The 123485-nt window shown below is 31.8% G+C and overlaps 3 protein-coding genes across 7 annotated transcripts; 2 read left to right on the forward strand and 1 right to left on the reverse strand.

Annotated features, from left to right (window-relative positions):
• Positions 1 to 26627: 26627 nt before the first annotated feature.
• Positions 26628 to 30203, forward strand: LOC127702673 (toll-like receptor 4). The gene has a single exon (XM_052206972.1). It carries the CDS (start codon positions 26847 to 26849, stop codon positions 29331 to 29333), a length of 2487 nt encoding a protein of 828 aa, XP_052062932.1. The 5' UTR covers positions 26628 to 26846; the 3' UTR covers positions 29334 to 30203.
• A 13389-nt stretch (positions 30204 to 43592) lies between these two features.
• On the forward strand, positions 43593 to 50012 carry LOC127702695 (toll-like receptor 4). Its single transcript, XM_052206997.1, has one exon. The coding sequence runs from the start codon at positions 43661 to 43663 to the stop codon at positions 45608 to 45610; it is 1950 nt and encodes a 649-aa protein (XP_052062957.1). The 5' UTR covers positions 43593 to 43660; the 3' UTR covers positions 45611 to 50012.
• A 514-nt stretch (positions 50013 to 50526) lies between these two features.
• On the reverse strand, positions 50527 to 111751 carry LOC127702668 (meckelin-like). 5 transcript variants are annotated; one of them, XM_052206961.1, is made up of 22 exons: positions 111554 to 111751; positions 106910 to 106998; positions 103594 to 103639; positions 102825 to 102872; positions 96099 to 96195; positions 91003 to 91072; positions 90422 to 90487; positions 79514 to 79585; positions 78778 to 78911; positions 76033 to 76294; positions 75419 to 75482; positions 73697 to 73789; positions 71809 to 71874; positions 67195 to 67367; positions 64364 to 64618; positions 62629 to 63067; positions 62040 to 62248; positions 60061 to 60180; positions 59006 to 59113; positions 56420 to 56522; positions 54682 to 54824; positions 50527 to 51964 (listed from the first exon to the last, which is right to left on the reverse strand). In XM_052206961.1, exons 1-22 carry the CDS (start codon positions 111747 to 111749, stop codon positions 51884 to 51886), a joined length of 2934 nt encoding a protein of 977 aa, XP_052062921.1. In that variant the 5' UTR covers positions 111750 to 111751; the 3' UTR covers positions 50527 to 51883. The 5 variants fall into 5 exon arrangements, with proteins under 5 accessions (XP_052062921.1, XP_052062922.1, XP_052062923.1 ...); XM_052206962.1 differs by lacking the exon at positions 102825 to 102872 and adding an exon at positions 102969 to 103016; XM_052206963.1 differs by lacking the exon at positions 102825 to 102872 and adding an exon at positions 103350 to 103397.
• Between the last annotated feature and the right edge of the window lie 11734 nt (positions 111752 to 123485).

The following is a 123485-nucleotide window of genomic DNA, read 5'->3' on the forward strand; positions in this document are numbered from 1 at the left end:
CTGAAACTGTAATTAAGTGTAAAAAGGGGGAAAACTCCCAATAAACGTCTCGAAAATTCGATAACTGCTTGTATCCACATTTCGCTGTACATTCTACATACAAATAATTGTAATATAAAGCAGCATGGTGTGTATTGCTTTCAATAGAATTTTTGAAGGATGCATTTGTATGTTCCATCAGCATCAAGTGTCACATTGGTTTTATCAAGCCATTGGATTAAGTCAGAATTTTAACAGTAACACGCAAGAGCCTTATTGTCCAAATTAATCTTGAATCCGTGTTTTAAGTTCTATTCATTGAAAAGGTCTTGGAAGGTGATATTTAAATTAGTAAGAAGGTAAATTGTCATACCAAGTTCTTTAGAGCGACAATGGGATTGCTCGGAAAAGGTTTTAGGTCAAATTCGTCACACATTTTGTATTTTCAATGATATTTAGATGGAACTCCCACAAAAAGTTGTTAGATATGTCATGTTTTTCTATTCCTAAAATATGCATGAAAACGTTTTCCTTCAACCTTTTTGTTATACATAACTTCGAGTACTTCGTAATCAATGTATGATGCTTGATAGGTGTACAGGCAGTTGACTGGTGTTGAAAACTTTTCTGGAATCAATTCCAACTACATCAGATACTATATTTTCAATATTGTATATAATATTGTCTTCTTCTTCTTCCGGTTAGCCACCACCGTCAACTGGTTGGAGTGAGCGCATGAAAAATTTTGAAATTTAGTAAACAAAAACGGGTGCAATTTATATACATACAGGTGCAATTAAAAGCATGTCTTTTACACGTTGTTAAATTTAATGACGGAGCTGAGCCTTGAAATAGTCAGGACTCAGGGCAGAGACAGTACAGTTGAGCGCGGTGATTCACTCTCTGATTACTCTGGAATAGAACGATTCCCTCCGTACAGTTATTTTTCATGACAGAATTCTGAATGCCTTTTCGTCGTTATTTCTAGAAGGGCGTTCATATGGTACCAGCTTACTATATGTATCAATTTTGACATTTAGTTATTCAGTAGCTTATATATTAAAATATACATCATTATTAAGCGGCTATGTTTCCTTCTTTTTTTGTAGTGTAGTCCATTCAAGATGTTCAAACATGTTACTAACAGACGAGGTGTTGTGATATCTAATAGTAACATACTTTGCTGCCCTTCTTTGAACCATATCCAATCTGTGGATGTCAGTTTGTTGGTATGGGCCCAAAACTTCACTAGCATATTCTAATGCAGGTCTAACGAGGGACATGTATGCTTTTTCTTCGGTCGACTTGTTGGAGATGTTTACATTCCTTTTCATGAAGCTAATGGTGCTTTGAGGGGAGATGATGCTTATGTGTTTGCCCCATTAAATATCTGATGAAGTAGTGCATCCCAGGTATTTAGCTTATGTGATGTTCAAGGCCGTGTAATGTGTAATTGTACTTTGATGGCGTTTGCTACTTGGAGATGGTGAGTACATTACATTTGTCAGGATGGAACTTCATAAGGCATGTTGTTTCTCATTCAGCCAGTTTGGCAATGTCCTTTTGTAGGTTTGCGGCGTCTGCATTGAATGGGATTGTGACATAAGCAATATTGTCATCAGAAAATAGTCTTAGGTTTGATTGAATCCCCTGGGTCATGTTGTTTATTTAAAAAAATAATAGGCTAGGTCCCAGGACAGATCCTTGTGGTACACCGGATTCTACAGGTATTGAAGTTGATGTTTCACCCTCCACCACTACTGACTGCGTTTTATCCCTGAGGAAGTTGTTTATCCACTCATTTGTTTTACCTGTTATCCCATAATGCTTCAATTTGTGGACGAAAAGGCTATGACTAACCTTATCAAATGTCTTGGAGAAGTCCATTATAGGACAATCTGTTTATTTTCCTTGATCTAAGTTGTTAGTTAGATCATCGATAAATTCAATTATTTGAGATTCACATGATAATCCTCTTTGAAACCCATATTGAAGTGGATACATAATGTGAATCAGCATGAGACATAATATGGCTAGTTATAATATGCTCCATTAGTTTACATGATATGCAGGTGAGCGAGACTGGTCTATAATTCATTGAAACGTATTTCTATCCTTTCTCGTACACTCGACAGATGTTTGGTGATATCCAAATCGTTTCTAACATCCACTGTGAACATGGTATTGGTCATTACTTGTACCTGACAAATACTGTGAACATGGTATTGGTCATGTCTCGTACCTGACAACGACTGTGAACATGGTATTGGTCATTACTCGTACCTGACAACCACTGTGAACATGGTATTGGTCATTTCTCGTACCTAACAAGCACTGTGAACAGAGTATTGGTCATTTCTCGTACCTGACAAACACTGTAAACATGGTATTGGTCATTTTTAGTATCTGACAACGACTATGAACATGGTATTGGGCTGAACTCGTACCTGACAACGACTGTGAACATGGTATTGGTCATTTCTCATACCTGAAAACCACTATGAATATGGTATTGGTCATTTCTCGTACATGACAACCACTATGAACATTGTATTGGTCATTTCTCGTTTCTGACATCCACTGTTAATATGGTATTGGTCATTTCTCGTTTCTGACATCCACTCTGAATATGGTATTAATTGTTTCTTGTACCTGACAACCACTGTGAACATGGAATTGGTCATTACTCGTACCTGACAACGACTGTGAACATGGTATTGGTCATAACTCGTACATGACAACCACTGTGAACATGGTATTAAACATTATTTGTACCTAACAACCCCGTGAAAATAGTATTGGTCATTACTTGTACTTGACAACCACTGTGAAAATAGTATTGGTCATTACTTGTACCTGACAACAACTGTGAATATGTAATTCATCATTTATGGTACCTGACAACTACTGTGAACATGGTATTGATCATTTCTTGTACCTGACAACTACTGTGAACATGGTATTGATCATTTCTTGTACCTGATAACGACTGAACTCTAACTTCCGCAGGTTTAAAATTTTCTACATTCCTTCCCCAAAAGTTTTAAGGGAATCTTGCAAGAGCAATCGAAAATTCTTCAAAATTGGACAGATCTAAAAAGGCCATATCCTGATAATGTGTCCTGTTTCTATGATCTGAGAAACTTATATTTTTACTGATCTGACGTCGAGTACTGTCGCATTTGTCCTGATGTGAGATTGGGACGCAACAGGTTTTTACTATGTTGTTTCAATTTGGTTTACCCTTGTTTTTGTTGTTGTTTTTATATCTTACTTAATTCATACTTCTTCGAGAAAGTGTATACTATATTCGATATGTACTATCAACTATAAAAAGTTTTTATCGACGTCTTTGTCAATATAATATCAACTATAAAACTTTTTTGTTGGCGTCTTTGTCAAATTTACTATCAACTACAACTTTTTTGTTGGCATCTTTGTTAGATTAATTTGTACTTTTGTTTGAATGTTTTAGTCAGCTGTGTTGTATGTCTGTGATGTATGTGTGTTATAACAATAAGGTATGATTGCCAATGAGACAACTATCCGCCAAATTTTAAATGAAGCGGATGTAAGCAATTATAGGCAACTATATGGCCTTCAACAATGTGAAAACCCCACGCCGTATAATCGGCTATAAAAGGCACCGACATGAAAAATATGAAATAATTCAATGGAGAAAACTAACAGCCTAATTTATAACAAATCAATTTACGAAAAACAAATATGATAGACATGAACCAATGACAACCACTGAACTGACTTGGGACAGGCATATAAAAAACGTTGCAGGGTTAAACATGTTAGTGAGCGCTCAACCCTAACCGGGGACAGTGTTGTTACAGAACAAAATAACAACAAGGTAGAGATCTATTATGTCTTTTGGGGTTTATCAACCAATTTTGTCAATATAACGGAACAATAAGCAACTGTGGAAAGTTAAGCTAGCCATAAAACCAGGTTTTACCTACCATTTTCTCCTGAAAATGCCTGTACCATGTCAGGAATATGATTTTTTTCATTTGTTTACAACGTTTGATTTTGTCTATGTTTTGTGGACTTCCCTGTTTTGAATTTACCTTGGAATTCGGTATTTTTGTTATATTGTTTTTGCTATAAAGCTGGATATTATGGGAATGAAAATTGACAAATCTATCTTATTGCCAGCCATTTCTTATATATTTTAAAGATTTTTTAACTATGATGTGCAAAGTTTTAATGTTATTTACTTTCATCAGGGCGAACATTCACTTTACATTAGACAGGACAATAGAAACATTAGTGGTAGAAGATTATTCAAATAAAAATTTGGAAGATGTACCAAACAATCTGCCAGTAGACATACATATATCAATAAGTTTGCCAAGTTAAGTCATTTCATGAACGTTTTGCAGTTGCTATCGAGACATTGCGAAATATCATAGATGTCTATGTATATGTTCCAATCCTCGTGGTACAACCTTTCTTTCCTAGATTTATTTTACCTCTGAATGCGTTGTTAACGTATTTTTTGTTGTCACGAGCTTGATAGCTGCCCCCTTTGTGATGAAGGAATTTATTTCTGATTCAGAGCACATTACCACAAGTCAACAGTTGATCGACAATGTTTGGTTCTTGTTTTATCAAATCCATTGTCGAATGTTGTCTAATTTCTATAAATGATTTTCAGTGTGTGGCAAAGCAAATAATTTTCAGTCATATGTCAGAACTTAATGATTTCCTGCAATGCATCACTTTTGGTCTTTGGGGTCCTAAATGCTCTTCTACTTCGTACTTTATTTGGCCTTTTCAACTTTTTGTTTCGATCGTCACTGATGTGTATTTTGAAGACAAACGCGCGTCTGGAGTACCAAATTTTAATCCTGGTATCTATGAGGAGTTTGTTCTTATATTCAGTAAAGTTAAGTACATTAATGGGTGTACACGCTTGTCTCTACTGTGGATTTATGAGTCCGGATCGAATTCGAGATGATAAAAATATCCTAAAAAACCATTTGATCTTTGCCATTTTCCAACAACATAAAAAAAACATCCTAGATTGTTCAAATGACCTGAAATCCTAGACAAAACAAAAGTTCGTATCCTGATCCCAACCAAAATTGTTAATTGAAAAAAAAACCAAATAAAAATATTTTCTTTCAAATTGAATGTGTATACAAATATGACATTAACACCCAAATAAAGCATAACCAAGAGGTTATACTTCGTGTATTTATTAAATTTCTATTTTCCAATGCCATGTCCTGGCCCAGATTCCGGATATCTAAAAATATAAAATCCTTTATTTAAATACGAATTCCTTGGATATATGAATATATATATATATATATATATATATATATATATATATATATATATATATATATATATATATATATGTCACACTATTCTTTATAACTTCAATATGTGAAAAAATGTTGTTAAAACTTTTGAAAAAAACCACATCCTGTCACTAAATCATTTATATTAAATTGAACTGATTTTGTCTGTTCTGTAAAGTTTTGTGAACACTAACTGTCAAGTGGTTTAAACAAAAGTTAAATGTTTTAGATTTCCTTGTTTTCGGCCATGAACATTCAAGTATCTATCGTTTTTGACATTTTTTGCATATCCTCATCTATTTTACTGCAATAATTGCACTGACTGTCTGTTTTAAGGTTTGTTTCAACACCTTCGCTCTAAAATTTACATCTAAAGAGGTACTTTTCTTGAATCCCACGCTCTGGAAAGATCTTAAAGGGGTTAACTTCAATTTTTTTTTTTTGGTAGGGATGTGCCATTTTTGCCTCAAAAAACGTACCCATTTTAATATAACATTCACTATTCAGTACCTATAGTTATATAAATATTTAAGAAAGAATGACAAATACTTATATTCAATATTTAAAATATGACCCATAAAGACCAAATCAGTAGATTTCCGGGATTCATTTGGCAACTTATTTGAAAGGTGAACTTTCAAATGAATTGATTTAATTTAATATAATAATTGATCAATATCAATACAAGATTATCAATAGCATATTAATATATATGATATGTAGATCATACCCCAAATAAATATACAGTTTTCAAACGTTAATGCATTTTAATATAGGATGTCATTAAAAAGGAGGGTCATTTTTATATAAACTCTCGCAAAATTATGACCCATATTTTTGCACATCCCCGTATACCTAATAATAGGAAGTGAGAAAGTGGACTTGTTTCCTATCAGAACGATAGGTCTTTCTTTTGAAGGAATAACCAGGGGCCTGTTTATCGAAGCAGTCTTAGGATTAGGACGTGTCCTAAGACCAACTTAGGACATGTCTTAGTCCTAAGTGGGTTTATCAAATATGTCGTAACTTAGGAAAATCCTAGGAATTGTCCTAACTTTAGGATACCAATTAAGGTGTCTTAAGATGGTCTTAGGATGGTCGTAACTTTAGGATATATTTTGGATGGTTATTTTATAAACAAATATGGCATGTATTGGTTGCATTTACTTTGGGGAACTACCATTTGATTTTTTTGACGGGGTGGGGGCTAGGATAAAAAATGTTGTTCTGCTTTTTTTGTTGTTGTAATATCTGTCCTTCCTTTTTATTTTTCACTCTATTTGGTCCTGCCTTTTTTTATTAATTTATCCTCACTTTTTTTTACATACATGTAAATTGTCATCCTGCCTTTTTTTTTGCAAAGTTCTTCATCCTGCATTTTTTTACTCCCAAACTCCTGTCCTGCCTTTATTTTATTAGTTTATCCTGACCTTTTTTACATAAATTGTCATCTTGCTTTTTTTTTGGCAAAGTTGCTCATTCTGCCTGTTTTTTACTTCAAACTCCTGTCCTGCATTTTTTTCAAATTTCATCCCAGTCCCCCCCCCCCCCCCCCCATAAAAATCAAATGGTAGTTCCCTTAATGCATATTAAATCCCTATCCCTCTGACATTTGACAATTTACCAAAAAGCAAAGTGTTGTTCTTGTCCGCGTCGTCCAGGAGAGTCTGTAGTTTTGCATCGGTAGAATTCAAATTTCGTCTCTTATATTCACACGTATCATCGCATGTTATTTTCAGTAACAAAATAGTTAAAGTACTCAGAATTTATATGAAAGATGCACGAGATTTGCCTTTGAACTTTTAAGTATGAAACCGTGACACTTCGAATTCAGCTCACTCAAAGCATATAATGATTTTACCGATTATATATTTTATTTTAACTATTTACAATTCGTTTGTTTCAATCCTTATATAAAACGTAGCTATATTTTTTGTCTTATGTTTTGTTTTATGAGTTTAAATGTACAATTATAATATAAAAAGTATTTATCACCTTTAATTAAAAACTAATAATTATTTTCCAATTATTTATCTTTTTTTTAAATTATAGTTATTGGTTAAATTTGATACAATATTTTCATTTTTTCATTTTTAATTTGTTATTTTCTTTTACGCCAATACTTAGGACAGCGGTTAGGACATCCTAGCTAAGATAATCATAAGATAGCTTCGATGTGCATGCTGAGACATGTCGTAAGTCGATCCTAACTTTATCCTAATTTCTGTCCTAAGAAATTCGTAGGACCGATCTTTGGACAGTTTCGATAAACAGGCCCCGGATAATACCAACTTTCAATAAAATGTGCCTCAGGGCATAAAATAATGACCTGTCTTAAAGTCATTATTTACCATGATTAAAATCCAGGTACGGTTCTTATAAACGTTTAATTCATTTGATAGTTATCGTGTGTTATTGCAAATGGTTTTTTTACTGTACAATTTTCCATCTGTAAATGTCCTTCAAGGTTTTAGGCAGAAACAATCCTTTCCTCCGTTTATTAGACTGCATGAAATACTAGAAAATGCGTTAACGCACGGTATTACTTTTGCAAAAAATAATGTAAAGTTTTGTTCATTTATCGCTAAAATAAATGGACATTAGGGGACGATCATTTGATCTTCGTTCGATTTGGGGGGGGGGAGGAGGGGTAGGGGGAGGGGCATGAGGATTTTGAAAATAAATAACCTTGCCTGGTAAGTATAATCTTGCCCAAAACAGGATGAAAATGAATATAATGCAACATATATTGCAGGAAATAATTGTTTACAAAAGTGGAAATAAATTTTCGCGCGGCAGAACAGCGGAAAAGATAAGCATGCGGTCGGTGTTTCATTTGATTGTTCCTGACATACCTCGTTGTGTTATACGACCAGAAAAACCTTCATTTGATTGTTCCTGACATACCTCGTTGTGTTATACGACCAGAAAAACCTTCATCTGATTGTTCCTGACATACCTCGTTGTGTTATACGACCAGAAAAACCTTCATTTGATTGTTCCTGACATACCTCGTTGTGTTATACGACCAGAAAAACCTTCATCTGATTGTTCCTGACATACCTCGTTGTGTTATACGAACAGAAAAACCTTCATTTGATTGTTCCTGACATACCTCGTTGTGTTATACGACCAGAAAAACCTTCATCTGATTGTTCCTGACATACCTCGTTGTGTTATACGACCAGAAAAACCTTAAAATATGCAATATCTATAAAATATGCATGTTTGTAGTTGGGAACTGATTATTCTTTAACAATGTGTACAAAGTATAGTAAAATAGATTGTAATTGTTTTCGTCTTCTATTGTTTCGTTTTTTGCAGTTTTATATATATATTAAAAACTCGTAATAATAACACTTTTTTCAACTTTGTCAGTAAATTTTCTATTCTAGTTGCCAAGTAGGCATTTAAAATTCTCGCAAATACTCGCCTTTCACGTGCTTCGCATGCTTTAAATATATTTTATATGCCTGCGACATTGTACTTACTATGTCTTATTATTGTGAGGTGTACTTACGGTTTTTCGCAAATGAATCGTAATGAAGCCTTGCAATCAGCATCGATCCAATGATAATTAATAGATATATGTTGATAAATCGCCAAACAATTTTCTGTTCTTGCTCCATCAGGTTCTCCTGGACCCCAGTCATTATAATCTAAAGGGGCATCTGTGCCTGCCCATGTCCATGATCCTTCAATGACTTCATCATTTCCGCCTAACCAGTAACCTATACACAATCAAAGTATAGCAATTAAAAAAATGAACTGATCAATGCTCTTTCGATAAGAAAATCTGATATTAATGAAAAGAATATCAAACCACCATAACTACTTTTTATATACATGTAATTATACATGAATTTACTGAAGCGCACTAAGAAACCAAAACACTAATTTACCGTACGTATATCATTAAATTTAAAACGAACATTATGAAAAGTTGAGAATAATTTTAAAGACAAAACAAAGTCCATTCAGCTTTAACATAGAAAAATGTATAAATCGATTGCGTTCGATAATCTTGATTATTTGTTCTCATTTGAATTGATCTAAATATGTCGCAATAAATTATGTCGCTCTAACTGCGACCGATATCGATGACAATAGGTTAAACTTCTTCGGATATATAGATATAGGAAGGTGTGGTATGAGTGCCAATGAGACAACTCTCCATCCAAGTAACAATTTATAAAAGTAAACCATTATAGGTCAGGGTACGGCCTTCAACACGGAGCATGAAATACAAGTTCCTTCATTATACAAGTTCCAAATGGAAGAAATATTCTTTGATATTATTTCCACTTGAACAAAAATTACAGTAAACTATAGCATATTTGTTCCAACTGGAACAGATACTATGGCATTGTTTATAACAATGTTTCCATGGGAACTTCCTGTACGCGGAACAAATATACGTTGACACATTGACCTAATTCGTAATTGAGGTGAATTTGACTAATCGATCCATTCATTTGTTCACATTATTCATTTGATCATTTGAAGACCAACTTTTCCATCATGCTTCAAGTAAGTCACAGTATTCAAAACTTCTATTAACATGGAATAAGAAATTAGACTATTTACCGGATTTGTAATAACATAAGCAACACGACGGGTGCCACATGTGGAGCAGGATCTGCTTACCCTTCCGGAGCACCTGTGATCACCCCCAGTTTTTGGTGGGGTTCGTGTTGTTTAGTCTTTAGTTTTCTATGTTGTGTCATCTGTACTATTATTTGTCTGTTTGTCTTTTTATTTTTGGCCATGACGTTGTCAGTTTGTTTTCGATCTATGAGTTTGACTGTCCCTCTGGTATCTTTCGTCCCTCTTTTACATACATTGGATGCTATGATCAATGAGAACTGTAGATTATAAATGTAACAATGTGACAATCAATAAATGCTGGTATTTTATTTACTTATCTATAGTTTTAGTGGTCTATAGATTTTCAACATAAATTCCATTGTACTTGACACAAGTTTACACATCTTTTTGGACTCCATCTAGACAACTCCTATGTATACTTATATTGAATCTAAAACTACACAATTATTTTAATGGTCTTTCTGAGCGGACATTTTGTGGTTCGACCTTACTGTTTTATTTGCAATTTGGTCAGTTAAAGGTGGTTTAAAAGCTCAAAACTAGATAAACTATGCGATTATACGACATTTTGATGTGTCTGTAAATGGGAAAGAGCCTTTTTGGTAGGTACAGTAATCTTTTTTCCTCTTGCGGAATTCTGAGTTTTTCGTTGGATCAATATTTGTTTGAGCTTTTCGTATATAATGGATAATTAAGAGCAAACAATAGCAATGCACATCTTCTTGTTAGTTAGTTAATTAGAAACCCTTAAATGTAGTTTACTCCTTCATAATAAAAACTTACTGTGTCCAAAAGCAGCTGCAAAATATCTGAGGTAGGCATTCTCCGCAGCAGTCTTAACTGAAGTTAATTCCGCTCCATGGCTTCTACAAGAACTCTTTTTCGAAAGAAGATTGAAAGCACATTATACAGATATGAATAAAAATAAAATAGTGTAGAACATAAAAACGCTGATATTTTATTGAATAGGAGTAAATAATAATACAGGATAATTTACTTTAGCATGCTCATTATTATTGAGATACTAATCGAACTTCTAATTCAATTGAGTTACATGATATTAGGGGTGAATCACTGAATTACTAAGAACTTTTACTAAAACATTTTGTACAAATGAAATTAATTTATGCACATAGTGAAAACATTATTTTTGCTGACAAATATAAGCATTTACAAAATCTGATTGATAGTATTCAATTTCATGAGTTTGATAGATTTGGTGGCCAAAAACATTGACCCCAGTTTTTGGTGGGGTTCGTGTAGCTCAGTCTTTAGTTTTCTTTGTTGTGTTTTGTGTACTGTTGATGTCTGTTTATCTTTTTCTTTTTTTAGCCACGGCGTTGTCAGTTCATTTTTTACTTATGAGTTTGAATGTCCCTTTGGTATCTTTCGCCTCTCTTTTATCATGCCTTTATCTCGTAAGATTAAATACCTAATTTTCAGTGTTTTGACATTTTTTATTTCAAATTTAGAACCTACCGCTGCTGAATGCCATGGTAATAACGTAGTACTAAACCAGTAACATGTGTTCTCATAGTGCTGATATCCCAGTTGACATTCGCTGGTTACGTCTAAATATATATAAACGATGACTTTAGTTAATATAGAAAGTTAGCTGCAGACTGCGTGAAATACTAGAAAACAAAATTTGAAGAGAAACAAGTAATATCAATTAGAATATTATTCAAAATGTCAGTCAATAACTTATTAGAAAATTGCCAACATAGCTGAATATGCATATGCTACTATAGTGTTTAACGTGTTGCATCATAGATTTTGTTCTCTAAATTCAATTGGAAATGAAATCAGTTTTTTCTTTTAGATTATCCATCATTCGAACAACAACAACAACAAGTTATGTTTGATTCTGCTTTAGAAAAATTCATTTTAAAAATCTAGATACAAACATGACAAAAACTAATCTGTTTGGCTTCTTTTATGTGAACATGAAGAAATATGCAACAATGTAGCTTTAATATTGTTATAAATGTTTAACAATAGAAAAAAAAACTGCTACCTGTATAGTTAACTTCATATCATCATTAGCATAAGCATTATTGTTTCTTTATTGATGTCTATTTATGATCATTATATGTAACATGCCCTATATGTGACGATGATTGGTTTATATATTTATGATCATAATATGTAACATGCCCTATATGTGACGATGATTGGTTTAATAAAGTATTCGTAAGAATAATGACTACATGTACTTGCAAAAAAACACTCCATACATGTTTTGTTGTTGATGAGATAAGAAACAAAATGCATTTTCCACCGAAAGGTGATACTATAAAACACCTTCTGTTTGAAAGTGTATGCCCGTCTAGATTGGAGACTTGTATCACACTCGATGCAGTGGTAGAATCTACTTGTATATGTATTAATGAGTCAAACCAAACAAAAACAAAACAAGGGAGCATGATGACTTTCTTATATTTGCAGTTTTGTTCTTGGTTCTTACAATGTACATGGTTTCACAAACATGGGATGACGCATGCATGAGTGTTAAATTCACAAAATGCAGACTGGTTAATTTCTAAGTGCAAAGGGGCAAAAGATTCAAAAATATCTCGGACAGACAGACAGATGGACTGACAGAATAATTTTTATGTACCCCAAATCTTTGTTTTAAGTTGAATAAGATAATAAAACTCTCTCGCTTTCCATAAAAATGTAATATCGTCAATAACTTGTCAATCTTTAAATGTGAACAATTACAGGAAGCATGGTTTTCGAAACAAAACTTAAGAGCAAACTCGATTTTCAAAATAACATATCAACCTTACCTGAAAGGAAGGAGAAAAGCCCAAACAGTATGGCGAGAATCATGACAGAGGTCGACAAACTGAACTTAGCGATAAGAACACATGTATAGATAAACCTGTTTGACTTGTACATAATATATATGGAGGACTCGGAGGTGCGATTGGGACGCTGGAATGAGATGGTCACGCTGAAATGCGATGGTCCTTTCGCTGATGTGCGATGGTCTATAAGACGCGTGATGGATATCTATCAATCTACAGATGTCGAATTGTTATGAAAGTTTGATTTTTTTTATTAGTTCGTATATAAATACCAAACATGCAATATTTTCTGCAGTTGCAGTAAAAACCATCTTACTGCCTGTTCTCATCACAGCAGCCGTATAAGTTTTTCGCGTATTTTGTTCCTTTATGACTAATCAAGTAGTAAAATTGATAATGGAAATGGGGAATGTGTCAAAGAGACAACAACCCGACCATAGAACAGACAACAGCAGAAGGTCACCAACAGGTCTTCAATGCAGCGAGAAATTCCCGCACCCGGAGGCGTCCTTCAGCTGGCCCCTAAACAAATATATATACTAGTTCAGTGATAATGAACGCCATACTAAACTCCAAATTGTACACAAGAAACTAAAATTAAAAATAATACAAGACTAACAAAGGCTAGAGGCTCCTGACTTGGGTAGTGTTTGCATTTAAAACAACTACCACGTTTTTCAGTCATTGCAATTAGTGCTGGTTTTAAAGGAAAATAAGCTTTTATGTAGCGTCTATAGAGGTCAATATCCGAACGATTGTATGAACTACTGTATTACTTTTTTGTCTAAAGCTATTTACAAAGTACACTACAAAGTTCAATTAGGACTGGAAATGCAATGACTTTTTATCATGACCGTTTTTTATCAAACAGCTTATACTCTCGATGTTTTACTAAAAAAAAAAACTAAAAAGCTACTTCCAACAAACAACTTGACTTCTACATTGACATGTGAACTTGAAAAAACATTGAACATTGATTTGTGTAATCCATTGTACTTCAGTGTTACAACCATCGTACAAGATAGCGTCACAATCCCACCATCGCACTTCAGCGTAATTAAAAAGCACTTCAGCGTCAAAAGAATCGCATTTCAGGGTGACCATCGCGGTTTGGTGTACCATCGCAGTTCAGAGTCCTACTTATATAAGGCTGTGTTTGCTTTTTAAAAAATCAAAATTCTATTGTACAAATTTGTCTGGAATTACTTATATTATGTAAGTGTGAGACCAATATATGTTTAACTGGCTTGTTTGTCTCGTAGTAGCGTGCTCGTCTCGAGTGCTGGCGGTCGTTGGTTAGATCAATGACAGGGTCAATCCAAAGATTTAGAAATTGGTATTTGGTTCTTCTCCGCTAAGTAAGTGGCATTTAGTAGCAAGAGCATATACTTCTGATTGGCTCGGATTCAGACTGATATGTATGGGTTAAAGGGTAACATATTTTCCTGCCGACTGTTTCCTTGTGTATCAGCGTTAAAAATTGAGCCGTTCTAGTACAAAGCAGGGTTTATATTCATATTACATTATTATGTTCATGTTATATTTGCTACTGACAGTACACAAAGCACCAAGCCATTCATCCATATATCCAAATTATTCTTAAAGCCAAATAGATAAAACTAGTGGTCCGTGTATTTTTAGTTGTTAACGGTGTTTTGTGATAAACTAAATTTGTTTTTTTTTTCTTTGATAAACATACTGGTTTAACCACACTTTTAAAGTTTTTTTGTGACTTTGTGATTTGAAACATACGAGATGACGAATATTGTCTTACTCTCAATAGTTACCAACAAAATATGCATATTTCAGGGGAGGACTTTTTTTTATTTTTTTATTTTTTAACAATTAAACAAAACTTTATTACACAACTGCTGTTTTACATTTTATCCAGATTACAGCGTTAGTCTGAATACCCCTGTGATAAGTAACTAAACTTCCAGGGAATAAAAGTTCAGCAAACAAATACAAATGTTAATTTTACAATTTATTACATTATTTCATTCCTAATAGATATAAGAATATGTGGTATGAGTGCCAATGAGATAACTCTCCATCCAAGTCACAATTTGTAAAAGTTAACCATTATAGGTCAAAGTACGGCCTTCAACACGGAGCCTTGGCTCACACCGAACAGCAAGTTATAAAGGGCCTCAAAAATGACTACTGTAAAACCATTCAAACAGGAAAACCAACGGTCTATAATCTATATAAAAAACGAGAAACGAGAAACACTTATGAACCACATCAACAAACGACAAACATGAAACATCAGGTTCCTGACTAAAAATTGTTTATATATTTCAAAGTTGGTGTCACATGTTTACCTATCAAAAATCATTCCACTGACCGGGATTTACTTGTTTTTCTTGAACCGATTTTTAATCATTGACCTTTTGATCCAATAAGATTTTGAACAGGTGTATGAAACTTTTAGGAAAGCACATGGTTTTTGTTTACTTTCCGTTCATTCGAACATTTTGGATTTACTTTAATCAATTTTGTTCACTTTTGTGATAGTAAGTATGATAGAGTATTTCTAGTCTAAATTATTTTCAGTAAACATGTGATTTATATTTGTACACAAGTAAATGCACATCAATAATTGATCGTAAAACACTGTAACAGATACACTTAATGACAGTATTCTATTTTTACAAAATACTCTTCTTTTCTTTTTGTTGGAAGAAGACTGTCAAGTCTTCTGAAATCCTATACTACCGGCTATAAAATCATTGAACCGTTGCATGGAGTGTTGCCGTATCCCTTTCTGTGCTTTTCAATTTTATAACTTACGTGCCTCATCTTGAAACCGATTTGTACACATGATCGGTTACAAGTTTGTAAAATAGCGTCTGCATCATTATATAAAACAAATGTACAGTTAGGCTTAAAAAAACAATCACTATCGTTAGTGTTATAATTTCTCATGTTATTAATGTTTTAATATCTCCCTTTTTATTGATGTCAATTTTAGATTCCATCTTAATTATATTCAATCTTACGTTGTACATTTACTTGTAACCGGATGTTTTTAAAGCAGATTTGGTAGTTCGCATGCGTTAATTTAATTATAATCCGAAACTAACTCGAATAATTCAGCGCCTTCCATCCACTGCCGTTTCTCGTTGGAGTGATCGGAATAACACAACTGGATTATTGGGGTAATTACTCCAAACCACGTTGCCTACGTAAATACTAGTCTGCGCATGTGCACAAATAAGAAATTTAATTGTGCATCTGAAAGTTTCAAAATAATGATAAATTGAATTTTCATTAATTTTATACAATGCATCTTATGTTAATTTCAACAATCTACGCGGAGAGTAGACTTCAACTCAATTATGCTTGACAAAAATACACGGATCTAGTTTTTTCCGTCTGTGTTCGGATCTTTAACGCAATCAAATCATACTCCGGTTTTAGAAAACATGCGTTTAAAAACAAAAGTTAGAATATTTTCATATGTTATTGCGATATTAAAGAGTCAAGCGAACACGTAAATCTTCTGGTGCTTTACACTTCAAACAATGTCCTGTCAATTGACAGAAATATCATTGTACGGACTAATGTCAGTTGACAGAATCCATATATATCGAACGTACGAAGCTTTTCGTGTCGGTCATACACCTTATCGTTATTTATTCCAATCCGGAAAAGTTCTAAAATTACATAACTTTTTAAACCAGTTAAAGCTATCTGAGGCCCTGTTTATACAATGTACTGTGCATAAAATTTTTTTAAAGAGTTATGTTTAAACCATTGTAAACACTTCAAGCAAATTATTTTTCTTACTTTAATTTGTTTTTTTTTTAAATTGGATCATAAAATATACAAATATCAAAATGTTCACTTTCTACACGTTTTCCGCCCTCAGCTGATTTCGGATGACATTTGTTTTTGCGTCACTTGACCCAAACAGAAAGTCTAAGTAAAATTGATAATGGAAATGAGGAATATGTCAAAGAGACAACAACCCGGCCAAAGAGCAGACAACAGCCGAAGGCCATCAATGGGTCTTCAACGCAGCGAAAAAATCCCGCACCCGGAGGTGGTCCTCAGCTGGCCCCTAAATAAAAATGTGTACTAGTTCAGTGAAAATGGAGGTCAAACTAAACTTCAAAACATATAAATGAACTAAAATTAAAAAACAAACAAGACTAACAAAGGCCAGAGGCTCCTGACTTGGGACAGGCGCAAAAATGCGGCGGGGTTAAACATGTTTTGTGAGATCTCAACCCTCCCCCTACCAATGTAGAATAAAGAAACACAGCAATACGCAGAGTAAAACTCAGTTTAAAAAAAGTCCGAGTCCGATGTCAGAATAGGTAACAAAAGAAACTCATCAAAATGACAATGATACATAAATTAACAAAGGACTACTAGCAGTTACTGACATGCCAGCTCCAGACCTCAATTAAACTGATTGAAAAAATATGTCTTCATCATATGAATATCAAGTTCAATCCCTCCCGTTAGGGGTTTAGTATCATACCATCATAAAATATATGAGAAGAACATAACCCGTATCATGCCAACAACTGGTTTTAGAATAAATGTATTTATTTCCGATGCAAAGACCCTATGAGTGAATCGATATTAATACCAAAATATGCAATCCTTAATGACTTGACAACAGTATCATAACTATATCCCTTCCGAATAAGTCTGTTTAAAGGTTTGGTTAGCTTTTGAGGTGAATGCCGACATTTTTGTGCTTTGTAAAGAATATTACCATAAGGGATTGGATGTGAAATACCTGAACGTATAAGATGTCTGCATGTTAATGTATATTTACGAATGATGTCCTTGTACCGATGATAAAATTTAGTAAATGTTTTGACTAGTTTGTGATATCGAAAACCCTGGTGTAATAATTTTTCAGTAATACAGAGATTTCTTTCGTTAAAATCAAATACGTTGTTTCATACACGAGCGAATCGAACAAGTTGAGATATATAAACACCATAACATAGTGACAAGGGAACGTCACCATCTAAAAATGGATAATTAACAATAGGAAATGAAAAATCATCTCTTTTGTCATAAATTGACTGTTTTTTCCGGATTGGACTAAATAGCGATAAGGTGTATTGTCGGAATGTCCCCAATGATTACCTTGATTGCTCTTAAGTTTCAAAGTTTTAAGCGATAAAAAACAGGACTTTAAAAAAATATTCCAGCTGGCTCAATTTGTTTTGGGATCCCTAGTTTCAATGTTATATTCCAAATGTCTGACACAAGGGAATGAATAATAGGATTGGACTGAGGGAAATGTATTTTGGACTGAATACTGTAGGTTAATCAAGAAAACACTTCAGAGACAATACATTTACAAATATTTTTCAAAGTGGTATTTTAATTTTATGGTGTCATGAAAGATGTAGATGAAAACATATACGATTGACAGCAACGAATTACTGGTTCCGTACTTTGGTCAAGCATAATTTTTTGTGTTAAAATAATAGATGAAAAACAAATACGATTAACAGCAGAAAATTAGTGGTTCCCGATTTGGGTCAAGCACATACAGAAATGACTGGGTTTAAAATGTTAACAAGTGCTCAAAACCCAATCCCTGGCCAGGGACAATTGTGTAACAGCACAGCGTAAGAAGAATCAGAACAATCAGGTAATGAGGGATTTTTATCCACTTTCAAATATGTCAATGTAATGAACTTAACTGGTAACAACTATAACATGTTGGGTTAGTGTTATTTAAATTTTAGTTTTCCGAGAAGACTTCAATTGTTGACACCTGCCAACTTTCAAAATCTGCCTTGGGTATATTAAGCACTTTTCAAAATATGTTTATAATGAAGAAAAAAAAAGTAATTGTGAACAACTATAACAATTCATGATTGACTGATTGATGTTGGTGTTAAACCCCACTTTAAGCACACTTGACTAAAATCATGGTGGCCAGTTTTTTTTATACGAAGGAATTCGGAATACCGAAAGTGAACTATCTACCTTTGACAGAAAACTGACTTTCAAGTGAATCCTAATCAATTCCTGGTATAATTGCTTGCACCAAGTTGACCATGCTGGGACGAATGTATGGAATTATAGAAAATCTAATTTGAATCAACAGTATTTGTAGATTTTTAAGTGTTGTTTAGTCTGTTTTGGTGGAGACATGAGTATTAATTAAAGTATATTATTTTTGGAAGAAAAAAATACGTCGAAAGCATTAATGGCACAAAGCAGGCTGGGTTGGTGTGGTCTGCTTTCATGGTAATTCAAGTTATCCTTTTATGCATCTTCTTCCACCTCAGAGCTATCAGCTCTTTGATTTTTTCATGCGTATACAAATAAACATTATCTTTGGTGAAAATGTGTATGATTTGTTAATACTTGTAAATATAAAAGATTTGTCCGTGAGAGATACATGTACATGTATGTCTCTATGATTGATTGATTGTTGATTGTTATACGCCGCATCGATATGTCTCTATGAGAAATTGAACAATTATACATACAAGTTTACATTTGAATGCTTGCATTTTCTTTTAAGATTTTATGTTTGTTCGAGGGAAATCGAAAACTTTACAGATTTAATTGTAGATTTTTTAAAAGGTGATTTATGGTTTTCTTTCTTTTTTCCAATAAGAAGTACCTGTACTTGTATTCATTTTTAAATAGCTCAGAAACATCTATTGAATTTGTTTTATTATTAAATATACAATTACTTTCATGTAAAGTGAATAGAATTATTGTTGATATATAATTTATATCATATGCACTGTCTTCTATTTTATAACCAATAACCAAATGTTTTAAGTTTTTTATATGTTTATCGATATGAAACTTTTGTAACAGAGTATTTATTTTTTTTCCAGAACTCCTTGAAATAACTACACTCTATGTAATTATTAAGGTAAGTGTCTGCTACTTAAAAAGTAAAACATATATTTATTTGCTTTATTTTCCATTAGTACAAATGAGTATCTATTATAAGGATATAATACAATAACTTCCATCTAACCATTTTAAGTTTATTATCTTCTAAGTAGTTGAAAATAAATTCGAACGTGTGTTTTATATTATAAGTTTTATTTAAATTGAACTATTTTATCCACTTAGAAAAAAACAGTTGGAAATTCCTTATCAAAATGTATTAAACTTTTATAAATGTTAATGTTTTTTATATTGCGTTATACATATGTATTTGTTTCTTGTTTAAAGGAAACTTTACTCCTACACTGCACCATAGTTTTAATTGAATCTTGTTTTTGTAATATTTTTTTTCGGTATGCTATTTTTTATCTGCATTATTTCGGCAATCCAATTTTTTTTTGCATTTTAATTTACTGAAAACATTTTCTTTAGAAATGTTCCCCTTGTCATTTATAATGTCTAAATTATTTTGTCTTCTATCCAGTGTCTGAAAATCAAACTGTGTTTGTTAGATTTTATATATTTATTTCGGCATGTTATTTGCTGTGTGATTATTCTTAAATTATCAGGTTTGTCAGTTTGCCCACCCCTGTATTTAACCCATGTTTTGAGTAGTTCTAAATAGAATTTAGGTATATGTTTTGCGACATTATGGGTTGATGTAATACTATCTATATTCATTTGAAAAATTAATAGGTTTGATCCATATTGATTTAAATAGTATGATGGAATTATTTTCCAGTTTGCATTTTCATCATCTATTAATTGCTTTATCCATTTAATTCTAATTGATTCAATGTATTTATTTATATCTATCATTCCTAGTCCTCCTTCATTTTTGTCAAAATTTAACGTATTTCTCTTTACATTTTCTGTCTTTCCATCCCAGATGAAATCATATACCAATTTCTTAAATTCGGACAATGATTCAGTGTTAATATTTGAAACGGATGCAATATAGATTATGTTTGGGATAATTAGTGTTTTGACCACAGTTAGTTTGCCTATCATAGTTAGATTTCTTTTTTCCGTAAACTAAGACTCTTTTTTGAATTTTGCAATTGTTTTTCAAAGTTTAGTTTCATGCATTGTGGTTTGTCCTGTCAAAAAAAAACACCTAAACATTTAATAATATCTCTACTCCAATTTATGTTTTCAAAATTTTCTGGAATACTTTTTTTGTTGCCTAACCATAAACCTTCAGTGTTGTTACGATTTAGTATAAGCCCTGATAAAGATCCAAAAACCTCAATTACATTGAGTACATGAGTAATTTCGTCTTTAGAATTTAACAATAGTGTTGTGTCATCTGCTTATTGACTTATTTTAAGACTATGTATTTTCCCATCTTATTTTATTGTGATTCCCTTCAGGTTATTATCTTCTCTTATTTTACATTCTAGTATTTCAACAGCTAAAATACACAAAATAGAACTTAAAGGACATCCTTGACGAATTCCCCTATAAATTTCCAATGGGATTGGAATACATCCATTGTTTGCTATACAGGCTCTTATATCTTTATACAACGTTTTCACCAAATGTAACATAGTGTTTTTTACACCAAATTTTTGTAAAGATTGGTACATAAATTCCCATTCGAGTGAGTTGAATGCTTTTGAGAAATCAAGGAACAGAATGACCCCTTCTATTTTAAACTTTTCTGCATAATCAATAATGTCTTGTATTTGTCGTATATTGAAACCTATATAACGGTTTTTATGTATCCATTCTGATCACTATGTACAATTTTCGGCAATAATGGTTTCAGACTTAAGGCTCATGTATATGCAATGATTTTGACATCAACATTCGGTAATGTGATTGGTCAGTAATTACTTATATTTGTAGGGTCCCCCTTTTCAAATAATAAAGAAATAAGGCCTATTTTTTTTAGATTGACAACATTCCTACTTTAGAACAGTAATTAAAACTATCTGTTGCAAAATATTTTAATTTATCCCAAAATTCTCTATAAAATTCAACAGACAGACCGTCTAAACCTGGGGACTTATTTAGTTTCATTTGAAAAATAGATTTTGTACATTCATCGACTTTAAGAAACCCATTTATTGACTCACTGTCTTCTTCGCTCAGTGAAGCATTTATTTTTGTGTCGGTTATATAATCATTAATAAATTGTGTGCCTGGTTCAGTGCTTGTATAAAGTTTTTCATAATATTTCTTTTTCTAAGTTAAGTATATCTGATTGATTCGTTATTTATTTCCCTTGTTCATTTTTTTAATTTAATAATTTTTTTGCTTACTTGTCTACATTTCTCTTAACCAAGAAAACAATTAGTATTATTTTCTCCTTTTCTATCCACTTTATTCTCGAGCGTATTTGTGCACCTTTTGTTTTAAAATTATAAAAGTTTTCTATTTTAGTTTCTAACTGTTTAATTTCATCATTTTCTGTCGTGTTTATTTTGCTATTTTCTTTTTTTCTTTTTCTTTGATGATTGCAATATTCGATCCAAATCATTTAATTCATTTTGTTTCCTTTTTGCCCTAATTTTACAATATAAGATTGTAGTTTCTCTTATGTCAATTTTAAATAAGTCACATAATTGGGATAGGTTCTCATTATGTTTACATTTCTCTAAATAGGAATCAATTAGATTATTTATCTTTTCTTTAAAGTTAGGTTCACTTAGTATACTATTATCTTTTTCAAAATAAGATATACCTTTATTTTTGTTATCTAAATAAACTTTTAATGAAATAGCTTGATTATCTGTACTGGATATCATGGCTGGTCCGATATCTTTAGACTCAATAAGTGTTCTAAGTTCTTCAATAATCAGGAAGAAGTCTATCCTACTTGCCTCAAGATCTTTGGTTTTTTCTTTTTCATGTGTATTGCTTTAAAGTAGGATGTAATATTCTCCATATATCTATTAACATTTTTGTTTCAATTAATGTATTCAAATTATTAGATTTTTTTTGCTTTTTACCAGTTATATTTTTATTTTTTCTGTCTTCGTTATTCATTATTTCGTTCAAATCCCCTCCTATTATTAAAATACCAAGCCTATGTTCTTTAATTATTGTATTTACTTTTTGAAAGAAAGTATTCCTTTTTTTCTTATCATTTGGTGCATACAAATTTATCAAAGAAAATATAGTATTGTTTATTTCTACGTTTACCAAAATTATACGACCATCTTGATCAGAACAAATGCCTATTATTCTAGGATTTTATGTTGTTTTAATAAAGATAACGACTCTTCTAGATTGAGATGTCCCAAAGCTATGGTATACATCTCCAAGAAATTCTTGTCTTATCTTATTTTCTATTTCTGGGACAAAATGGGTTTATTGTGCAAATAAGATATCAGGTTTTTTTTATACTTTATCCATGTGTAGAGCCTTTCTCGTTTTTCTTTTTGACCAAGTCCTTGGCTAGTTAAGGAGCAAATGTGTAAAATGTCTTTCATAAATTAGAGGTTATTAAGCTTAAAGCAGTTAAAAAATCTATTTGTCAACATTAGACGGTTATGCATTTTATTGATTAGTATTTGTATATGCAGGTTTTTAGAATTGAGAGATATATCTTTGTTCTTAAATGGAGTTATGAGCCTACATTTATATAACACAAAACAACCAAGTATGTACATGTATATAAAGTAATATACTCTAATGAAAAAAAGTAATGATACATATATTAACAGATACACAATCATACAATAAACAATACAAACACTATATACAATTGTACACAATACTGTGACATGTACATGTAACATTGATTATAAGATAATGACTCTTTTAATAGTAAACCATAAAAAAATCTCTGAAAGTTTTGAGATTGTATTTACAATAGTATCCACTATTTGAAAGATTCTCATATATGTGTTTACTACTTTTGTATTGATTTTGTCTAAGAATAGTATGTGTTTTAGCGTGACCTTCATGCCCTTGTGGGACTTTACCGTGTTTTTTTTTATTATATTATGTTGTTTTAAGTTACTTGTTAGTACATACTGTAGTAGACTTTTTAGTGGTTCAATAGAAAAATTTATCTCATTTAATTGTTTTCTATCATGCGTTGCATTACTATGACTAATTAATAAACATATTTTAATTTTTTTTCCAGACAATTGATCATCGTTGGAAATATTTGTGATGTCATTTAACAAGACCAAAGCAATACTTCCGTGCTGTTTGTTTACATTCTTGCAACAATGTTATGTCCCCTGACTGACAGTTGGATAACAATCCGTCAATTCTGAGGCGTTCTCTGAAAGATTTATGTATGATACATCCAGACTTCTCAAAAAATAAGTTGATTTGCCCGTCATCCGCGGAACAGGGAATGTCTTTGACCCTTACTTTGACATGATCTGGGCGTTCATTTGTTTGGTATCTATGAATTCTGGAATAGAAGTTTACTAGACGATCCCCTACAACTATGCCTGATATCATCAGCTTATTACTGTCGTCCTCACTTTTCGTATAAATGCACTATATGCCTCTAACTCTCTGTAGGCCTCTCAAGTGCGAAGAGGGTATGATTTGGCCTAGAATTTTATACAGCTGATGGTGTAGTAAAAAGTCTTTGTCGGAAGGTTTAGGACCGAACATGTCAGACTCGAGTAGAAATATAGGTTTCACGCTATTTAAATCATCATTTTTTTCCATTAGAAACAGCTTTTGAGTTTGTTTTGTTTACCCTATCACTGTCTGTGTCCAAAACAGATGACTTGGTCATTCCAAACTTTGAAATACCAATTTCTTGTAATTAAATGTTTACACTAAAGTTATTTTTCTTCGATTCGTGTAAGATCTGGAAACATATAATCTTCAATTGGTGTAGAATGTAGATTTTCATAAGAGCTCAGGAACTCCGTGGTGTCCGCTGGGCCGCTAAAATCATCAGGGGAGGACTTCGTGCTCACAAACATGATTTTCAAAGCCATAATTTGTATGTGCCTGCTAAAAAAACAGGAGTCTGTAATCCAGAGGATGTCACTGGTACCTCTTATTAATTATTGTAATATAAATCAGGCCGCAGTGTTTTCTCTTTTAATTTGTTTCATATTTTATCATCCCAGATCCTTTCATCAGTTTCATTACGGTTTGGGTTTCCTGATTGTTGAAGGCCTCACTTACATTTAATTGTTCTCCCTTGGTGTTTGTGGACAGTTATCTCATTTGCAATCCTCAAGTGTGCTCAATTCCCTTCATAACCTGGGACATTGGTGCAACAACACAACATAAGAACAACTGTAAAATCATTTGAAACGAGCTTTAAGCGTATGATTAGTAAAAAGCATACATGTTTAGTTTTTTATATTATTTGATACATAATTAAAGTAAAAGAAAGGTATATGTTTATCTCTTTCTTGAAGATATACTGCAAAAGGAGTAGGATACTGACTACCCTTTAAATTTCTGCCATTGTTATTTGCGGTTGATTGTTCTAGATGTCTTCCAAACATCCGTGTTATTCGCGGTTAATCGTCTTAAATGTCTTCCAAACACTCTAGTTGTTTGTGGCAAAATGTCCATTTTTTCTTCCATTTTTACTTCAAATACAATAGTGCAGCATTTTAAGGCGATCAATAATCTAGTCATTGTTTATGGTTAATTGTGGTTAACAGAAACTTTCGTATGGCACCAGAACTGATTTTGTTTATTTCAAAGGTAGTTATTTTATTGACAAATATCTTAAAATATATTTAGTTTTAGTGTAAAAAGCCTTCCTATCCAATCAGAAGTAAAATAGTACTGTGATTTGCATTTATTGATCGGATATTTTTCATACATATTGAGAATAAAACCTTATTGAGCATAAATCAAAAAGATTTATCGTGGGTCGACCTTGGCCGATAAGGACCAGTTAGATTATAGTCTGATCACAAAAGGCAGATGGTTCAAAATTATGGCTGTATGACTGCATGTTATAATTCTATATACCGACATTACAAACATGTTGAGTACATAAACTTGTATAAAAATAATCTTGCATGAGCATCTTTTAACGTGACTAATATCCAACTAGCAACAACTAGCAACAACAACGAAATTTAGTTTACAGAATTAACATCGGTCAAGTGCGTTTTCCACTTAAATATGTTAGTATATTTGTTGTTGACAAATCTTCTCCTGTATTAAGAGCTGTACTGGAACAAAGATATTCGCTCTCCGAAATGCCATCTTCATATTTCTTTAAGAAGTATTGCAAAGTTGACAAAGTGGGGATGCCTATATATATGCCACACATAGCTAAATGGACATCGTCTTACTTAGTATGTCTCCTATATCGCTGGACGAAAGAAGTCCAGGTAAATAACAATGGTAAAGTGTCGTTGCCATGTAGTATTGAAATTTGTTTATTTCTAAAGGTTTTTTGTTCACGTATATATGTCGTATTACTATTTATGTGTTGTGTTTTGTCTCTTTGATGTATCTCCCACTTTTCTTCGCAATTCAACTTACATAATAAGTTATATGAATAAAGGGAGATATGATGTATTAGATTATGAGACATCAACACTACAAAACAACAAAAAATGTGTAAATCAACCGTAATACTTTCAAAGTTATCAAGTTACTAAATATTTTTAAATGATACACATGCTTTAACATCGCATTTAACTTGATCTGCCATCAACCAAAACCAAGAGTTATACTTAAAAATTTTCTGATTCAATGTAGATAGTAGGAATAACTAAATCACAACGTATTCAGTGTATTTTACGAGAGATATTTCAACTACTCAAATTCAGAATTTGAACCTTTAACATTTCGGCATATATGACATGTTTTTTATTGAAATTATTGTATCTTGACATTTAGACCTCTTTGTCGAATCTTCCGAATGACTGGTATTTTGTATGTTAAAAAAATCAAGGACATTTCAAACACGGTAATGTTTAAGAAATATTATTTATCAATTCAGTTTTATGACGTAGCTACTTTAAATTCATGTCAAAATTTTACTAAAATAAATAAGGCTCATATTTACACCTAATATTTTTTTATAGATTACACACCAGTGAGATTTAAAATTTCATTAAATTCTTTCAGTGAATTTATTATGTGTGTTAAGTGAAGAATTTATTCATTTTACAAATCAGCAGTCTTACACAAAACTATGGTTTTCTCATATTAAGAAAGATATGTACTGTTTTCTTTTCGTAATATCAACATGAACTAGAGATTAATGGAATTATTTCTATCTGCCAAGAATCTTTTCTAAATTGAATAATTACTTTTAAACATGGATTTACGAATTACTATCGATATAAATCTGGGATTCTTTATTACAGTTTTGTGCATTTTTACTGCAAACGTTTCGTCGAATTTCGAAAGAGCAGTAAACAAATTTGTGAAAGCAGACTATTCAAACAGAAGTCTGAAAGAGGTTCCAAAAAATCTGCATGTAGACATTAACGAACTTATTCTTGACCAAAACGACATACAAGTAATCGAAAACGGCACCTTCAAGAATTTGAGTGTATTGTTTAAACTAACAATTAATAACAACAAATTAAATATTCTACAAATGAATGCGTTCGATGGATTGTTCTCATTACATGTTTTAGAAATGGCTGGTAATAATATAATGTTGTCAATGTTTACCCCCAAACTATTCAGCTTTATAGCGAATTTAACCGTGCTCGACGTCAGTAGAAATATGAATTTATCTGATCATGGAGTCTGGACAATTTATCCAGATGTAGCATTCGCAGAACTAAGAAAGTTGGAAAATTTTTCGATTGATCTTGCACCATTCCCAATTTTTGGAAAAGGATTTATGGAAATGGGAAAACTCCGCAAATTGGAATTTAACCATTGCCAGGTACGAGTAATGAATAACACCATGTTGAAAAATTTCAACTCTGGTGTTATATGTTTGTACTTGAGCAAATGTCGACATTTTGTAAAAGTAGAAACTGGTTTACTGGAACCTTTCCCAAATCTAAAAGTGTTAGATATATCAGAGACATACATGCATCCAATCCAAGCTTTCCAGCTTCTAAAACCTCTAGCAAATCGTACAATGGAAATGATCAACTTTCATCACGTGAATGATGAATCAATTATAAATGACAGAACTTACAGGTATGAAGTAAATGTAACAGCAGAAATGATGAAATACTTGAAAACAATTTGTGTACATGTTCTCGATGTTTCTAATAATAATATTATAGACTTTGAAAATGGATCACTTTTAACAATGGACAGACCCGAATGTCTTCGTGATATTTCATTGTCTAAAAATAGATTCTCATTGTTTAACGGACATCAACTTTACAATATAAAACAGTTTTTTGCGAGAACTAGAAATCTTTCGAGGTTTGATTATTCATTTATACCTTTAGGTTTCATTAATTACTCGCACCATTTAAATTACAATATCAGTAGTTTTCCACCTGAAAGAGTCATAACATTACCCTCTTCCATACAAGTCGTACAAATGAGTCATATTTTCCATACCGGTGAGCCAGTATTATGGGAAATACCGGAAAATACAAATATAAGTCGTTTCGATGTATCTTTTTGTCAAACTGTTGATCAGGCAAAGTTATTGAACGGTTCGGAAATAAATTATTTGGATGTAACAGGAATTGATTCGCGAGTAGTGTTCAACACATTGCATTTGCATCCATTGTCAAAACTCACAACACTGATAATGGAGCACACAAATCTATACATCACCAACAAAATGGAGGAGAATGTTTTTACATACGTTTTAGGAATAGAAAAACTTGACATTTCAAATAACTTTTTGTGGGAACTGCGTCAAAATGTCTTTGATAATATGACAAAATTAACGTATTTAAATTTATCAAATAATCTTTTCCGAACAATTCCATTTGCAGTCACAAAATTAACAAATCTCAAGGAACTGGACATGACAAACAACCTTCTTACCAATATAAATATCACCTTTCAAGATTTTTTAAAAGGTAAGGGACAAGATTTCAAGTTATATTTGGACAATAATGCGTTCGTTTGTGACTGTACAAACTCGGACTTCATTATTTGGCTTAATGATAAACCCGTTACGTTTGATGCTAATGGAACATACAAATGTATCCTTCAAAATTCTAATGAAAGTAATACACATCATGCTGCTTTATATTTCAATTATTTGTATGCAGGATGTAACAGCAAATTATGGCTTAAAGCAGTAATCGGATTGTTTGTGACATTTATTGGGATTTTCTTTCCTTTCACACTTATATACAGTTTTAGATGGAGAATTTCATTTTATTTATACAAACGTTTCAGAAATAACCTAGAAAAGGGTATTGCTGTAAATTTCAAGTATGATGTTTTTGTGTTCTATCCTGAAAATGACCTTCCATGGATAAAATACGTACTGATGCCAAAATTAGAAAGAAAATGGGGGCTTCAAATGTGTATACAACACAGAGATTTTACTGTAGGAAAACCTATAGCTGATGTTATTGCAGATAATATCGAACAGAGCAGACATATTATATTTCTTGTAACTTCTTCATTTAAACATGATACGTGGGGAGAATACGCAATCGAAAGGGCAAAATATCATCACTTTTCACAAAATTTACAGAAAATAATAGTTATAATAAAAGATTTAGAGACGGAAGAAATTCCACACGAATTAGCTGTGTTGTGGAAAGACATAGCTCTTATTGAATGGCCAATGAACGAAAAAGATCTTGAAAATACATGGAATAAACTCAAGCTGTGGTTGTTCCTAAATCAGCCTAACTGAAATATCAGGGATTTATTCTAACGCTAATTACATTCATGAAAAACCAATATGAAGTGTCCACTTTCTGGAGAAATGAAACACATTGTTCATTTTACTTCTTATATAATCTGTTTGAATGTTATTGTTTACTGATCTTTTTTTTTTAATTTAATAACTGGATATTTGCAACCTCAAAATGAAAGCTATAATACAAATATTTCTGACAATTCAGAAAGTGTATATCTATGGTTGCCGATTGTACAGAAAAAGACTGATTTAAACGTTCATGTATCGCATTTGTCATTACAACGTGTTTACTTTACTCAATCAATCATATTGTCATGACAATGTGTTTACTTTACTCAATCATTCGTTTTGTCATGACAATGTGTTTACTTAACTCAATCATTCATTTTTGCATGACAATGTGTTTACTTAACTCAGTCATTCATATTGCCATGTCAATGTGTTTACTTTACTCAATCATTCACATTGTCATACAATATGTAAACTTTACTCATGACAATGTGTTCACTTTACTCTATCATTCACATTGCCATACAATATCTTTACTTTACTCATGATAATGTGTTTACTTTACTCAATCATTCATATTGTCATGACAAAGTGTTTACTTTACTCAATCTTTCATATTATCATGACAATGGGTTTACTTTACTCAATCATTTATATTGTCGTGCCAATGTGTTTACTTTACTCAATCATGCATGTTGCCATGACAATGTGTTTACTTAACTCAATAATTCATATTGTCATGACATTTTTTTACCTTTAAAGTTACTCAATCATTCATATTGTCCTTAATATTCATTATATATTTGTCACTGGACATTTAGTAAGGAATTAGAAAATAAATTTTTCGTAAAAGTTCTTATCGTTGATTGATACAAATCAACTCGCAGAGAAACTTGTAAGCAATAATCATTTTATTCAACATTCATACAATATATGAAATAATCACTTCTAATAAAACACGCAAAAGTACAACTGTAGCAATAAATTGAAGGCAGTGAAATCGGTTGCAGATGTTTGCATTGAATAATCATGATATGACACCTTTATCACGATTGGTAACAACTGCTTCTGGAAGGAATTTTTGTGGCAGTTTATTATACTAGACAGAAAAAAAAGGTTTATCATTTATGCCACAAAACCACTACGACTATATGAAAACAACAACCGTAAAAGAACAAGGCTTGTATTGCTGTTCTTCATCTCAAAGCCATGCTGTATTAAGTTTGATAGACATTGCTTATCAGAATACTTTCGTAACCATCTTTAAATTATGCGGATTCTTACCTATCTTGCATTCCATCTTATTTTCATGCGAGTAACAAACCAATTGAACACGATATGTGCTTTCTGGTGTTCGTTACAAAAAACAAATGTTGAATAGTCAACAAATCGTCAGGATTTGACTCATCAATCAATGTGCATAATTCTTGATTTTCTTGCTATTTAAGTCAGAATCTCATCCTTTATGAGTGAGTTTGTCCACAAAACACATCAACAAACATTGCATAATATTTATTTCTTTTAAACAGATAGTTGGCAAAAATTTAATGATGTTACCAAAGTATGCATTTTGTCCAGAATTCTTTCCATGTCGGGTGCATTTCTTGTGCATGGTAATTAAAACAATCGTACAAGTAGTCTACGAATATCTTTTTGACTTGAAAACTATTTGTTCATCGAGATATAGGCAATTGTTCCGGTAATGGTCAAATATGAATAACTGTGCATATACCCCCGACTAAATAAAATACATGCCCTTTAATCAAGAGACAATACTGGGTACCCTTCTGTGACACAAATTGAAAAAGAATACAGAATATACATCTCTCATTATTCATTGTTATTTCAATGCAGAGAAAATCTATATACTGTATTACAAGTCGTTCTGTATGAAAAATGAGTAAAGAAATATTTACATTTTACTTCAAGGCTTTCTGTACGAAAAATGATTGAAAAAATAATTGTCCAACAATTATAAATCCAAGTGCCAATCATGATGCTTTTACGTGTCTTTGTATGAAATATCTGAATCAATAGCTAGGAAAGCAAGCGAACTTTCGATAATCAAAAGGGGCCTTAAATAATAGTAAGAAATAAGTTTTCCATAAGAGAGTTACAATTACTTTTTTAAGCCATGAAATTCATCCATTCGGAATTCGAAAATGGGAAAATCCATAAAAACTGATAAACACAAACGTTAGAATTTTTCAACTAACGGAACGAATGAAAAACCATTCTCATATTCCTGACTTGTACAGGCATTTTTCGAAGAAAAGTGATTAAACCTTATTGCATAGCTAGCTAGAACTTACACTTGTATGACAGTTGTTTATAATTCCGTTACATTGACAAACTTAGGGCCGCAACCCTAATAGACATAATATGTTAAAGTGACAATGGGATCCAGCAGCCAAAATTGTGTAGACATACATCACGACATACAACACAGCTGATTAAAAATTTCAAACAAACATACAAATAAATCTAACAAAGAACGTACACTTCTGGGCGAAAGATAGAATTTGAACTGTTACTGTTTTAGGCTTTTTAAAGGGGATTAATCGTCTGGTTTTAGCTAGAAATTAGTCTTATTGTGGTAAATTTGCTAAAACGTATACCGAATAACCCAACATCGTTCAAGGTACATAGCTTTATCCCTGAAGTACATGTTAAGCATCAAAATCAATATAAAAAATCAATGCAAGGGAGACTACTACAACAATACAATGAAATGTAGACAACAGTTGTCTCTCTTTATACTACTTATCTAATATATACTACACCTACGTTGTAAGATATGTTTGGAAAGAAATAAGTCGAATAATTTTCTTTTATAAGAACATGAAGTTTACCCTTGTAGCCATGCTATTTATTGATGGGAACACGTGAGAATCATCTGTAAAAGACCTACTATTAAGCGTGCATATTTGTTATTATGGTTGAAATCGGCAGAGCAGTTTCTTAGAAGATGACGGTGGTCTTCTATACAGTTTTAATGGGAAATAGGTGTCACCATTGCAATCATGTTTACTCCTCAATCAACGTTAAATGAGGATCACTTGTAGGGGGTTTCAAAACTTTCGAACCATAAGTTTCCGTTATAGTTTAATAGGAGAAGATTTTTTTCAGTCGGCCGTATCAATAATTTTGTTCCTTTGATCGATACCAAAATATGAACTGTATAAATGACCTTTAGTATTATTCCTGGTGGTGTAAATGGAAATTATGGACATGTAAATTGTCTAACGACGGTTGTACAAAAGATGAACGCAGAGTAGTCACACTTGCTCACATGGCTCTGTATCTTAGCAGCTAACAAAACAGCATACGTGTTGCTATGTTGACACTATGATTATAGACGAATGAAAAGAATACTAGGGTTGTAAATAAACTTCAACATCGTAATTTATTTAGTCGTTTTAACTGTTTTAATTCGGGCGTCACTGGTGAGTCTTCTTTAGACAAAACGCGCGTCTGGCTTACGCAATGTTAATCCTGGTATCTACGATGAGTGTATTTTCTTCATTTAAAAAAAACACACAATGATAAATCAGCTTTTCAAAAATGATATATATATATATTTAGATAAGGATAAAACAATAAACAATAAAATTACGATCGTTTCAACATCAGATACTTACTTTTTTATTGGTGAATATATTGTTGTTGTGTTTTCCTTTTGGTTTATATATCAAAGGTCATTGTTCCCACAAAATATATATAAACAGTAACTCTTAGTCTGGTATAATAATAAGATTAAGTATTATTTTAACTTCACCTTTCCTCCCTTTTCAAGGTTTAGTTCCACATATATACTATTATATGACATGTGTAATATTCAAAAATGAATCTTAAATGTTCTTATAATTCTAGTCTCAAGTTTGTATTCATCATTATTAGTGGAAACAACAGTACCTTGTGAATTGTTTTGCTTTTTCTTTTTTCGTACGGAAATTGCCTCATGTGATTGTACACTTCGATAGTGAAGTTCACTAGAATATTTCATCTACAACGAAAGGTCATTCACGCATAGAATTTTATTGTGCATGGACAGCCATGTACTATGAAAAATAAAAGGGAAAATATTGATTTTGCATTAGACGAGAAGGACTGAGTATGTTCTTAGTAACAGTTGGTCAATATGCGAAATGTTTTTTCACCGAGCACTTTATTTCGGTAGTATATACCTTTCCATTGTCTGTCCAAATTTGAAAATATTCTATCAAATCACATTTTTATTTTTCTAACTAAGGATTGTCTAACCCAGGAAAAGATTATCTTTGATTTTGGGTCCTCAATGCTCTTCAACTTCGTAATTTGTTTTGCCATTTAAACTTTTTTTATTTGAGCGTCACTGATGAGTCTTTTGTAGACGAAACGCACGTCTGGCGTACACAAATTTTAATCTTGGAATCTATGAAGATTGTAATTAATGGAAAGTCACTTTTACAAAAGAAACTTGCGTGAATAACAAAATAAACCAAATGACTTCAATTGTTTCAATTCACAGTGCACTTCTTATAATTAACTTAATTGTCCTTAATTTGATACATTTAAGAAATAATCAACATAAATTGTTATTGTTATCGTCAGATTTAATTGCATTTGAATACACGACCACCAATCGCATTAAATCATACTAATATGGTATGCATACAAACGCGTTGCTTCAACTTCCTGATATGAAGAGTAGGGTAATCATTTTTTTAAACTTCGCAATGTAAGTCATCATTTGACGTTATGAGTTTTGCATTTTTCTAAAAATAAGAAAATGTTATATGATTCCTTTTTTCACAGTGATTTTCATATACCTAATTATCACTATTTTTGGTTTTTAAAAAACAAGATGATTTCATTTAAAAACGAAAGAATATGGTTGTTGTAAATACCCAAGTCTCAGTGCAATTCCATCTTATTATTCTGTTCAGATTTCATGTTACTTGTTATACAGATAAGTATGAACTATGAAGCTTTCTGAAAGGAAATTTAAGCAATTTAATTGGACGAGTTGTAAATATAAAGATAAAGATTATGATGGAGGTCAATTTGTTTTAACTGTTTTTAATGAATTTGATTACTTTCATCGTGAATTGAAGCACTGCGATAATGTTTGAAGCAAATGCGCCACGTATGTATCTATTTTTTTTAAATAATTATGGCTCTCGTTTAACTGTGAAAAAAAAAAAATGTTTTCTTAACATATAGGCTTATGATTGATTTATTTATAGTTAATTTGTTAATGCCTATAAAAAAAGTAAAATCACAAAAATACTGAACTCCGAGGAAAATTCAAAACGGAATGTCCCTAATCAAATGGCAAAATCAAATGATAAAACACATCAAACGAATGGACAACAACTGTCATATTCCTGACTTGGTACAGGCATTTTCAAATGTAGAAAATTGTGAATTGACCCTGGTTTAATAGCGCTAAACCTCTCACTTGTATGACAGTCCCATCAAATTCCGTTATATTTACAACGATGCGTGAACAAAACAGACATAATAGGTAAAATAGTCACAATATGGGTACAGCAGTCATCACTGTGTAACAATCTCAAAACAAACAAATATTTAACAAAAAAGCACAGAAAAGTAAAATCACAAAATTACTGAACTCCGAGGATGTCACAATTCTATCTATCGGCCACATATATATATATATAGATATTTTTTTTAAATCCAAGCAGCTTTAGTTTTACTGTGAAATTAAAAATTGACTGCCACTAAGTTGTCCATGACTGTTTTTGGTCAATTAATTGTGTACTACTAACATTTAACCCATTTCTCTGACGTCAGTCTATTGTTCTTACAGTAGATTATTTTTCAAGAATCCACTGACCACTTCGTTAACTTAAGATAACTTATTTCATAACTTTAAACTTTTAACTTACGATTTTTTATCCTCTCAAAAACGAGTGGCATGAGAAGGGTCGAACTCGCGCGTATTTTCTTCATAATCAGTAGAGTCTTCAGTCTATGCATGATACCACTATACCACGAGTGCTGACATAAATCAATATTTAAATAACACTCATAAAGCGCACAACTGTCAATACATGTCAATAAACTGTATGTCTCAGAGATAATTCGCTTTTGTTATCTAATAAAATATATATACTATGTCTGGATTTGTTCATGTTCTTTTCAAATTTATTTAAATTGTTTTATTTTGGGCGTTATTTTTTAAGGAAGATTATGTTCTACATTTGAACGTTCTTGATTATAGTTATATAGCAGTATGGAAATATCTTAAAACAGAGTTTATTTACGATGTCAGGTTTGAACATTGGTCGATTTTCAACATCGTTATAATGAACCGATGGGTCTTTATACGATTGTGGCTATTACACACTAGTTCTAAACACTAGAGAATCAAGGTCCAAATATACATCACGTCAACATTGAACGGACTCTAATTTGAATAAAGTGTGATATATAAGCTTCGACCGTAAAACTACTTCTTTGATTGTAAAACCAGAAACAAAATCATCGCCTTTAAATGAAAATGAAGTATATAATACCTCTAAGATTAAAACAATATTTTTGTCGAGAAAAAAATTACAATGAAAAAATTTCAATTCGGGTATAAGGTTTGATCTTGGCACTGTTAATGTCACAGTTATGTTTTTCGGTACCAACGACTAGACGATCACGGCTATGAACAGCTTGAATGTAAAAGTAAAAAATTTACATAATTATACATTGTACATCTGTAGCAAGAGCAATTCTGCTGGAGATTCAGAATGCGTACCACAGATAATACTAGTTTATTGACTGGTTTACGATGGATGCCAAATGTAATAACGTTAAAAATAATCTAAACTTAATGAAAGGGAAACAGTTTAAACAAAATTCATGTATAATTGTTCAAAAAAAACCTTAAGCAATTATTTTATTTATTTCGGAAAGCATCATTAACTGGAGAATCATGAAATTGTAGTATTATGGCAACTACACTAAATATATGTATTTGACTTAGTACGGTTAAATTGTAGACAATCCTTAATCAGCTGTCAACAATAGCAGATTGCTAAATACTATATATGTAAATTTCAAAGGTTTCTAAATTTTGGTAATTACAATTTTTTAACTATTCAAAAAAAGATAAATAAATTCTGTATATTTATATATGTCTTTTTGAATAAATCATAAATACCAAAATCTATATAATTTAAATACTTTGTAATGATAAAGCATTAAATGAAATATAAATATACAAGTATGAAATCTGGTAATAAAAAGGGGAGCTAACAACCCATTTAAGTTTTATTAAACTTATGTTAACTTAAATATAGACGTGAACCGTGTGGATATAGTCATTTCCAGCTATTATGAAATAAAAAAGACAAAATACGAAATTATTTTTATGAAATTCCGTTGATTCATTGTCAAAACATAAAACAGACAGTCGTTTTACTAGAAATGGGTTAAGCTAGAGAATTGATAAGAAGTAGTGGATTCGGAAACGATAATCAACTTGCGACTAAAGTCGCTCGTTGATTATCGTTTACGAATCCACTACTTCTTATCAATTCTCTACTACGTAAACAAGTAGAAATCTCTTTCTCTATATATACAAACATACACAAGCAGCTACCATCCTTTTTTAATTCTGAGTTGTGAATATGTGCTAACTTGAATAGTCATAGGGAGGTATATATTATGATATTAAGTTCGCACGGCAAAGCATTTTCGTTGAATTCCCGTTTCTTAAAAACTGTAAAAAAAAAACCAATAAAACAGTAAATGTATTTGGCATGCAATAAATAAGTTTTTGTTGTTCATGTACAAATTAAAATTATTCGTCGTAAATAGCATTCCATGTACTATAAAATGGTATACATGAATGACTTTTCATTGCATATTAATTAGTAAAGTGAACTCTAAATAATCGCACTAACAAAGTACGTACGAAAAAATCAAAAACAAATCATAAGTATTATTGTTTGCCTAATAATTATAAATTGAAACAAGAGAATAGAATTATAAAAAAACATTTTAAATTGAGTTTTGAATATTGCAAACGTTATATAATGGTACATAAATTTGAGAACATAAAGAAATTGAAAAGGGAGGAGAAGGGGTAGGCAAAATAATACTTAATCTTAATATTATACCAGACTTAATGTTTATATCTGTTTAAAGGAACAATGACCGTTGATTTTTTTTAAACCAATGCAGTTATCAATAAAAAAAAAAAAAGAAAGCATCTCATGTTGAAACGATCGTAATTCTGATATTTATTGATTAAGTTGTATCATTATTTCAAATAAAATGTACAATTAAAAATAAGTGATTTATCCTTGTGTTTTTGTTTTTTTGTTTTTGTTTTTTGTTGTTTTTTGTTGTTTTTTTTGTTGTTTTGTTTTGTTGTTTTTCTGTTGTTGTTTTTCTGTTGTTGTTTTTTCTTTTAAAAATGAAGAAATAAGTATTGAATTTTACCAGAAGTAGACAAAACAACTCCCATTTGTGAACAGTTTATTCTTTGTCCTCACCAAACTATTTGAATGTTATTTCATTCCATTTGTTGAAATGACTATTAAATATGATTTACATCCCTTTTATTAACCATGTTAATACTCATTTCAAGGTTTGATTATTAGCAACGTGAAAGGATAAATTGGACAAAGAATACATGGACATGTTTTATGAACACGACCAAGTATTGCTAATCTATAAGTAAAACATGTAGACAACATTATAAACAAAAACGTATTTATCATGCAATTAATAAATTTTATTATTGCAGAATTTAAGTATCATTAATAGCCTACTTTCAAAAGATATATATTTTCTAGATTCATTACTTGAGGAATCATAGGTTTGAGTCAATGAAAAGTCCTATTTACAGAAGAAATTTGCCTGAATAATAAAATAAACGGTGTGACTTTAATTGTTTTAATTAAAAGAGCACTTCTTATCTATAAATTAAAGTAACAATTAACATATATTGTTATCGTTATCACCAAATTTGATTGCATTTGAAGAACACGACCACCAATCACACTGAATCATACTATAATTGTATGCATACAAACGCGTTGCTTAGACTTCCTAATATGAAAAGTTGTGTTCTCATGTTTGACACTTCGCAAGGTAAGTCATCTTTTAACGTTATTATTGCATCCTTCTACGAGCGTTCATGATGAAGATGAAACCAGAAAAGCGCTTCGAACAAATGGAATTTGTAAAGTGTTGTTTTTATATTTTACAGTACTAGTTTGTTTTCGCTGCTTGTGGAATTTCAATTCCGATGTCATCATCAGATCAGTGGGTTTGGCTATTTTTTACGTCCTTTTTTTATCTGTCTTTTGAACTGTTTCGGTTCATACATATATATATCCTTGGCTTTCAAATATTCGGTTTTGAGCGTTCCTGATGAAGCTATATCAGAAAATCGCTTCGAACGAATAAAATTTATGATTTTTTTTACATGTTTGACAGCACTGGTTCGATACCACTGCTGGTGGACTATCAGACCCCGAGGGTATCATCAGCTTACTAGTCAGAACTTCGGTATTGACATGATGTATAACAAACCTTTCTAAAATTGTCCGTTTATAAATTAAGAAACTAAGATTTCAACTCCCTCGGGCCTTATATGAATTTGGGTATTTTTAGATCATTTTTGGTCCTATACCTTTTTAACTATTTCGATTCTTATACATCCTTGGTTTAAAATATTCGGCTTTGCGCGTTCACGATGAAGGTAAATCAAGTAAAGCGTTTCGGACGCATGAAACTTATAAAGTGTTATTTTCAAATTTTCTTAAAATAATAGAAAGTTTTTCGATCAGTTAAATAGTTTTCTTTTACATGTTATCGCCACTTGATTGTATACTGCTTGATTTTGTTTTCGCTAGAACGTTGTTTTGGTGAATCATCGTACAACATCGCACGAGATCTGTTTTTGAACCGTTGAACCGACATAATTTGGTTTATTATTTCTCTTTTCTCGTAAACCAAAGTAAAATGGTATAGAAACCTACACAAATATATCAACATAAAAATAGCATAAAAAAGAAGATACAAATTCAAGGTAGAAACATAAACTGGAGATCAATGAGATTGTATGCATTCATTGATTATTTGAAATAGCTTGCAGAACTTGCATATTCTTGAAATTTTAAGATATTTGGTCTGTTTACAATACGGTGCTTGAAAAATGTTTTTTTCTTCGTTCTTCTACTGTCGAATAGTTATACATTTCATGATTATTAAGTAAATTTGTACGATATAAATCGATTCCGATCAGAAAAGACTGGTATTTTGAACATTTTTTGTGGGTTGTTTTATAGATTATTGCCTTTGAGCCTATCCTTGAACGATTTTCGTATAGCTAATTTCAATCTTGTCCTTTCCGAAATCCAGTTTCTTTTATATTTAAGGATATTGTATATATGTAATTAGTTTTTTTAGCAAACATAAAACATCATCAAATTCATAAACCGTCAGTCGTGTGAAATCATTAACCCTAACACTAAACTGAATGTGAACACATAAGGTTAAGATTACAACATTTTCTCGACATTTCTCCCTGGAGGAAATTCCGATGATCGTATGTTAGTGCAAAAGATGTATAAATACCACTTTTAAAGCTGGGAGTGACTTTCAAATGTCTAGTTTGGTAAACTGTTGCCATTCACTGAAAATAACCAGACAGCGCCCTTTACAGATGCTTATCGTTACATTCATTTTGTACATAAAAACGAAATTGGACTCTCACATATAACTAAATATAAAATGACATATATATACTTTATAATTGAAGTGGGTTCACTTGTTCAAATAATACTTAAAAACATTAGTGTACAGTTGAAAGTTGGTAAGTAATCTTATAATGATAATTTATAGTTGAACAAGTATATAAAAACAAAATATTCATACGACACCAGAAGTGAATTCAATACTAGTAATTCGTAAGCTCCTTTTTTCATAAAAACGTTTTTAACAACCAAATATTTTGCAACGTTGAAATGTAAAAAACATTTTTATCCAATTATAGCTTACAGATTTTTTGGCTGTGTTGAAGACCCATTGGTGGTCTTCGGCTGTTTTCTGCTCTTTGGTCGGGTTGTTGTCTCTTTGAAACATTCCTCATTTCCATTCTCAATTTTATACTATTTGTACAAACTAATTTAGATTGATTTAAATTATATATTGATTGCTTACGTCCGCTTAAAAATATTGCATGCATATTAATGACAAGAACAAGTTGAACTATAAATCAAAAAGTTAGGTTCTGCAAAGTGAGTCGACGGGGATTAATTCTGGGATAGGAAAAGGTCGGATCAGAACTAGAAGTGAGGTGGAAGATACAAAAGGGATATTAAACTCATAAATCGATGACAAACTGACGACATGGCAAAAAAAAACGACCAGAACACCAACAATAGAATCTTTGCCTGGCATAATCCTCAATTCATTCCGACCATCAATATTTTAAAGTTGTGTTTCGGTGGATTTAGGCTCACGATATTTTGGGCCTTAATTTGGATTAACACATTTCGCAGAGAAGTGTTATTGAAAATGGTCAGGTCACCAGTTATAACTTGGCCAGCCGGATTATATATGAATCGGAAATTAGCACAGGTGCAGTCAGGACTTGAAGTCATCAATATTGAGATCCTGCTACACGTGTTTGTAATCGAACATTTTAGTCGCATTTGGTTTGATATAGGTATAGGTATAAGAGATGATATGTATAGACCGATCTGAAGTATCTAAAATTGACCTTGCAGTAATCAGAGCTTGACCGCAGTTATATAGAAGGATTGTTCATACAGTACAGATGAAGTACCAAATATTTATATGGATCCCCTCGTGCATTACAATTGTATTATACAAAAATTGTTTAAAATACTTCAAGTCAAAACTTGACAACAACTCGGTTGTTCTTAGATATCGGCAGACGTGATTTGTTTTTTGAAAAATGTATTTTGCTGAATGGAAATCGCTGTCAATTAATGTAATTAGTAGATATTTTGTTTATAAAAATATCAAGAATATTACTAATACTGCATGATTCAAGATGTTATATCAGTTCTGTATTAAAGTTAAAACTCATCAAGTTATAAAAAGGTGCGCCAGACGGGCGTTTCGTCTACAAAAAAATCAGAGCCACTCAAATCAAAACAATTGGGCAGCCAAATCTAAAACAAAGTTGTAGAACATTAAAACCGAAAATTCCGAAAAAATGTGCTAAATAATTGCTTAGGCAATCTATGACTGGTGGAAGAGTTTCGAATGATTCAACATTTTATAAACAGTAAATATTCAAAAATCCTATTTTACGTCAAGACAAAAATTCTGACTATTGGGTTGGTGATACAAAACGTCTACCAGCAGTAGGATCGACCCAGTGGTTGTAAAAACTCATTACAGATACAAGGCTTATAATTTTGAACGCTTGACGTACGTATCGTCTACATAAGTCTCACCAGTGGCTCTCAAATCAAAACAATTGCCTAGCCAAAATACGAGATATTTCTTACTAATATGCATTCAGTAAATCCCAATTAACGACTTTATGCTCTGGTGACGCAGTAAGGCCTGTTCGTATTTTATTCAACCTGTATTAATTTTTTTTTTTAATCAAACATAATTGAGAATAAACAGTTATGTTGACTATAAATATGGCAACATTAAAATGAAACTCGGTAGTTCGACTGTAAGACGCATTGACCATGTTCTTTTTATAATAAAAACAAAATGACTGTCCAAACACTTTATGGGATGTCCTTATCATTTAGTATATATATTAATATATAATTTACATAATAACCATATTCAATCAAAATCTAATTTATACATAGTCTGACTAGGTCACTGACCAAACCTCAGTACAATCCCAGTCTTTTATAATACACGCCAGACAGTTCTTTTCAAATGTATTAAAGACCGTCTTTGGTCTGAAATCCGTCAGTAAGTCGTGAAGATAAACGCACACTTATTCTTAACTATACCCATATCTAACATCAAATGTATGTATTGTCGTAAAAAAAATATGTTGCAAACAATACGACAATATTACAATGTTTTTTTTTTATTTCAATGAAAATGATGTTTATTTAAGACATATGTATGACTAAAGTTCAAATGCTCCTTATAAATCCAAATGTTTATTCAATTATTTTCGAAAAGATTTTCCAAAGAAAACATTTGTTTAATTCTTTTTGTTAAATGTGACTGAAGACCACCAAAACCTAACAGAAAACAGACACAAACCAAAGAATAACACAACTTTGGCCTCATTACTTCCTATGTGTGTCAATCTACCTGATATAAGTTCAACATTTCATATTTTATATTTACACCCATTGAAGTATTATATGACTGTTTGAATACAATGTACACCATGTTTTTACTTTAAAAAAAAACTTTGTTTATTTTAAGGAAGTTATTATATGTGTTACTATTTAATTCATTCATTTTATAGATCTGGTGAATAATGCAATAAATTCGGTTTTCACATACGAACAAGGATTTGTATTGTTTACATCTCGCAAATTCTACTTGTTAATATAATTGCTTGAAAGCACATTGGATGAATACTAAATGCATTTTAGAATAACGATGCACACAGTTTTGGGCTTAGTCTGTTCAGTTGTATGCTGTTTAAGTGTAAAAGTTTCGACAACATCCAAAGAAACAGTAAACAAATGGGTGACAGCAGATTATACAAATAAAAGTTTGAAAGAGGTGCCAAAAAATCTGTCTGTACACATTAACGTTCTTATCCTTGATCAAAACGAAATACAAATAATCGAAAACGGCACCTTCAAGAATTTAAGTGCACTGATTAAACTAACAATCAATAACAACAAATTGGAAATTCTACAGCCAAATGCATTCGATGGATTAGACTCTTTACAAAAACTAGAGCTCGTCGGAAATAGACTAAATTTATCTGTGTTCACTCCTACACTTTTCAGATTTTTTGCAAAATTAAGAGTGCTCAACGTCAGTAGAAATATCAATTTTTCAGACCATGCTAACTGGACACATTATCCAGATAGAGCGTTCGCAAAACTACTGTAAATTCAGAAATTATTGCGAGGTTTTTATTAATGCGAATAATGCGACTGGGTGAGTATCGCAATAATAAGAACTCGCATTTTGATATCTGATACATATATCTGTATGCAGATTTTACTTAAATCGCAATAATTAATCTCGCATTTTTGTCCATTTTTAGAAAATCGCAATATTAAATGCACGCAATAATTTCTGAATTTACAGTAATAAACTTGGAAGATTTTTCTATTGATCTGGCACCATTCCCTATTTTTGGACAGGAATTTAAGAAAATGGGAAATCTTCGGAAATTGGAGTTCAGTCATTGTCAGGTACGAGAAATTAATAACAGCACGTTCGAAAATTTTAACTCAAGTGTTGAATATCTGTATTTGTGGAAATGTCGTCATTTTGTAAAAGTAGAAAATGGAATACTTGAACCTTTTCCACATCTTAAAGTGTTAGATGTATCAAACACGTACATGCATCCAATCCAAGCTTTCCATCTTCTGAAACCTTTAGCAAATGGTTCTATGGAAATTATCAACTTTAATCATGTAAATGACGAATCAATAACAAACAACAGTACATACAGATATGAAGTTATTATCACACAGGGCATGATGCAATATTTGAAAACAATTTGTGTAAAAGTTATCGATGTTTCAAACAATAATATTATAGACTTTAACAATGGATCTCTTTTAACATTTGATAGACCAGAATGTCTTCGTGAAATTTCATTGTCAAAAAATCGATTTTCATTGTTTAACGGACATCAACTTAACAATACAATACAGTTTTTTAATAGTACCAGTAATCTTTGGAAGTTCGAGTATTCATATATACCTTTAGGTTTTATAAATTTCACTCAACATTTAGAATTCAATATGAGTAGTATTCCAAAAGACAGGGTCATAACACTACCCTCTTCCATACAAGTTGTACAAATGAGTCATATTTTCCGTACTGGTGAACCAGTATTATGGGAAATACCGGAAAATACAAAAGTAAGTCGTTTCGATGTATCTTTCTGTCAAACTGTTGATCAGGGGAAAATATTAGCCGGTTCGGAAATAGATTATATGGATGTCACAGGAATTGATTCGAGGGTAATTTTCGACACACTGCATTTGCATCCACTATCTAACCTCAGAACCCTGATAATAGAACACTCAAATTTATACACCACAAGCAAAATGCAGGACAATATTTTCACCTATATACCAGGAACAGAAAAACTTGACATTTCAAACAACTTCTTATGGGAATTGCATCTTAATATCTTTGAACATATGACAAAGTTAACCCACTTGAATCTATCAAATAATCTTTTCAGACAAATTCCTATGGCGATCACAAAAATACCAAATCTCAAGGAACTTGATGTGACCAACAACCTTCTAACCAACATAAATATCTCCTTTCAAACTTATTTCAAACAATTAAACGAAAAACACGGATTCAAACTTAATTTGGACAATAATGCGCTTGCATGTGACTGTACAAATTCTGACTTTATCGAATGGCTTGATAAAACCAATGTGACACTTGATGCTGAAGGAACATACAAATGCATCCTTCAAAACTCAACAGAAAGTAATACACATCATGCTGCTTTATATTACAATTATTTGTATGCAGGATGTAACAGCAAATTATGGCTTAAAGCAGTAATCGGATTGTTTGTGACATTTATTGGGATTTTCATTCCTTTTACACTTATATACAGTTTCAGATGGAGAATTTCATTTTATTTATACAAACGCTTTAGAAATATGCTAGAAAAGGGTATTGCTGTTAATTTTAAGTATGATGTTTTTGTGTTCTATCCTGAAGGTGGCCTTTCATGGGTAAAATATGTATTAATACCAAAATTAGAAAGAAAATGGGGACTGCTAATGTGTATACCTGACAGAGATTTTATTGTAGGAAAACCTATTGCTGATGAAATTGCAGATAACATCGAACAGAGCAGGCATATTATTTTTCTCGTAACGGCTTCTTTTAAACATGATACGTGGGGAGAATACGCCATAGAAAGGGCAAAATATCATCACTTTTCACAAAATTTACAGAAAATTATAGTTATAACAAAAGATTTACAGACGGAAGAAGTTCCACACGAATTAGCTGTGTTGTGGAAAGACATAGCTCTTATTGAATGGCCAATGAACGAAAAAGATCTTGAAAATACATGGAATAAACTCAAACTATGGCTATTCTTAAACCAGCCTAATTAATTGTTACCTAAAGGGATTTTGAAAGGCTGTCATATAAGAGGAAGTGTGTGTTATTGAGTCAGACATGGTTAACTCGCCAAGTTCCAATTTGGAGTGCTATTACCAAGTCAGAAATGTTCATAAATATTTTTAGTGCATTTTATTTCTTCAAAAGATTGCGTTTTTTACTACCCTGAATAATCTTGGATTAAAATTCGTTATTCCTTTTACCCGAATGTACCACTAAACATTATTGTTTTCTGATATGAAATGAGATTTCTACATAACAATACTGATATCTATTTGCAGTATGCGTATCTATTTATTATTATTCAACGATTCAAATTGTGTTTGGTGAAATAATGGAATGTTCTAGTGGATATGAGATTTTAGTGGGTGTATATATGTATATTGTGCATTAATCAGCTATCCTACTTTATCCTAAATTATGTAATTTTTGTAGATTTATTTGTAAACTGAAATGATGTGGACATTACATTAAGTGTTTGGAAATTGATCCTGTCTTTGTAAATGGCCAATGTGTCTTACTGTACCTAGCCTTTGAGATACTTTTTTATGTTGCCATACTTATAATTACAGGCTGAATAAAGTTCGGACAGATCTTACTGTGTCATCTGGGCATAAGAGATAATTTTATATTCATCAGTTATGATTAATTGATTGTTTCAAAGGACAGATTTTAAAATTAAAATATTCTTTCCAAAATTTTGGACTTTTAAAAAATAAGTTTTAATTTGTTTTCATCAGCTCTCCAACAGGAAATACGATTAGAGGTGGAATATACATGCATATGAAAATTTCAAAATGATTTGTAGTAAATTTTCATAAACTATATGTATAATGATATATAATTTTTTATGAATTGTTGATGTTCAAATACAGAAACTAGGGCAGGATGCCTCACTTGACACCGATCTTTATGTCGGAATTATACATTTGAACTAAATTTTCTTAAAAAGTATAGAGTCAGGTGATGATGAATTTATAACTAAATAAAATGATGTAATTTCATTTTTTCAAGAAAAAAAGGTCAAAGTGATTTTTGTATAAAAATGTACAATGATTGAAACTTTTAATTGAGATTAAAGCAAAGCTTAGAAATTTGTTACAATTCATCGAAATGGCCAGAGTATCAACAAATAAATTCATATAAAATCTACATAGATATCGATGTCAGTCATAGTTTCGCAGGCTTTAACAAACCCCATGGTCTGTTTTAACTATATTATGAATGTTTGTGATAGGGTTTTTGCAATATCTCACCTGTACCAACCAGTTCTAATGATTGTATTTGTTGAGGTTTGATTGGATGAGTGAGTGATATTGAAAATACCACATCATATATAATTTATTATATACTTAAATATTTTTTTGTCTTATGGGTTTTGATAAAGCCAGTACATACATGACTGATTTTGATATCATCTTGGATGGTGGATTCAGAACTACTCTCATGGGTTGTATTACACATAAAATTAAAGTGTATTTACTTCTATACATATATAATTATAAATACATATAACTTATACACAGCGACACTTTGAAAGTCTAAATATAAGTTTTACACAGTCAAGAATTTTGGTTCTCATTTAAGTATGGACAAAAATAAGTTTTGTCTTGATTGGTTCATGGACATTATTTATATAATAATGCGCTGACATTAGGTATTTAACAAGGTTGGGCGGTAAATACCGCCCCTGGTATTTACCAGCGGTATTTACCGCCCCGCACAATACTCCTCAAGTGGTCAATACTGGCAAATACTGGTCGATTGAAATTTTTATGGTGGTTTTTACTATTTATTGAAGAAAAAAAAATGCTAAAAAGTAAGATATATTTAAACTTTTATCTTTTGGCATGTTTCACTGATATAAATGAATGAATTTGATATGTATTATTCATTTTTAACACTTATATCTACTAATTTAGTCCTTATAAGTTATGATATTGCATATTTTAGATATATATAAAGAATTGACAAATTAATTATTACAACATTTTTCAATCAAGATATCTTTTATTGAAAATGCATAATTTTTACAGGTACATAAAACTACAGGTAAAAGAAGTAACAGGTGTCTTATAACCTATCACCTGGCATTGCTAGGTGTGAAAATTTAATTATTATAAAAACAACAGCCCCAATAAATGATGATAAAACATGTTTGAAAGTAATAAAAGTGATACTTGAAGACTCACTTAAACAATAAAATATCTCCTGTCTATTAAATGCGAGACAAAAATCATCTTTATGCAGGAAATGGAAGGTATGAAGGACCTTTACTCTTATGGCTGAACTGTAATTTATGTTTTAAACCAAAAAATATATAATGTAGTATAAATTTTACCTTTACATAATCAATATTTACATGATTTACATACACATAGTACAACCATCTTGACCTTAAGAACCAAACTGAAACCTGAAGACCCTATTTGGAATTTCTATACAATATAAGACAACAACAAAACCAGTGCAAAATGTAATGATTGCAATGCTATAGTCAGTGCAAAAGCCACCTGATGAGTTTCCTTGCCAGGGACGAAACATTTTTATCTTATGTACTAATAAATCATTGTAAATCCCTGTTTATTACGAATTTACAATAAAAATAGAAATGAGAACATTTAAAATGACTTTAACACTTTCATTATTTCATAACTAAAAGTAATTGACCAGGTACAGAGTGGTTTTAATAGTGAGGTCCACTCAAAATTTCAATCGACCAGTATTTGCCAGTATTTGTCGGTATTTACCAGTATTTACCGCCGGCATGGTGTCAATACTAGCCGCTTTTTTGCCAACCTTGGTATTTAATGATGCCTATAGTATTTTTAACATTGCCATATAAGCGGAAGGTTTAGCTAGCCATAAAACCAGGTTCAACTCACCATTTTATCTTAAAATGTCCTGTACTGTCAGGAATATGGCATTTGTTATCAAATAGTCCATTTCTATGTATGTTGGCGTTTGTTTTTGTAGCAGTTCAGTGTTTATGTTGTTCCGTTGTTTTCCTCTTATAGTTGATGTGTTTCCCTTGGTTTTGGTTTGTGACCCGGATTTGTTTCAGTTAAATCGATTTATGACAATTGAACAGCGGTATACTACTGTTGCCTTTATCTATAGTAATTTCTAATTTTAGTTTTCTATCAATTGAACTGCTTGAGCACAGCATTGTAAATTCTTGTACTTTTTTGGGACATATGAAATTTTCACTAAACTACAGAAGTCAATATTACAATATAAAACAGCATGATAAAGCATACTGTAACCTTTCTATCAGTTACTTCTTTTCTGTTATGTACTACTTTCTTTGCCATGCCCAAAGATAGATTCATTGATTGAATGGTGTTTAGTGTCACTTTCAGCACCATTGGCTATTTAATGACGGTAAACTTCTATTGGTGGAGGAAGTGGGAGTGCTAGAGAGAACCACCCACCTTTCGTAGGAAAACTGACAATCCTAGGCAATAAAGATTGGATTCAAACGAGCCTGCGTAAGATTGAGCTTGCATTATATTTTTATGCTGAAGCTAGAAAACTTCCTGAGGTCTGAGGTCTTCTAAATATAGTAACAAAGTAATATTTCCTTAAAAGTCATTATCATTTCACCCCCTTTCTTCTCAATTTTGGGTTTGTTTTAGGGTGGAAAATACGTTTTATTTTTGCATTTCCATTTGCCTAACTATAATTGTAGCCATTTTCAGTGTGCAGTATAAAAACATTATTGGGTCAATGCCAGAAAATATCAACATTTGTGTATTCACCATGAAAGTTGAAAGACTCTCTAAACCTCGTCTTTTTCCAGTTTCTAAGCTTCATACAAAAAGTTAATATATTTTTTAATGTTTATCTAATCTTATTATATATACTGGATTCTCACAAAGAGTTTGTGTATGCTTGTTGAATGCATATTTTGGACTCTATTTTCTGTCAAATTCCTGTCATTCTTAAAACTCCTATCCATGCTTAGTACTGGCAAATTTTAGTGTTCCAAAGTCAAAGCAGGAATCTACCAGATCAACAGAAACTATGTTTGATGCTAAAATTTTCCTTTCAGTACTGGTAAAAAAAACAGTTGACACACAATCAGGGAGGGAATAGGATGACATAATGCAATAGGGGTTTCAAATAATAACTAAAGATCATTTCATTTATAGTTTTAAAGGAGGTAACAAATCAAATTTAATGAAATCAGTATCGTACGGTGTAAACTAGTGTAACAATGAATAAATAAAAAATACCATGAGTGGTTTGCTTAATATGATGTTCCTTTGAAAGAATATATGATCAATTAACCTTTCACTTTGTGTCTTAAAAAATAAATCAAAAGTTTTAAAGGTTGCATTATTGTCACAGCCAATGCCAAAAAAACACAAAAGATGTACTGAAAGCCAGGAACACAAAATGACATCCCTACACTCACATAAGCCAACAGCAAAAGTTTGTCAAGCTTTTCATGAGCAAATGCAAATACAATCATGTCAGTGGTACTAGGTGAGCATTTCAACAATTAATGTCTCCAGTGATGCTCAAGACCAAAATATTTGAAAGTCAAAACCTAATAGAAACATTGAAGAGCTAGTATGTAGAAAAAGAACCAATGGTACTGCCCAACCCTGATATGAAAGTGACACAGAAGGAAAAACAGATAATGAGTGATGGCCTCCAGAAAGTTATAATGACTCTGGATCTGAATACTTGAGGGAATAGGAGTTAAAAAAAAAAAGTGATATAGACCTGGTTGCATTGCACTGAAGTTGCCTTCAAACATCATTTGAATTTCATAGAAAATATTTAGCTTAAATTTATTTTCATAAATTGGCATATTAAACCTTACATGTGTACTTTGGCATAGACAAAAGAAAAAACAATTATCATCAATTACTGGCAAAAAATTATATAAACACAAACATATCATAAAATAAATTAATTTATTCATAATTTTATACGCATTTAACAAATGTATGAGTTTCTATTTTCACAACCTAATAATATCTATTCTATATCATAATAAAGGATCCAACTTTTAACTTTTATTTCACATTCTTAGAACTCTTTAATATTCTTAATTCAAAACATGTTTTCAAATCTATTTAAAAAAAAAGAAATAAAAGGAACTCCTCTGAAATCAAAAATTAGCTACTGTTTGCAAAATCTAAATTTTGTTTTCTCTAAAATAATTTTCTTTCAATATTAACACAGTTGTTTCATATTTTTATATGGCATTTTGGAATCTATCATATTTTGGGTCAAATAGAGTCCTTAATGCTACTAGTCATTTGGAAAATGTGTGCTATATATTTGCACATTATTATATCCTATTCAGCAAAAGTAATTCATTTAGGAGCATTAATCATACCTTCAATAAAAATGTGAAAAATAAATTGATTAAGAAAAATTTGCACATATAAAACACAACAAGTTTATCAGATCTTCACAATAAAATGTAAATGTATAAATGTATAAAATAAATTTAGGACGGATATGATGAAGTATGATATACAAGTTTGACAATCCGATCAGACTTCAGTGAAATAATCTTTAACACAACAAATGTAATATCACACATGTAAACATATATAAACAATAGCACTGTTCATTCAGAATCATGTATGACAGGCACAGATCAAGGCTTTGATTTAGAGTTAAGAATTGGAGGATTGTATGGTGACGCAAAATTGGCTGTAAATTTTATTTTTTTTTGGGGGGGGGGGTTGCAAACGGTGCACCTTCACCTGAGCTGTACCTGTATGAGCTTATAATTTAACTAATGCTAGCTTGTTAAGATGAATCTGTTTAATTCAAACTTAATTATGTAAAGTGAATGGAATTTTAACAATAAACAATAAAATATCAAATAGTTTGGTTTTTTTTCACATTATCATACCAAAAATGCAAAGAAATGAACTTAGTTAAAAATTCTACTGGCTTTTAGCTTGTTCAGTTGTATAATGTTTGAGTAATTTTTATAAAGTCACATTACTTTAAGTAGATTTAAAATTACACACACATATATATATATTTATATCTATCTATATAAAGATGCACATCATATGTATTTACATATACATAGATCTCTATCTCTCAATATGTTCTTAAATCTTATCTTTTTTGTGATACATATATCAGCATTCATTTGTATTTCGTAATTAAATGAAGTCAGTTTAAGAATTGTTACTCTTATTTTTTCCAAATGGCACTGTTCATTGATTCCAAATCGTGTGACCTATGGAATGTTGATGCGTATATGACAGCACTATGTAATCATATTATATTAAAAATCTTTGGTCCACCAATGTTTTCTTGGCGAGGTTCATTCTTCCTCCACTGTCTCTTCCCATTGCAATCAACTGTAAAATATAATGCATTCCAATCATATATGTAATGGACTAGTAATTTACAGCTGAGCCTTGTTTTAAATGTTGTCATTTTCGTTATTCACACCATGTGTTTATAGAGTGCAATTATCTCCTACATAGAAAACAACATTCGACATAGTACCCACTAGGTAAAGGAGGCATAATTTTTAATCTCTGCTAAAAACTTAAAGACTGATGCATTGTCAGAATAAGAAATAACATTCATAAGCTACTTATAACCTAGTTAGTACTGCTTTAAAAAAATATAAAAATACAAAGAATTTCCAAAAATCTTCATACTTATGTATACAAGAGTGCACACGCTAAAATGTCTCGCCTTCTTTACTGACAATTGACTTTATGTTGATAGTCCTTAATATAAACTTTACTACAAGTAACACATAAACTTAACATGATCCAAGAAAATGAGGTTAAAGTCAGATTAACCAAGCCAAAAAATACATGTACAACTTACAATCATTCCATACACCAAATATAGTTGACTTATTGATTATAGTATACAAGAAACAGACCAAACCCTGAAAGTTTTATATTGACCAATGAACCATGAAAATGAGGTCAAGGTCAGATGAGCCCTGCTAGACAGACATGTATACCTTAAATTCATTCAATGCATTACATATAGTTGAATATTGCATATGGTATCTAAGAAACAAACTTAACAAGGAAAACTTAACATTGACCAATGAACCATGAAAATGAGGACAAGGTCAGATGATACCTGCCAGACAAACATATACATCTTACAATCTTTCCATACACCAAATATAGTTGACCTATTGCTTATAGTTTAAGAAAACCAGACCAAAACACAAAAACTTAACATTGATCAATGAACCATGAAAATGAGGTCAAAGTCAAATAAAACCTTCCAGACTGACATGTACATCATAAAATATTTCCATACAACAACTATAGTTGACATTTTGCATACAATATTAGAAAAACAGACCAAAACACAAAAACTTAACTTTAACCACTGAACCATGAAAATGAAGTCCAGGTCAGATGACACCTGTCAGTTGGACATGTACACCTTAAAATCATTCCATACATCAAATTTAGTAGACCTATTAGTTATAGTATCTGAGATATGGACTTGACCACGAAAACTTAACCTTGTTCACTGATCTACGAAATGAGGGTGAACTCAAGTGAAAACTGTCTGACAGCCAAGAGGACCTTGCAAGGTAAGCACATACCAAATATAGTTATACTATTACTTATAATAAGAGAGAAATTAACATTACAAAAAATCTCAACTTTTTTTCAAGTAGTCACTGAACCATAAAAATGAGGTCAAGGACAATAAACATATGACAGACCAAAACTTCATAACATAAGGCATCTATAAACAAAGTATGAAGCATCCAGGTCTTCTAGCTTCTAAAATATTAAGCTTTTAAGAAGTAAGCTAATGCTGCCATTGCCGCTGGATCACTATCCCTATGACGCAGACTAGACAATAAAACAACACGCAGATGTGAATATTTACTCAGGTTGACTTTGCAAATTTAAACAATAACATTATTTTTTATGCATCAAATTCAAGTTTTATTATATTTAAAAAATTTGTCAAGAAGCCGTTGCTGATGAAAAAAATACATTTTCAAACAGGCATATCAACAGAGATTTACATATGAAATATTTGTAACAAAAATAAAAATAAAAAAACATGGAACAAAAAGGTATTAAAATTTTTACCAAAGCCTACCTGCCAGCTTTTGAAAATCCCCATGGGGGTTTTAATGCGTGTCACAACAATTTCAAAGGTTACATTTATTGAGGCGTTTTTTGCATGCACTGTTTTGTGCTCTATAAAAAGTGGCATATCTTTTTTTTTTATATGGTATACTGATAAGCTTATAAGTCTTTTTCTTCTTTTTCTTTGCATAATTCTAATACTTATATTTTTGTGTAGAATGAGGACGAAGTCAAGTGAAGGAAAGATGAACATGTATAGCTAGAATAGCAGGATATATTTTCTGGTGTAGGAATATTAAAGTGATTGTTGTTTTTTCCGATTTAAAAATATGCACAAAGAAGAACATTTATCTGATTTCTTGTGAAAAAATAAAAGAAAGTACACTGTACTTTAAATTATTTGGTAATTTAATTACAAGAATAATTATTTGGTAATTTAATTACAAGAATGACAACACTGTATGATCTGTTACAATAAGTGTAATGTCCATAAGCTACTATTTATTATGTTTATGGTAGTATTGCATCTTTGGATTTTGTCCATGCTTTGCTTCTTAAGCTGTGTAAGAACCTTTTTGCAGATGAAAATTCATCTGCAATGATCAAGATTTTTACAATTCTGACATACAGAGCACTACTACTCTAATGTTCCAAACAAGTTCATAATTTAGCATGTTTGCAATGCCCAATAATCACAAAAAACCACAATTTTGATTGGCTGTTCATGATTGTTTCCTGATTGTCTCATCATTTTTTTCATGTAGAATTTCACAAAATGTGTTTTAGGGCTTTTTTCATGATCACGATCGTCCAATCGTGACAAGGAGTCAAATTCGTGTAGTTCACGCCTAAATCATGAAAATAGGCAGGTATGCCTAAAAAAGGTTTTTACATATATCTCAGCACTATTAATTCATCCTTATCAACAGTAAACATTTGAATTAATGTATGCATTTATCAAATAATTGTAATTTAAATCTTACCTCTGTGATTAGATATGTGAGCACTCCAGCCAGAACAAAATTTTGAAATATCAGATCTATTATACAGAATAGTAGTGTATCAAATACCACCAAGGCTGATTCGTTACCATAAAACAAAGCTCTGTCAAACGAATGACCATCATCTATATAAAAAAAAAACACATAAAGCTCCATTGATTTCAAGGCCCCCCAAAATTGTAAATTCAGAAATATTCATTATGATATGAATATTGCAAAAATTGGGACGAGATAGGTTTTGCAAATTGAAAAAATAATTGGATTAAATTTTGATAGCATTATTTGTATCCAGCATTTCCTGAAATTGCAATAAGTATTCTGGCATTTTTGTAAATTGTCATTAAAAAAAATATCAGTTACCAAGTTTAAAAATCTGAACATCAGTATCATTTATCTGACTTTTTGATATCAGCCCAAGAGCCGAAAGGAATGTAATGATCTTTTTATCGTATACCTTAGCAGAAGAAATACAGACAAGAACTATTTTTAAAACATTGAAAAAATGCATTTGTGCTATTATTTGTTTTGCATTTTTCATGATATTTGTCCAGTTTCCTAATATTTGTTTTTTTCTAGCCTACTTTGATATGTTTTTCACTAAAAACGTACTATTGAGGTAAATTTTTGGGAATTTGCTGAGTGACTTTGAAATGCCATGCGATAATGTTACAGAAAGGCATGCGATAATAGCCAGTCGCAGTTAATAAATTTTTCGTATCAGCCTGCTAAGCACCATTTTGAAAAATATGGAATTAACATAAATTTAATGCTATTATCAAACTGTATAAATTATAAGTTATTTGCTCTTAGTATAAGATAAATTGATATATGCAACTGAGAAGAATCTTTATCAAAAAAAGTCCACAGTTGTATACTAATGCAAAGTATGTCAACAGTTACCAACATTTGAATGTCATCCTTATATAACAAGAACTCTATGGTTTTCTAGAGTAACATTTTCTAATAATTTAATTTTGGATGTAACATTTCTTATGATTGGCTAAAAGTTTTTTGTCTATCAGCTCATAGACATAATTTTGTCATGTGACCTTTTTTCATGATTTACTCGAAATAACCTCAAAAACCTCATGATTTATTCGAAATATTCTCAAAAATGTGGTGCACACTTTTAAATAATCCACTACACGGGTTATTCAGGGTGTACCACATTTTTGATGTTATTTCTTCATAGAGAGAAAAAATATTCCAGTCATTCCTTAACTGAAACACAAAGTGACATAAAACAAGATTTCTATGCAGTAACTAAATGTCGTTGCTGTTGTATAAGTTATAACTGTGAAAAACGGTTATAAGGAGTGAGCATGCTGTAATGGGCTAGGGATATACAAAGTTCAACAACTCCATCAAAAATTGTCAAATCAAAATGACAGTACAGAATGGTCATCTACACATGATAACAAACAAATTCTTCCCATTTTTGGGATTACTTTGGTAAACGTTAACCACAAATGTATATATTCAACAAAGTACAAATTTTCTATAGACTTATTTGCAAACTCAAGAAAATATATTTTTTCATCATTCCACGATTGCATGAAAATGGATACCAATGAAAATAAATTAATCCACAGTATATTACATTAATATAACATACATTTTTAAAAACAAAACAGGTGCATACAACACTGATGGTCGTCTTGCACAAATATTTAGAACTCAAAGTAAAAAAAATCTTATGTTGTTTGCCTATTGGACATACCATTATAGAATATTCCTTTCTCTGAAGCATCCAGAAATTCTGTGTCCATAATACTCTCTAAAAGTGTTTTGTCTTTGACCACATAGTCTATTTCTTTTAATGACTGTAATTAAAATGTAAATTATAAAATTCATCTTTTGTCTTGCACTGATTAACTGTCAAAAATAAGCAGCCTATCGTCTTGAGTCATGTATAGGTATGTCTAAGGAGGGAAGTCAGCTGATACATGATGAGGCAATGATACAATCAAATGTCAAGTTTTTAAGGATCACTTCATTATTCAATCAAGTTAATGTCAAGTTTTTAAGGATCACTTCAATATTCAATCAAGTTAATGTCAAGTTTTTAAGGATCACTTCAATATTCAATCAAGTTAATGCCAATAGAAATTTCTATAGAACAATCTAATAATTGGTGTTAAAAATTATTTGTGAAATATTGTTATTAAGAATAAACAAGAGTGCACACGCTGAAATGTTTCGCCTACTATAATGACCATTGATTTTATGTTGATAGTCCTACATATAAACCGATAAAGTTTTACTACAAGTATCACATTAACATTTATGATCCAAGAAAATGAGGTCAAGGTCAGAAAAACCAAGCCGGAAATACATGTACATCTTTAATACAATCCCTCCATACACAGAATATAGATGACCTATTGCTTTTAGTATAAAAGAAACAGACCAAACCATGGAAATTCTATATTGACCAATGAACCATGAAAATGAAGTCAAGGTCATTTGAACCCTGCCAGACAGACATGTACACATTAAAATCATTCCAAATATAGTTGACCTATTGCTTAAGGTATCTAAGAAAAAAAGTTAACCAGGAAAACTGAACATTGACCAATCAACCATGAAAATGAGGTGAAGGTCAGATGATACCTGCCAGACAGACATATACACCTTACAATCATTCCATACACCAAATATAGTTGACCTATTGCTTAAAGTGTAAGAAAAACAGACCAAAACTTAACATAAGCAATGAACCATGAAAATGAGGTCAAGGTCAAATAAAACCTGCAAGACTGACATGTACATCATTAAATATTTCCATACACCAAATATGGTTGACCTACTGCATACAGTATTAGGAAAATAGACCAAAACACAAAAACTTAACATTTAGCAATGAACCTTGAAAATGAGGTCAAGGTCAAATAAAACATGCCAGACTGACATGTACATCACAAAATATTTCCATACACCAAATATAGTTGACCTACTGCATACAGTATTAGAAAAACAGACCAAAACACAAAAACTTAACATTGAGCAATGCACTGTGAAAATGAGGTCAAGGTCAAATAAAACTTGCCAAACTGACCAAAACACAAAAACTAAACTATGACCACTGAACCATGAAAATGAGGTCAAGGTCAGACGACACCTGCCAGTTGGACATGTACACCTTACTATCATTACATACACCAAATATAGTAGACCTACTGCTTATAGTATCTCAGATATGGACTTGACCATGAAAACTTAACCTTGTTCACTGATCCATGAAATGAGGTCGAGGTCAAGTAAAAACTGTCTGACGGGCATGAGGACCTTGCAAGGTACGCACATACCAAATATAGTTATCCTATTACTTATAATAAGAGAGAATTTAACATTCCAAAAAATCTGAACTTTTTTTTCAAGTAGTCGCTGAACCATGAAAATGAGGTCAAGGACATTGGACATGTAACTGATGGAAACTTCGTAACATGAGGCATCTATATACAAAGTATGAAGCATCCACGTCTTCCACCTTCATACACATAAAGCTTTTAAGAAGTTAGCTAATGCCGCTGCCACCGCCAGATCACTATCCCTATGTCAAGCTTTCTGCGACAAAAGTCGCAGGCTCGACAAAAATCTGTCAAAGTTCATGTATATAGAATTAATACTTTTCAATTTGATCTTTATACAAGGAAATACCTTATTACTAAAATAGCATGCAAAGAGAATCTTTAAATTAAATTTTTAGATACATAAAATTTAAATTTGGATAACCTCCAAGAATTTTTTTTTTTTTTTTAACTTTTTGACAATTGAAATATTTTAAGAAATTCAGGAGTAGACACTGTTATTCATTTATTTAGTGATACACATGTATATCAATTTCAATAGTTGAAGAACACTTTGTGTTTTATTGCTAACAATGTATCAATTTTACTTTGTATCAATTTATTAATACAAATTTCTGTGGAAAAATGTTTGTTTAAATTATTTTAATTAATGATTACAGACTGCCACAGAACATATGAACAAGATAGATAGAATATGAAACATAAGTAAAAGCAACACTTTTCAAAATAAATCTTAAAAATACTCAAAAGTTGTTTGTAAAAATTCTTTGATTTAAACGGAATGTAAACAATAGCATAATCCCTTACTAAGAATATATTTTACATACATTCTACTTCTCTACCCCTGGATAGATGGCTCATTTTTGTAAACAGAGACCCTCAGCCTGTTACCTCAACCAGCAAGTAATAGTAATAAAACATTTATATGTGTGAAAAAGAAAGAAAAGATAACTGTACACAGATTGATGATACATAAGTGTATTTTATTTACTCACATGATCTACAAATCCAGCAAGGAATTTATTTACAACATTATATGCCTGAGTCTTTGCACTAATTATAGCATCTTTTGATTTCCCAGCAGCCCCCACTGCACCAGCTCCCTGTAAATATTCATGCAACATTTTACTTCAGAAATTATTGTCTATAAAGAGGTTTAAAGACACTTTTTAATTCTAATTAACCATGCATAGAATTTCAATTGAAATTTACCAACCACTAATCAGAAAGTTTATCAGAAGTGCGTTTTGACTCTTTTTCATACTAACATTTCATCTAAACATTAAAGGCCTAGATGCAACAGGGAAGTCATTTCTAATTCAACAGGTTTGAAAATTTTCATTGGTATTTTTTGGTTTGAAAAATGATATTCAGAATGTCCCATGCAAAATGGATTAATTTATAAATGAATTGAATAAAATTTTGTTTTTGGCTAATTGTGAAATTTAATTGTTAGTAAAAATATTTTCACCTTATCTGTCATGTCTAGAACCCTCCTGAAATGATCATTCTTTGAAAATTTATTTTCAAGCATGTAATAGGTAGCATGATCAAAACTGCAGTTTCAAGGGTAGAACTGTTTATAAGTCCCTACAGCTTCTGTTTTAGGGCTGTTACAGATTTAAATGCAGGGGGATGGGAGGAACTTTTTTTAGACCCGAACCACCCATAATATAAAATTCTCAATTCACCTAAAATTCTAACAAAATTCTAAAAAAAAATGCAATTACCCATATTCTGAGTGCCTCCAATCCCCGGCCCATGCATTTAGATCTGGAACAGCCCTTTGATAAAACTTTTAAACATAACTTTATTGTTATTTCTATATCTACAAATGGATTCTGTGCACAAGTTCAATATTGAAAATGATTTAGATCTAGAGCGGTAGCCCGAGTTTTTAATATATTATTTCTGACATTGATATAAAAAGGTATATAGAAGTGCAGAAGAAGAATAATCTTTCAAATGGTTAAATATCCAAAACAATAGTTTTTTTTAAGTTACATAATATATAGATCTTAATTTTTTTAATGTCCTCTCTTATGCTTACCTCTAAAGCCACAGGTAACATTACTGTCTCATACTTGACTCTTAATTTTCGTGGTAATGCCATCATAAATGTCTGTTGCTCTGTATCTGGTAAAAGTCCACGCTTTCCACAAAGATCTTCCTGCATTTCAAAAAGTATGGAACTAATTTATAAATTCATATTGTTCATACTTCTCACTATATCTATAGAAATATTTTGTTTAAACATATCTTAGTAAATAGCAACTTAATACAATCACCAATGTTTCTCTCTTTCCTCTTTCTGCATTTTTCAAATGTTTTTATGTCACTTTAAAAATAACCTATAAAGTAACTTTGTTTGTATTTTCAATCTTCTACATGTTTACCCTTTACAGTACTGTAAATTCAGAAATTATTGCGATGTTTTTATTATTGCGAAAACTGCGACAGGGTTATAATCGCAATAATTTAAACTCATATTTTGAAATTTTTTATATGAATTAAACAGGATTTTTCTCAATAACGCAAAAATTAAAATCGCATTTTAGTCTGAAATGACAAAATCGCAATAATAAATGCACGCAATAATTTCTGAGTTTACAGTATCCTACCGTAGTCTATGATCGGTCATAACGTTGGTTCGTTCGGATTTTGTTATTGTACTTATCACACGGGAAAACTCCGCATTGACGTCACTACGCTAATACCAGCGTATAAAATTAGTGCAGAATACATTTTTTCTACACTTCTAAATAAAATGATATTTCTAAAGATATGTTTTCATTATTATTCTTAAGTATTGTACAAAAATGCAGATTTTCTAATGGCCATTTCAAACCTGACTTCCGAATGCCTAAAAGCATTTCAGAACTTAAGAAAACCCCTCTTCCGGCCTCCATTGCTTTGTTTACATTCCATTGAGCGTCATCAATCTTAATGGCAGACCAAACAGGCCAAGCAAATCGTATTTTTAAGAATTTCAAAATGGCAAGCACCTTACGTCTTCCGCGATTTTTCCGCGAAAAAAAACATCCAAATTGAAAGAAAAACTTTGGGAAACAAACGATAATCATGCCATGTTTTTGTTCAGGAATATAGAGTAGGTTAAGAAAAAACAATATACATATATTTTTCATAAAAAAAAAATTTGGTTTAATATAAAGAGATCGATATTCTGACCATAAGTAAATATTCATATAAAATTCCATTGATGTCAAATTTCATGGCTAATAATGAGTTTTCCTATTGAATAATCCCCCAATTTATTGCAAACTATTTCAAAGCAATATCATACAAACAAATAATATAATTGCCTTGTACTAAAAAATCACCTAATTGACAGTAGAGCAATTTGATTGGATATAACGATTCAATGTGTCACGTGGTTTTGAAGCCATTAGAATTTGAATGTAAACAAACCGGGTCAGCTGCTCCCGTATGGAACAACATCGTACATTCAGTGACTGAGAAACAATTATGAGTAACCAAGCTTGACAATACACAGTAATAAAAAAACAAAACTAAGTCGACAGAAAAATAAAATAAAAAATGGCCTTAAGTGCACGACTTACCACCATTGCGGGATATATTATTTTACAGTTTGTATTGATTTTATCTTTCTTCTTCAATAGTGTGTTTCAGTAAGCTTTTTCATCTGCCTCTATATTTATTATAATGAGGATTTTCTTATTTACAGATGTTTCTTTTTCCATTCTACTTCATATCAGTCTAGTTTTTTTATTTCAGCATTTCACTTTTCTATTTGTGGTATAATACTTTTATCAAGTCTGTTTTGAAATCTTTCTGTTACTGAAACCTTAATCTGAACCTACCCCTAAACATAACCCTTATCCAATCCTAATCTTATTATACCAGGTATGCCTTTCACAAAAATCTTAGGACTAAAATTGATTATAAATATATCGAGTTGTTCATGACATCAGAGTAATTTTTGTTGTAAGATTTTTTATGAAACAAAGGCCAAGACCCCTAAAAAGATTGAACCTCCATAATATGTACCTCCTCTCTCCTCATCATATCAAACATATCTCCCATGTTGGTATCAGCTTTCCCATGCACTGATTTTCCATGGACATAATATCCAAACTGAGCATGTGCCATTACAAACACACTGATGTTACTCATAGAGCAAAGATCCACAAATTGTCGAACTTTATCTTCAACAAATCTCTCATATATCAATGTGAAGAAAATCCACTGACAAATGGCTACAGAGAAAAAATATTTTATATATAGATGTACATTGTAATTGGTTATTTTATGGAAATGTTTATAGACTTCATCTCCAACTCATGCCAAAAAATGTAAAAGAAAAAACAATGCTAAAACTCAGTTCTTATGATAGCATGATTAAAATTATTATTTAAACTTGCAGATTTTTGTGACATATATATACAGATCAAAGTTTTAACTTATCAGCATATTTCAATCAAATTTGAAATAAAATGAAGTTAAAGATGGTTTTTCTTATGTTTAACAAGCTAATTTAGGATTTTTCCAACAAAATAATTTGAAAATTAAGAGCATTTCAACATCAATGGTTATGAAAACAATATTTTACCCAAACAAATTTGTCATTCATACATACCAACTAAAATATAAACTGATGCTCCTATGGCATATCTGAACATAGTACTATCTACAGCCCTGTATGAAGTTGTATCTTTAATGATCCTGCCATCTGGATCTTTGGTCGCAACATTTTCAAACCCAACAACATTCAGGAAGAAAATAACAGCAAAAATCTGGAAAATCTGATTAATTTTTCTTAGTGTCTGAATTTCATTCCATTCATTTGCTACAAAATAAGTACGCCAAATAGACACATTACTTCCTGTTTTCTTTTCCGAGGTAGCAACCATATGTTTTGGTCTTTCCCAGTCGATTAAGAATACATCCGCTGTACACTGCATGATTATCATGTGAGCCATCTGTAAACATTTCAAAGCAAATCCCGTTCCAAACAATGCCAGCCATTCACGTTCTGCTAATCCTGTGATATGGAACAAGAAAACTGTATTTTGTCCCTACAAAAAGAATTAAAGTTTATAAATTGTTTAATATAAGCATATAAAAGGCATATCCATCCATGAAATGTAAAAAAAAGAAGATATTTTTCAAATCTGTTGAAAGTAAAACGGTTGTATTTAATTTACTTAACATTTGAATTTATACCTCTTTTACTACTATAAAATATAAATATGACAATTTTCTTATAAGTTATAACTAGACATAAATTGTAAGAAAACATAAAACAACTTCTTTATGAACAGATTTACCATTTGAAAGCAGGATAATCCATTAAGCATATGATTTGTATATTAAGCTTATCCATTTTCAAGAATCATAATAAGAAATGTATAATTCCATAGACAACTTTTTAAAAAAAAAATAAGTCACTTTTGCAATATTATTATATCTTAGTGGTGAATTATACCAGCTTAACAAACGAAAACTGTTCAGAAAACAACCTTTTTCTAAAGTTTAGTGGTCCTTATAACAAGATAATGGTTGATATGTGAAGGAATTTGTGATCATTGCCATACCCACATTGTGTAAAGGGAAACAACTCCAGTTAAAATTATGTGAATGGAAAACCATCTATTATTCCGGGGTTTCCACGATACAATTTGATAGAAAATCAATAATCAGCTGATTGCATTTTATAGCTATTGGCAACATGTGGACTAATTAATAAAGGTGTTGATTGTATTGTTTAATAAAATGGGGTTAAATGGCTTCAAATGTCATCTAAATGTTTGAAGCATAGTTTTACATCTCCTCATTTTCTTTTAACGATGGTCCGCAAAAAAAATTGCTATTGTGATGAAAAATGTTCAAAAAATCTCTGACTTTGATAGAAGTGATTGTTTTCAAGTGGGTACTTTCCAATCGTTTTAGCGGCACACGTGTTTGGCCCATAAAAAAAATATGTTATGAAAAAAAATAATCAAAAGTAAGAAAAAATCTGACATTAGTCTTTATACTTCAACTAGTCGGGAAGTATCGAATAAACTTATTGAAGATTACTTCCGTGTTCCCAGAAGTAAAAAATTATGATTTCATGATCTATTTTGCATTTTACTGTATATTTTAAAAAGTAAATGTTTGTTATAATTGATTGTTTATTTATTACAATGTAGATTAAAAAATAGATATGTAGAATTAAAGAAATAAAAAAAGAAGGAAAATTTTTAACAAAAAAATATTTTCATGTTAGTCGGCGAAAAAAATTAAAAGTGGCGAAAAATATATTGTTTTGGCAAAAGAGGTGGCGAAATAGAATATTTATCCAAGGGAAACTCTGTATTTATCACACTGACCTTGAAGAATGTCAGGAAGTAGAATGCTATACCAAATGTAATCACAAAGAAGACATTAGCCAAAGATCCTGATACAAAGAACAAGAAATTGATGATCGTCTGAAAGTCTATTGCTGGTTTTCCCGCTCTTTTTGACCACACCCATGTCCTGTAACCAGCATAGATAATACTCAGGGTTGACAGTGTTCCTACAGAAATCTGAAAATCTCGTCTGTATTTGTCAGTTGAATATTCATAATCAACTGAAAACGATGTCTGAAAATGAAATATGTACAATGGGACAATTAATTAATCAGAATTAAATATGTATGTCACATAATTTTGATATTTCTTAGTACAATCTAATTAAGATAAAATGCTTCGCTGAGCGCAGCTGGATACGACAGCAGAGGTCCAACCCTGAACAGTTGGGGTGAAAATGGACACAATATTTGCACTTGATACAGGTCTGTATTTGGATTGTAATTAAATATTTGACAAAAATTAGGTTTCTGACATCAAATAACTGTAGTCAAAGAACTTAGAATTGGTTATATGATTTGAATTTATATTCAATTTTTTGCTTTTGTGACATACACTATGCTGTTGCGTATTGACCCCCCCCCCCCCCCAAAAAAAAAAAAAAATTTGTTTGTACAATTTTGTTTTTGGATTACCTCCCATACACTGCTTTTAAATTGTCCATTAACCAGAAAGAGAGATCCATACACTTAAACACAAGTTATTGTCTGGAAGTTACAAAAATGCTTATTTCTGGCCCCTAATTCCTTAACTTTTGGTACCATAACCCCCAAAATCAATCCCAACCTTCCTTTTGTGGTATTAACCCTTATGGTAAAATTTCATAGAGATCCATTCACTTAAACTAAAGTTATTGTGTGAAAACCAATGTGTCTTCGGATGACGACGACAACGACGATGACACCAACGTCATACCAATATACGATTTTTGGGGTCGTATAAAAAACAATTCCCCATCAATAATTTTCTTAAAAGATATTCAAATGATATTTGAACATAATGCATTTTTAATCCATGTATGCACACAAAGAAATAGTATGCAAATGCTGCCTACAAATAAATGTGGATAGTGTCCACATGTGGACACAGATGATGCCCCCACTTGCATATCATATAGTTAGAAAGGGACATAACTAAAGAACGGTAAAAGTGACGATACCCAAATTTGAACTTGATCTGAGTTTTGTGGTAATAAGCATTGTGTGTAAGTCTCATAACATTTGGTTGAGGCTAACTTAAGTAGAGAACAGAAACTAAAAATTCAGCAATTTTTCTATTTGTAAACACGCATAACTCTAGAACAGTTGTGTATAAGTTTTATAACATTTGGTTGAGACAAACTAAAGTTAGAGAACGGAAACAAAAAATTCAGCTATTTTAATGTTTATAAAGGGACATTACTCAAGAATGGTAAAAGTGTCGCCACCAAATTTCGTACTTAATCTGTATTATGTAGGAATAAGCATTGTGTATAAGTTTCATAACATTTGGTTGAGGCAAACTAAAGTTAGTAAACAGAAACAAAAAATTTGTACTTGATCTTAGTTTTATGGTAATGAATATTGTGTAAAGGTTTCATAATGTTTGGTTGGGGCAAACTTAAGTTACAGAATGGAAACTAAAAATTTTGCAATCTTTCAATTTATAAAGGGGCATAACTCAGTAATGGTTAGAGTGACACTACCCAAATTCAACTTGATCTGCATTTTATCAGTGGAAGTCAAAATTAAACATTGCATTGTATAAAGCATTGATTGTAGTTAATTCAACTATAATCATGGACAAAGGAAGATAACTCCAATTTTAAAAATTACTTGATATTCAGAAGAAAATAAAAATTTTGCAATTTTTCCATTTATAAAGGGGCATAACTCAAGAACGGTTAAAGTGACGCCACCAAAATTCAAACTTGATCTGTTTTGGGGTAATAAGCATTGTGTATAAGTTTCATAACATTTGGTTGAGGCAAACTCAAGTTAGAGAACGGAAACCAATTTTGGAAAGTACGTACGTACGTACAGACGGACAAGGGTAAAACTTAATGCCCCCACCACTACGGCGGGGGCATAAAAATAATCCTTCCACCTCAGGGCAACATGTAACCATATTGAAAACCTCTTCTCTTATGGGCAAACAGATAAAAAGATACTGTAAATTCAGAAGTTATTGCGAGGTTTTTATTAATGCTAATATTACGACTGGGTGATATTGCAATAATAAGAACTTGCATTCTGATATCCGATACATTTTCCTGAAGTCGCATTAATCAATCTCGCATTTTTGTCCTTTTTTTTAAAAAATCGCAATAACAAATGCATGCAATAATATCTGAATTTACAGTAATATAAAATCAGAAATAGGTGTATAACTTCAAATAGTGTAGTCCAGCCTGAGCATGGATTAAGATCAATTGCTGATAAACAACAATGTAACAAAAACAAATGATGCAGATGAGAGATCCTGTACCACAACCCATTAAGATAAATACCTAACACTCCAATAAGTACAGTTTGTAAATCAGTAGCCTAGTTTACAAATCAATAATCACTAGAAAAATTCTCTCCACCCAATCATTTTGGTTTTTTCCATTCAACTTCAACTTTATTGGAACCTCGGGACTTCATTCATGTGTCACGCATAAATATAACACAGTGATATCAACATAGTGTTTACATAGATTACAAAATTGTAGTTTTGGCAACATGGTCCACTGAAGTATAAACCAGGGCAGAAAATAATAATAGACCAATCACATCCAAGTATTTGTTAATATGTAAATCATATATAAGTTATTCACTAAAGATATGTACCGATATTGATGCTCCCTGCTGTGCATCCACAAGAGACACGGTTCCATAAGTGATAGAGATATATGGTGGGAAAATCTGGCCTGTACTAGTACTTCCTACTAACTTGAGATTCATACTTATAGACTTCACATATCTGACATAATCTGGCTGAGCACCAGCTGTTGTTGCTGCTCCTAAAAACAAACATTCAGTTAAGGTTTTATATCTCTATACCAGTAGTAATAAAGGACAACTATTGTTAAGATTAGTGATTATCTTTATCTTAAAAGTTTTGTTAATTTGATGTTTATGGTAGATAGTCTCTGTTAAAGGAGTAGGTTAACGAAGGGTTAAAATTGACCATCAGATTTTAATTTTTTTTTAAATCAGGTCAAGATACTACAAATTTCACATAGAAATATTTGTATTACTATTGATATAAAATAACTTCTTTTTGACACATCACATTATAAAATAACAAAGAAATGACTCCTTAATTGTGCAGAATTTGTGTTGTAAAGTCAGTTTTGGTCCAATCTCACCAAAACATATAACAGTTTTTAGCATAAATTACTATGGCTGCAACTCCTGATCCAGAAAATGTTTGTGTCCAGAGATACATTATAATGATTGGTACCTTTTGGTTAAAGAACATTTTATGTCTGAAAAATGCACAAAATCATTGTATTTTGACAATATATTCAAAATGTGCTGACTTTGGAGCCTATAATGTACTCTGATGAAGAATATTTGCTTTTATCCAGCAATAAGGATTTTGAAATAGATCAATTCAAGAAACAAATTACGGGCCTTTGATGTTTAATAATATAAGTTTAAATTCAAGGCCATATTTGGCCAAAAGTGAACCTTGTCCTTTCACAACTGATCTAGACTTTGGGCGATTTAGAGCTTGACATACTGTAAACATGCATAATTTTGCTGGCTGTTATTATTGACAATTACAATAATAATCAATATTAGTTTATTTTACACAGAACAATAACTGCACCTTTCATATCAATATTGGTTAATTAAACAGACTATTCATGAAGGGAATATCTCATTGAATTTTTACATGATTGCCAAATTAGCATTAATAGCCTCCAAATCAAAGTTCAACATTTACAGTATCAAAGACAGTTTCTATTGTTAAGGACTATTTTTTGACATTTACAGTATTATTAACAGTTGCTGAGGACTATATTTTGACATTTGGATGTCTAGATGTTTCTGGTGTTGCTGTCTTATTGATGTGGGCCCCACATTTGCTCTTATTCATTGTACAATTCAGAAAAATAAAACTGAAAGAGATGCATAAATCAGCTCTTGTTGGTGGGGAGATTAAAGATATTAATATTTTCATTTCCAGATTTTAATGGTAAAAGTTGTGTTTCGTAATGTTAATATGTATCATCTAATAAAATGCTCCGCTGGGCACAGCTTGATACGACCGCAGAGGTCGAACCCTGAACAGTTGGGGCAAGTATGGACACAACATTCAAGCTTGATACAGCACTGAATTTGGATTGTAATTAAATATTTGACACAGCATAGGTTTCTGACACAGAATGAATGTGGTCTAAGAACTTAAAAAATTTTAATTTACCTATTCAACCATATCATTATTATTTGCTTTTATATATAAATCAGAAATAACCAATTTAAAATGGAAAATTTTAAAGAAAAAAAATTCGTAAGGGTTCCGCGGAACCCAGTGTCTCGCCTACTTTTTCTGTTAATCGCAGGCTCAACAAAAATGAGGAAGTAAATCAATAAAAATATTCCTCTTGATACTATCTTTTGATTGTAAGAAGCTTCTTTCCAAGTTTGGTAAAAATCCAGGATAGTTTATGAATCTAATAAATGTTTAAAAACTTTAACTGCAGACTGAATGTAATGTTAACTGGAAGAAAACAAATTTTCCTTCTAGATACTAGCATTTGATCATAAACAAGCTTCTGTCCAAGTTTGGTACAAATCCAAAATAGTATAAGAAAGTTATTAAAATTTTAAAAACTTTAACCACAGAGTGAATATGTTGTTTCCTGGCAGAAAATCTAAAATTTAAAAGTAAAATACAGAAAAAATTGATTTATTTTTTTACAAAATTTCCTTCTAGATACTAGCTTTTGATCATAAACAATCTTCTGTCCAAGTTTGGTACAAATCCAAATTAGTACAAGAAAGTTATTAAAATTTTAAAAACTTTAACCACAGAGTGAATGTGTTGTTTCCTGGCAGAAAATCTAAGTCCATTTAAACGTAAAATAAGAAAAAAATGGATTTATTTTTTTACAAAATTTACTTCTAGATACTATCTTATGTTCATAAACAAACTTCTGTCCAAGTTTGGTACAAACCCAGGATAGTTTAAGAAAGTTATTAAAATTTTAAAAACTTTAACCACAGAGTGAATGTGTTGTTTCCTGGCAGAAAATCTAAGTCCATTTAAACGTAAAATAAGAAAAAAATGGATTTATTTTTTTACAAAATTTACTTCTAGATACTATCTTATGATCATAAACAAACTTCTGTCCAAGTTTGGTACAAACCCAGGATAGTTTAAGAAAATTATTAAAATTTTAAAAACTTTAACCACAGAGTGAATGTAATATTTCCTGGCAGAAAAACTAAGTCCATTTATAAGTAAAATACAGAAAAAATGGAATTTTATTTTTACAAAATTTACTTCTGGATACTATCTTATGATCATAAACAAGCTTCTGTCCAAGTTTGGTAGATATCCAGGATAGTTTAAGAAAGTTATTAAAATTTCAAAAACTTTAACCACAGAGTGAATATTTGTGGACGCCGCCGCCGACGCCGACGGAATGTAGGATCGCTATGTCTCGCTTTTTCGACTAAAGTCGAAAGGCTCGACAAAAAGGAAAAAAAAATACCCCCCAAAATTTTTGAACCCCTTATGATTCATCACCCCCAAAATCAATCCCAGCCTTCCCTTTGTGGTATTGTCCCTTGCAGTACAATTTCAGAGAGATCCATACACTTGAACACAAGTTATTGTCTGGAAACTAGAAAAATGCTTGTTTTTTGGCCCCTTTTTGGGGCAATTACCCCCAAACTCAAACCCAGCTTTCCCTTTGTGATATGGAACCTTGTAGTACAATTTCATAAAGATCCATACACTTACACACAAGTTATTGTCCTGAAACTAGAAAAATGCTTGGTTTTTTTTCCCTTTTTGGCCCCTAATTCCTAAAATTTTGAGGTAATTATCGCCAAAACCAATCCCAGCCTTCCCTTTGTGGTATGGTACCTTGCAGTACAATTTCAGAGAGATCCATACATTTGAACACAAGTTATTGTCTGGAAACTAGAAAAATGCTTATTTTTGGCCCTTTTTTGGCCCCTTATTCCTAAATGTTTTGGGCAATTACCCCCAAACTCAATTCCAGCTTTCCCTTTGTGATATGGAACCTTGTAGTACAATTTCAGATAGATCCATACACTTACACACAAGTTATTGTCATGAAACTAGAAAAATGCTTGTTTTTTGCCCGTTTTTTGGCCCCTAATTCCTAAAATTTGGAGGCAATTACCCCCAAAATCAATCCCAGTATTCCCTTTGTGATATGGGACCTTGTGGTACAATGTCAGAGAGATCCATACACTAACACACAAGTTATGTCTGGAAGTTACAAAAATGCTTATTTTTGCCCCTTTTTGGCCCCTAATTCCTTAACTGTTGGTACCATAACCCCCAAAATCAATCCCAACCTTCCTTTTGTGGTATTGAACCTTATGGTTAAATTTCATAGAGATCCATTCACTTAAAGTTAGAGTGTGAAAACCAATGTGTCTTCAGACTACGAAGATGACAACGAAGACGCCGGACGACGACCACGACCACGACGCCAATGTCCTACCAATATACAACCTCAAAATTTGTTTGCCGGTCGTATAAAAATTAAAAAAATTTGATAAATTCAATTTTGTATTTCAAAAGCTAAAATTTTTCTTCATTAGAACAAGGGGGAAATCAGAACAGAAGGAAGAGCATCCAACCTTTACTTTAGGGTTTAGGGTTTAGGGTTAATTCATTTTAGATCACCTACAATAAAAGACATTGTATAACTGGTATTTATGTATAATATACAGACACTTTTTTTGCCACTGAAATTTGGGTTGTTTTTTTTTGCCACTTGTTTTAATAAGTTTCAAGTTGTACATTGTAAATTGCTCTATTTCTGTGTCAAAATAAAATTTAAAATTGTTAAAAAATAATTTTTTTGTATACTTCATGAGTGTTAAATCAAGCCAAAAATAACCAAAATAAAATGTTGACACAGAGATATGTCTCATCTGTATGTAATTTTGATAGTAAAAGGCAAATGTTGAAGGTACAGGGCCAACTAATTTCAGTGAAGATAAGATATACCAATACTAATACAGTAACATAATGAATATCATTGAGTTATCATAAGTGGTTCCCCTTAAACTAACCTAAACTAAAACATTGCTGAAACCGCCCCATTCACCAACACTGCCAATGCCACCGATGTTAGAAAAACAATATCAAATTGAAAGTGTCTTATGTTAACAAAGTTTTCTATTTAAAGGTCACCTTTTCAGCTATACTTTATCTAAATAACCTATTTGAACTTTATGCTATACCTGTTGTAGCTATATTGTCCACCAGGAAAAATCTCTTCACTAAATGCCAATCTTTACTGTCAGCTTCTGTTTCAACAAATCAAAAGTTATAAATGCATATCTAAAGGTTTTTCATAGCAAAGTCATTATGCTAAATCACACTAAGTATAAAAATAAAATGATTGATATTCAAGGCGAATATTTTTCTAAAAAATATTATATATTAAGTAATCTTACTACCAAAATATTCCTAAACTAGAGGCTCTCAAGAGCTTGTGTCGCTCACCTAATTCTACTTTGGTTTTGGAAATCATGTAAAAATAGATTAAAATCATAACAGATACCCTTATAATGATTGAGGCCAAATTTGGTTTAATATTGGCCACGTAATTTAATCAAAAGCAGAAGACTTTTGAAAAGTTCACAGAATTTACCAATAAATTCATTGAAATTGTAGAAAATGACTTTATAACTATAAGGACAATAACTCCAACAAGATGTCAATTGACAATTTTGCTCATGTTGACTTATGTGTAGATCTTCTTTTCTTGATATTTTTGCAGTTTACAGTATATCTCAATCTATAAAGATACATGTATTAAGGTCTTCATCAGCACATCATAAGGAACATTCATGCCATGTTTAGTTTCATTCCATTCAGTGGTTCTTCAAAAAAAGACTTTTGTATGTATTTCACATAGGGTCCTTTGTTAAACTAAGTTCCCCGCTGGCAGCCATCTTGTATGATTGATTGGCTACAAAGTAACATCACTTGGCCAGCATCTCATTAGGAACATTCATGCCATGTTTGGTTTCATTCCATTTAGTGGTTCTCTAAAAGAAAACATTTGTATGTATTTCCCATAGGGTCCTTTGTTAAACTAAGTCCCTGCTAGGGCCCATCTTGGATGATTGATCGCCTACAAAGTTACAACACTTGGTCAGCACCTCATAAGGAACATTCATGCCATGTTTTATTTCATTCCATTTAGTGTTTCTCTAAAAAAAGACATTTGTATGTATTTCCCATAGGGTCCTATGTTAAACTAAGTCCCTCTCTGGCGCCCATCTTGGATGATGGATCCGCTTCAAAGTAACAACACTTGGTCAGCACCTCATAAGGAACATTCATGCCATGTTTGGTTTCATTCCATTCAGTGGTTCTCTAAAAGAAGACATTTGTATGTATTGTCCATAGGGTTCTATGCTAAACGAAGTCCCCCACTGGTGGCCATCTTGGATGATGGCTCTGCTTCAAAGTAACAACACTTGGTCATCACCTCATCAGGAACATTCATGCCATGTTTGGTTTCATTCCATTCAGTGGTTCTCTAAAAGAAGACATTTGTATGTATTGTCCATAGGGTCCTTTTCTAAAGAAGTCCCCCACTGGTGGCCATCTTGGATGATGGATCGGCTTCAAAGCAACAACACTTGGTCAACACCTCATGAGGAACATTCATGCCATGTTTGGTTTCATTCCATTAAGTGGTTCTCTAGAAGAAGTTCAAAATGTAAAAAGTTAACGACGACGACGGACGCCAAGTGATGAGAAAAGCTCACTTGGCCCTGTGGGCCAGGTGAGCTAAAAAGTCATTTTTTACTTAATTTTTTTCCTAGTTTTGGCCAAATGGACGTTAACTGTGTTTTCACTTCATCTAGACAAGTTCTGTAATGTTAAAAAGTGGAATGAATTGACTTCAAATTATATCTTCTACTAACTCTATGAATCTTATTTCCTTGAAGCAAAGTTATGTAATGTAAAACAGTATTCAATGTGAAATTAATTCAATTCAAAGTTCCTTTTCTATTGACTCTATGAATCCCTCTTTCTTGAAACCAACTGTATCCTGTTCTAAGTATATTGAGCTCTGATATTTTCCACTATAAGAAAAGGGAGTTAACCTACCTTGATTTACCTTCTGTCTGTTGTTCAAGTAGTCATTAAGTTTTATTGGTACAGGATAAATTTGTCGTCCATCCTCAAGTTCAAAATCAAGGACTTGTATAGAGTTAAGTCTTCAATTGTTTCAAAAAGTTTTCTTAAAATTCTCAAAAACATATTTACCCTGGTATCCAACTATGGAACCAGAGAATCACTTGAGACAAAACAATAACTTATTACCAACTCATTGTGTATACATATTTTACAGCTTTCACTCATGAACCTAACCATCAAAATGTACACTGTGAAATAAAAAGTGTTAACAAAATCCATTTCTTAAATGAAGTCAAATTAATTGTGTTTGATAGTGGCATAGTACTTTTCCATGAATTTAATGTGTTTGTTTGTTTTCATAGCCTACACTATAAAAGTAAAGTTCAATGATAAATCATGATTTTATATAATTATGTAGCAGTTGCATCTGCCACAGTGTTTGTAAAATGTTAATGATCATGTCAGTTGACATTAAATCAATGATTATATATGTCAGCCTATAATTGCTTACATCCACTTCATTTGAACTTTGGTGGATAGTTGTCTCACTGGTAATCATACCACATCTCCTTATTTTTATATTAAACTGTTATTTTCAGCTTTGATTTGTAAAATAGAATGACTGTAAATAAAAACAAGAGAGCACACACTGAAATGCCTTGCCTGACAATTAATTTTATGTTGAAAGTTTCAAAGATAAAGGTTTTACTAAAAGTATTACATAAATTTAAAATCCTGTTAGAAAGACATATTCACCTTACAATTTTTTTTGTCCACCAAATAAAGTTGACTTATTGCTTATTGTAATTGTAAAACAGACCAAAACACAATAACTTAACATTGACCAATGAACCATGAAAATGTGGACAAGGTCAGATTATACCTGCCAGACAGACATGTACACCTTACAATCATTCCACACACAATATACAATTGACCTATTGCTTATAGAACTTGAAAAACAGACCAAAACACAAAAACTTAACATTGACCATTGAATGATGAAAATGAGGCCATGGTCAGATAAAACCTGCAAAACACATGTACCCATTACAATCATTCCACACACCACATATAGACATAGTTGATCTACTTCTTACAGTATTTGAAAAATGTACCTTATCACGTAACTTTAACCTAGGTCACTGATCCATGAAATGATGTCGAGGTCAGGTGAACCCTGAATGACGGACATGTAGACCTTGCAAGGAACCCATATACCAAATATACTTATCTTATTCTTTAATAATAAGTGAGAAATTCACATGACAAAAAATTTTAATTTTTTTTCAAGCAGTCGCTGTACCATGAAAATGAGGCCAAGGACAATGGACATATGACAGATGGAAACTTCGTGACATAAGGTATCTACATGCAAGATATAAAGCATCCAGGTCTTCTACCTTGTGAAATAAAAAGCTTTTTACAAATAGTTTACATCGCCGCTGTAGGATAGTAATACTTATGTCTCGCATACTGTGACTTTTGTCGCAGGAGAGGCAAAAACCTGTATAATCATGATCATGAATATATTGTACTCTTTTAAAACATAAAAATGACCTTTGTGATACAAAAACAAAGACTGCCAAGTTCAAAACATACTAATATGAAACATTCAATTGCACTGAGAAACAAAACTTCAAATAAAACTGGTCTATAAAAGAGCATAGCTTAGCAATTATAAAAGGATACACAGATCATAAAACTCTGGTTTATATTTGGTCTGATCCCACAAATCTATTGCTGGAATGGAACACTGCAAATAACATCAATAATTATTGTTAAATAAATAATCCAATCAGTTTCTTCAAGTCATGCTAAGCATTATATCTAGTGCTCTGATTTTTCAATTTTTCAGAAATGAAAGGGCAGGTATTGAATTTATTTATTCAACAACAACTTGTTTTTCTCCCCTTTCTAGCTGTTACAACAGTGCGAACCAAAAATGTATTTCAAACTCACTTTATCTATGTAATAGTATTTTCAATGATTTTTTTTGGTTCTTACAACGGTTTGAATTAGAAGTCAGTGTTACTTCTTATTTCTGTAATGATTTTTAACAATTAGCTAGTTTATCTACGTTTCACCTCAACTGCATCAGTAGAAAGATTAACATAATTGCTTTTCAAAGTTTTGAAAATAACATTTTTTTATAGTAAAAAATCAATTAATTCTAACAATAAGAGAAAAGTATTTAGCTTACAAGTTGAATTTGTTAAATGGAGAACAAAATATGTAAAAAAATGCTACATTTACTCAATGATCATATCAAACTTGAGTTTTAATGATATCTAAAGAAATCTTACTGAATGTGTGTAATATGTGCCAAAAACAAAGGCTGCATTTAGTCGAGTAGTGGTGTCTGAGCAGAGCTGAATTTTGCCACCCAGTACTGAGTCTATGCCGAGGAACTCTCCATTCTGTGAATAGCTAGCTGCTAATATCTTGATATTCATTGGAGGATCAAAGGTATAAGTTGTAGTAATAGACTCATCATCAAGTACTCTATCTCCATCCTGTGCAATTATACCATCTCGTGTGAAGTACAGATCAGGCAAAAATGATTGCCTGAAAATATAAAACAATACTGTGGATTCATTTATTTTCGTGGATGAAGGAAACTTTGTATTTTCAGGGGTATCTGATTTCATGGTTTTGACAAAATCTGCATACAAGACTATAGAAAATATTTACTTAGTTGAACAATTAAATTTGTGGTTCACTTGTACCCACGAAATCCACAAAAACTGGTATCTCACGAATAATAATGAATCCAAAGTAATACTACAAGAATGTGTTCATAGTTCACTGATGTCCCACTCCCACTATCATTTTCTATGTTCAGTGGACCGTAAAATTGGGGTCAAAACTCTAATTTGGCATTAAAATTAGAAAGATAATATCATTGGAAACATGTGTAATTTGATTGAACTTCAACTTCATCAAAAACTACCTTGACCAAAAACTTTAACCTGAAGCGGGACAGGCGGGCGGACGAACGGACGCACAGGCCTAAAAACATAATGCCTCTAGGTGGGGCATATAAACAGGACAGACAACCAGCAGTTACAGTGTGTAAGCAGGTTTTTAAGTTAGTTGTGTTGTATGTCTGTGATGTATGTTCACACAGTTTCTTGTTGCTTGATCCCAATTATTGTCACATTTACTAATTACGTTGTTGGGGTTCCTCACCCAATTTTGTCAATGTAACGAAACCATGTAAAACTGTCATGCAAGAGGGAGGTTTAGCTAGCTTTGAAATCAGGTTTAACCCACCAACTGCTTTGGAAAAATGCCTGTACCAATTCAGTAATATGACGGCTGTTTTTTCACTTGTTCCATTGCTTGATAACATGTGATTTTGTCAACTTTTTTGGCCTTCCCCTTTTTTTATTTACCTTTGGTATTTTCGTTATACTTTTTTATCATAGTAAAAGAACTGTCAAATATGGTGGGAAAAGCAGTAATTTGTGTGTTCTTTATATTATAATTTCAAAATATCCAATAATATCAGCTGGTATATCTAAATCAAATTGTTTGTTTTTAATTTTGTAGTTTTTTGGAAATCACGAATTACTATAGAATTAGTATATTTTCATAATAATTACTATAAAATGTTCATCAACCCTACCAAATTTTTCAATTCCACTTTTAGGAGTACAATGTGTACATATAATAAATTAAATAATACAAATTCCTTAGACTGCATGCTTATTGAATAATATCATAAATAATCCAATGTATTACATTCATAACTCCATAAAAAAGTTAACTTGATAAGTTACATGTATTTGTGGTGGTGGTGGTGGTGGTGGTGGTGTTAAAAATGTTGGGTACAAATAATAAGATTTATTTGGAAACAATACTAGTACCATACTAAAAAATCACCCTGAAAAAATTTAAAAAGAAGTAGTCCGTAAAGTTTCTATATGGTGTCCTTAATTACATTAATGCTGACAAAATGTCAAAACAATACAAATTTTGTTTTCCTTTTAAAAATAAAATCAAAATATTCAAAAAAAAACTGCTTCGCTGAGCGCAGCTGGATACGCCCGCAAAGGTCCAACCCTGAACAGTTGGGACAAAAATGGACACAATATTCAAGCTTGATACAGGTCTGAATTTGGATTGTATTAAATATTTAACATATTATAGGTTTGATGAATAAATGTAGTCAAAGAACTTGAAATTGGTTATATGAATTGAATTTATATTCAATTAAAGATTTCTTGCTGTTGTACATTACACTGTGCTGTTGCACAATACTTAGTAAATCTGTTGTCAGACTATAAACAATTAAAGTTCAATTAATTCTCAATGTCATATTAAAAATTTATGAAAATGTAAAGGGAGCTTACATCAATAGATATAAATAATTCACCAAAGTTTCATGAGAATTTCTGACAGCATTTTTGGGTTATTGTCCGAAAACTGGAAAATCCCCCCTTTTTTAATGAATAAAACCCCATAACTCAGAAATGTAAAATGTAAAATTTATAAAATTCTAAACAGAGCTTACATCAATAGATATAAACAATTCACCAATGTTTCATAAGAACTGCTGAAAGCATTTTTGATTTTTTGTCTGAAAACTGGAAAATCCCCCTTTTTTTATGAATAAAACCCAATAACTCGGAAATGTAAAATCTAAAATATATAAAAATCAAAAGGGAGCTCATGTCAATAGATATAAACAATTCACCACAATTTCTTGCAAGTTGGTGAAAGCATTCTCGAGTTATTGTCCGAAAACTGGAAAATCCCCCTTTTTTTAATGAATAAAACCCCATAACTCGGAAACGTAAAATCTAAAATTCATAAAAAACGAAAGGGAGCTCACATCAATAGATATAAACAATTCACCAAAGTTTTATGCAAATTGGTTAAAGCATTTTTGAGTTAATGTCCGAAATGTTGACGACGGACGGACGGACAGATGGACGGACAATATATCATAATACGTCCCGTAAACGGGCGTATAAAAATTGTAATTTGGGTATTGTAACATTACATTATCTATCCCAATGAAAAGGCAAATAAAAACTTCATACCAGTCTGCACGATTATCCTGTATAATATTCTTGTACAGGTTACATGCTGAGGTTTTTTGTAAACTATCTTCATATTCAAAAAATGTCAATGCACACATATTACCCAATGTCTGGCATGCTGTCTCATTTTTGTTCTGGAATTAAAATACAAACATGACAAAGTCAATATAATGCATGAAAAAGAACATATATCTACTTTAATCTTGAGTTTTAACTATGAGATATTTGAAATAGTTTACTTTTTTATCATTTGCACTTTTATAAGACTTTCATCTGAACTGCATATTTTTTTTTTCATTATAAAGAGATCAAAAATTTATTATTCATATAAAAACAATAATTCTTTTCTTATTCTTCATGGAAACAGGAATAGACCACACCAGATTGATTTAATAATCCTTGTCATTAATTTTAGCTTGAAAAGATTTAGCATTAAACTATGCTGGTTCTAGAATATGTCATAAAGTAACAATATTCATATTCAAATGTCTGTTGACAAGATATTCTCAGTATAATATTTAATAATTCATTTTTCATATAATTAAAATTGATTTAAAATAGGAAAACAATGACTATTTCTTTTTACTTTATTATTCAATTCTAAAAAAATATAGTTTTTCAGAAAATCCTGTGCCTGAGCTAGCAGCAAGTTTATTAAACAAAAAATAATAATTTGATATAGTTCTGACTTAAAATCTCTATTCTGATTTGCCTAGTTCCAGACAGGACTACTTACTTCTTGGCACATCAGATATGCTGCCTTCAATTGTTTATCTAAGAGCTGGGAGAACTGAGCAGCAAAACCATCCTGTAAATAAGATAAACTTAAGTCTTAATCTAAATTATGTTAATTCAGAAATTATTGCGTACATTTATTATTGCGATTTTTGAAGAATGGACAAACATGTATTAAGGATAAACTTTAAGTGCTATTGCGATTTCGGGAAAAGCTGCATACAGATACACTCCCGACAAGATGATTCCTGCAAAGTCCATCTAAAGAAGCAGATTATCGCGACGGGGAAATTATATTTTTACCTATACTATGCCGCGAAAAGTCCATTATGATCGTGGACAGGTCAAATTTTTATCGTGGACCTTCGCGGAAATCAATAGAATATCTATCGTAATAACACAGAATTCTATGTTGTCGATAAAATATAACGTTTAATTATTGTTATGTGCATGAGAAATAATTGTGGCTGTAAAAGCTATTAGCGAGAAAACAAGATATTTGTCAGTTTATTGGTTGTGTCTATTGTTATTTTAAATCACATTAACCCGTAATTACTCCTCTTGTCCTGTTGTTATTTCTGTTCAAGCTCAGGTAAAGTTTGATTGACATGGGGCGGTCTTTCATTTGTACTTTTGTCTGAAAGGTGATGCATACCAGGAAAATACACAAAAGTCATACGAGAAGTTTAAACCAATGAACGGGTGATCAGGTAATAATGGATTGTGGAAGGAGGAGCTACATTATATTGACTGATTTTGAACTTATTATCTTTAGAAATTTGTAAATTGAAAATTGTTTGAGATTCGTAAAATCATTAATGTTACAAGTTATTAATTATCAATAAAAATAGTTCAATAGACAGTTTTTATAAAATATCTGAGACTGTAGTAGTTCTAGTTTAAAATCCTGGATATTTCCTGTGACTAATAATTTTTTTATTTTATTGTTGCCGTAGAAAAAAAAATCGTAATTTTTAAAAATGTAATATTCATTTTTATCATTAAAATGATAATTGTCTTACAAATCGGGCTTATTGATTTGAAAGGTTGAATGGTGTTTGTGTGTTTTTACAAACGTGAATTCTTGAAAAATGGGAAAATAAAAAATAAATATTGATACAGCTCATTCAAATTTTCAATGTCACGCTGTATACAACTATGTACATGTACATGTAATAGGCTTACTTAATGTATCGCATTCGATTATTGATTGCTTAATGTCAAATGACTAATGATTCAGTTCATATTTTGGAAAAACACTACACTACGAAAAAAAAAAGAAAGTGGCTGACATCTTGTGATTTTTAAGTGAATTGTTTTACCGTGGAGAAACATCTTTTTGTTTTGTTGTAACTGATTATTATGGTAAAAAAAACGAAAAAGACATCAGCGAAGAAGAATAGAGACACTTGTTATATGAACATCTTTCTGTTCACCATTTCACAGAGCTACCGATTCTTGTATTGATGGTTAAACGTCCAGTGACCAATATATCAGTGCATACTAAGAATAGACAGTTCGATATAACCTGTACTGAAAAATCGCCTTATATTGAAAATGGGGCGTATGCTTAAGCATTGTAAAAATCCTTTATGTACTTATGTAGATAATATGTTCATGTTCATGTTTTTTTAGTGAAAGTTTCTATTATAATTAGGAATTATAGTTTCATTGAATCACGGGCGCTTGTGGCGTGGACCCCCCTTTTTTGTATGTATAATTTTTTTTTTATATATTTTTTCATATTTCAACTTTTCACTACTTTAAAGTGTTCTAACTCTTATACATGCGATTTAACAATAAAAAATCGTGGGAAATAAGAATAGAGGGACAGCTTATAAAAAAAATTAATACAGGGTCACTATATGTAAAATGGGAAATGTACTGGTGGATTAGAATTCTTTGATTATTTCATTACAAGTCTGAAAGGATGAAGATTAAAATTTGAATAATGGGTTATGTACTGTGATCTTATTGCTTATATTTTCTACTTTAGGTCTTGGATGGATAGTTGTCTCATTGGCAATCATACCACATCTTCTTCATATTTGTATGGTCACTTTTTCATATTGTTTTTTATTTAGAAAAATTGTTACAACAAATAAAGAATCTTTTTGAAAAATTTGGTGGCCCTGAAAAGGGCCGTTTTACAACTGAGTTAACAGAGGCTTTATCACTGGAACTGCAGACCTTTCAATCGCTTGATTACATCTGGGTCAGTCTTCAGCTTATTATTGAAATACGCTAGCGATTTACCCCTTGTCCTCTCAGGAAAAATCTTGTCAGGCAGATGACCAGTTGCTGCTCCATTCATCAAGACACATACGGGTGCAACCTTATATATATGATCAATGTACATGTTGCATTGCTCTACATTCATCTTCTCGCACCAAAAAGTCTGTAAAGTGTTGACAAGCTCCTCTTTTGTTTTGGGGTCTACACGGGCTACATGACGCTTCGTCTGATTTCATACCATTTCTATGGGGTTCAAGTCAGGACTTTCGGAAGGCCATATATCCAACCAATTTATACCGTTGTCGTTCATAAATTCTTTTGCCATTTTTGACTTGTGCTTAGGGTCGTTGTCTTGTTGGAATCTGTGCCCATCTGGAAACTTTACCCGAACATAAGAAAGAAGGTTGTCCCGTAAAATGGAGTTTTGAAGAATTCTTTTTCCGAGTTTTGAAGAATTCTTTTTCCGTTATATCTTCGAAGATGGTCAGTTTTGACGGACCCCTCCGACTTATGGCACCCCAAACATGGACTTTCAGTGGATGTTTCGGCTTTCCATGAACCATTGGAGCAGAATCTTTCTCTCTGTAATAATTGGTCTTATTTTGGAAGGTCTGTATGGAACTTTCATCAGAGAAGATTATGTCTGCAAAGTCGTCATTTTCGTCAATGAGGTGTTGGCAAAAATCAACACGTTTTGGTCTGTTTGCCCTTCTCAACATCTGGCCAAACCGCGGTCGTGAATGGGTGAAACCTGCAGCGTCGATGGCTATTTTGGTGACCGACAGACTCATGTTGGCACTATCTGCAACTAGGGCTTTGTGGATCTGCTTACTTGACATGGAAAAGTCTGACTTAATAAGTTCTTTGATGAGTTCGGCGTCTCTCTCAGAAACTTTTCTGAAGGTCCGTTGTTTTGGTTGGACATGAACACCACGCTCGGAAATAAAACCCCTGTCATAGGCTCTCAACCAGTACCGTAAGGAATGACGCGAAATGTTATGGCCCCTGGTCCTCAATATTCCAGTAATTGCTTGGATGTTGTTGCCCGACTTTCTCAGTACTGCAATTTCTTGTTTGATTTTGTCGTCTACTCTGCCCATTGTTACGTTGAAACTGATAATTTTTCATTTAACAGTTGGCATTTTAATAAGAAATCAACATGTGACAGCGAATTCATAAATTTCTTTAGGTGTTAAAATTGAAAAATATCAAGCCATAAAACTTTGTTACACAATATACAATGTACCAGCAAATGACAATATACTGCCCCCTGAAATAAACGAACTGGTCAAAGGACTTCAACCAGGTACATGTACATATAATATACATGTATTTAGCTGATCAATACCCCAAAAATGTCAAGGTAAACAATTTCAAAAAAATTTCTCACGGTTGTAAGAAATATCATAAATACACGTAAATGTTACAATTTGTAATACATATAAAATACAGGTGCATTTTATTTTTGCAGAATTTTTTTTTAAAGTGAAAACATTTGTATAAATTCTTGTACACATCTTTGTCTGAATTTAATTTAAAAAAAAACCCTTACAATCTCTATTAATTTGATCTTTATGCTTCTTATACAACTTTTTTACAAAGATAATCATTCTCTTGTTAAAAGTTGACGCAACTGAAAGAAATTGGCCTTTTGCAAATAACTTTATCGGAAGAGAAGTTAATAAAATCTTATTAAAAATTATCATTAAAATAATTATAACTAATTCCAAAATAAATTTAATGTCTTGAATTAGTCGTTATAATTGTTTGGCACATGCCGTTCGATACACAGATTATCCACTGACATTGTAGTTTGACCATCCACCTTTTCTGTACTTATCTAAATACATATTTTACGAGGGAAGTTAAATATAAAAATTATTCATCAAAAGGAATTTTTAATATATATCATACATAAAAGATTGATATCATTATATTTTATAAAATCTTTTTGGATTTCATCATTTGTGCAATCAAAGGTATATCAAGACATAAAAAAATTCTCATCATTTATTTAATGTTAGACTGTGAAATAGATCTATTAATATTTTTTCCTTTAAATTAAAACACCTGTTATTTATTATTCCCTTTTAACTTGTAACGAAAAATATGAAACTCTGGGATGTATAAATATGCAGCCACGTCCAGAAATGAAATGTTACTTACGATGACTTGAATAAGGTGTTATAATCTACAAGTTTTAATATAAAATCAATGGAAAAAAAACCTGCAGGTGTCAATAGATGGTCTGTTGTAAATTCTTACCAAACAACATACATGTACTCTCATTTTCAAGCGACTTCAAACATCTCGCCTTTTATCCCGGTTACCCTGCATATATTGTATTAATTGTGTATTTTTTTCATTCGCAGAAAACATGTATGCATTTAATATTTGTCACTGAAGGTTAAACAAGCAACCATAATTCAATCAATCGATTAAAATCAACATCTTTCAAATACATATTTTAGTCAATAAGGACCTTGAACAGAAATCCATTTTGACAGAGAACTATTGAAGTAATACATTTATTTTCGAATACTACTGTTGTGAAGATGAAAGAGAACATTTTTTTTTATATAGAATAATTAAAATAATCTTTATAGTCATAAGGCATATTTTAATTCAGGTATAAAACTAGCCTATCACACTTCTTTTTATTCATGCAAATACATTTGTACCCCAAAATACTACAAAGCCAAAGAAGACTGCAGAGTTTAAAAAAGTAAGTAAAAATTATATATTTATTCGAAAGTTTGGAAATCTATTCCGATAGTTTGGAAATCTTTTCGCAAACTTTAGAAGCACAGGTGTTCAGCCAGACACAGTGTCGCCTCTTCGAAATCATCTGTAATACACAGTAATGTGTCAAGGTAGTGCACGTGTTCTTTGGGTAAATTTTTGGTTTTCCACCAATGAAATTTATGGAATCATTAAAAATCTTCAACTGGGCGGTGCCAAATTTACTGGCAAAAAATACGGAAGCCAACAAAAAAAAAGTATCATTTCAGTTATCCGTAAGCTAAAATACCAATTTACTACAACAATGTCTTTACGTGCATTAACCAGAGAGCAATCTGACTTTGCTGTCAGATTTGTTAACTGTGGGGGTGTCATGGTACGCCAGAGAGTCCACATAGCAACAGAAGACAGAATAAGAGTAAATGAAATTTACCAAGTCAAGTGGAACAGAGACGAGTACGCTAGTGCCATCATCCTTGGTTCTGGTGACTACGCGGCAATGTCAGCCCTAGTAGAAAAGGCAAAGAAGGACCACAGGTTTTCTCTAGCAGTCGAGAGTGATGACCCTTCAAGCCCACTTGTCGAGAGAGCTCAACCCAAAAAGAAAAGACTGACCAAAAAACCAGCACTCAAACCATCAGGTCCAATACGGCAAACACCAGGCAGACCAAAGGCTTCCAGGTCAAAAACTCTACGACCCCTAACCAAAAGTGGTAAACCAGCAGCAAGAGTGATTAGGGTTGTCACTCCGCCAGGGTTTTACGACCCTTTACCAGTCATCAGACCACCTAGACGTCCCACTGCCACTACACCACAGCCAACATCTCCTGAAAGTTCCCATCAGACACAACCAGCAGTCCCCCTACCTGTACCAACTACTAGTACACCAGTTTCCATCTGTGGTCCAAATCCGACAGCACCAACTCCACCACTAGTATCGCCCTTTACACCAGCCAGACCATCCCATACATCAAGTCAGCTTGGTCCTGTAATGTCTGCACTTACAGCAATAGGTTCTGCAGTTACATCAATTCAGAAAAACCTTGACACCCTCAACAAAAAAGTTGACACAGGCCTCCGTAGGTTAACAGAGCTGGAAGTGATGCATAAAAGACTGGAGAGCAAACAGGACCAGATATTATCCAGACAACATAGGACCACCATTCCAGCAGTAGTAGACAACGACCTACAGGTACCTGCCATACCAGACATGTACAACCTTTCAAATGAGGAGCTGACCAGAATCAAGGTTTCAGCAAAGAGTGCTGGTAATTTTGCAGCTGCCTTAACCAAAAAGTTTTTTCCAGAATTGTATGGCATGGACAACCTGCGCTACTTTTACAACTGGAATGGTGGTGGAAAGCATAGTAAGCATGAGCTAGACCCAGCCAGGCGAGAGATAATCCGGCAATTCACCGTTCAGATGTACCCTGAGGTCTGTCAGGAAGACATCTTCCGGACCAATGTCATTAATGCTGTAAATGAGATGCTGCGTCAACAACCAAAGAAGCAAAGACCTGCACTTGCTGCTGTCCAAATTGAAAACAACCCACCAGCAGACGACCCTCATTATCAAGAGCTAGACTTCGACGTCCTTTGAGGTGTATAAAGCTTACAAAAAGTTTACAAACGGTCCTTTTCAGGACCACACATATCTTTCAAAAAGAAATTTGAAAATGTTGCATTAAATTAAATACAATTAACTTAGCTCTTCTCCCAGTCCATCTTCTGTCTCTTCGTCTATGCTATATTTCTACAAACTAAATAAGTCTTTTTTCTGCCCAGCACTGAATATACAATATACCCACTAAGTTTGTTAAAGCTTATTTTCAGGCAAATCATACGACAAACTTATTTTCCCCCAATTTTTATTTATTCTTATATACATAATGTTAATCGATAACTAAACGTTTATTATCAAATATGACACAAACTTATTCATGCCGAAAATAATTATCCAAAATAACAGTCTGTCCATTACATCATATAAGTATTAACTCCGTGTCTAAACCATGTCTTGTAGTGCTCAGCCTTGTATGTATACTAAATGCCATTAAATTCTATCTTATAACTCTCCTGTTCTCTAACAGTCCCACGATTTTAAAGACAGGTATGTTGACCTGGGCATTAATTAAATAAACATGCTAACCAGCAACATACCCTAAAGAAATTGCACGACAATGGACGAAATATTTGTCACTGGACATTGAACAACCAACTTCCAATCAGTCCAAAATGAGTAAAAAAGAATTTGTTTAGTAATTTGATCATATTTTAATGATTATAGCTTAAAAAAATAGCGGACATTTTTTAATTTAAATAACAACCAGTAATTTTTTCCATTGCTATATATGCAAAAAGCACTGATTTACGGGCTTGAAAGGGTTGATGAATTAAATTCTGTACTTTATTCAAATGAAATCAAAGACGATAATCAGACGATCCAAGTGACGTCCTATCCACCTGAAATTAATGTTTGCATAAAAGACTCATTTAAGCACATGTGAAGCTTGGTTTAAACTATCATTCAACAATTCAATGAAATACCTATTAATTTCTTTTAACCAAATTCTGTTTACCTGTTGAAATATAAACCGGACACATATTTGTTTATAACAGCAGGTGTGTGTTGGCCGACACCAGTCATGCGTTTATTAACTTTCATTGGGGTAATGATTGACAGGCATTGTTATCTTTGTAACTTCCAAATTGGGGTACAAAAAAGGTAGCATGTTTTAAATTTATTAAACAATTTACCACTCCTTATTGGCGGATAAAATCAAAATGATTTTTTGTTGAATCAGAATAAAAAGAAATGAGTTATCACATCATACATAAGTTTTATGAATACGTAAACCTTTAAACACATACATTTTTTATTCTAAATGTAGACCCAGTTAGCCTTCGTTGCTTATCTCATAAACTCACAAAAAGATCCAAATTAGGGTACAACAAAGGTAGCATGTTTCAAATTTGATAAACAATTTACAGCTCCTTATCGGAGGATGAAATTAAAATATTTTTTCGGTGAATCAGAATAAGAAGTATTTAGTAATCACATCATACATTTGCTTAATGAATAAAAAAAAACTTTTAAACACATTTTTTTTTTATTCTGCACCACCCAGTTACACCTCGCAATAAAATAGCTACATTGTATCAGCTAGCATCAGTAAAGGAATTGTCTTGTCCCGTAAATCGACTGTCATCGTGGACTTCGTGGACCAATTTGGATATTATTTAGGTAAAAAGTCGCGATCTTTTAAATGTGTCCATCACGGAAATCCGCGATCTTTAATTAATTTCCATCACGGAAACGCGTGTTTTGGTGAATCCGTGATAGCTGGACTGTATATGTATCAGATATCAGAATGCAAGTTCTTATTGTTGGGATACTCACTAAGTTGGATTATTTGCATAACTAAAAACCTTGCAATAATTTTTGAATTTACAGTAACAATTCAAAATGGCAATCATTCTCTTTTTAAACTAATACCTGTCAGCTTTTTGTCTTAATTCCTTATTATGATTTCATAATAACAAAAATGTGTAATGTGATGGCCTCATCTGTAAGTATGCAGGAAAAGGGATAAGCAAGTAAGTAATGTGATTATCAAACAACTAAAGGCTCAGAAACAAAAATTCAAAAGGTACAAAAAGAGCAATCAACATCAAAAATTAAAGCAGACGACAAATGTCATGGCCTAAAGAAAAAAATAAACAACATAACATGAAACACTTAACAAAAACCAAAGAGTTTGATATTGTCAGCCAACCAAAAACTAGGGGTTAAGAAAGTTAAATTTGTATAGTCAACACGAGACTGTCTTTAAAATATGATAATAAAATGCTCCGCTGGGGCGCAGCTTGATACGACCGCAGAGGTCGAACCCTGAACAGTTGGGGCAAGTATGGACACAACATTGAAGCTTGATACAGCACTGAATTTGGATTGTAATTAAATATTTGACACAGCATAGGTTTCTCACACAGAATGAAAGTGGTCTAAGAACTTAAAAAATTTAATTTACCTATTCAAACCATATCATTATTATTTGCTTTTATATATAAATCAGAAATAACCAATTTAAAATGGAAAATTTTAAAGAAAAAAAAGGAAAAAAAAATCCCCCCCAATTTTTTGAACCCCCTTATGATTCATCACCCCCAAACTCAATCCCAGCTTTCCCTTTGTGGTATGGTACCTTGCAGTATAATTTCAGAGAGGTCCATACACTTGAACACAAGTTATTGTCTGGAAACTAGAAAAATGCTTGTTTTTTGGCCCCTTTTTGGCCCCAAATTCCTAAATGTTTAGGGCAATTACCCCCAAACTCAAACCCAGCTTTCCCTTTGTGATATGGAACCTTGCAGTACAATTTCATAAAGATCCATACACTAACACACAAGTTATTGTCCTGAAACTAGAAAAATGCTTGTTTTTTTGCCCTTTTATGGCCCCTAATTACTAAAATTTTGAGGGAATTACCCCAAAAATCAATCCCAGCCTTCCCTTTGTGGTATGGTACCTTGCAGTACAATTTCAGAGAGATCCATACATTTGAACACAAGTTATTGTCTGGAAACTAGAAAAATGCTTATTTTTGGCCCCCTTTTCCTTAACTTTTTGGGCAATTACCCCCAGTCTCAATTCCAGCTTTCCCTTTGTGATATGGAACCTTGAAGTACAATTTCATAAAGATCCATACACTAACACACAAGTTATCGTCATGAAACTAGAAAAATGCTTGTTTTTTGCCCCTTTTTGGCCCCTAATTCCTAAAATTTGGAGGCAATTACCCCCAAAATCAATCCCAGCATCCCTTTGTGATATGGAACCTTGTAATACAATGTCAGAGAGATCCATACACTTACACACAAGTTATTGTCATGAAACTAGAAAAATGCTTGTTTTTTGCCCCTTTTTGGCCCCTAATTCCTAAAATTTGGAGGCAATTACGCCCAAAATCAATCCCAGCATTCCCTTTGTGATATGGAACCTTGTGGTACAATGTCAGAGAGATCCATACACTTACACACAAGTTATGTCTAGATTACTAAAATGCTTATTTTTGGCCCCTTTTTGGCCCCTAATTCCTTAACTGTGGGTACCATAACCCCCAAAATCAATCCCCACCTTCCTTTTGTGGTATTGAACCTTATGGTAAAATTTCATTGAGACCCATTTACTTAAACTAAAGTTAGAGTGCGAAAACTAATGTGTCTTAGGACGACGACGACGACGCCAACGTCATACCAATATACGACCACAAAAATTTGTTTGCAGTCGTATAAAAACAACATGAAAATGCTAACAATATAAATATGATAAACGTGAAAAATACACATTGTATCAACTCGACTTTAACAGCACCAATTTTGATTATGGAAAATACACTCAATTATCAGCATTGTTTAACAGCTTTAACAGATAGATGACTGATCATCTGAGATAATGTTTACAACACTACTTCCTGATCCAGATCATAATATTCCAGTAAATCATAGAAATATTTAATATATGTGATAGACAACACACAAGTCAATTTATTGTGGTAAACCCAGGTGTAACTATTCTACTGTTAGAAATATTGTGGTCTCACACATTTCTTACATATTTCTGATGTTGTGATTTCAAACAAGTTAAAAGTTCCACAACATTGAACTTTCTGACCTGCTTGAAAATGCTATTCTTAAAGAGGAACAAAAGGAAAAACCTTTGAGATACCACAACTTTCTTATAGGGAAATATATTGCAGTGGGAGACAACGGTATCTTTACTAAGAATATGGTTGACTTTCTTGAGACCACAGTACCACTATACCAGCTCTGTTAACCATATTAACCTCTAAAAATAAAATATTTCTCAAATTCTAAGTATGAACAGTAAATCTAAAACAATGAAAAAATATACAACTGTTTGACTACTTACTGTGAGTGGAACTGTTGTGATGACATTAGTAAGTGTAGGCAGAGATGGAAGGCATAAACCATCAGCCTAAAATATACATCATTTCATGTTTTATATAAAAAAAAATCAATACATGTACATGATGTAAATCTCACAAAAAAAACATTCCTTTCTAATAAATTTATTAGTAAATGCCCCTGCTTGCATAATTTATAAAGGGACGTAACTATAGAACTGTAAAAGTGACGACACCCAAATTCAAAACTTGATCTGTGTTTTGTGGTAATAATCATTGTGTATAAGTTTCATAATTTTGGGATGTAAGTACGTACATACAGATGTACAGATGGACAAGGGTAACACTTAATGCCACATCCGGGGGCATAAAAACTGATACTTTCTAAATTATAAGGGTTCATTGCAGTTGCATACAATTATACCTCAGTTGAAAGTTGACAAAAATGTATCTCATACATGTATTCATACTGCATGCTGGAGACATTTTTCATGCAGAGAAAATATAATTAAAATGTTTTCTATTAAATTCTTTTTGCTAGTGGTCAGTTGGTATGTTGGTATGTAATACTGTTTTATAAACAAACCTTCTGAGTATCAATACAGGTACATGAAGTAAGGTTTGTGGTTTTCAAGTAATCTGTACACCTCACACATCTGAAATATATTAAAGATATAGTTAAAACCTATAAGGATAGTGTTATCAACAATTTGCAACTTCATCCATGTAATTACTGTAAATTTCAGAAATTATTGGGTGCATTTATTATTGCAATTTTTGAGGAATGGAAAAAAATGTTTGATTAATCATTGGGATTTCAGGAAAATCTGGCATACAAATATATGTATCAGATTCAGAATTCTTATTATTGTGATACTAACAGTTGCATTATTCGCATTAAATAAAACCTCACAATAATTTCTGAATATACAGTACTATTTCATCTTTGAACTAAACATTTAAGTGAAACTATACTTTATTTTTACCTCCCTCAGTGAATTAATGATTACTATGTTCACCTGAAGTGCAGATGATCAAACCAAACATTATTACTAACATCTGTGTCGCTCACCTAGATCTATGTACATATTCAACAAAGGACACTCTAATTATAGACAAGAATAGACTTCATGACAAAAATCTCTTTATTTAATGTTGATCTTGTATTGCTGATCATTTTGTCTGTTTAGTTTCTCTCTATCTTCTTTAGTTTTTGCTCAAAACACAAAAGAGGGTAAGCAAATCCTCATTTTAGGGCAATCAATCCAATAAAGAGTGGCAGTATACTGACTATATCAGCAAAATTTTACTTGTTTGTAGATCTTGCCTTGCTGATCATTTTTGATCTGTTATAATTTTTATCATATAAGGCAAAACACAAAAAAATGACATTAAAGGGTAATAACTCCAATAAGGAGTCGTCGGACAATTTCCTCCATATTTTCTTATAGTAGATCTTGTCTTGCTGATCATTTTTGCTTATTCAAGTTTCTATCTATCTATAATAATTTTTAAGATATAAGGCAAGAATGCAAATAAAATGCTTCGCTGGGGCGCAGCTTGATACGACCGCAGAGGTCGAACCCTGAACAGTTGGGGCAAGTATGGACACAAAATTCAAGCTTGATACAGCTATGACTTTGGATTGTCATTAAATATTTGACACAGCATAGGTTTCTGACACAGGATGAATGTGGTGTAAGAACTGGAAAAAATTTAATTTACCTATTATGGTGGAATCTCCATAAACTAAATTGTTTGTTCATTTCAATATATCAAAGAATATGTAGAATTCAATGTTTGATGTAATGTAATAAAGTTGAAATTTGGACCGTTTTTGTTCAATGTGGACCAATTTGGTAACATGTATAAATAATCAAAAATCTAAATACATGGGAGCCCATTTAAATACATCATAAAGGTATTAAAATAGAAAGTGACATCATAGTCATTGCTAAAAATAAACAAAAATCCTTAATCAGCAACATTTAAAGTAATATCTAAAAATAAAATTCCTTTGTAACCATAAAAGCCCATTTAAATACATCATAAAGATATTAAAATAGAAAATGACATCATAGTCATGGCTAAAAATAAACAAAATCCTTAATCAGCATCAGCAACATTTTATAGTAATATCTAAAAATAAAATTCCTTTGTAACCATAAAAGCCCATTTAAATACATCATAACAGATATTAAAATAGAAAATGACATCATAGTCATGGCTAAACATAGCTAAAACCTTAATCAGCATCATTTAACAGTAATATCTAAAAATAAAAATTTCTTTGCAACCATAAAAGTAAAATAGAAAATGACATCATAATCATAGCTAAAAATAAACAAAAATTTTTTTTATTGGCAAATTTTAAATGGAGTTTATTATACTAAAACAATAAATTTGCAACCATAAACATGATAAAACCCCATTTAAACACATCATAAAAGTATTAAATAATTCAACTACATCATCAGGCTATAAAAACAGAAAATGACTTCATAGTCAAGGCTAAAGGTAAACAAAAAACCTTCATCAGCAAAATTTTATATTGGCAAATTTCCAATGAAGTTTATTACACTAAAATTGTTGGCAAATTTCCAATGCATTTATTAACAATAAAGTTATTGGCAAATTTCCAATTTACATAATTTAAAAGCAGTGTAGATGAGATATTTAAATGAGTTTGAATTACCAACCTTACACTGCTTTTAAATAATGTTCTTTACTCAATTATTTGTCTATTAAAATGGAAACCCTTGTTTTTTAACCTTTTTTCCCCTTATTCCTTAAACATTAGAGCACACTAAAAAAATCCTTATTTTCGACCAATATTTGGCCCCTTATTCATAAATGTTTGAGCAATTAACCCCAAAACTCAATTCCTACTTTCTCTTCGTGATAAAAAATAACTAACTTAAAATGTAAATTTTAAACAAAAAAAAAATGAAAAAAAAAAATTACCCCTTTTTTGACCCCCGCCCCCCTTATGATTCATCACCCCCACCCCCTTTCCCCCCAAACCAAGCTCAATAACAGCCTTGCCTTTGTAGTATGGTACCTTGTAATACAATTTTAGAGAGATCCATACACTTGAACACAAGTTATTGTCTAGAAACTAAAAAATGCTTATTTTAAACCCCTTTTTAGGCCCCTTATTACTAAACGTTTTGGGCAATTACCACAACACTCAATTCCAGCTTTCCCTTTGTGAAATGGAACCTTGTAGTAAAATTTCAGAAAGATCCATACACTTACACACAAGTTATTGTCATGAAACTAGAAAAATGCTTGTTTTTTGCCCCCTTTTGGCCCCTTATTCCTAAAATTTTGAGGCAATTAACCCCAAAATCAATCCCAGCATTGACCCTTTGTGATATGGAATCTTGTGGTACAATGTCAAAGAGATCCATATGCTAACACACAAGTTATGTCTGGAAGTTACAAAAATGCTTATTTTCGGCCCCTTTTTGGCCCCTAATTCCTTAACTGTTGGTACCATAACCCCCAAAATCAATCCCTACCTTCCTATTGTGGTATTGAACCTTATGGTAAAATTTCATAGAGATCCATTCACTTAAACTAAAGTTAGAGTGCGAAAACCATTGTGTATTCGGACGACGACGACGACGCCAACGTCATACCAATATACAACCTCAAAATTTTTTTGCGGTCGTATAAAAATTGGTAAAAAACGTCATCAAAGGGCAATAACTCTAATAAGGAGTAGACTGTAGTTTCGATCGTGTTGGACTTAATAGTATATCTTTTTTTGCTGATGATTTTTGCAATTTAAAGTTTCTCTGTATCTATAATAGTTTTCAGGATAATAGGCATAAATGAAAAAAAATGGTAAAATTGGTCATTTAAGGGCAATAACTCCTATTAGAAGTCCCCTAACAGTTTTTACGTAATTAAACAATTGGTAGAGCGCAACATATTGAACATTTCTGCCACTGTCAGATTTCTCTATTTATTACAGTTTTCAAAATATAAGACAAAACTTGCATTTTACCCCTATGTTCTATTTTTAGCTATGTCGGCCATCTTGGTTGGCAGGCAGAGTCACATTTTTTAAACTAGATACCCTAGTGATGATTGTAGCCAAGTTTTGTCAAATTTGGTCAAGTAGTTTCAGAGGAGAAGATTTTTGTAAAAGTTAACGTTAGACAACAACGAACTCCAAGTGATGAGAAAAGCTCACTTGGACCGTTGGGCCAAGTGAGCTAAAAACAGGTTAAACTGGTAACTTTTTGCACAACCTTCTCATTAGATTGCACCATTATGCGACTTTGTATGATTATACAACTTATAGCATCCAAAATCTTAACCTTTATAGACAATCATCACAGAATCACAGAGCATGTGAAAAATAAGTGGGATGATAGAGCACTGTTTATTTATTTTTTAATATTTTTCATGTGATCCCATTTGTTAATGAAACTTTGTCATAACAGTTATCAAATAATTTGAAGTATTAATTTTTTTCTTTCAGAATCATTTAATGCTCTATTCCTTCAAAGTTTTTTTTTTTCTTACATCACTGTTTTCTCCTTCACACTTGTCATGCTTGTAGAACTTCTTGTGTTTTGGTAAAGGTCACTACATACAGAAAAGCTGTCTTTGAATTAGAGTATGGGAATACAATAATTCAATACAAAACATTTCTGAAGATTTTGATAAAATAAAGGATTTCCTTTTAAAAAAAGGTATTGTGTACGTTTAAAAGTAAAACTTAGCCATTCAATAGACAACTTTCAAGTTAGTTGCATTTCCGTTAAAAACTTTTGGTTTTAGTGAACATCATTCATGCGTTTAAAGGCATCGTCACTTCCTTCCCATGTTGAGCGAGTGGTTGAAAAAATATTATGCTATATTGCATGAATTATTCGGCAAATTAAATTCTGATTCATATATATAATTGATAATCAGCACTGCTGTCATTAAGGAATTGTCCTACGGGACAAACATTATTTCTAGTTTATCCTGCATAATGACGATCACAAAGACGCTTGATGAACTTTAATAGTGCAGGGATACAGGCGATCCCCTCTATTTGGTAAATGACGTCATAAAGGCGTGCATAATTGACAAACTTTTCTGGTGAAGGACATATAATTCATCACATTTTTTTATTTGAAGTATCATATGACTTTAAAGAATATCTTTTTCATGACATTCACATGTTTTCTACATATTACAGGTTGCACTTTGTAAATACAGCTTTTTCACAAACCACACCTCTTTTGGGGAGATATATAATATTCATGGATATTTTGTTTTGTTTAGGTACTGGTTCACAGATTAAATACACATGGACATGATGGATAGCAGCCAAATTGAATTCTGAGGAAGACCCAAAGTGAAGGGAGGGGTAGTACAGAATTTTTGTAAAAGTTAAAACTCTTAGTTCGGGTCATATAAATGTTGAAAATATGCTGCACAGCCCTATATTTTGACCTTTTAAAAAAATAGTAGTGCATATGAACTTTCCATTCTAGAATATTATTTTTTACAAAACTGCATAGTAAAAGAGGCACAGTTTTATCCATTAAAGGAGTTCCTATGGGAATTTAAATTGTCTATATTTACAGAAGTGCAACCTATAAGTAATTAATACACAATATTGATACCAAGAGTGCTACAATACCCCAATACTTTATTTGCAGAACTAAAACATACCTGGTACCCCCTGAATTTAACCAGGTGTAAGGTTCACAGTCTCTGCAAACTCTTTGGTTTGTTCCACCAGGTAAGCCCCCATTCAGCTCTCTTTCAACTTTAAATATACATACAATATTTATCATGTTTATAGACATTTCAAATATGCATATATAATAAAATGAAATGTGGGGTTTATGTCAATGAGACAGCAGCCCTGTAACTAAGCCTCCATTCAGCTCTCTTTTCAACTATAAATAATTATATACATACAATCTATATATTAACATAACAAATAAGAAGTTGCACATGTTGTCCTGATAAAACCTCCACTCATAATTCAAAGTATCAAATAAATAGCCATAAGCACATGATACTCTTGTCTTGTGCATATTGAAATTTTTGACAGGATAAAATGGAATATTTCAAAGACATCTTACCAGAAGTTAGTAAAATGGTTCTGTAGAAAAACTTGCATGAGAATATCCTTTGGTCTATGAATATTACCTTAAATATGTAGGACTCAGAGGTGCGTTAGGAATGCTGAAGTGCGATGGTCTGCGCCGAAGTGCGATGGTCCTTTTGCTGATGTGCGATGATCTATAAGACACATGATGGCTAGTTTAAATTTACAGATGTCCAATTATTATGAGTGCTTGAATTTATTTTATAAGCTAGTACATGTATATAAATATCAAGCATTCAATATTGTCTCCAGTTTCAGTAAAAAACATCGATAATCCCTCTTATTCCTTGTTCTGATTCACAGATTTTTCGCTTATTTTGTTTCGTTCTAACTAACCAAGAAGTATTTGCATTTCAAACATTTACCACATTTTTTTCAGTCATTGCAAACAATACTGGTTTTAAAGGAAAATAGCTTTTGTATGTAGCATCAATATCTGATCGATTGTAGGAACGACTGCTTTTTTTGGTTTAAGCTATTTACAAAGTATAATGTTCACTACAATGTTCTAGTGAGTACTGAAAATGCAATGACTATTTATCATCACTGTTTTAAATCAAACGGGTTATACTCAATATGTTACAAATAAAAAACAACTGGAAAGCTACTTCTAACAAACAAATTAACTTCTATATGGACATGTGAACATGAAAAACATTGAAAATATGATTTATTTAATCCATCGCACTTCAGCGTTAACCACCACCGCTCTTCAGCGTAGCTTTCAACAAGACAGTGTCACAATTAATGCCACCATCACACTTCGGCGTGATCAAAAACACACTTCAGCGTTTAACCATCGCAAATCAGCAAGACCATCGCAGTTCGGAGTTCCATCGCAGTTTCGAGTCCTACAAAAATATGACTGTTAAAAAAGCCCATAACTCTAGAGCAACAATTTCAAAATCAAGATCAAGCCTGCATTTACTAATCCAAACAGTGTAAAGTTTGTAGTACCAGTAATTTGATCCAAGCAAGTCAGGGATCTCCATAAAGTATATTAACTTATCATTCGCCATCATCATATAATCTCCTTCTTGGACCTGCCATCATTAAAATAAATAAATGTGCCACGGTTTTAAGGTGGGGTCAAAAAAAAATTTCTTTTTGCTAGCCTCGTTTATAATCAATCTAATAAATCCAACTTATATTTTTGACTCAGAATTAAAAGTTGGATGGTCTGTTTCTATATGGTATTTGCCATTTTAGGTCACTAAAATCATTTCAATTTTTAACTATTGCCCTTCACAAATCTTTATTCAACTTTTAAAAAAAACCACTTACGAAATTTCTTGTTCATACTGCAGACAGCTGATCAAGTTAGTTAATGATGTGACTACTGATTTGAATTTGAATTTGACAATGAAAAAAAAGAAGAGTCACAACCCATTTTTTTGTAAGGTGACTAAAAAATGCCAGACTTAATATTGGGATTGAAATAAATAAAATTTAATGACACTTTATGGTTATTCTATAGTGAAATTAATATAGTTAAAAATTTATCAGTCTATCTTCTATATCTTACAAAAAAAAAAGGAGGAATGAAATTTTTGTTTACTGTGGATTCATTTATTTTCGTGGGTACCAATTTTCGAGGATTAGGGAAAATTTGCATGTTCGTGGATATTTAATTTCGTGGTTTTACGAAAGTCTGCGTACAAGCCTATACTAAATATGTCATTCGTTGATCATTTAATTTCGTGGTTCACTTGTACCCACGAAATCCACAAAAATTGGTATCCAACGAATAATAATGAATCCACAGTATAACAATGCGCTTGTGATTATTTCTCCATGGTTAAATTTTCATTCATGGAGATCTCAGGCGATTGTATGACATGTAAAATAAAATGCTTTGCTGAGCGCAGCCAGATACGACCGCAGAGGTCTAACCCTGAACAGTTGGGAAGTTTGGACACAATATTCAAGCTTGATACTGTCTGAATTTGGATTGTGATAAAATTTTTGACATAATATAGGTTTCTGACACAAAATAAATGTGGTCAAAGATCTTAAAAATTTGAAATGGGACATTTAATTTACCTAGAATGGTCTGATATCCAAAATCTAACAACATGGTTCGATTCAGCATATGAAAAAAACACCAAAAATTTAATTTTAGTTGAAATCAAACAAAGATTATTTTAGACCCTTCAAACCTTAATATGGACTAATTTGAAAACAGGGCCCAAAATAAAAAATCTAAATGCACAATAAGATTCAGCATATCATACAGCCGCAATATTTCAGTTTTTGATGAAATCAAACAAAATTTAATTTTGGACCCTTTTGACCTCAATGTAGACCAATTTAAAAATGGGGCCCAATATCCAAAAAAGTAAAACAAGGTTAGAACCCCCAAAAATTAAAGACTTTAAATTAATACCATTGAAATTGGTTAAAAGATTTGTATTTATTTTCAATTGAAGATTTCTTGCTATTGCGCAATACTGGCCAATTTAAGATTTCCTGCTATTGCCAAATACTGTGCAATTTAAGATTTTTTGCTATTGTGCAATACTGTGCAATTGAAGATTTCTTGCTATTGCGCAATACTGTGCTATTGGGCAATACTTTGTTGTTGCACAATACTATGCTATTGCGCAATCCTGTGCAATTGAAGATTTCTTGCTACTGCGCAATACTGTGCAATTCGAGATTTCTTGCTATTGGGCAATACTGTGCAATTGAGATCCATTCACTTAAACTAAAGTTATTGTCCGAAAACCAAATGTGTCTTTGGACAACGCCGACGCAGACGATGACACCATAGCATTATACGACGCAAAAATTATAAAAATGCCTTAAATCTGACTGTTAAAAAAGTCCTGTAACAGTAAAAAAATCAAAAGGTATTTTACTTTCACCCTTTTTCAACAGTTGTGTCAAGTTTCCAGTAAATTGATCAAAGTATAGTAAAGTTATGGTACAAGATGTGTAAAAAATACTTTTTAAAAATTAAGTTTTAAGTCTGTATCTCTCAAAGGACAAACTTGAAAATTTTCAAAATGGAAAGGAATATTCATATTCACAGGAAAGTGTGTGTCTTTGGTATCTGAAAAATGTTCATGAATAAAGTCTGAAAACTCTGGAATGACAAAATTGAAAATCTTGAAAATTTAAAGGGAGCGAACTTTGATCAATTCTAGCCTGGTGATGACATTTCAGGAAAAAGTATCACATCAAAGTTGAGTTATTGAAGAATAATTGAGAAAAAGTAGAATTTTCCATGATTTAAGTCCCATAACTCTGTAAAAACAAAATTGAAAGTTGGAAAGGAAGCTTTTCCCCATTGACCCTAATGGTGAGTTAAAATTTCATGAGAATTGTTTAAAGCAAATATGAGTTATCAAACGTAGTGTTGACATATAGACAGAATATAAGGTCTACCATTATACGTCCCTTCTAAAATGGGGTAAAAAAACAGGAATAAGTTTCTGACAGATCCAAAAAGCACCTATACATTTAAATTCCTTTCTGCCAAGCTTCATTCCAGTTATGAAGTGATTCTGTTCAGTAGTACTAGAGAAAGTATATGACTAAAATATAAAGACGATTGAACATATTGAAATGTCAAAGTATTGGAAAACAAAATGTAGGTGTCTGACAGATCTGAGAGCACTTTCACATCACAATACTAGTGTTCTCCCCAGGCCCTTAAAGGACCGTGATGTATAATTTTTGACCGTGGTGGTATCGGTCTTACCGCGATGTATAATTGTTTCCTGTGGTGCTAAAATTTTCAGTAAAAAAATCGTAAATCTGTAAAGTTTTAAGCGATTTGTTAATTCTTTTCCGTGCGGTATAAAATTCCAGGTGAAATTTGACCAGTTCAAACCAGTTCACCCAGATTGTTGAAACCACGTGATCGATTTACCTTATGAGGTTAACCTTGTTGATTGGATTTAATCGATGTAATTAACACTTGTTACATTATTCTTTTATGTTTTAATTAGGAGTTCATAACTTTATGATCACTGATAACTATTTTATGGCTTCACTCACAACCCAAGCGCTGACCTGTGACAAGTCTGCAAATACTTTGTACACAAACAGTGTGAACCCCATAGTTGCACACACGCCTGTACACTTTTTGTACATAATAAAGTTGGCTCATTAGTTTAGTATAATATGTCTGATTAAACCATGGCTAAAATTTTTTTTAATTATGACATTATTAAGTGCATGATATCCTGTTTCAAACTATAGTATCTGTGAAGGGGACGGACATATGTACATATCACATGACCCAGTTAGTTCACGTAGAATATGTTTTTATCTTGCAAATTTTATCCATAAGCACATGTTAAATTTATTTATATCTACTTCCTATCATTTAGGTGGGAAAAATAGGGAGACTTTGTTGTTGACATTGAATATGGTTACTTATAGACCTAAGATAAATTTATAGATTTAGAAATTCTTTTTAAATGGATCATGACAAATAAAGATTTAGATTTCAGTGCAGTATTAAGTCTGTATCAATGTTTGATTATCACCAAAGACAAGAAAGGATAATATCTACATGAAATCTATGGCAAAATGTTTTTAAATTTATGAAAAATTTCTTTTTTTTTTAAATTTAAGATAGAAACTGGTTCAAACAATAAATCAATATTTGTTCTTGTTATTTTATATCTCCTTATGACAAGAATCCTTTCACATACAACAACTTTCTTTCTAGAAACTATAAAGTTTTTTTTAAATTGAACATTTTTGGTCTCCTTTGAATGATATTTTATTTTTATTGATCATGGATTTGATAAAAGATTTGATTACTATAAATTTAGATGAATATTTTGTAATGAATCATGTTTTATTTATTTAAAAAAAATATTAAAGTATACAAACGGTTTATTGGTTTACTTCTTTTTTTACCAATAATTTTCAGACTCAATATCTACATAACACAGTACCACAGTGTTAAAACAAAACAAGAGACATACTGCAGTAACTAGAAATATAGCTAAGCGACGCGACGCTACACAACTGATTGTATGAATCATTTCATCAAGCTGTCCACACACGTTACCCTGGTGCTATCCAAAAATCATGGGGAGAACACTGAATACATCAGTCAAGCTGCTGACATTAAATGAAGTAAATATGTTTAGCAGTAACTGGGAACATGTGACAATGTTTGAAGTACAAACGAACAGACAGAACAAAAGAACAAAGTGATTGTTACATGCATATACCCTCCACTCCTAGAATAAGGTATAATTATGAAAAAACTTGTGAATGTTAATCAATATAACAACAACAGTACCACCTAGTCATGTGCTTTAATGTGTATCCAACAATCATCATGTAGTAATTTTGTCACCATACATGTAAGTAACACACTACCTTGAGTAGTTTTATAATAACAAGTAATACTCTTAGCTAACAATGCCTGGAGTAATTCTGTCAACACACATAATATATTTCCCATTAACAATAGTAAATAATAATTCCTGGAGTAATTCTACAAGTAACACAATCCTAATTAACAATACCTGGAGTAATTCTACCACCACAAGTAACACAATCCCAATTAACAATACCTGGGGTAATTCTACCACCACAATTAAAACAATCCCCATTAACAATACCTGGAGTAATTTTACCACCACAAGTAACACAACCCCCATTAACAATACCTAGAGTTATTCTAACACCACAAGTAACACAATCCCTATTAACAATACCTGGAGTAATTCTACCACCACAAGTAACACAATGCCCATTAACAATGCCTGGAGTAATTCTGTCACCACAAGTAACACAATCCCCATTAACAATACCTGAAGTAATTCTACCACAAGTAACACAATCCCCATAAACAATACCTGAAGTAATTCTACCACAAGTAACACAATCCCCATTAACAATACCTGGAGTAATTCTACCACAAGTAACACAATCCCCATTAACAATACCTGGAGTTATTCTACCACAAGTAACACAATCCCCATAAACAATACCTGGAGTAATTCTAACACAAGTAACACAATCCCCATTAACAATACCTGGAGCAATTCTACCACAAGTAACACAATCCCCATTAACAATACCTGGAGTAATTCTACCACAAGTAACACAATCCCCATTAACAATACCTGGAGTAATTCTACCACAAGTAACACAATCCCCATTAACAATACCTGGAGTAATTCTACCACAAGTAACACAATCGCCATTAACAATACCTGGAGTAATTCTACCACAAGTAACACAATCCCCATTAACAATACCTGGAGTAATTCTACCACAAGTAACACAATCCCCATTAACAATACCTGGAGTAATTCTGTCCCCACATTTAAGACATTCACCATTAACAATACCTGGAGTAATTTTACCACCACAAGTAACACAACCCCCATTAACAATACCTAGAGTTATTCTAACACCACAAGTAACACAATCCCCATTAACAATACCTGGAGTAATTCTGTCCCCACATTTAAGACATTCACCATTAACAATACCTGAAGTAATTCTACCACAAGTAACACAATCCCCATTAACAATACCTGGAGTAATTCTGTCCCCACAAGTAACACAATCCCCATTAACAATACCTGGAGTAATTCTGTCTCCACAAGTAATACAATCCCCATTAACAATACCTGGAGTATTTCTGTCCCCACAAGTAACACAATCCCCATTAACAATACCTGGAGTAATTCTGTCCCCACAAGTAACACAATCCCCATTAACAATACCTGGAGTAATTCTGTCCCCACAAGTAATACAATCCCCATTAACAATACCTGGAGTAATTCTGTCCCCACATTTAAGACATTCACAATTAACAATACCTGGAGTAATTCTGTCCCCACATTTAAGACATTCACCATTAACAATACCTGGAGTAATTCTGTCCCCACATTTAAGACATTCACCATTAACAATACCTGGAGTAATTCTGTCCCTACATTTAAGACATTCACCATTTACAATACCTGGAGTAATTCTGTCCCCACATTTAAGACATTCGATCACCATTAACAATACCTGGAGTAATTCTGTCACCACATTTAAGACATTCACCATTAACAATACCAAGTGTACCACAACTCACACAACTCCATCCATCAGCTGACCTAGCCTGTAATATAAATTTAAACTATAGTATGTGTACAGATTTTCAGTTTTATACCCTGAAGTTTAAATGGAAAAGTGCAGATTAAAAGTGTAGCGCATGACAATTAACATTTATCAAAAGCTAATTACAACTAATAAATAAATCATGTTCTCAGACTAAAGTATCAATCAGTACACATCCAAGGGTTTTAGTGTAAATACATCATAAACAGTCTGAAAAAATGCATGACTCATGCCATGCTAAAAACCCTGGATTTCAGTATCTTTCACATGAATTCTAATTCCATGAGACTTTACATGACTAAGAAGCAAAAGTTCCCTCTGATATACTTTAATATTTGGCGTTCAATTTGAACTTACTTTACTATTTCAGATTGCTCAACAGCTGCCAAACAATAGTTTGTCACTCCATTGATGTAAAAGTCATTAACCTGCTAATTACCTAGTTAATTATAGTGTAAGAGGTGTCAAACTGCAAAGGAAATAGCCAAGAAATTCATAAATCACTGAAGGCAACAAATCAATAAGCTATGACCGTGATTACATTATTGAAGTGCAAGAGTATTTATGCATTTCTAAATAACATGAATAATATTAATCTCAAAATGCTTTTAATATTGGTTGTCATAGAAATCCCAAACCTAAATTTAACCAGTTAATATCACTTTTTAAAACATAAAAATGTGCCTAAATCCTCCCCTAATCTATTGCAAAACATATTATGAAGTATTACAAAAATGCATTTCTTCTTGTTCTTCTGTATATATTGTTTCTGCAATTGGAGTACCTTGGAATCAGGTGAAAACACTATCTTGTTATCACAATATATTCTCCATCAGTATTATAAAATGAAACAACACTATTAAGTCTATTTACACCCTCAGATCCTGTTTAAATTAAAATTTTCATGGATCTCTTAAAAATCATTTAATTTATATATTTTCTGCAAAAAATAAGAGGAACAACTCTTAACCATAAATATCTAAATAGAAATCATCAACTGTATAAGAGACTTGAAACATCTGAACAATAAATCTAAAATTGTCATACTATAAGAAAAGGTCTGATTCAGTTATTTGATAATTGCTAGAACATTTATAATAGTTTGTTGCAACAATTAAAATAATAAACTGTTAACACAGAGATATGTCTCGCCTATTTGTTATTTTGATAATGCAAATGTTGAAATTAAAATAGCAATACTTTAACATGTAAGTTATGCAAATATTCAAAATCAATGAACCATGACTGAAGGTACAGGGCTAATCTCCATGGAAATGAGATGTGCCAATGCTAATACAACTGCAAACCAAATACCATTGACTTTTCATAAGTCTTTCCCTTTAAACAAACCTAAACACAAACATTAACTTGTAAACTATGTAAAAGTTTCAAAGTCAATGAACCATAATTAGGGGGTGGGGTTATAAAATCTCCATGGAAATGAAACTTGCAAATGTCAATACATTTGCATACCAAATATCTTTGACTTTACATTAGTGGTTCATCTTAAACTAACCTAATCACAAACTAATACATGTAAACTAAGTAAAAAATTCAGAGTCAATAGACCATGACTGAGGGGTAAGGACCAAATAATCTCCATGGAAATGAGATTTGCCAATGCTTATACAACTGCATACCAAATATCATTGACCTACCACTAGTGGTTCCCCATAAACTGACCTAATCACAAACTAATACATGAAAACTAAGCAGTTTCATAGTCAATAAACCTTGACTGAGGGGGCGGGGCCAAATAATCTCCATGGTAATGAGATGTGCCAATGCTAATACAACTGCAGACCAAATATCACTGACCTACCACTAGTGGTTCACCATGAACTAGACCTAATCACAAACTAATACATTGTTGACGGCACCTCCGCCGAAAACAGCAAACCTATGTCTCGCTTTTTGACTCCGTCAAGGCGAGACAAAAAGCACGCCTTGTTTTAATATTTTTTAATAAAGAATATTTTCAAATGATTTAAGTTTATCGGTATAATGAAATAATTACTCTTTTAAAAGTGAATATGAATAAAGAGCAGCGACATGGGTTTATGATACGCCCTTTGATTTTTCAAAGAATAAAGTTCCATAACGCAGTTATTGTCCGAAAAATGGAAAATCCCCTTTTTTAATGAATAAAATCCCATAACTCAGAAACGTAAAATCCAAAATTTATAAAAATCAGGAGCTCACGTCAATAGATATAAACAATTCACCAAAGTTTCATGCAAATTGGTTTAAGCGTTTTTGAGTTATTGTCCGACATGTTGAGGACGGACAGACAGACTGATAATGGTACAATGTATATCATAATACGTCCCGTAAACGGATGTATAAAAACATATGGAAATTCAGCTTGAATAATGTATTTAGAATCTAAGATGATGAAACACATATATCTGATTGGCTGGTTGTTATGTCTAGATGATGAAACACATACGTGATTGGCTGAGACATTATGACTAAATGATGAAACACAGACCTGATTGGCTGGACATTGTGCCTAGATGATGAAACACATACCTGATTGGCTGTGATATTATGCCTAGATAATGAAACACAAACTTGATTAGCTGGACATTGTGCATAGATGAAACATTTACCTGATTGGCAAAACATTGTGCCTAGATGATGAAACGTATACCTGATTGTCTGTGACATTATGCCTAGATGATAAAACACAAACTTGATTAGCTGGACATTGAGTGCACAGATGAAACACTTACCTGATTGGCTGGATATTGTGCCTAGATGATGAAACACAAACTTGTTTAGCTGGACATTGTGCATAGATGATGAAACACTTACCTGATTGGCCGGACATTGTGTCTACATGATGAAACACAAACTTGATTAGCTGGACATTGTGCATAGATGAAACATTTACTCTATTGGCTGGACATTGTGCCTAGATGATGAAACTTATACCTGATTGTCTGTGACATTATGCCTAGTTGATGAAACACAAACTTGATTAGCTGGACATTGTGTGCATAGATGAAACACATTCCTGATTGGCCAGACATTGTGCCTAGATGATGAAACACATACCTGATTGTCTGTGACATTATGCCTACTGGGGAAGATGATGAAATACAAGCTTGATTAGCTGGATATTGTGCATAGATGATGAAACACTTACCTGATTGGCTGGACATTGTGCTTAGATGAAACACTTACTAATTGGCTAGGAAATTGCATTTAGATGATGAAACATATACTTAATTAGCTGGACATTATGTCTAAATGTTGAAACACATACCTGATCGGCTGGACATTTCGCACAAGTTACTTCTCCACCTCCAAAATTTCTTGTATAATAGTAACCAGGGTTGCAAATACAATCTAAACCTGCAACAGATAGTAATGAGGAATTGTTTTTTCTGTTCCTTCTATTTTCTATCAAACACAACAAGTAAACTTTATAATCGTATTAGCAGTGTTACAAATGAAGGTCAGACAGTAAATTAAACAAAATAGCCTGTTAATTGGAAAAATATTAAATAAAAAGTTATTATGCAATGAACCTGTTGAATTCAAAAAAAAATTCTGTATACTTGGAAACGGTAATTACAATTTCCTATTACCACATACTAGTTTATAACCTTTACTTAAATGGATATTAACATGTAGAGGAGTAACTGTCACTGGTGGAGAAGAAACTGGTGGGGTTCCTTTTGCTCATTTTACTCTACTTTTTTGGGGAAGTGTTACATAGACCCTTTGTCATATTCTTTTTATTACCATGGTGTTGGGTGCTTTTCTATGGCTTATGGTTTTGGATTGCCCCATTGGTAGGACCTCCAGAAGAATCTTACTTAAATTCTAGCTTTAAGTGTTAAAAATATGGTATAGGAAAATACATACAACATTACAACAAAAATGACCCAAAGGGTGACTGAGGTATAGAAATATGGTCACCTTGTCTTCTTCTGACCAGAGGTAAAACCCTTGCTAAAGTGGAGCGTCTGTTTGGCTATGCATTTAGGATGAGGATATAAAATTTGATGCCTTGTACATGTGTAGACAGGGTGCCATGCTCTCTGAATGATAAAGAACCTTTGCAACAACTCTATGAGGGGTCAATAGCTGCCATTTTGAATTGCCAATTTATGCCCCTAACCAACATACCATTGTTTTTCAGTGGCCGTCTTAATTTACCATCTTTCATCCCTGTCATCTAATCTTTCAGAACCTACATGTACCTATTTTTTTATCGTTTATTTATTCTTACCCTGATTATGTATAAAATGTTTGCCACTCAGTGGGTGTTAAGGAAGCAACAATCAATCACAAATTCAACAAAAATGCAGTATTCTTGTAAATTGGGGCAAGATATTATACAATCCTGATAGGTAATCTAAGTTTAACATTAACTAATTCTAACACCAGTAGCATCTCCTCTTCTTTTACATTTTAAACGATTTTATTAATTTCATTATCTGCTTGTTTATTGGTTTGGGGTTTTTTTTTGTATTTTGCTGGTTTTTTTGTTTTTTTTATAAACTACATACATGACATGTGAATGGTAGAAACTATATTTTGTTCTGGCTTCAATTATAATATAGGTAATATATCATTGACACTGATCAAAGACATTTTAGACAACTGGAAAAATTATAAAATTATAAATTTATAAATTGTCTAGCTTTGTAGAATTCTTATTTTTTGTTTTTTGCTTAACTAATTTTGGCAGTCATATCTGGGATGTTGAGTCTTATAATTTCACAGTGACCTAGTTGTCTTATTAGTTATATTCGAAAACTTATTGATTTATCTTCAAACAGTACAAATATACATGACTATGACAAAATCTAAATTTAAATTAACACACATAAATAAACTAAGTTGTTTCAGTTGATTGTTGCATTCTTAATGTCCAGTGGCATTTATTTCATGCATATTCAGAAGTTGTTTCAGGTATACTGTTAAAATTTCTATAGATTAAAAACTTCATTCAGGAGTATTCTGGTTATTCCTGATTGAGATTTCCATTTCAAAATGAAGAAATTGAAACACGGGGTGTATGACATGTATTACAATGATTTGGTTAAAGAAAATTATTAAACGCAAAAAATCTCTACAGATTAGATACAAAGATTTATTACAAACAGGATAATAGCACATCCTATTTTTTACAGTGATGTTGTTTACCGAGCCTGTAACTATAGATATGATCGAGTAAACTTATCGATCCTTTAAATATATTTATTCTAAAAGCTTAACAATTCAACACTGTAATTAGATCTTTAAATATTGTTTTTATTGTTATAGATATTGCCCGACCGTCAAAAGCAAAATCTAGCTGCCCTGTTGTTCACCTTACTCGCTTTCAGTTGCTTTCATCATCAGCAATTTTCAAATTTTACCACATCATTGAAACATCATTTTTTCATTTATGAGTAAACAAATTCAAAGACATAAACATCCATAAACTATTTATTTTCTTTTGAAAAGAGGTTAAAGCATTGAATTTACAGTTTGTTGCATGTTATTTCATAAAGACAATTTTTTTATTACTTCCGGTACTTGTTACTCGAGAGCGTACTTCAAATCATTCTAACTTCCATCAAAATAAGTTTATTACTTTATTAGAACGTGATGAAAGTTGCAGAAGTTGCCTTTAATAAATGTTTAGTCCATATATTGTATGAATATTGACACTAAGTCAAGTAAATGATTTGAGAATGAATGCATATAATGTAATTTTATTCTTTTATTCACAATATATATGTGGTTTTTGGCTCTGATTCTGACCAATGCTAATATACTAAATATATATTTACAAGTGACTATTATTGTTGTTGTTACCAATTATGTAAATCAATTGTATCTGATTTTATGTCCTTTATGGGCCCTGTAATTTGGGAAATAGAAATATTCTATATTCTATTCTATTCTATTGCATTAAAAATGTCATATTCCTTTCCAAATTGCTTGTCAAACATCGTTTATTTTTGTAAATTTTCTTCGTCCGCCATTGAAATATTTTTACGAACTAATCGGAGGCGGCATTCATCGGAAACGAACCAGCTATGACCGCAATCCGTATCATCATGATCATTACGATAATAACTACGGAATTCTTTCTTCTTTGATCCCAAAAGGAAAAATTCCACATTCCGCACGCATTAACAGACTTTTGGATAAATCAACTTGATTAATGTATATATTGCGGTGTACATGTATATGCATTGTTTCAATATATTGATTAAAGTTGCTTCACTCTGGGACTATTACACTCATATCAATATATTGTCCCAACTTAACTTTGTTAAATTTATACATCTTTTTAATGAGAAACACTGAATTTCATAATCATGATAAACAGAATAGTTTTTTAATTGAATTGTAATTCATATATTATACATGTACTTTCTTTTCCTTTTTGATATAAAAAAAAATCTGTTAGTGCTAGATATTTAGTTGGTAGTTTCTGACAAGAGGTCTAATATATAATTGTGCAACTAGATGTGATAAACTTAAACAACTTTTAATTTGAACTGTTACTTTAATTGTATATTCAGATATTAATTGAATAATATAAAACGAAAATAGGATACATTTGGCCCTTTATAATATAGTAAAAACCAAACATTGTAGCGCCGCAAACGAAAGAGTACTTCTCTTTCAAATCTCACCACTTCTCCCTATGATTCTGATGTAGTGTGAGCCCTGAAGGTCATGTTTTTCTCTGACTATTAATGATGTCTTTACACTAAATCCATGAATGTTTGGATGTGTACTGGTTGATATATTAATCTTAGATACATGATTTTTTATTAGTTTTTATTGGCTTTGATGAACGACATGTAGATTTCAGTTAACTATGAGTACTCTTAAATCTGTACTTTGTGTCTTTTATGTTTGTGTTTTTATGTCATGTATGTGCTTTGTATCCATCTGATGAGTAATATAAAAATAAGAAGATTGGCAATCATACCACATCTTCTTATTTTTAGATTAGTATTTTTTCCATTAAGTTTAACTACAAATGTAATTTGTCCTCATTCTATAAACTACAAAAATTTTTGAATTTCTATTTCAAAACAATTGAGGTGATGAATAATTTTTTACTTCTTGTTCAAAGATATAAGGTAGAATAATTGCATTAAGCTTAAGGGTCTTCACTATTTGACAAACAAATGGTGGATGTAATTATTTTTAAGGAGAGTTATGTAACTTTTGAATAATTATTTCCACCATACTGTTTTCAAGGAACTTGCATACAAGACACTAAATTTGTATTCTTAAAGTGAAATTGTACTTAAATTGAGTAAAAATGACAAATAATGAAAATGTATAGTCTTTATTACATGTAGCAATGTACATGTAAGCAGTATTACACCATACTGTACAAAATAGAGTTTTCTGGTAATATCTATCAGTTCTACGGTTTTTAATCAGTTTTGAGGAGTTTTCTGGATATTGTGGTACCGGTTCAAAGCCATCATTGAACAATACACTTTGATACAATATATACATGTAACATACATTGGAAATATACAGAAACATGCACGAATGTAAAAATCATCTAAACCGTTTCACTACAGTTAAGAGTTGTCACTTTTCATCAATTTTGCTGCAGCTGATGTGATGTCTCAGTACTATGAATTTTGCCTGTGACCTTTAATTTGATATTTTCTGTTCTGACACTATCTGTATCTGTATCATTATGTCTAAGGTACCAATTCTGGCTTTAAGTTTAACTCGACAATATTCAATAATGCATTATTCTTTCCTTTAATGATCAATTTTGTAATTTGAAGAGCAGCTTTACAAATTTAATTGGGCTAGAAAATACTATACCAATTCAGAAAGTAGTTAAATTGTTAATAAAAAGCATTGCAAAATGACAAGAACACTTTTCTTTTTAAAATTTTGTCTTGTTTGGGCATGATCTTACCATCAGAACTAACAGTCATGGAAGTACTATCCTCTGGACACGCTAAACAGGTCAATGTTGATGTTTGATAGTACTGAAAGAAAAGCCCAGTTTCTTTACAATCAGTTATGTTTACAAAAAGTTTATATTGAGACTGACAACGAACAACAACAAAAAAGTTCAACAGTAAGATCAACTTCGCGCACTTGTCTTCCATGATTGTTGATGAGTAGTCAAGATCGTTATAACGCTTTTTTAATGTGAACATTTCTTTCATCTTATAAAGCATTTATTGACATAGTTATGAAATTTAAAAAATATCAAATAACATTTCTTTGAATTTTGTTACAGAAAAAATCACATATCTCCTTTTATTCCCTTTTCAAATATAATTTTAAATTCATGAATATTTATCCCTTTGTAGTAACTTCCGGTTATTTTTTATCATTTGGTCGCCATTTTTACAGCATATGTATAACAGCAAAAATGCTACCTGGAGAAAAAGACCGTTTTCACGTAACCAGTGACTTGCTTGCAATTGTTATATGACCACTCTGATAAACAATATATTAGGTACACTCAAAATCTATTTTATCCGCTAATATTTTTTCAATGTTATTTTGCAGATCGTCTTTTGTGGAAGTAATCAAGTATAATGCATGGTCTTCTGTAAGTTCTGATTTTTCGGCAGAGCGTTTACCGTAAAAAGTAGGGTAATGGAATGAAACAGCGGGGATGAGGGGTTTGAAAATAATAGTTAGGGTACAGACGTTCACTTGGGGTTTTATCCCATTTCATTTTGCAGTGATTTGAAAAATTTACACTCGTACCATGCATACAGTAACGTAGAGTTCTGCCAAGTTTTCATGAAGCAAATGCGTGAGATTTGGCCAAAATTGCGGAGAGGAAAAGCAATAGCTTCAAGGAAATATTATGCCGCCAATTAAGCATGAAAATGTGCAAATCTCGCTTTAAATGGTGAGTGGTGAGACTTGTTAGCCCTGCCCATATATATGTCACAGCAAATTGGGAACCCATTCATATACTAAGTTATTGCTGGCTGCAGAACTGTAACCATTATGGTCCTTTTGGGGTACAACAATTTCCTGAGAACTCCCAAAAACTCAATATGATCCTGAGACACTTATGTTTGTTTTACTAGAATGTGTATTGACTCTTGGATTCAAAGTTTTCGGTCTCTCTAATTTAGTGACAAGAAGAAAAAAATAGTGATAAGAAGACAAATTTAGCTACAAGAAAGTTTATATACCACTTAAACGGTAAATTTATAGGAAAAGTCAATTAATTACAGTTGATTATTTGCTGTTTTATAAGTTTCAAATTTTGTTATATTTAGGTGCACTATGTGCAGTCTTCGAAATCAACCACAGGCCAGCCAGCCCAGGCTTGTAAAACTGCTGTTGGGCCTGTTAAAATCATATCTACAGGCTAAAAGAATCTAACTTAAATTTTTGTAAAATTCAGCCTAGGGCCTGTAGATTCAAAAGTTGAGCGTGAAGACTTAACATATAATGATATGTGGGTACAAGCTTAAGTCAAATCGGCACCTATAGAAAAAATTATTTTAGTACATTATTTTAAAGTATGTATCAATCTGAACATTTTGTAACATTTCCATGTCCCATCCTAAATATATATGGACCTTTTTAGTGAGATAAAAATTTGATTCTAATATTATTAATTTGGTTTGAACCTTTGATATATCAGACATGCCGACTCTACATGTTATAAAATTCATTCATTTATACACCAAACTGTAAATATATCTATTTAAACATATCCTTGATAACAAAATCACTCTTACTTGAACAAATGAACAAATGTTTATTTTCTTCTCTCAATATCATGAAATAATGAAAATTCACGTATATTTAAAACAAAGTAACACACACTTTAATACATGTTTATCTATTTCATATAATCATCATTTAGATGTCTTGGTGCTTAATTTATTTTCTTTTTGCTAAATTATTCTTCTAGTCACTTCTTTGCGCTTTTTGACTCTAATTAGTGAGACCCAAAGCTTTTGATAAAATATATTGTTACCCTTCTTTGGTTTGTGGTGAAAGAGTTGAAAAGACAATATCCTCCCCAGTGAAATTTTTTTATATCAAAAAAGAAAAAGTAGCCTAGACACGGCTTTCAAAATATATTTGAGCCAGCTAGACATTTTTTGTCTTATCCCGATTTCAATCCCTGAAGACTTAGTAACAAAAGTCAAGCATTTTAATCAGTTGGGCATCATATGAACAATGATTGACACACAAACGATTTTAATTTAAACTTTACCTTTGATATAGATACGATGTTCTGACGTAAACTGTTCAATTGACGGTGCATCATTCAAAGTGTGCATCATCACCGTACTAATATCTGCCTTAGACTCTGTATTTGTGGAAAATTAAAAAACACATTTTTCTAATACCAGATTTTGACTTGACAATGGTAAAACATGGACCAGATACTGATACGTAAAATCCGTATACGTTTACAAAGCACGATTCAGTTTAAGTAGCTCTTTTGGCGTTATTTCTTCAGGAAAATACTAGAAATGAACGTTAGACATGTTAGATTAAGGTACATGTATCAATGATGATTTTAGCATTTTTAAAAATCGGATGCATAATTAAAACTCGCCTGTGGAAATGGGCACACGTGTTCTAGTTCTAACAACGTGATTCCGACGATTTTTCGTTTACAACCTTTACTGCTACCTTTTTAAATTTTCATCAAATTATGTTCGTGTATTTCTCATAGTCATAGTATATAAAAAATTTTGACTAAATTGATGAGGAGTAAACCGCTGAAATTTAAAAAAAACAACTTTTAAATAAATAAACCGATCAACATTTGGTACAAAATAGTTTTACCTGTTGCTTGAAAGATATGATCTTATCGTTTTAAATACGTTTTTTCAATAGTCTTAATTTGTTTTGCTTAAAAGTACTGTAGATAGATTTAAACCAGGAATGTTTTTAATTTTAGTAAAAAAGTATCTTCTGAAAAGATCGATTGATGTCCAGTACAAATATTTTACCTGACACTGGTGTTCACAGGTAAATATCACCTGATAAACACTTAATTCACATTGATAGTAATGAGAAGGGATTATAGTAGGGCTTCTTTATAAGACTACTGTCACTTTTATGACCGGAAAAGTGTGGCATGATCAACCGTACCATTCGTGTGTCTGTAGTTATTATTGTAAGAATACAGAATTCAGTCATTGTTGATCAGCTTCCGACGAATACCGCCTCCCATCCCTGGTTCATACAATTATTTTTATGGCTTACAAAAAAAAATTATGAAAAATAATGTTTGTCAAGCGATTTGGAAAGAAATATGACACTTTTAATGCAATAAATATATGAAACATTAACTCAAGGCAATTTTCATCATGTTTTGATGAAGTAACAAACTTATTTTACAGAAAATCAGAATGTTTTATTGAAAGCTCTTTAGTAACAAGTACTGGAAGTGAAAGAAAATACTTAACAATTGTTTCTAAGAAATAACATACAACCAATCTGTAAAGTCTCTGTTTTCACATCTTTTTCGAAATCAATAAAAAAATTGCTATTTCATTTAATTGGTAAAAATGGAAAATGAAGAACACGACTTGGAAACACATGGGCGACTAGATATGGCTTCTGACAGTCAGGTAAGCAACCAATGGGAAAACAACTTTTTTTGTCCCAGTCGCCTGCTAGCATGAGCCATGACTTGGACAGAAGTTTATTCTGAAAAGGAATATTGTTGAACAAAAAGTCATTTTGTCATAAGGTGTGCATCTGTTGTGATACGAGGACACGAGACTTTCTAATGTTACATAGATATAAGAAGATGTGGTATGAGTTCACTTTTAAGTTAATAACTTTAACCTTGGTCTTTGGGGTTTGATTTATATATATGTTTGATATCAAAGAATAGATACTCTCAGAAATGGGTAATACTGGGAAATATGATTTTTATGCCCCCGCCATAGCGGAGGGGGCATTAAGTTTTACCCTTGTCTGTACGTCCCAAAGTTGGTTTCCGTTCTGTAACTTGAGTTTGCCTCAACCAAATTTTATGAAACTTATACACAATGCTTATTACCACAAAACACAGATCAAGTGTGAATTTTAGTGGCTTTCATTTTAACTGTTCTAGAGTTATATATGCCCCTTTACAAATGGATATCCCCATTTCCATTCCCAATTTCATATTGCTGAATTTTTCGTTTCTGTTCTCTAACATTAGTTTGCCTTAACCAATTGTAATGAAACTTCTACACAATGCTTATTACCACAAAATACAGATCAAGTTTGAATTTTGGTGGTGTCACTTTTACTGTTCTAGAGTTACATGTATGCCCGTTTACAAATGGAAAATTTTTTTTGTTCCTGTTCTCGAACTTAAGTTTGCCTCAACCAAATGTTATGAAACTTATACACAATACTTATTACCACAAAACTCATATCAAGTACATATTTGGGTAGCGTCACTTTTACCGTTCTTCAGTTATGTCCCTTTACAACTTTATATGATATACAAGCGGAGGCGTCATCTGTGTCCCATGGATACATTCCCCATTTATTTTTTTTACTTTTACAAATATAAGTGACAAAATCGATCAGAAATACTTTTGTTATTTCAATAATCGTTTCACAAATGGTGAAAGTGATGAATGCTAGCAAAATCACGGACAATAACTCATATATTGAAAGAATAAAATCTTAAATAGGAAAGACGAAAATGCTAGTATAAAAAATATATCAGAACCTACCAATCTATAATGGAAAAAGCTAAAATCCTCAGACATAAACATAAATTGAAGAGTGAAATACAATCAATACAAAACTTACAAAGACATATATTCCCGCTCTGTTCATTTCTACATTGTGTACTTTTTGTTTTGGAAATTATTGTGTCAACCAATAAAATGTCTGCTTCCAAAAGTTTTGGAAGTGCACATGTATATTACATACATATATGTACACAAATGTATGATACAGCATTGTGTACAGTAATTACAAGAAGTCATGATAAACCTTTAAAAAGGTCTATACATCAGAAAGTTAAACACATTAGTTGGATCATTCTAAGAGAAGATAGGACACTTGATCTGTATTTAAATCAGATTTCCAAGGAAGCAATACATATATATAACATATAGAATTAGATGAAAACCTAGATGTTGTTACTTGTATACTGCTTTAAAGAAAGTATCACAAAACCTCTCTAGTTTCCAAAATTTCACCAAAGGACTAGGACATTTGGTCAAAACATATATATGTCAATCATTCATGACTTACCATCTTACCAACCAAAAATGTTCAGAAAAATCTCTTGTTGGTAAAATCCTTAAAAATTACTGGTTTTCCTTGAAATAGAAAAAGTTTTTGTTTAATAGACATTTGGACTGGTGAGTTGCAATTACAGACCTGTAGCTGCCAACTATCCTGATTTATGGGGGATATCCCCAATGAGAGTTAATGACCTGAATTTTGAAATTCTTTATTTTATAAACTGAACAGGCAAAAGAGTATTCAAGGGCATACGGTACAGCTTTGATCCCACAGTGATTTTTTTTACGGACCTTTGCATACAAGCTATTTTTCACCTAGTTAACTCAAATATGTAATAAAAAATATACCTTCATGCGCTAAATTAAGAGATAAATGGGGTCGAAATTTTTGACCTCTCTGTTTCTTGGACACTTCTATTCTTTGGACAGGCATACTTAACTTATTTGTTTCAAAAGATAAACACATGCGGATTTTTGTAGAAAGATAAGAAATATCTTCTTTACAAAAGTATCTTCTTCATTTGTGTAACAATTCTTTGGAAATAATTCATTTTTATTAAATTTTCATGATTTAAGAAAAAAACAGCATTTTTTGCTGTACATGTATGTCTATCTAATCTAAAAAATAGAATCATCATTGATTTCTTCATAAAAATTGGAGTAAATAATCTTCATACAGCATCAAGTCAAATGTCATATTAAAAAAGAGGGATCCATGTACTCGTTTTCATGCTAATGATTAAAATCTCTCGAAAAATACATCTTTTCCAGATATGTTGCAATTTGATGCTCGAAAAATAACATTTTACATTAACAACATCATTACCTCCCCTGTAACTGTATTGTATGCCCTTAAGCACATATATACTCATTCAAACAATAAAGTAGTAGATTAAAAACCCTTATGACAATACTCTTGATCTAATCCCTCATGAAGATTTTGAAAATTTGGCAGGTATGCCAATATACAAATGTATTTCTACCCAACAGAATAATTGTCTGACATTTCAGATTATCCAGTACATTTATGGAAGCCTGACCTTTTAAAATTAATTGTGTAATTGTAAAAATATGAAAGGAACATTTATTTACTTAAAATAATAAAGTTAAATTATAGAATAAGAAAATGTTTATTCCCAACCAAATAAGCAATCTGTGTTTGCACTTTGCTTACACATGTAATCATGATGTTCTATTCTGGTACAAGTTATAAACAACTATTATATAACTAAGCCAATGAATTTCTGCCCACAATATTTGAAGGTGTGTAACAACTAAACGAGAGTAAGAGTAACGTGAAAGGTCATAAAAGCAGATGATAAAAATGATATTATCAGATCCTTGTAAATGAAATGTCTATATTTTAAAATCAGAAAGTGATTTCAGTAATCAACAGATTCTTTTAGTTTGTGATTAAAACAACCATAGTTATTATTCAACATAATTCTTCCATGCTATGACTAATACCGGCAGTGATTACAGTATACAGATCAGAAACAGTGGCTACATAAACAACTTCTGTCAGTAATCTCACTTCTCTGACATATGTGTCACACTACCATCAGAAACAGTGGCTACATAAACAACTTCTGTCAGTAATCTCACTTCTCTGACATATGTCACACTACCATCAGAAACAAACATGACAAATGAAGAAACATTAAAAACTCAACTTCTGCACTAAAGAATAACATTAACAATAGCAATACTTTTGTTTGCATTTGTTCTGACATGATATTTCATGTAGGTAAATGTATATATCTCTGTGTTAAACATAATTTTTTACTTGCATAATCATTAATGATAAGATTTTCAAAGGCAATTAAATTACATTGTACTGTACATCCTGGTACAAAATTATTCAGTTCAGTTACTTTGTTTACCTTGATTTTGCTGTTTTTACAGTTTTTGTTTCTGTGTTGTTGCTAGCTGTAATTAAAAAGGGTCATAATCTTATTACCGGGACAGTGACAATAGATACATTGTACTTGTAACGCAAGCAGAAAATTGGTATACCCTTGTCAAAAATCCATAGATTTTGGGCTTCATTTTCTGTTGCTCTTCTATTTCTCAGAAATTCATTTTGCATAATATTGATGGATTGATCATTGGTGTTTTAAAACCACTTTCAGCCATAATGACTATTTAGTTGCTGCCAGTTTTTATTGGTGAAAGAAGCTGAAGAGAACCAACAACCTTTGGCAATCCTAGTCAATTAAGATTGGCGATGAACGCACCTCCCACTTGCGGTGCTCGAACTCCCAACCTCTGTGTTGACAGGCTAGTAGTACAGTAGTTTAACAACTCTGCCCCTTTCATTTTGCATCATAATAAAGATCATAAACATGATATACCTGTAAACAATACAATATTTTCATTGAACCAATAAAGGGCCCATAGTGGACATGGTTACAAACATGATTAACATCAGTTATTTAATTTTACATACTTACAGTAGGTAACATTAAGAAAACAGACAAAGTTTATTTAATTTCAACAACAACAAAAAACTTACAAAACAAAGGTTATATCCCTTTACACAGACAGTACAAATGTATGTTTCATTATGCATATTGTACTTTGTTTCTGCCAGTATTCACTTATGCAAAGGTCAACATGTACTTCCTAGAAACATTTGTCTGATTTGACCATTTCAGAAAACATTCTGTTCAACAAATAATTGTAGTAAAAACTTTAGCTATCCAAATTAAAAGTACATACCGGTACAATGAAGCTTCAAAGAAAGGAAAAATTATAATGTGCCTAAAATCATATGGCTGTAATATCACATTTGACGTTTTATTCATGTTAGTATAACAACATAATTTAAAAAAAACAAAATCTTCCATCATATTTTACATTTATATGTCAAATGTTTGTAGGATGGATAAGTAACAAATTTTCTTATGAATTTATATTCTTAAGTATGTGAAATAGTTTACTCTACTACACCTTACTTATTTAAAAATTGGTAACTTAAAACTATGTATGTTGAGTTTCAACTTATTAGACGAATTCTGATTAATGCCAAACAGGATAAATTTATAGTACATGCACTTGTTGTGGCTCCAACATGGTTAAATCAGACTTGGATCTTGTGTGTATGGTGAGAACCTTGTGACCTGATGTCTTATTTAAAAGGACATGTGACCTTTGAAAATGTTCAAAACCCAGAATCATCAATTTAAAATTGTAAAGTTTTCTTAAGAGTGACTGTCACCTTAGGCAATCTATAAGTATGACCTTGTGGTACCCTAGCTACTGGAGTTCCATAGTAGATAAAAGAGAAATGCTAACAATTAAATGGCATTAGCAAAACAAGATCGACAACAGTCAAACATGACCAAAATCATTAAATTGACTCCTCCTAGGCTTTTTCAGGGAGCAACCATTTAACTTCAAGGGGAGGGTTAAGGTTTTTTCTGAGTCAGATTTTTTATTTTTAGTTTTCGACGCTATCAATCAAATTATTTTTTTCAAAATTTAACACTATAAGGTATGGGGAAAATCTGGATTCAGAATATTTTTTTTTGTCATCTGCTTGACCTCAATATTTTTATGCCCCCGCCCTACCGGAGGGGGCATTAAGTTTTACCCTTGTCCGTCTGTGCGTACGTCAGTCCGTACGTCCCAAAATTGGTTTCTGTTCTCTAACTTGAGTTTGCCTCAACCAAAAGTTGTGAAACTTATACACAATGCTTATTACCACAAAACACAAATCAAGTTTGAATTTTGGTTGTGTAACTTTAATCGTTCTAGAGTTATGCCCTTTATAAATGGAAAAATTGCAAAATTTTTATTTTCTAAATATCAAGTGATTTTTATTATGATTTTAAAATTGTCCATGATTATAGTTGAATCAACTACAATCAATGCTTTATACAATGCAATTCCCCTTTATAAATCGAAAAATTGCAAAATTTTTAGTTTCCATTCTGTAACTTAAGTTTGCCCCAACCAACCATTATTAAACCTATACACAATATTTATTACCACAAAACTAAGATCAAGTACAAATTTTTTGTTTCCGTTTTCTAACTTTAGTTTGCCCCAACCAAATGTTATGAAACTTATACACAATGCTTATTACTACATAATACAGATTAAGGATGAAATTTGGTGGCGACACTTTTACCATTCTTGAGTTATGTCCCTTTATAAACATAAAAATTTCTGAATTTTTTAGTTAGTTTCAACCAAATGTTATAAAACTTATACACAACCGTTCTAGAGTTATGCGCGTTTACAAATAGAAAAATTGCTGAATTTTTAGTTTCTGTTCTCTACTTAAGTTAGCCTCAACCAAATGTTATGAGACTTGTACACACAATGCTTATTACCACAAAACTCAGGTCAAGTTCAAATTTGGGAAGCATCACTTTTACCGTTCTTCAGTTATGTCCCTTTATAATAATATGATATGCAAGCGGGGGCATCATCTGTGTCCATGTGGACACTATCCACATTTATTTTCATCAAATTGGGGATCAGAATATTGTTTTAGGAAAAAAAACAGGAATATATGATAATGCCTTTTATTAATAGTTTTGTTTTAGTTTAGCATGTAGCTTTTTAATTTCTAATGAATACTGAACTATTAACTGATGATATATTGAACTGTTTTTTTTTTTTTTTTTTTCACTTTATTATTTTATAAACTTTAAGTATTTCCCTTCTAAATAATTTCCATCAGGTAAATATTCTCTTCCTGCATAGACACAGTGAGCAGAAGTAGATGCAGTCATTTAGTCTAGATGGTTAGAAATATCTTTTATTTTTGAATGAGAAGGCCTTCTTGTGAGAGATGTATGATTGCCAATGAGACAACTATCCAACAGAGTTCAAATTAAGTGGATGTTGGCAACTATAAGTCCCCATACCACCTTTAAAAAATACTGAGTGGACATTTAAAAATCAAGGTAGTTTTCAAACCAAAAAAAAAGATTTATTCATGAATCTGTCATGTTAGACATGTAAGTGAAAAGTTGTAAACTTTAAATTTATTGAAATATATATGCTAAACCTCTGACATATTATGCATTTAGGGAGCTACCATTTGTTTTTTATGGGGGGGCTAGGATGAAATTTGAAAAAAATAGGCAGGACAGAAGTTTGGTAAAAAAAAAAGGCAGGACAAGCAACTTGGCCAAAAAAAAGGCAGGATGACAAATTATGTATAAAAAGTCAGGATAAACATAAAAAAAAAGGCAGGACCGAATAAAGCGAAAAATAAGAAGACAGGACCGAGATTACAACTGAAAAAAAGGCAGGACACAATTTTTCATCCTAGCCCCCCCCCCCCCCCCCCCCTCAAAAATCAAATGGTAGCTCCCTTATTTGTTATCTGTTTAATTGTAGACTGCAAAACATTTTTTTAATAGCTAAATCTTTTGACCTATAGATATCTTTTCTTCTCAGATCGTGTTGTTGGGTTGCTGCCTCATTGATGAATACCTCCTAACTTCTTTTCACAATAACATTTATTTAACTGGTTTTTTTATTTTAAATGATTAATGTTGTGATCTAGACATAGAAACACAAATAAATCTTATAATTTCAGAAACATGTCATCTGCTTTGAAATCATTTTTTTTTTTTTTTTAACACTTGGTTGCATTTGCTGTGTTCCGTAGCAAAAGGTTTAAATGGACAACATTCTGGCTACAATTTCCACAATCATGACAATATCACTACAATTAGTTTCTGTCTAAAATTGTCCTAACCATGGATCCTTTTAACATGTTTAACAAAATAAGAGTTTAACAATTCGTTTGGTACAGTTGAGGTGGAGTGGATTAATAGAGTACTGAGGCGTACAGATGGATAGCTATGTAATAAATAGTAACTTGTCTAATTTGTTGATAGTAAACTTTGCCATAGTGAGTTGCAACCTTACTTTATACCAGGTTTTTAAACAAGACATACTTTGACCAGTTACATGTATATATATATATATTCAGTTTGTATAATGCTCATGTTTTATATTTTTAGTCTTTCTGTCTTTTCCCAGCTTTTCTCCAGATTATTTCAACTATTTAGAAGATAACTGAAACAGCAGATGGTACAATCATCACCTAGCTGAACTAATTACAGATTGAAAGGACTCACAAGGTCAAACAGTGGTAAAATTATTAATTTTCAATTTTTAATACATGTTTTGTCACCCTGTCCAAATTAGGCCTAATAATAACTTCTGCAATAAAATTGCAAATGAAGTCAGAAGAGGTTATCATTTATAGATTGTTTATAACTAAGTCTTTAAAACTTGAACAGAGTAAAGTTAATAAGAAAAAATTCAAATTACAAGACATTTCTCTAAAAGTCTGCTTCATCATTATAACAAAACAAGAAAAGAAAGTTGGGGTTTCATAATATACTAACTTAATATGACATTATTAGAATCTATACCATATGCATTCGATTATTTCTCCGACAAGAAGGATATTAAAAAATCCAACCTGCATACAGTTTTTAAGTAAAATGGTAAAATAAGAATTATATGCTATATACAATGATATATAGCTAATTAAATGTAACTTAAGACTTTTTACTAGAGGGTTACGTTCGTGAATCTTCCTCAAAAAGTTATAAAGATGCAGAACAAAGAAATCAAAACTAAAATGATAACCAGTTTCAAATACTT

Source organism: Mytilus californianus, unplaced genomic scaffold (assembly GCF_021869535.1).
Source record: "Mytilus californianus isolate M0D057914Y unplaced genomic scaffold, xbMytCali1.0.p SCAF_5, whole genome shotgun sequence".
Lineage (NCBI taxonomy): Eukaryota > Metazoa > Mollusca > Bivalvia > Mytilida > Mytilidae > Mytilus > Mytilus californianus.

What these genes read in the sequence shown, in the direction of transcription:
- LOC127702673 (XM_052206972.1), top strand. Translation starts at nt 26,847, where the DNA reads ATGGATTTACGAATTACTATCGATATAAATCTGGGATTCTTTATTACA.
- LOC127702695 (XM_052206997.1), top strand. Translation starts at nt 43,661, where the DNA reads ATGGGAAATCTTCGGAAATTGGAGTTCAGTCATTGTCAGGTACGAGAA.
- LOC127702668 (XM_052206961.1), bottom strand. Translation starts at nt 111,749, where the DNA reads ATGGAAGACAAGTGCGCGAAGTTGATCTTACTGTTGAACTTTTTTGTT. An exon ending in TCACAACAGTTCCACTCACA is followed by an intron (nt 79,586 to 90,421) that starts GTAAGTAGTCAA and finishes TCTTATTTACAG; the next exon opens with GATGGTTTTGCTGCTCAGTT. An exon ending in ACCAGAGTTTTATGATCTGT is followed by an intron (nt 73,790 to 75,418) that starts GTATCCTTTTAT and finishes ACTCTATACAAG; the next exon opens with TCCTTGATTTTGAACTTGAG.